This window comes from Anser cygnoides, chromosome 5 (genome assembly GCF_040182565.1).
Source record: "Anser cygnoides isolate HZ-2024a breed goose chromosome 5, Taihu_goose_T2T_genome, whole genome shotgun sequence".
Classification (NCBI taxonomy): domain Eukaryota; kingdom Metazoa; phylum Chordata; class Aves; order Anseriformes; family Anatidae; genus Anser; species Anser cygnoides.
In genome coordinates, this window is record NC_089877.1 from 13,506,220 (window position 1) to 13,649,507 (window position 143,288).

Below are 143,288 nucleotides of genomic sequence, written 5' to 3' on the forward strand. Positions count from 1 at the left end.
TGAGTATGTACATTACTCCATATTCCTTTTATTATTATGTCTGCAAACACCCACAAAAGATAGAAAATGGATTTTACATTTTATCCATTGGTCTGCTAATACCCAGAAAGCCAAATTTCGAAGTTATTAAAAAAGAAAAGTGTTCTCTAAAATAATCTTTTCTATGCAGAATTGCAATTTCCTTTCCTATTTACAGCTCTTTTTTTTTTTTTTTTTTAAAAAAAAAACCCTTTTGAAGGAAACGAATTCTTACTGTCATTGTCAGTTTCACTGGAATAGCCTTTTGAATATTGGGCCACAGTTTAGTCAAGGTACTGTAATTATACAGTAGTAAATAGAATATATGATAAAATATAATAATTAAAATAGAGTAGTAACTTTAAAATGTATGTGTTGTTTTTTTCCCATGCTTGCTCCAAAAAGTTATTTATAAATATGAAGTATACCATAGTATAATACTTTTCATCTGTAATTCATGGATTGGAGCCCTTCTTGGCCGCACAGTACTAGTCATTGTTTCTATATGCTAAACACACAGATGAACTTCCTTACTGTCTGAGAGTTCAGAAACAATAGTCACTGAAAAACTCTGGCAAAAATATAATGTGCAATATAATATGCCAAATTAAATGGGTTTGTCTCATGTTACCAAAGCTGGAATGAAATAGGAAAAAAAATGAATAAAATGTGTGGGATTTCTTTAAGTAAAAGCAAAGAAAACATGATAATTAAAATAAAAAATTAAAAAAAAATCAGGAAAAGAGTATTCTTTCAGATACTGGCTTTACCATTTTCCAGAAACAGATATAAAACAGGCCAATTCAGGCAATATCTGTTTTCCCTCTGTGCATGTCCTCATTTTATGAAGACTCTTCTGCGAGCTCAGTGGGAGGGGGTGTGGAAGATGAAGACAGGCAGCGGGATGGGGAAGAAGCTCCAGGACAGAAAGGAGCAGATGTCGTAGGTATGGGATCCAACACGCTGCATTGTCACTGCCAGCATGGGCAGTGTGGCAGGGTGCTTCACAGTACAGGCATCCTGCATGTGCCTGAGGACTGCACGCAAAGACCCCAGTGTGGAAGGCCTGGAATTGAAGGTGACAGTCTAATTGTCCCATATCTGCATGGTGCCTTGTGAAGAGGAATTCAGACCACGCAGGAAAAACACCACTGAAACAAACATGGGACTTGCAGCCCCGTGCCTTCCCACATAAGTCCCTAGTGTTCGGGCAGCCCGTTTGTCACTGCTGGAAGGATATGTCTATTTTCCTGCTGGGGTAACAGGAAAAGGAATGGCACGTTTGGTAGCTGTAAGCTTGCTGACAGGAAGGCGTGAGATCTTCCACTGACAAGTCATCTGTGCTGTTACCTGAATGGAGCGTAGGCCCTGTGGTCATGCCAGAAACGACGCATTCCTCTATGATCCTCCTGGGTGCAGTGTCGTGGGAGCAGTGTCATGGGAATGGTGTCCCTTGTTATCAATACAGGATGTTCTTGTAACCCTTGTTCTGCTGCTTCTTTCAGTGCTTTCTCACACGTGCACACTTCCATCCCTACAACATTCCTGCCAATCTTGGTATTTCTGTTAAGAATCTCTCTGCAAGGACTGGCCTGGCTGGATTGCTATGGATGTAGTTTTGGGAGAAGAGCTGGTGTCCTAAAAGAGATATTCTGTTCCATCCCTGGGGGACTTTGCATATGTGAAGGTTTCCATATGCCCAAATTAGCTTTGATCAATGACCAGCATTGAAACAAGCCTCAGCTTCTCCCTCTGTGGCAGAACCCCAAAACTAGAAAGCTTCAGGACAGCCACACAGTGTCTCTAGTGCTATATGGCCATAGGTGGAGATATGATCCTTCTGAACAGGATGGCTTCTGCCTACAGGCTGGGGTAGGACGCGTATTCTGAACCTGATCATGAAAATGTCAACTTGCAAAAGTTATAATTTGTCAAAAAAAAAAAAAAGTATGTGGGGAGCATATCATTGTGCTGAGAAGCTTCAGTGCAGGCCTTATGAACACAGCTTTGCTTCCCAGTGAGTATCTCTACCTACAAGCCAAAGCTCTTTGAAAGCCATTGAAATTCCACTGCCATAAAATCTTGAGGGGTAAATAGCACACTACCTGCTTGCAAGTTGCAAATGTCCATGCTCAACGAAGTCTGTCATTCCTGACAGGAGAAAGAGATTTTGCTCCATGAAGCTTTCATAAAAGCTAATAAGCCAGTAAGTGGGCACTTTTCCTTGGAAACTCTCCAAACTCCTTCATGCACTAGGGTTTCTTTAAGCAGATGTTGTCTTTTCTGGCATTCATTTTTCAGAAGTTTGCTGCCAGATCCTGTTTAAGCCACGAAAAAAAAAAAAAAATCTGTAAAGCTGTGTACAAAGGTATCTATGGGGATGTCACTATAAAAAAAAAATAAAAAATAAAACATTATGATGGAGGCCCATGCAGAAATCTCAGAAGAGAAACACAAGACTGAAAAGGCATGTAAGTAAAGTCTGAAAAATATTTTGACAGAGAACTGAGAGACTTCTGCTTTTAGAAGGTGCACTCCTGACTGAAATACACAAAAATTGTGTATCTGAAGTGTTTCATACAGATCAATGTTTTTTGTTTGTTTTCGTTTTGTATTTCTATACAAAAAACAGCCCTTATTATTTATATCAGAAATAACAAAATTGTCCTCACCAAACCACCAGTAGATTCTTGCTTTGCGGTATTATTTCCTCCATTTTGTTTTGTAGGGGCTCGGGAATCACAGCAGTCAAATATTTTTTCTCTAGAACTGCATTTTTAACAATATTCCAGAAAGACTACTTCTTATATGATGTGTTGATAGCAACACGTAAGTGCTAAGAATAAGTAGAAGCTGAACCTAGGTTCCAATGTTTTAAGAACTAAAGAAATGTCTGTTCTAAAGTAGACTGAAAATTGCTGTCTTCAGAGGCATTTGCACAGCCATTTGTCACTGTGGATGAGGAAGCAATCTTAAATGGAATTAAGGTTTCTCTAACTTTAAAGAAGTGGCCAATCCTTCATCAAATATAAACGCAGAGCAAGCTTTGAGCAAACTCTTGTAAATGCATTCTTTTTGGTGCTTCCTTTAACAAAAGAAAATAAATCAATAATTTGCTGCATAAACCTTACTCTGTGGTTCAAGTTAATTTCCCACTGTTCTTTTCTAGAAATCTATTTCTGTAGAAAAGTTCCAAAGTTCCTAGCATTACGGAGTAAGAACAGGAAAAGCATTTGCCTTTTTTCAGACCTGCACATGCAAGTGTTACATGCTAAGGTTAGTCATATATCTAACTATCTCTACAAGAGTAAAATATTGGCCTATTTTGCTCTCAGATCTGTTAGGAAAAAAAAAAAAAAAAAAAAAAAAAAACCAAGAGTATGCCATTTTGAGAGTGTGATTACATGCAAAGACTAAGAAATAAGCTTTCCAGGGGCTCTGCCAATCTTACAGCTCTCTGTCTTCCTTGAGAGATCAGAACAGGAAAGTTTAGTTTCTTGCCTCACAAAAGATTTCTTCCCTGAACTGAAGAAGTGCTTGAACTCTGGCAGCATTATCTAGTTCAGCTCTTATCCTGTCACAGGCTTAACTATTTCTGTGGAGTAAAAATGGCTTCTGGATAAAAAAGCACCCTTAGGTGGCCCCTGCCTACCAGAACTGTACAGTGAAAACTGCAATAGGATGTATCAATACTTTATGGCAACAACTTTATCATGTCTGTCTCTCTTGTGATTTAAGGATGTAACAGGATCATTTAAGAGAGATGTCATTTTTGGAAAATTGAACGTTAGGCTAGGAAAAGAGGCTGTTTCTAGGACATTCTTTCATGCTGAAGACTGTGGAGAATAGAAAACGAATTTGTAAAGTTACAGCTGGTCTCTTCGGCTGTCTAAACCTATGATAACATCTCTATGATATTCTTAAGAGATACCTCTGTGGCTGAATGAAGGGTGCTAAGAAGTAAGACAACGTTGATATTGTGTGAGGCTGGAAGGGACTACTGGAAAATATAAATGGAAACTTTTTTTATGAAGCTTTTTATTAAATTGTTAAATAGAAGGAGGTAATAACTTAACTGTGCAGATGAAAGGGGGAGTATACCAGATGTATAGAATTCATACATTTGTATGGCTTGGGGAATAAACTTTCTCAGGAAGGTGAAGACTTCGATTCTTAATAGAATTAAATTTCATACTGATCCAAGCCAAGATAGGAGCAAAGTTGGAAATGCATAATTTCAATATTCACAGAATAGATTCTTCTCCATTAAGTCAGTTGTGGCTGCTAGGTTTTCTTTGGATCCTTACTGTAAGTGAAATGAGACAATATTTAGCTTTCAGAGCTCTCTGAACAAACAGTAGTATCTCTAAAGTATGTAAAAGTTAAATCACATTTTATCCAAAAACTGGGATCATTTTGTAGTCAATGACACATAAAAGTGGCATGGGGATTTTTCCTCTTTTTCTTTCCTTCCATAGCTACAATTGACAGAAATAGATACTACAGAGAGTCACCATTACTGTGGTAACTTAATTGCATGTTTGTGACACTAGTCATTAATTAAACAGGACTGAAAAGAATGTTTTAGGTGAATATGTTCCATGGATCCTGACTATGGAAATACTGCCTCTTTTCTTGCCATTGGGCTGGGTGACCTGGCTTACCACAAATCTTTCTTGCCCTCTGAACTGTCTGATGAAAAACCTATCTTTTTTTTTCAGAAGAGCAATATATTTAAATATTACATTATGATTTGTTCTCATCCTACTGTGCTAGTAACCCTAGCTGTAAGTTTAAACTGATCATACCCTTAATGGTGCATGCTTTGGTACGGTGTGTATCTGAAAGGCAAGGCAAACTGTGGAATCTGGGAATCACCTGGCTGACAATTTGTCCTGAGCATGGCCCCATCTTTCTAAATGAATAAATGGTACTAGTGTAGGACTGATCCATTAGATCAAAAGCAAGGCAGGAAGTGGTGGGTCTTGTGGATATCATTTCCTCAACAGTGTTTTTCCAAAAGACATGTGAAGAGGAAGGTAGAATACCTGTTGACTTGACATAGATTATTTTTCTTTCTCCACCATTCTCTTTGTTCTCAGACCTACCGGAAGTAAAGGTGGCTTGGAAACCAGAAGCTGTACCAGCACCATCTGTGACAAACTCTACGAGCATAAGATTGCTAGAAGCAACTACATCCGTGGGTATCTTTGATCCACAGGTTTTGTCCATTAAAACTGTAGAAGACTTGCTGGATCCATCATAAACTTTAACATAATCACCCTGACAGCCTCTGGTTTTCTGCAGCTCAAAGGCACGGAAATGCAGGGAAATCTGGAAGGGAAGAAAAACCAAGCCTTTCATACACACATATGAGAGTTCTTTCATGGAGTGCCCTTTAAACCAGACAGAATCCAAGCTGTAGCCAAGCCCAAACTGGTACTGCTTGCCCTGCCTTGCCTCTCATCCCCTGAAGATGCAGGATTCAGATCTAACAGGCCTCTAACTGAATGCTCCCATGTTCAGACTGCTTGGAATTTTTCAAAACTATTGGAGGTTTTCAAAATCACAATTCTGCAGTTGTTTTTGCCTGTACCTGGCTTAAGGACACAAAGAAGTACAGACTAGTTTGAAATCTCTCCCATGAAAAAGATGTTATATGGCAACTGTTACGCAGATAAAGAGCAAAATGTTTAACAAAGAAAGGTGTAAGGCCAACCATATTCCAAGACCATTATTAACTCATGATTACCTTTCTCGATCGGGTACGGATAAGCCAGACACAGTTGGTATTATGTGAGTAATTTCTTGGGTGGTTGGCAGATTTCAGTGACCCAAATGCTGCATCGAGAATAGTGCTACAGCGACCTGAGGGAGAAACAAAGTTTAGTCCAGCACCAGGCTTGCAGAAACTTCCACTCACTTAAAATTGTAATCTCTTCAGAATGTAAAAGTCTTGATTTTCTGATATGGCAGCATCATTTCAGGGGACTGGTACACTAAAGAGTGTCAGAGGTTTCATTTTGGCACATTTAGTCACATGGTAATCCACTGATGTGAGGAAGTCAAGTGGTGTTAGAAGAATCAAAAAATTATGGTGTCTCTGCAATACCTACATTCTGAGTTTAGGAGGAGGATTTGGGTTTTCCTCTGTGCAAGGGATAATACTTTATTCGTCATGTTTTTTACCTTTGAATAAATTTCTGTGATTGTATAAAAGAATTTCTTCAAGCAGAGGTTAAAATTAAGGAGTAGAAAATATATAAATATTTAGAATGACAATTTAAACATTTGAAAACTATTAGGCTAGAGCTGCACAAGATACCATGAAACAGTTTCAGTTCAGAAGAGCGTAACAGCTCTTTTCGTTTGTCTCAGGTCTTAAATACAAACTGCAATGAGGGACAAAGATGTCTGACTTTTGTGGGGTTTATCATTGTCTCATGAGCCCTAACAAACCTGATGACTCCAGTGAAGCATACGACATGGTATGCAGTTAAGCCAGTGCCACAGTCATCACATATGCCAACAATGAATGTGTTTGATTTAGTTTGGAAGCAAAAAATAATATTTCACTAATCACAATATGCCTCCAGCTTCACCTTTGCATTCTCTGCCAGAGTGACCGTAATGGGTACCATAGATTTAGGAGTGTAGTCTCACAGTCTTTGATGAGAAGCTGCTGCCAATGCAGACTGCCCAAACACCTCTGTCAATGAGCTGAGTATCCTCAGAGGAAAGGATGGCTTTGAGTCACTTACTGCAATTGTAGAGCTTGTTGATTTTGGCCACGTCCATGTTGCTTAGTCCCTGCCTCTGTCCAATATGTACTGCTCCATCAGGGATTGGTACAATAGTTGCTTTTCCAGTGGTATTAGTGAATGTGTATCTGAAAAAAAAAAAAAAAAAAAAAAAAAAAGTTCTTTAAGTAAAGTTTAAAGTTCTTTAAGTAAAATTACTTCTTTCAGGATTTAATGGCACAATCTACATGCTTTGAGGGAGAACAACAATTGTATGCAAGTTGCTTAAATCCCTTCTGAGAAGTAGATTGTTCTTCTGGCCGATTCTTGATGCATGTTCCAGCATTCTTCTTCTTGTGCAAGAAGAATGGAACCTGCAAAACATGTCTGCTTGCTGCCTCATACTACAAGGCCCTCAAACTATGCTGTTTGGAGAGCTAAATTTAAAACGAGCTCATCAGTTACCTTTGCTATTGTTCTTGAAATTTTATTAAATACGGAATAACCCAAGGATAACAAACTACCTTAATCCCAAACTCATCCTTGAAGAAAATTCAAGCAAACCTCCAAGCCCTAGACATGGTGGCTGGGGAGTAATAGCACTGCTGTCACATACATTATGAAGGTGTTTAAGGTTCTAAAGTCCCACAAGAGGATGCTAATACAGAAATTATTGGAGGCGTAAGTCAGCCTCTTCTTATAATAGAAAAAAATAAAATATAAAACAACCTTTGGCTGCCTCTATATTAATTTATTTATATTTGTGCACAGATTAACTTTACTGTGATCTTAGACTGACAATATTAAACAACACTAATTAGATTGCTGATTAAATGATCTGTAGTGTAATACCACTTCAGAAAACTATTTTTAGCCTAGAACCCCAGTATGTTAGGTGGTAGAGTAACAGAGGAAAAAAGACAGCTCTCCCTAAAAAACCTATCTGCGGTTGATGGCTTGCAGACCTCTTCTTGGCTATGTAATCCTTTTCTTCAAGTGGCAAAGGAGGAACTCTACTCTGAAGCTGCTTCCTTTGTTGTTGCTATGACTAACAGTGCTATTCAAATAAGTTTGATTAGGAAGTCCAGCAGTCAGCAGATGCCCTCCTTTGCCACGTGCTCAGCTGTGAATGACTCCTTAAAGAAAGCTAAAGGATAGTGAATTAAATATGGGGAATGGCTTATCTGAATTGACTTACACTGTTTTTCTCAGAGGGGGAAATGGGGAAGCTATTCCCCATTAGTAGTAGGACAGAGTTTTTACAAGTTAGTTCTAATGTGAGATTTGAGTTCCAACAAAAGCAATGTCACGCTGCTACTTACGGGCCATAGTGCATTACTGAAGAATAGTCATATGGAAGACCCAGGTTGTTAGAGTTTTCAAATTTCTTGAAGTCTGGTCTGTCAGCTGTAATATAAGATACTGTTCTTAAAGTGTGCTTCTTATCCACTCCCTTCAGGGAGCAAGGAAGAGTAGGAAACAGCAGGACATATCTACTCTACTATCTACACTGAGGAGATCAAAAGTACTTACCTGGGCTGATGTACTCCCACATGATCTTTACATATTTATCCCTGTCACTTCGAGAATGTTCATGCAAAAATCCCAGGGCATGGTCCAGTTCGTGCTGAATTATTCCTTTCCACATGCAGCCTCCTTTCATCACAGAGACAGTCTGTCCACCGCCTACTTTTCCATAGTTGGACCAGCAGCTGAGAGAGGCATTGAACACCAACAGAAGAAGACTTATGGGATTTTTATTGTCAGGCAAAGGGACATTACAGAGAACCTTGTTTCACATATACATTGTGGGAATGGAATGATTACTTCCTGTCCACTGGGATAGTCAGTGTCTACAGAAAGGCAAAACTGACTATGTTGTACAAAACAAGAGCCAGTATGGTCATCACTAAAGCTTCCCGGAAGACCTTCATTAGCACAAAGGCTCCTGCATGCTGACCTTCTATACTCAGGGATTTTAACTCCCTAGAAATGACCATTTTTGATCCGAATGACTGAATCCTGTATCAGAGCTGGAGCTAAGATAAATAGCACTTAAAAGCTGGCAGATGTTAAACAATTCTCTCACAGACTCAAATTCTCACCTTGACAACCAACTGTATGTCTGACTCAGAGAACTGTTTATTTCATAAGTTGGAATTGATTTTGCCTTTGCAAGAAGTACAGTAGCTTGTTATATGTTGTGTTCAAGTATGCATTATATATATGTATATAAAACACCACACAGAAAACACGAGCTAAATTATGTTCTACACCTTAAGGGTGCTTTTCTATGGTCTGAGTCACTTCAGTTTCTCTTCTGACTCACTGAAGTAAATGCTGGGTCCTTGCACTTGCAGGGTACCTTGCACTGTGATAAAACATGAATTTTCTTCTCCAAATCAACACCTCTTTCCTCTCTAAGTCACGCGAGATGCAGGTAGTGAAGAATTGAAAAGCAACACAGAAACAACTTGTTCATTTGTCTTTGAACTTACCCATCAGCAGATTTAATGCTGAGGTAATCACGTTCTGTCTGGCGCTTCACAAAATTAATACAAGTCAGTGTTTCGAATTCTGCCATAGCTTCCTGAATCCCTTTTATGTGGCTCTCCTCTGGAGAAGAAAAGGTTAATTTTGGGGGTCACAGAGAATAATAACAGGTGCCATTGAAATCTCATGTGTACACAAAAGCAGGGTAAATGAGGGACACAAACATTAGCCTAGTCTCTTTGTTGCTTCTTGCTCATTAATTAATTTCATTTAAGGTATTACAGCCTGGCATGAGATTCTCCTTATCCAGATCCGTGTCCAAATGGATTCAGGTGGGAGCCTTTTTTTCTTAACAACTTGTTTTAAATTATAGGGGTGATTGTTGTTCTGGCTGCTGATTGTGCACTTGCAGGCAGCTATGGGAAGCTATTTTGCTAATGAAAAGTAGGCCATTCAAACCACACCACAATAGGCCTAAAGGCAGGTATTCATTGTTGTCTTCAGGAGACCAGACCCAAAATATTATGGATGCAAACTACTCAAGGAAATTTGATCTCTTTTTTCTGTTTGTGTCTTTGTATTTAAAATTAATCTGTGCTTGCATAGCACAAATAAATCCTTAGAATAGATTTCATCACCATAGCCACTGGAAACAGGTTTCTATCTGAAACTTATTGGATAAAGTCCATTCAAAAAAAATAAATATATATACATGGAAATTTACACCCACCATAAGTAGGATCCAAGACATAGGGAACACGAACAATCCCATCGCTGGACTGGGGCCAGTAGCAATTGCGACAGTTGATGGCACTGCGGCTCCTTTGTGGGACTATGTCACCTTCTTGCAAGTACCGAGAGCAGTCTGTGGTGAGAAAAAAAGGGTGGAAGTACCTGAGCCGTAGACTGCTGGGAGCTGTCTAGGGTACACTTGGAAAAGTGTCACTCTGTGTCCTCCTGAAAGCTTATTTTTCCTAAGCTTCTGCTCCTGGTCAACATTGGAAGTGGAGTATTGGACTAGATGGACATTATTTGCTTCCCTACTTTTGCTGAAGTGTCCTTAGCTAAGAGGACAGGTGAGAAGCTCCAGCTCAGTTGGGTAGGGTTTTAGGCAAGACAAGGTAGGTCTGAAAGCAGTTCAAGCAGTAAGAGGAATGCTGTACTCTGGTACTATTTCTTTACCACCTTGTCACACTGAGTGAATGCCCAGGAAAGGTGCTGGGCAAAGGCAGGAGGACAGTAAGGAAGCCCAGGAAGGCAAGAGTACAGAGGGACAAATAAAAAAAAAGTGTTGTCTATAGAAAACTGTAGGAGTGTTTGCTGTCCATTTCTACAGACAGGAGTAAGGCTTCATGAATGACCACACTTTCCCCTCCCTGAGGGAGAAAATACAAGAAAGAGAAGCTGATAAAAAGTGGCAAATATGTTTGGAAGTATCAAGGAACAGGAAGTCTAGAGCAGGAAGCTTGGAACTGGCCATATAGGAGTCTGTACTACAAAGGCATATGATGACTGAATGCACATATTACTTTCATTCAACATAAAGGTAGTTAAATAATAAAACAACCATATAACCAAGTTCTCTTTTTATGTCCAAAGAAGGACCAAGATGTTGAGAGCTAAAGCTGAAGAAGCTGCCTGCATAGTTCAGTTGTATCTACATCTGGTATCATCTTCAGTATTGACAAGATAGATTTAGGATACCATAGGGCTTCAGCAGACCACACAGACAAAGTATTTGTGGCCAGTTTCTGAGGGTTTTTTACATTTATATGAGCAAGATAGGAAAAAATGTTTGCACAGATTATGGTAAGATATTGTATCTCCCCCATTGCCCTCTCCCCAGCCCCCAGCCCCCCTCCAAAATAATAACAATCAGAGAGACCTAGTAGAAGCAGGGCTTTGATGGTATTACCTTTGTTAATTTTCAGAATTCTGTTAAAAATAACTTCATCCTCAGAGTCTGTCTCTATAGGTGATGGAGATTCTGTTCAGAAAATACAGAGAATCACTTTCTCATTCCCAAGGGCAAAGTGAATCCTGATTTTTAATCTGACAAGTTTCCAGGCACTCCCTTTGCTCTGGCCCCAATCACAGTCATGCAGTCAAACTCACGGAGTCTATTTATGTGTTGGTGTTCAGTCATGTAGATATTTGCTCAGGGACACAATCTTGTGAACCTCCCAACAGCAGTGGTTGTTTCGGCATTAATCCAGTCCCGAGAGACATTCCTTTTCAATCTTTCTCTCTTTCTACCTTTGTTTTTTAGTCATTGCATTTACAGGAATGGTCCTTCCGCTCTTCTAAGTCTGTTTTGTCCTGCTTGGACAGCAGGCAATTCCAGCTGGCAATTCCCCTCATCTGCATGGCTACCTCCGTGTGCTCAGACAGCACAGCTTTCCTTCTGCATGCACACATCACACTCAACCACCCAAACATATCAGGAGCAAAAACGGTTGGAAAGCATTCCTGCTGCTTACTGCTGGGTACACTTTTCTTGAAAACTCTTGAAACCAATGAATCAGGACTGAATTCCTATTCCATGATTGAGACTGAGGTGCCCAGATGAGCCCAGTATCGGGGACTTCTGAGCCTCACATAAGTAAAATCAGCTGATTTTGAGCATCATGCTATGAGTCTTGACATCCACAAACAGCACAGGCAGATGGCTTCTGCGCTTGATTTAACCTTCAGAAGTGACTTAAGTCAGGATATTATCTAAGCAGAACCATTTTTAGCAAAATTAACACCTGAAATTGTTAGCAAGGCTGGGAAATTGGCCACAACCAACAGACTCTACTTTGCATAAATTATTATGGTTAATGCATTCTTAAAATTTCTTCCCTGAAATTAATTTGTGTTAAGCAAGTGCTATTTTCTGGAGTAACTGGGTAGCTAACAATCAGTATATCCTAGCAAACACTTACATTTAGATGTAATAATACATACCATATATATCTTCTTCTGTAGTAACCTAGGAGGATGAAACATAAGTATTATCTCACAATTAACAGTATAACATAAATATGAAATAAATTAACATGCAAAGGATCAAAAGTGTCTGGGCTACTGTTGTGTGCATCTTTCACTAGTGCAGTCTTGAGGTCTTATTTACTGTACCATGTGTAAAAAAAGTACTACCATGTGTGGTAGATATTCTTCTTTGATGTATTTTGCATATACGGATATCATAAAATAAATTCGCATAGGAGATTCAGGAAATGCAATTTGAAGCATGTAGCAAGTTTCATAACTTCTAGCTTCATTCATGTTCCTGATGGTAGAGTACAAGGCTGATGAAATCTCTGATGAAATCCTCCCAGTATCACCTCACAGCAGTGGTGAAAGGCCATGGCATTTACTGCTTGTAGGGAACTGTGGGGCTGGTACCTAGCTGTGGAGGTCATGTTAGTAGCAAAACAAATTGCCATACTCCCTTTGCCTAGTAGAATAAAAAGCAGTTCTGAGTTTTCTCTATGACCAAAAAGAAGGCAAAAGCTTCCTGGGATTTTGGCTATATTTGGGCATTTTGGAATGACAAATGAGATAGGGATGGAAACTGCACACTCTGGTACATTGTTGATCTGGGAAGACTTCCTGCACAGATGGGGATATGGATGAGTAGATGAGTCTTGAAGTCAGTGCTGGACCCCAAAGTTAACAAAGGAGCTGATTTAGTTGTCCTCACCTGAGTAGGTTCTGTTGCTGCAAAAAGCAAGGAAGAAAAAGACAAGCAAAAGGAGCAAATTAGATTCTGAATGCAACTTCACAGCACAGGTCTCAATAGCACAGGTCTCCTCAGCCATGGGAATGCCTTTGGCAGGTGCCCTTGCTTGGAGAGGTAAGAGGGTGCACTAACTGATGCATGTGCACAGAAATTCAATTGAGACTTAGACAAACATCTATGAAACTGTTCCATGTTCAGGAACAGAATCCTGGTCATTAACTGTATAAGAATCAGCAAAGCATTTTTCAGCTCCAGTGTGAAAAATGTCAGAGGAAATTAGGGACAAAAATTTGTTTTGTTCCCAGATTCCACTGGAACAGGTGCAGGCTAACCAGCTCAACAATCCTCTCTGGTTTCAGTGTCAAAGAGGAAAGTTATAAAATGGGATGAAGGCTATAATTTAGCACCAGGCAAATAATCTTGACTTCAGTATGCACCTGACAGCAGCTTGTAACCATCCTGAATCCTAACATGTGTTTCTAGCATGTCACCTTCTTATTTCTGCCAAAAGGCAGTTTCTAGATACCAGCACAGAAGGGAAAATCTGATATATATATTTCTGAAGAGAAACTTCATTGTTATAGCATCAGAAGAGTACAGAAATTGAAAGGTCCTCCAGAGGTCATCCAGTTTGTCTGCTTTCCCTAAGGCAGAAGCAGTTTTATCTATGTTATTCCTGAACACAGTTTGCTTGACCTGTTCTTAAGTATGATGGATATGCCACACACCTTTCTGGCAATCTCTTCCTTGTTGTTAATAATCACACCTGTATTTGTCAAAATTTAAAACCACAATTGTTTTTCTACCCAACATCATCACAGAGAGCACTTATGCAAATAGTTCTCTTATCTCTAAGCCCATCCTTAACTTTTTGAGCATGTGTTTTCAGCAGAAGATGTGGAGGATGCCAAGCTCAGTCACACCTTGCAGCACCTTTCCTTTTCACAGCTTCCATTGACCTAAGTGGTTATTGCCCAAATGTAGGGGGGACTTCCTCCTATTCAGAGTAGGTCTAGAACCTGCAGAAGAATTGCTTTGATTGAGCCAAAAATTCTTAAATCTGCCTTTTCAGACTGTTACTTCATTTGCATGCTAAAGAAACTCCACTACGATAACTTTTGTTTATTATGCAAAAGTTCAGTCATTTCCCAGGAGATGCAACAGAGAGGTCTATGGCATCAAAAAATTATTCAGGAAAGTGCATTTTTGAGATAGGTTGACCAAATTCAAAATTCATGCACACAAGAGGCATTAGAATAATTGACTAGTCAAAGTCAGTGGAAATTAGGCTCCAGATTCCTAGACACATACAGCCCAGGACCCCTTTTTAAAGCTCAAGTGAGACATCATAGAAGGCATCTGCTATGTGCCTCATCAAATGAAATCTGGTGTGATACGGATTTCAAAATGTTACAGTTCAAGTTTTCCCTGCACTGTAGATATTGAAAGATGGCACAAAAAGCAGTAACAATGGTAAATTAAAACTCACTGTATGTGTTTGGCCCATTAACCCTGCCACTTCGAGTTCCAACAAGCATGTCCCTCCACTGGCTTCAAATTTACTGAACATTAATTTTGCATCCCTTTGCTTCTATGCCATAACTGACATCTCAAAAGAAGAATTGCTCAGTTTTCATTAGTCACTACCTTGTTCTGAGTATGTCAAGCAACTCTTTCTTAGGCCTCTTCCTTTTGTAGCACGTCACCCCTGACTCGGCAGTTTCTTGATGTAGTTAAGGTCTACCTACAGTTTTATTTCCATTGACATTCGCTGGAAATCTGCAATGACCCCATTCTATTTTTCAAAATGACAAAAGCTGTTCTGTTAAGCCCATACTATTCATTTTCTATCTCAGCACAATGCAAAGCTTTCTCCAATACCTGATGTACCTTTTTCTTGTTGATGCATCAAGGCAGGTAAGGAGGCAAATAAGTGGCAATAAGTGGCAAATAAGTGGCAATAAGTTTCCTAATGCTCAGTTTAAAGGAAAAGTATCAAAATGTAATGTTAAAATGTAATTTTCAAGCCTGTCCAAGCACAGCTGAATTAACCTAACAAACCACACCCAGAAAGTACATACATGTAGAGCACGTCTGTGTGAAAGCACATCTGCATTCAGCCCAATACCAAATTGGGAAACATAAAAGTTAGTACATTCAAGTGCTCTAAAGTTGTCACTCAGCAGCAAATTAGTCTTACGTGTTATCACCTATATTTACCACGCAAAGGTGAAATTCAAATCTATACGTCTTTTATAACCTTGTGACACCTTTTCCATTTTTTCTGTGGTGTGACACAGTGAAGTCAAAGCTTCTTCTCAACATTGTGCAGCCCAGGGTTACAGAACGAGGCACTCTTAGACACACAGCTCTGAGTCTGCTCTGACTCAGACCTCTCACCTGTCTACACTATAAGTAAAATTGATTGCTCAACAGTTTGGTCTACCACAACACATACACTGCTGATGACATGCAGGTACTTTCACTGCTACAGCTCTGCTTTTGTTCCTCTTTCCTGAGGCCTCTTTGGCAGCCCCATGCTTCAGCTGTACAACTATATGTAACTACATCAGTGGCAGCGTCACAAATCAGCTTGTCATTCATTTCAGGATCTACTACACTGCACAGAACTGCACCTACAAAATATGGGGTTCTCTCCACAGTACAGATCTTACCTCCATTTCCCTGTTCCTCACTAAGTATGAGCAGCATAGAGCTTCTTTCTTAAAATCTTTTGTTCTGCTGCTGCTGCTCCCAGATAGACCCTTGTATCTTGTCACCACTGCTAGAATCATTGAAATCTTGACAGACAGCCTTAACTTTTTCTACCCTGAAGAAGCTCTGCTTTGAACTCTGCTTTTGAATCTTAATTTCCCCCTACTTCAGATTTTTTTTATTCATTCCATAAAGACACTGGGAAGCCATACAATTTGTAATAATAACTCTCTTCAAAATACATAACTTAGTAAGTAGGCAAACAGAAAACCATACTCTCGCTAAGTCCCTCATACATGCAATGTAGTGGCATGTTTATTTCTGGCAGTATAATGTCCGTAGTTACACTTCTAGCTAGTAAAAACTGCATATCTGGAAGTATTACTGAAACTACATTATTTGCATCAGCTAATGACCAGGCTTCGAGATTGCTGCTACGTAATTTATTTGATACATGGTCAAGAATTAAAATACAATAGAAATCCTACTTACTTGCTGTACTGTTTCCGGAGTTGTCCTGCAAAATCAATAGGTAGAAGGTGTTAATTTTCCATAGCTCATAAATGCAGCAACAATAGCATCAAAACGAGGTCAAAAAGAGGAGCTAAAGTAATAGATTGTCTTCATATAGCATTATATTACTACTATTTTTCTTGTGGGAAAATTATCAAAATGGGTTTCCACAGCTTCACTCCAGGAAGAACATGTCAATTAGAAGAAAGAGCAGGGCTGCATGGAACTGCTCTCACCTGAATAGGGAAGCCCAGGGTAGTGTGAAGCAGAAATGCGGTGAAGACTAGGAACATTTTCAGATCCATTCTCCAGTTCTGACAGACCACCCGTGCTTGTCCTTATCTCTTCCCCTTCCAGGAGCGCTGCCGCTAGATATACCAGTAGAGCCTGCTCTGCCAGGGCTCAAAAAATCTTCACCAGCCAATGGGGATCCAGGCAGGAAGCAAGCTTCTTTTGCAGCCTCAAGAGTCAATTTAGCCTCAGGGTATCTCCTAGTGCTGCACTACTGCTGTCAGGGTGATCTACAGCATCCCTTGTCTTCATATTGCCATTCACACTGCTCTCTGGACAAGGATCAGCCTCATGCTTGTGCTGCCATGCAACTTCTCTGCTTTGTGGAGGAGCTTTCCTTAAGTGTTCAATTTAACTGGTACCACCTGGGAGGCCCTGGATAGCTTTCTGGTGTAATTCTGGAGATTTCTGATGGTGGGTGATTTTTTAATTTATGTCACAGGAAGCACAGAAGGCCATGACAGTATTATGCTACTTCGGAGCTTGTAAGAAATCCCTATTCAGTGTAGTCATGTCCATATCTTCCCTGAGTAGATTTCCTTCATGTTCTCAGCTTATAGATCTACAAGTAGAATTTCTGTTTCTTCCTCTGTGTTTCCTGATGTTATAGGAACTCCATAATTTCTGTCAGTCTGACACTTACAGGTGCCCGGTAGGCTTCATGACCAGCAGTCGGAGAGGGGATGAAAGACAAGAGGAGCAGAAGCAGCACTTGTCATTCTCACATTTTGAGGATGATTTACTGATCCACTGCTTACTGGAGCTCACTTCCAGAAAGGATGTAGGAAGCAATGAGCAGACCTGTCAAGAAATGCTTGTAGGAGGTAAACTCCTGAGTCTTTTGTCACAGCAACATCTTGTCATGACCTCTTTATTGCAGCAAAGCACTGCTTGTTGAAATATTTGCTGGAAGTGCTGTACCTGGGGAATTGTCCGGTCTCTAATGCATGCTTGTTTTGTGTCAGAGTACATTTTCCATGCGTGGAGAAGGAAACTGAAATTAAAAAGGTAGAGATTCTCTCTGTAGACCATGCCAGTGCTCAGATACCTTCAGAGTGAGTTTAAATCCACTCACACTTTCACTGTTTCTTTCTGTATTAAATAAGATGTTCCACAATGATCTTGGTGTTAGAAGTTAGCCATGTTGGTGAATGAACCAGGAAAGAATCAAGAAGGAGTGGAGTGGGAGAAAGCTTTCACCAAATGAAAACCGGTCAAGTCTAGGAGTTACAGGGAAATGTAGTCTGAATTGCATTGTCAGGGATTACTCTTAATTTTAGTGGATGGAAGTTCACAGTTATGCACCACTGGCTATTTTAGGAGAGTCTGTATTGACAAGGTCCAGGGATAAACCTTCATTATCTCCACAGGGAGGCAGCACAGGAGAATGCTATTTTTTCCCTCTCTGGCTGAAGTACAGTGTGCCCTAGACACCTGATAGTAAAAAGCAGGGTAGCACATGGCCCTTGTCCCTGTGAAAGAACAAAGATCAAGCAGGCACTGTCAGCACGCTGATCTTGCTTACACGGACAGTCTTTGTGTCCCTCTGTGTGCATAAACGTTTGCACTAAGCAATGCTAAGTGCCTTTCTTTGTATTTGGGCTTCAGTGATGAAAATCTTCCTTGTGCTGAAGCGAAGTGGTGCAACTCTGGTCTGCAGTCCTGGAGTGATTTCCCCAGGCTTCTCACTCAATACAAGGGCAAGACGGATGTCCTTGCTTACAAATGCCTTGGTATGCTAAAACGTATCAAAAAGACACCACAGAATGGGACTTGTGTATAATCTGCTTGCATTACAGTTTAGAGGAAGAAAGGAAAGGTCAGGTTCCCCTCAGGGAAAACCAGTCCAGAAGCAAAAGGACAGATCAGAGACACTGAAGGAATAAAGCAAGGGGTTAAACTGCAGGGTAGGAAGATCAGTAAACAGCATCTTTGTTGCTTCTTGCTGGGAAAATACTATAACCTCCCAAGTAGCTGGTTAACTGCCTGTGCTCAGGAAAGGGTGAGGGAACTGGGCTGGCGAAAACGATGCTGCACGTTTTGTGCTGGACGTGCTAATTGCTAATATGCTGACATATTAAGTAGTTTGTCAGACAGATTGCTGCATGCCACCTTTTCCATATGCTAACACTAGTGATGGTGGGGGAGATTGCTGTTACAATCAAGAATGTGGCTGTAAATGCTACAGCTGGCAAAGCATGCACAACAGAGCAAGGGGGAGTGCTGACACATCATGCCTGCTGCACATCTCAATGATCCTATCAGCTTCTGTTTGTCCCTGTGATTTGGATTCAATATTTGGTTGTTTTCCTAGGTGCATTATTCATGGGGGAGGAATTGTCAGCAGTCCTCTTTACACTAATCAAAAAGCTATCTAATTTTTCAAGATATTGCAAAAACTATTCCTTTCACCAGATCCAGTAACGCTGGTACCTCTAGCAGAAAAAGTGCCAAAGAAATTTTATTGGAACCTTTAGGAACCAAACTAGGGCTTAGCAAAGGGGAGCCTGTCTTTGCATGTGTGGAAGGAATGCATTTGGGAAATTTTGTCAGGACTTGAGCTCTCCTGTCCATATATCCCAGATTCTGGTAGGCAGTAGGAATGGCATATACTTTGCAACTGTGAAAAATGATTGGCAGGTGTCCAAAACCAACAATAAGATATCTAGCGTTACTTGGACAGGACAGTGAAGTTATCTGCAAGAAGTCCATCAGCAAGAAGAACACTACTCCTGAGAGACCACTACAAAACTTAGAGTTATTCCTGAGGATGTATGCTGATCTGCAGAAAACTGTATGCATAAGCAAGAAAAGACTTTACAGATATAGAAATGAAAGAATTTTCTGTTGCTTGTGGGAGTTCACTGTAGGCAGCCAAAATCAAAACAGCAGATGTATAGAAGTTGCAACACTTCTGTAGACACCTTTCAGATTTTGCTCAGTTGTGTATCATTTAGGCATATATATTATACAGTTATTTTTCTCTTTGGAGTGTTTCATTGTAAACAGTTCCCAAAATATAATGTAAAACATCAAGACAGAGTTACATAAAAGAAATCAGATGTCTATAATTGCTAAGTACTAACTAGTATAACTACTAGCTACTAATTGTGATGTAGTAAAATGCAGGAAAAATAATTCCATGAAATAAGAAAGTAGTCAAATTTATGTTGATTTAAAAATATGTTTGTACTGCTAAAGGAGGTTATATGGCAGTTACCTTACCCGATTAACGGTAAAATATTAAAAGGCCTTAAAGGTTTTAAATCATCTGACTTTACTAAAACCAGCCATTGAAGCAATGGTATGGTCCACAACACAAAACAGAAATTACTGTGGACTACTGGCATCACCTAAATAAACACCACACAATTACATATACAGTTAAGTGTTAGTGACAGGTCTTAACCAATAATATATTATGTAGAAAGATCTGCTCAATATCATTTCTCTGGAATGTCTGCTGTGTTGGGCATTTCATTATTTTGGCTCACTCTTTTTTTTGGAATAGGAATTCCAGTTGCAGCTCAGCTCTGGGCTCATTCATTCTAAACGTAAGTCCACTGGCCAGGAAGTCTGTTCCTATGCACTTCTTCCACTTCAATGCTTTTTAGTTTCCCTCTCTCTACTTCCAGTTGTCTTAACACTCTGTCACACAGAATTAGCTTCCTTTTCTTTGGTGTCTTTATTACCTTTCAGCTGTGATACTTTTCAGCTATAAATCAGTCCTCACATAAGTTTTTTCTAGGCTGGCTTAAAAGATTTTCAGCCCTTTAGTCTTATAATTAAAATCTTGGTTCTGCAGTCAGATTCGATAGTCTTTGAATTCCTTCCAAATTGCTCATACCTTTCTGGTAATGCAGTGATTAGGAGAGGATAATTTTGGTTGAATTTATGCCAGCCAGTACTTTGCTGGTTAAGACTATCATGGCAGACTAAACCACGGCAGGTTCTGGGGGTTTCATAGGCAGCCAGCATAGACTTCAAGTCCTTGTACAGAAAAAGACTGATGTGTCATAATAGACAACTCTAGATAAGTCAAAGTGTGTGTTTTCTCATACCAGGGAGCGTACTTGTTGAATTAAAAGATTTAGCTGTCCTTCACGTTCCTCTCCACACTCCTTTGTATCCTCCTGCCAGAGAAGGCTTGCAGTTCCTCACCCCATTTCCTATTCCACTTTCTGTCATACTTTCAGTTTCTGAGAGGCTCCTGATTTCCTTGTCCTTGCTAACACCATCTGCAGCAGCTCCTAATTTTACATCGTTTGCAGATTCCTTAGCAGAGCACTTACACATCCTCCATAGTATTAATTACTAGCTCCAATCGTAGTTCTAGCCCTAGCAGTATTTCTGCGAATCTAAGTGATGAATGTTTGCTTGTTATTGATTAGTCACTTCTCTATTCAATGAGCTGAACCTGGAAACTTTGATCTTCAGCCTGTCATCAGAAAAAAGAGGGATGATGGAGAAGAAGATTTTTTAGTGATGGATTGTTCTTTATGAAAGAAAAATATGCAGTTAAAAAAAAAAAAAAGTAAGAAAAATTGAAAAAGTCAAAGCATTGTAATTTTTAAAATAAATGCATAAAGTTGATTTTCATTTCAAAATCACATTTCAAGGTCAAATTTAGAGAAATATAATTGAGTAATTAAATTAGCATTTGAAATGAGGTATGATCTGAAGATTATTTAGGGTTGGGGAGGAGAAGGGTGGTGATGAAACTAGAACTTTAATTTGGACAACTCTAGTAATGAACTTCTGATTTACTTGGGAAAAAAAAGAAAACACACACACACACAACAAATTCCTTTCTTTTATCAGGAGAAGCCATCTGATTTGTCTGCTGCCCTTAGGTGAGGAGCAGAGGGATCAAAGGTTTTACATGATGTTTCCAGCCTGCAGAACAATGCTAGGCTGATTGCAAAGGAATCCATGTGATGGGGTAAGGTGAGAGCTGTTGGAGCAGCGCCTGGGGTTATCTCTGGTCTCTGCCCTCTGCAGGGATACATGCCATCACACAGTGCTGCCCAAGCTGTACACTGGGGAGTTAGTTCTCCTGCCTGTATCTCCTTGAGACAGATTGTGCAATGCCAGCCAGCTCCCCTGCTTGGTTTCATCTTCTGTGAGAAAGGGTCTTTTCTTACAAACTGAGAGCTTTCGGTCACATTAATTGTGACATGAAAGCTACCTCTGTAAGCATTTCTTTGACGTTTTAAATACAGGCATCAAAACACTGTCTCACGTCTGCTTCTCAGATGAGTGCACAGTAGCTGTCGATGTGTGCTGTGAGTGAAATGCACCAATCTCTGACTTATTGTGCCTAGATCTGCCTGACTGAATCTACTGATAATCCTAATCATTATCTCTCACCCTGGAAGAAGTATGTTCCTAGCACAATCATCAGCATCAGCTAGCTGCACTTCACAGATTGTTTTTACTGTACCTCAGCAGAAAGGCTGAGTACCACCTATCTCAATACTTCTACTTGCTTCTCACTAAGTGGCTTCCTGACCGTCCTCTCTCCAGAATTTCTGAGTATTTCAATGGGAATCTTGAGAAAGTGGTTTCAGCGTTTTTCTGAATGCAGATTCCCTTCGCAAGGTGAGCCTCACTGTGAATTACGCCCATTTACCAGGTTAGCGTATAGCTTTGCTTCCTCTCCGGGGAGGGTAATTTGTTGTTTCTCTCATGCCTCCTGGGCAGGTGAGTTTGCACACTTCCCCTGCTGCCTCTGACTTTATCTAGATCCCCAGGAAAGTGCTCTGAGGAAAGTTAAAGTCTAACCTTCCCTGCCTTGTTTTAAGAGAGCAGGTAACAGTGACTAAATATTGACATTGGAATGATTGGTTGATAATAAACCTTACACTGTTACATGGCAGAGTTTGCTCATGGCTCCCTTTCACTAAGACAGAGCTGGGGACAACAGGACACGCAGTAAATGATGGAGGAGCACTCACAGGGCTGCAGTGTGGAAGGCAGGAAAGGTGGGAGGCCGAAGTCTTCGCTGCCTGATGCGGGCAGAGAAGGAGGCCTGCACAGCTCAGCCTCTGCACGGCCTACCTGCTGCCATCACTGCTCGTTGCTGATGTCTAGCTTTGGCAAGGAAATCACTCACATTTTAACCACGTTGTCTGTCCCAGATAAATCCCTTCATCCTTTTCCAGTTTCTGAGGGCTGCTCATTGCTCCAGGAGTAAAAGATTCCTTTCATTGCTCAGCATTGAGGCACCTGCTATCAGCATGTACAAAAGCTCCATAAATCTTTACAGATTTATCCCTCCAGCACTCCCATCTGAACAAGAAAGAAGATTTGTTCCCCTTTTCACAGCAGGAGGAGCTGAGCACCTGCACCCCTCTCTGCCCCGTGCCTGAGTTTCTCCAGGCCGTGCAGGTTTTCCCTCCATGAGGCCTGGCAGGACCCCAGAGGAGGCGGGTGCTGGGCCCGGGACTCCGCCGTTCCCTCCAGGGAACAGGGAATGGCTGCCACCCGAGCCGTGACCGATCTGTTCGTGATGCTGCCCAGGGAAATTGTGGCTACATTAACCTCGGCTTACAGCTGCCATTGCATTAAATAAAAAGCTTCCCATGGGGCCTCTCTTTCCATTCATCTGCGGAGACTCTGCTACTGGTTTCTGAATGCGCTAAAGGGACATTGCCAAATTACCTACAATTGCCATTTTTCAAGCACTCACCAGTGTACTCTATGTTGCTCAATAAACACATCAAGAAGGCCCACTCCTTCAAGAACTTGCACATCAAATAAATTAGAGAGGCTGTCCTGAAGCCTCCTGTGGGAGGGAAAAGGTAACCTATATTTTCTTATAAAGCTGATAGAGGCTTGTATGGCCAAACTTTAATCTGAGGCCTTTCAAGTCTAGCCTTTTGGTTTCAAATTCATCTTTGCTGTAGTTACCATTCTCCTTAGTGGACTTAGCATTGGCTTTCCAGGCTTTTATGCAGGAAAAACTTTTTTTTTTTTTTTGTACTGGAAGATTTGAACTGAAGATCCAGTTTCTTACAGAGATGGATCTGTTGCAGATCTGCAAATGATACAGCGTGAGTTCATCAAGGAATCAAGGTCAAGACACTCTGAGAAAGCTTCTATGTAGAGACCTGCTCCCATCCTTTACATATGTATCTCCCTTCTATCTCTGATAAGGAACGTTACAAACAGAATCTGGGAGTATATGTGTATTCCTCCTTTGAAAAAGTAAATTCTTCTTGTAGAAAATTGAAGAAATTGGTGATGTGGAATATTCAAAGTAGTTGCTTTCTGGCTAAGGAAAGAAGGGTGGAGTATTTATCCCTTTCTTCATTCTGATAACCTTTTCTGATCTACAAGAGAGAGGGGCCCACATGTTACTCATTTTGAGCCATCATAAAAAAGGAGAGGACAATGCCAGAGTTCATCTATCCAAGAATTTATGAGGGCCATAGAGGCAGTCTCTGTGGCCTGTCATTAAATGAATTATGACGCTACCCTCAAACCACTGCAATTCTGGTATCCAGAGGTTTGAGGTAGAAATATCACACTACTAAGGTGCTGGATTTTATAATGAAATAACTAAACAAAAACAAAACAAAACACAAATAGGAAAAAAAAAAAGGAGGATGCATATCAAATGATCAAGTCAACCTTTTTATACAATTAACTGAACTATCCAGTAAAACCTTGTTTTTTTGCTTTATTATGCCATTAAATGGGCAGCAGTCTTGATGACCTACCAGTCCCCATAGGAACAGACCACATGCATCTCTGCTGATGTGTGTGCTTGATAAAAGCACTCACATACTGAAACTAATGGGGATGCCCTTTGCTGTCAGACAAGGCAGTCAGTCCAAATTATGAGCTTTTATGAGACAATATCTTTTCCACACTCCAGTGTATGGCTACTCTAGCAGATGGTTTGACTGCTAGCCTAGGGTGATTTAGAGAAGCCTTTCAGTAAGCACTGTTTGTACTGAAATTCCTCACACTCTGCTGCTTACACATACACATTTGCTTCCAGATGCTTGCTAGCAGGAACAAAACAACTCTAGGAATACAGAAGCAGTGGTGTTTCTCCAGAGTGACAGTCAGGCACTGACACATTGAGTACATTTCCCCTCCGATCCCACCAGAACAGGGTCCTTCTTCCGCAGGCAAGTCTCCTGTCTCAGCCTGGGTTCCCGCTGGTGGTCAAGGGGCTCCATCACCTCCCTCCAGGGCTTCTCCTGCCCTGTGCCATTGAAGCTGCAATTGACTTGCAGCTTTTCTTCATAGTGGAACAAAATGCTGGTGGGAATGAAGGTCTGAGTACATTTGGAGACCATATAATGGTTCTGTGTCCCTCTGTTAATTACAGCTGGGGAGGCAGGAGGGGAACACCAGGCTGTTCCATACACTGAATAAATGTCTGGGTTAGCAGCCCTCAACATGTCAAAGAAAGGTGAGGTGTGCCAAAAGGAACAGCAACACCTGACAAAGGAAGGTGAGGTGTGCCAAAAGCTTCTAGTCTTGGTCATTTTTTCTGGCAGTCACAGGTGGGTGACTTTTGGACCTGGTCACTGATACAGTTAGGTCACAGGGTTACAGTTAGAGTTTGGAGAAAGAGAAATCACAGAGCTTCAGTGTGACTGGGGTTGCAAAGGGGCTGCCAAAGGAAGGTAAGGTGTGTGAAAAACTTCCAGTCTTGAGCGCTCCTGATGAAATATAAAGCTGGAAAAGAAGGACATAGGAGTCCTTGTAGACACCAAGTTCAGTGTGAGTCAGTGACATGCCCTTGCTGCTAACAGCTTTTTGGGCTGTATTAGGCAAAGTATCACCATCAGGCCGAGAGAGTACCCTTCCCCTCTACTCAACAGTGGTGAGACCCCAGCTGCAGTACTGTGTCCAGTTCTGGGCTCCTCAGTACAAGACAGACCTAGACATACTGGAAAGAGTCCAACATAAGGCCACCAAGATGTTTAAGGGACTGGAGCACCTCTCCTATGAGGAAGGCTGAAAGAGTAGGACTGTTCAGCCTAGAAGAAGAGGAAGTTCAGGCGGGATCTTATCAATGTCTATAAATATCCAAAGGGAAGGTGCAAAGATGATGGAGCCAGGCTCTTTCCAGTGGTGCCCAGTGACAAGAAGAGAGGCAAGAGGCACAGACTGGGACACAAGAGGTTCCAGCTAAACAGCAGGAAGCACTTTTGTACTGTGCAGGTGATAGAGCACTGACACAGGTTCCCCACAGAGGTTGTGGAGTCTTCCTGCTTGGAGATGTTGAAAAATTTATCTGGACATGGTGCTGGGCAACCTGGTGGCCTTGCTTTAGCAAGGGGGTTGGACAAGATGGCCTCCAGAGGTTCCTGCCAACCTCAGCCTGACCAGCTCTGGAGGGAAGTGACTGAAAAGCTGAAGAAAAAGCAGGACACTGCCCTCCCTTTACCTACAGTTTGGAAGTAGCTGCTTTTCATCTGCCTTCCTGCTTCTCATCTTCCTTTATGCTCACGACATGGGGAAGGAGACCTACTTACTACACTGAGATCTGGGCTCTGCAGTCTGTCCTACCTATCAATAGTGCCACTGGATGTGGTATGGCACTACATTTTGTGGAGGTTAAGCTCTTTTTGCCTTGCCTTTTCTCTGTCTCTGACACGAGAAGAAGAGGGTTTGGGATCTTCCTCTCAGGGTCCATTAGAATGACATGGAAGGCACTGTCTATTCCACCATGGCTGGAATGACCCTAACAAGATTTTGGGGATGTTTAATCCATCTACATTGCTGTTCTAAATAAAGAAGTAGCCTCTGAATCTAATCATAATGTGGTTTACGTGCCCCAACATTTCTGTGTCCTGGTTTGTGCAGAGCTAGCCAAACTGGGAAAAGAAGTGGTAACGAAAAGTCTTTCCTATCTACCTTGCCATGTTATTACTTAAGATTACACAACTGTTCCTGTTCTACAGACAGGAGCTGACCTTTCCCTCCTCCTGTCTGGTACCAAGTGTGTCTCAACTTTGAGCAGAAATTTTGACACAGAATTCATGTATTTTGCCACAATTTAGGTGAAAGGCAAAACTTTAACTTTGTTGTAACAGTCTTCTCTCCTAAATCATAGCTTTGGGGTGATTTCATCTTAGCCACAAATTTTGATCTGATAATCTCACAAAATATTGTCAGTGGAATTGGTACTTCAGAGGGTCCAGGTTGTATGGGCAGCAAGAAGAGCCTGGCATTGTCCAAGAAGATGCAAATTGCTGCTGGTATGACAAGTACATATCATGCTGGAGAGATCAATGATGTATGGGCTTGAGTGATGAAGACTTTTGATATATAACTGATGGTGTGACAGATGTTGGATGGTGAAGGCAACTTGGGTGGGAAAATCGGGAGTTTTAGTATGACTATGTTAAACTTAAGCTCATATGAAGTCTCTTGGTAGAAGACATCAGTGTTAACCTGAGATTTCACATGTAAGAAGACACATCAGTCAGATGTTGAGATGGGATCCATAAGCTATGAAATAGGACAGTGGGAATGGATCAGGAAAAGGTCAGGTGGAGATAAAATATAGATGGAACAGACTTTTGTCTTAATAAATAATGCATTCCCATATAGTGAGGGAAAGAGAAGACATACAAAATGAACAGATAGAAGATGTAAAAAGCAGAAGGAGGGTAAAGGGAGAGTATAAATGAGTTTTAAAGTTCACAAATGTGTTCAGAAAAAAGGACAGAGTAAACTGTCCTGTGTAAGCAAAGCGATGGAGTATAGACTGTGGAATCAAGAGTGGAAATGACTGAGGAAGAGAATTTGCAATAAGAGTTTTACTCTTTGTCGTAACTGTCAGATTTCCTCCTACTTTACCCAGCAAAGAGCCTCTGACCAATTTTGCAGTTTTGGAGCTTGAAAACAATTTATTCAGGAGTTTTGAGAGGGGCTATGGTGCATCTGATGACACAGGGCTGCAAGTCAGGGAACCCACTGGGGAAAGGATAGTCCTCTTTGAAGTGTATTTTGGACAATTGGGAAAATGAAGGTAACAATTGCCCAGATCTACTGAAAGGAGCACACGTGGGAGGCATCCTCTCAAATTGGGATGTAGCTTTTTCAGTCTCATGTTAGAGGAAGGTTCTGCTTTGGAGATTAAGAACTGTGTACAAAGCAAGTACAGTCCTCTGAGACAATCAGAGGCATGACCCCGTGCTTTCCACCACAGAAGTGCCTAAATCTTGAAGCTTGTGGCTATCTCAAGATCGTGTAGATTAGGCCAGACTACAAGCCTGCCCATAATGGTGCTGATGGAGTGTGAAGTGTGAAAGACCTATTGCCCTGTTTCACACCAGACAACATTGATTCTGAGTAGCAATTACCTGTCAGACTTGACCGGGACAAGGCCAGATCTGCATCATGATCTCAATTTGAAAAGCTAAAAATAGCATATATTTCTGCAGACAACAAAACAATTCCCAGTCTCAACTATTTCAAAGGAAGGCATGGAGGTCAGGTGTCACAGCAGTGAAGCAGGAAGGATATCATAAAAATGGAGTCATGCCACTCTTCGCACTTAACTCACTGTCAATAAACTCAATAGAAAATATCTATCCTGACAGCTGAAGGCTGTTTTCTGAAAAGGCTGTTTTTGTAGAAAGTGTTGATAAGGTCTGTTTGTTTCTTGACTGGAATGTCTGGGTATGTGATCATGTGCACCAATTCTTTATATCAGTGTTGACTAAAATTTGTATAATAGCAGTGTTATAGAAAATATTTCAAAAACAGAAAAAAAGTGTGGGTCAAAAGCAATCACTAGGGGTGAACATGAACAGAAACATAATTTTTGAACTCCAGAACTAGAAACTGAGAGTCTCTCTTATCTATAATGTTTTCTTCTGCTCTTTTCTCTATCTCTATATCAACAAACAGGATCAAGCAATCTTAGGGAAAACATCTCCTATGGTATTCTTGATATTAATAATAGTACAAAAATCACTGCAAACTGATTCATAATCTGGCATTAAGAACCACTGTTGAGGTACCTGCAGCTTCTGCTGATGGGAGTACCTAGCAAAAGAGCCCAATAAACACAGTGAGTGACTAGACAGCAGACCAGCTCACAGTCTGTCCAATGTGATTTCCTATCCATGCCTCTTTGACAAAGGGAGGGACTACATGAAAATTCTGACTGAGACACAGAGGAGATGTGGAAAGAAAGAATAAAAGTCCAAGAGCTGCTGCCGAACTGCCACTTTACATGAGTCAGTGACTCAAAATAACATTTCCAGAAAATAATCTGATTTTTTTTTTCAGGGCTTTACCTAAAAAATATAGGAAATAAAATGTGTACAGTGGCATCTGCTAGAATAGCCACTCAGGGTTAGACCACTGCCTCCTCTGACCCAGTCTCCTCTCTCTGACAGGGGCCAAAAGTGGCTGCCTAGAAAAGCATGTAAGAACAGGGCAAGTATACACAGTATTTTCTCTTTGTTTATTTTGAACCTGGATCCTGCCTGAATTTTCCCTGTAGTTCTTATACTGAAATTGGGAAGTTGATCCGTAACCACTTTCCCCAGTACACTCAGGATTTGAGAGACCTCTTTGTTTTCCCTGTACAGTATCTCTTTTCCAATCTGGAGAGCTGTCTTGTTTATTCCTTACCCAGAAGCTGTTCCACACATCTGATCATCTTTTTTCATCTATGAACCTTTTTCATTTTGGCGACATCCTTATTTAGGTTGGAGAGACAAGAACTACACTTAATGGTTAAGGGAAAGGCAATCTGCTCCTAAAACAGAATCAACTCACAGAAAAGCAGATGCGGCTTTGGCCATTACATTGCTTATTTGCTTCTCGCACTGCAGTGAAAAACATGGCAGCCTTTTTCATGAATCTTCCCCTTCTTTCCCTGAACGTTTCTTCTGCAGTGACAGTGGTATCTGTGGTATGAGAGGCTGTGGGATGGAGACACAGGCTTCAAGGCCTACTTGGAGGGTGGCTTGCCTCCTTGGCCTTTCTCCAGTCCCCCTGTATTGAATCTTTGCAGATGCCACTTTAGTTATTTTCCCAACACCTGTCTGGGATCAAGCAATATATTTTCTCCTCTTTCATGGGGAACTGAATTATGAAGCAATTAGGCAGCAGAATCCACCTACTTGATTTAGGGGCCCAGTGACACCTCCCAAAGACCTGTTGTTGCTTATTGTGTTCAGAATGCTTAATGCCACGCTGCACTGTATGTGCTTGGGCACGGCTCCCACAGACTTTTGCTGCAGATATGAACACTCAGGTCGAGTATATCAGACCACAGGCTATCCGGTTGGATGTAGAGAAAATGAGAAAGAAGCACATCATGTATATTTCCAGCTGCATAAACTGTAAGATCAGCCTGCAATTGGAATTGTATTTTTCTTTATCAACTTCTTCACTGAGACGGAGGGGAACTTAGAAAACAGCTGCTTTCAGTACAAAACACAGATTTATTTGTGGAAAGAGTGCATCTTATCAGCAAATTATCCAGAGATTATTTGGATATATTATTTGAAAATAAAATAGTGTGTCATCCTGTACGCTTTATCCTATTTAAAGACAAGGCTGACAAAGAAGTGGATAGAACTAAGACTTTATAGCAAACATTCATTCTTGAATTTCATGGCTTTGTGACCTTAATACAGCTAAAGACATCATTTTAGCTAAAAGAATGATATCTCGATGCTTTTCTCTGCAAAATGTCCTTTACAGCAATAGCATTGTAAAAAATGAGTATCTAGCATAATAACCAACTCTTAGAAGTGTAAGAAAAGATATTGTTGCCTCTAGGAGGCAGCATTTTATTGCAAATACACTTATCATATAATTTAGTGCCTGACACTTCAGAAGGTTTTCAGGCTTTTCAAATCTCCTGTGATTATTAAATATATATATATAGCAGAAAAGAAATAAACATTTACACTTGCAATGGAGCTGTATGTGTGAAAATGAGTTCTGCTTCTCCAACCAACCGGAGACAATTCTCAAATGAAATAATCAGGCACAAAATGTGCTCCTTGGGTTCCTGTTTTCCGGGGTTTTCAATAGCAAATTAGCAGAGTTTGATGGAAAAGCAGAATATTCGGGTTGTTCTTCTGCTCTCCACAAGATACCCTCTCTAGGAAAACGTCTGTTCATTTGCTTAACCTCACCTGCTAAATGCGTATATATTTAAGCTTCCACGTGCCACTTTCCTAAACCAGGTCCTTCAGCTGCATTTGCAGTGGTTTGATTTTCTTTCACCCAGCTCTCTCCTGAGCTGGAGATGGCAATTTCTTTCTGGCCTACTATTACTGAGGTGCTAAGACCTCATGCTAAAGCAGTTCACCTGGTGAAGCACAGACCTTGTTTTCCTGCTGGGCTTTGTGGTGTGATGTGACTTGCTGAAGCACAGCTGCCTTTATCTCTGGAGATGGCCTCTTGGTGCTCTCAGAGGAATCGTGATTTTTTTTTTAACCTGCCTCACATGTTAATACTCTTACAACATCCCAAGTGGGCCCAATGTAAACATGGATCACCAGTGGAGTCCAGACCGCTTTGTGGCTTGAATCTTTTGTAGCCCTCAGAAACTAAGTAGTGTTCATGACGGTGAGTTGTCCTCAGTCTTGACTTTGGTGTTGTCTGTGCTTGATGTACAAAGCTTTTAATTCCTAATTTATCTTCTGACCAGCTCAGCAACATGAGTTGCTCTAACTTCATGGGTTAGTAGCACAGGGAAAGAAAAAGAATTCCTCACAGTTACTTCAGTTATTCAGTTTTCCAGGAAGCTGTTACAACAACCAGTTTGGGTCTTTTTAATGTGTGAATAAGATGACTGACAAGTAAACAGGAAAGTCCTTATGGGAGGTTATATGAAGCAGATGGATAGATTTGTGAGTGAACAGTCCATGAGGACTCATTGTGGTCCTGTAGTCTGATCCTCTGTACCACGCAGGCCATTGATCTTCTTTAGTTTAACTCGTGATTGAATGAAAATAGATCCCTTAAAAACAAGTTGCATACAACCAGTCTTGATTTCAAAACTGCCCACGATGGAAAACCCTCCACAATCCCTTGGAAATCGCTCCTGCACAAATTATGCCCATTGTTAGAAATCTGCAGCATGCTTTTAGCCTGAGTTTGTCTGCCATCAGCTTCTGGTCATTAGCTCCTGTTAATGCTTTGCTTGCTTGACAGAAGAGGACCTCTGTTATCAAAGATTTATTACCCATTTGGGTACTTATGGATTCTGTCTGCATAAACCCTTAGCCTTTCCACTTACAGACTGACCTTGAGCCACACTCCAATCCACTTGCCTCCCAGCCCTCTGTTCGTTCATGTAGCTCTTTCATGGACGCCCTCTAAATTGTCCAGCGAGCTGGTGCTCTGCCTGGCAGAGTGGGGTGCAGCTTTGCTCCACAGCAGTCCCACCAATGCCAAATGCAGATGTTACAGGCCCTTCCTATTTCTGCCCAGTGTTTTTCTTCTCACTCTCCTGTGGATCACACACTACTCTTCCTGACCATTTTTGTTCTTTGGCTCCTTCTCCCTCCTTTCTAATGCTGGGCCTCCCATGCTGGAAGCACCGCTCACGTTCTCTGTCCCGACATCAGACTTTCCATTTGGCCACCAGACTGCCACTGCTCTTTGCTTCTGTCTGGCTGTTTATTTCCTTAATGTCACCCCTCTGTTTTTATGTAACTCATACGACTTGGCACTGGCAATTTAGACTTCCTCCCAGACACCAATAAAGATGTATACAAGAGGGGCAGATTGCTTGATGGTGTTTGCTCTTACAGTTGTGTTTTCAAACGTGCTCACTTCATTAGCTTTGAAAGTATAGAGCATGTCCCAGGTTATCTGGTATCGTTTAATTCCATAATCAAAGCAGAGCGGTGGGGTTTGAAACTTTGCTTCCCAACTTGCCACAAGGGACGCAAGAGCTGTACCGCAGCCAGGTTCACAGCGGGTGCTGGTGACAGAATCCACGTGACAGTCTCTGAAATAGGTACCAGACAGATTTTTTCCATAGATGTCCTGAATCCCACAGATCTTGGTCTCAGGCCAGTGCAGTGTCACACTATGGAATCATTTACCATGAGCCCTATAGCAACTGGCTGTACCCTTTTGCATGCTAAATCGTTTTCGTCATCCTAAGGATATGAAAGTGGCAAAAGGCTACGTGCCTAGCTGGCATGTACTCCTGTAAGTCTGGAGGCTTCAGGAGCACTGTCTCCATTTACACCAGCTGAAACACCACAGCTTGAAACTCACTTTTCTTGAGGATGGTCATCATGTATCTCCCTTTTAGAAAACAATTCTTCATTCTTCTCTTATTTATTTCATTTACTTGATATTTATGTATAGGTCTGTTTCAGTGACAGTGATGGATGGGCCAAGCCCACATTCCTCTCAAAAATCTTCCTTTTTTGCATATAAAAATGTAGACAACTGCTTTATTTTAATAGCACTGCAAAAGATTCTTTCAGTGGTCTGTAAGACTTCACCATCTGTTGAAGTATTTTCACTTGTAGGAAGACAAAACCCCTGTCTTAAAGCATTTACAACCTGAGGCCACAGAATACAAAAGCTTGAGGAGGTGGATGTTGTCACTGTAAGCACAAGCCTTTTTCCTTCACTTTTGTTTTTGCTCTGCTTCTTTTTGTTGCTGAAGAAATGCATGACAGCCATATGTGGCCCTCTGTCATTAACTGACAGTTTCAGTGCCTAAGGTTGGGTGGTGTAAACACCTTGCCATTGTCTAGCAAGCTCTTTTAGACCACCATCCTGTTCAAACTGTCCTGTATCTGTAGCACAGAATCTCAGAATCTCATAACAAGTAGATACAAGAGAAAACATGAGCTTACACCTTCAGGCTAAATCTGACTTGTAAAAAGGATTTCTCTTTCCAATTTTCTTCTGTTAACTCACACCTCTGCCTCGCGAAATGCCTCAGTAAAAGCATCTGCCAAGTACCAGCCCCTGACAGAGTGGGTTGAGTCAGGGAAAATAGTCAGCAACCATCTTTCATTCAGAAGTATGTGGGCTTTTCCTTGTGATAGTGAGGAATTCTGGAAGTTTAATTTGTGTCTTCTAACTTCCAGAATAGAAATTGCAAATCCTTGACCTGCTTATTTTTAATTGTTGGAAATTGCACTAAAGATCTTTTTTGTGGTAAGGCATGAACTGCAGCCAGGCAATACAAAAGCCCTTCTAATTCTCCATGTGATCTGACGTAACAATTCTTCATTCAGAGAAAGCCTCTTTCACATAGCCAATGGACAGAAAGCCCAAAAAATATCAGTGAAAAAGCTCAAAACAGGAATAGAGAATCTATAAGCACCAAAGGTTGGCCAGTGCCTAACATTTTGTCATCAAAAAAATATTAATGTCTGAAGTATCAGGAACTGAAAACCATGCTAAGGAAATGTTTAACAACTGGAGTGGACTAGTTACAGTCAGCTTCATCTTTTCTCTGTTGTTAGCATTATCAGCCTGAGAAAATCAATTGTACTTTCTTCTAATCATAATTTTAGCACAGGAACGTCCTTGGATTTATACGTACTCACCATTACATGTGGACTCTTGAGCAGGTGGGCAGCACTGATGTTGTCCTGAGGCAATTTACCTCTCACGCAGCTCTGGAGGTTATAAAATGTTTGAGGTTATAAAAAGCAACAACAAAGCTATCAAACCCATAGCATGGTCCTGGAATTGACAGGACTCCAGCAACTGCCAGTGAAAGAGAATAGTGTCAGTGCTGTAGTGTGCAGGGGTGGGAGGTGGGACCCACCAGCCCTGCTTCATTCCTTCAATGCCTCTTGGAGGTGGAATGGGACAATTTCTCTTTTAATGAATGCCACATCTCTCTTTGCTTTGTCTATAAAGATGCAGGCCATTGTCCAAGGATTGTGCTCTTTTTTCCTTGTCTTACATCTCTTTGGCGTTACTAATAAATCTAGCCAGAGCAAACGTTAGTAGTACAAATGTGTCATAAGCTAGGGTCCATCTTATAATCTTGGATACGCTTTTGTTCTTCTTATATGTATTCTTGCACCAGAATCTGGAGAAAATACATGGTCAGAGTGACTGTAAAATATGTGTTCAGTCCTAAATCTGCCCATAATGTTTAGCTTGCAAACACAGGCTTTCATCTTTCCACCTTGCAAGTCTCTTTCCAAAGGCAGAGATGACAAGTAAAAAAGCAATGTGATTCTGGGCATCAGCAACGTGAATGGCCAGCAAGGAAGGTTGTTATCCCGGCCTTATTTTAGCTTACTTTTGCCTTAAAGAAAAAGGAGTAACTATATTATTTGGTATTGAAACAAGCAGCAAGTGTAAACCTGACTTTGAAATACATTTATGGTGCAAATTTTTTAGAACAGCATGTGCTGAAAATAAGCAATGATTATAGATAGATGCAGTGACTGTATGTGCCAAGGCTACAGTTAAATTATGTATCTGTACCAGTTACATCCATCAGTGCACACAAAAAATTCTTCAGTCTTTGGCCTGTTGCTTGTAAAAGCTTGCATAGTGTTAATATTCAATGTTTAGCAAGAGTTGTTTTGTTTTCCCTAGCAATAGTAGCAAAAGGCTGCTGCACGGCTATTATTAAAATATGGTATCTTCATTCCTTTTTTCATTTCACAGCATATATAATTTCTGGCAAGGGAAACTTCATATATGAATTGCTAGAAAACATCTTGGAGAGCTATCTCATTAAATTATTATCTTGCAGAGAGATTTTTATCTGGCCTTTCTTCCATAGCCTATTGCAAGCAGTTTTTATATAATTCTCAAAACAGCTTGAAGCAAACACATGAAAAATGGATCTCATGGATGGGCTGAATGCCTTCTCCACTACAAATCCATGTCAACATTTTCTACCCTTAACAGCATCTTCTTTTTCGTATTGTTTCCAAATCTCAGGAATTTCTGATTTAGTTCTGTTAGATTTCCTAGCACCTTGAGAAAGTACCCAAAGACATCTAAACAGCGTGTCCAGTCCTTTTTGTCCTCTTTCAGATTTTCCTCTCTTCTACCTCCCTTCATCAGTGGCAGAAGTCCCTGATGATATGGCATATTCTTTAAGATAAGACCTCATAGTACTATGATTACAGCTTTACCTGTTCAACTGTGGGCTGAATGAAGTAGCTGCATGTGTTAGTTAAGTCAGCAAATGGTTGCAGAAGTCTGCCTGTGTCAGAGAAGGTTCAGATCTGCAGAGGCGACCATGAGGATGATCTTCAAGGCTTTGGAAGCTCCTGAGCCATGAAGACAAGGAAGCAAAGAAAGCATTTGTCAGGCTTTCTCAATCCCCTTTATGTGATGTTCCTCCCACTACTGGCCTGGTGTGACCACTTTTATTTTCTTGTATAGACAGAGGACAAAGCTCAAGGTTTTCCTGCTGTGGGCTGAGCTGGAAAGGCCAATTTCCACAGGCTCAGCAGTGTATCAGGGGATTGTCTCTGCTTAAGGAGTCTGTCATGATTCTCTTCTTGATAGGGGGTGGGAAGTGGGGGGCAAGATGGGTATCCGGCAAACCTCGTAGGGCAAGCAGGAGGCAAGATGATGGAATGTGCAGTATATCCATAAGGGTGGTGCAGTGTTAAAGAGGAATCTTTAACAATTAAAGTGAGAGTTGCATGGGTGAGGGAAGCTTTATGAGAAGGAGGTGAACATGTCATCTACAATTGAACAAATGCCGAGTGAGTGGTCATGATTAAGGTGTAAAAGAACCAAAAATCATAAAAAATGCATGTCAAAACCTGAGCTGCAGAAAGATCCAAAAAACTGTTTTTCTAAACATATTTATGTATGTAGTTCATTTTTTTCTTTTTTTTTTTTTTTTCCCTGATCCACAGGCAGCAACTGCATTCCAAAATAGAAAGACAAAGAAACTCCCAGCAGAACTGGTTACTTTTTCCAGAGCCATATAAGGAATATTTTGTTTCTTGATTACTAGTTCCACTCTGGCCCAGATATATAGTGACCCAGAATTATGATCATCTTCTGGCCACTAGGTACCCCTTGTGAATTGACCCAGAAAATGGTTGCATATGTCACAAAAAAACACATTGAGAAATGGCATTGATTCGCCTCTTCTGCGATTTAGGCAGTCTGTGGTAGAAGGAAAAAAGAAATGAGTCAAAGAAAATCAGTCACCCTCTCACCTCAAGAGAAAGCTGCCTGAGAGGGATGCGTGGCCCTTCAGGTCTATTCAAGCGGGTTCCTTTACTCTGCTCATCAGCCCACTGCCTCACACCGGTGTAGTAAGCGGTATGACTAATATGCAGCATATGTTGTTTGCTCTCTCATCCTCTCCAGAGGAAGCAGCATATGTGCCAGTGTGTCTTGTTTGATAGGATTTTCTGCTGCCTTTTTGAATAGAAGTGTTGCTCTGCACTGATGCTGGAGAGAGCAGCTCCAAACGGTGCAGACCCTGTGCTGAAGGGAAGATGGTGGGGTGTGGGACGGTGCTTAATTCTTGCAGCTGTTCGTTCCCCAGCCTCTGAAGAGTGGTAAAGTTTTGCCTGACATACAGGCAGGCTTTGCTCTGACCATATAGTGCTATCATGCAGTGAAATCATAACTGGGGTTCTCAGACCAGCACCTTTTGGCAATCACTATCTTTGCCTTAAGACAGAAAAAAATTAACCTTTTGAGCAAATCAGCAGGCTAGACATCAGGATAGCTAGAGAGCAGATTAAACATTTGGATGCACTTTCTGTGAGTTAGCTAGCAAGGCCCAGCCCCTTCTGCTGACGTCCTTCCTCTCTATCACACATCAGACTTTTCCCAGTGGAGCTGGAGAACAGGCTTCAATGAAAACTGCCTGTTTGCAGCTATATGGAGATTGCAGGCACCACAATCACTATTTCCTCTACCTGACCTGGAGCAGAAACTCCATCATCAGGATAGAAAGGTAGCCTTGTTGCCTAGCAAAGGTGGGATGATTTATCTCTGTCTCTAGATTGGTCCCTTTTCTTTGCTGCACAAGAGAATTGTTTTCAGACTTCCAAGGAGAATGAAGCCAGGCTAGAAATCACAGTGGATGTGTAAGAGCTGCTCTCCCAGGGAAGAGAAGGAGTCACAGGTTTTCTGTGCTTTTTGTTTCTGTGCAGCTCAGGACAATGGTTTTATCTGCCCCAATTATAGCCCTTGGGGCTACCTTAGGGACTGCAACTAGCATCCTTGCACTCTGCGGTCTCACCTGCTTCTGCAAATGCAAGCAACCTGGGAAAGGACTCTCAGAAAAGGACCAAGATGAGGACATGGAAAATACTAAGCCCAGTGTGCTTCAGCCAGCCCAACAAGTAAGACACGATCTCTTCTTTACTCTGTGATTTTTCTTTAAATGCAGAGGGTGGGAATGCAACTTCTCTGTTAGGCTACTCAGCATGTGATTTATACTGCTTATTTATCTGCTTACCGGGTTCAGGATCTAACAGCAGGTTAATGGGAGGAGGACTGAGGGGAGCACAGAGACGGGAGCTGGGCGACCCACAGAATTGCCAGAGCAGGAGACAGCTGCCACACTGCCAAAAAGAAAGCTGCTCATGGCAAAAATAGGGGAGGAGGACTGGAAATGCTGCTCAGCTGTCAAGCTAGATCACAAGGGAAATCATTTCCTGAGGAGAGAAGGCTGGACTTTACCAGGTGGCACGCAGCATTGTAAAGAGGAGATGACTCCTGCTGGGATCTCCTGTAACAGCTATTTCTCTGACTCTATTCACATTATCTTATGGTTCCTGCAGGATAGTTCCCTGTCAACAGCTGGTTTCTTGTGAAAATCATCCCTTCTCCTCCCTCTGCCCCTCTGATGGGGAATTAATTGTGTGTGAAGTTAAAATCAGGCATTGAAATGATAATAAAAATGCTACTGAGAATCTGGACTGTGAGGACCGGACAATCTCAGCACACTGAATTGCTTTTTTACTTACAGTAAGAACAATGCGATGTACCAGTAATATCAGGCATCCCCATGTGTCTTTCTGTCTTGTTATAATCCAAAAAATCCCCCGATTTATTTCTGAGCCTAATGAAAGAGAGAGCAATGGGAGTCATAGGACACTTTTGGTATGCTTATTATTGGAAGCTGTCATTCAAAGTCAAATTTTTGACTGATTTTTTTGGTTGACTATAGGCTTCAGCAGGAGCTATAGCACTGGGCAGTCTCTGAAAGTATTAGCTGTTGGCTGTTGCTTTTGGTGTTTTTATATGCCTAAATCCTTTTCGGTTTTATCTAGCCATTCAACCAAACGTTATGCCATAGCAGCCAAGTCCAAAGGCCAATGATCCACTGTATAAAAGTCTTTGTTTGCCTTTTAATTATCTGAGGTGCCTATTATTTTTGTATTATTAAGGAGTGTAGCGGGAGTCCTAATTGAACTTCTCTGTAATGCTTATAATTACATTTTCAGTCTCTCTCTTGATACTGCTCTTAGGCTCTCAGTAAAGAGCCCTGGCATCCTCATGCTCCTGTTGCAGTTTGTTCTGATGAAAGAAGACCAAGTCTACTAATTGTATTCATAAAAGCTGGCGCAGAATAGCATTACACTAGCTTCTATTTACTGGGGATGGGAGTAGGCTCCACTGGCCATGGCTGAACATCTGCACTGAGCTTAGGACTTCTCCAGAAATTGCTGCTAATTCTGAGCGTTCATCCACAAGCATGGCCAATACTGGTTTGCATTTGCCTAGGATAAATTTTACCTGCTATCTTCCTTGTCTTCTTCAATAGTTTTTGTCTATCTTCTTTGATAGTTTTGTCATGTCCTTTCCAGTCTCCTTTCTTGTTTAACCCATACAAGTGATTTGCCAACTCCTGTATAAAGTAGGATGTTGAGATTTTCCATATTTACTGTTAAAATGAATGAGAAATGTGTAACTTTGACAGTCATATCACTTTTCATAGCATTTTTTTCTAGCTGTTAGTGTCTGGGACAAAACTACCTACAGATAACTTCACCAATCTTTTCCTACAAGAGATTTTTTGTTGTTCTTTTAGCTTGAAAAACTCTTAAATCTTTACCCTAATTCAGTCATTGGAACGGCCATTTTCTTTTACACAACCTTCTGGGAAATATTTTAGTAAAGTATTAATCCAGTCTGGAGCTTGTCCTTCAGGCTGTCACCTCTCTTGCATGACTGAAATAACTACTAAGTCACCATGAAGTCCAGTTAAGCCCTCAAGTCCAATTAAGCCTGCAGTACCCAGCATATCATAGGTTATGGTCCTCACAATATTTCTACACTTATCAAGTTTTGCCTTAACTTAATCCAGTGTTTGACCAATACAGAATCAAATTATTCAACCTACCCTCAGTGCATCACTCTTTCTTGAATGATTGTTGGCTTTCAGCATTGTAGACTTTCTAATTAGAAGCATGACTCCTAATGTTACTGTTTTGTTGTTTTGTCTTTTTTTTTTTTTTTTAAAGAAATTTGGTCTTATTATAGCAGCCGAATGAACATTCTGTCAGAGAAAGTGCAAAATGTTCTTAGTTTGCATATTCTGTATGTTTAACAATTCTTTCCAATTAAAATAGTTTTGTTGCCAGGAACATGCATTCACTCTCCTGTCACTGATTCAGAATTAGTCTATATTCCTTGAAGGAATGAAACTCAAATTGAGTTCTGAGCCTGTGTCTCAGTTTTATCATCTCTGTCTACGTTTATAAATTGTCCTGTCAGGACTTTTTTCCAACTGCATTAGTACACTGTATGTCCTAGTCAGTGTTTGGCATACTTAATTATTGAAGCCTGTCAGGGCCACTGATTCTGATAAACAGAGATGACAAAAGAAAGATGAAGCAAGACTGCATTTTATCCACTTGGCATGTCTCCCATGACACTGATGCTTGTATTTGCTATAGATAGAGGCTCCCCATGGACATGCCCTGCATATTTGAGAAGGAAGAGTTCAAACACAAAGATACATCTACAGAACAATTAATAAGTGCTGTAAATTTGCAAAGTGTCAGCAATGGGTGCAGATTAAACATGCCTAAACACATCCAGCAGTGGCAGCAATCTAGTGCATTGTCTGAGTGATGCTGGGCAGGCACCCAGAAGGGTTAGCTGGAGCCTCCTAGCTAATTTTGTTTTCTTCGCTTTCACACGTTTTATGCAGAACTATATGAGTTTTCCTTTATTTAAGATATCGCTGCTGATTTGCAAAGGGAACTTCCATAGGACATTGCTCTGTAACTAGATTAGCAGACAGCACTTGGGTACAGAGCTGGCAGCAAAGATAATAAACAGAAGCAGATGCAGTTGGAAGAGGGGGTGGGCTAGTCCCACTGTGCTTGCATATGTCTCTCATCTCTAATTCTGCAGAGCAGACAGACTAGAAGAATATTTAGACCCAGTGGAGCTCTTAGTCGCTGTGTGCTGATGGATTTCCTGACTAAATGTCTGGCTTTTAGTAAGTGGAGAAAAGATTATACTAACAATACCTCACATTTGTATAGTGTTTTTCATCCCAAAGGGTCCCAAAGTGCTTCATGCACACAGCTACCCAGGCATGCTGATCTGGTGTGATGCTCAGTGGCTAGTAGGAGAGCACGCTTATACAGAGGGTTTGGGAGAGAAAGAACAGCAGGCACTGGCTGCCATGGCAGGTACTTTGTGCATGTTAGGAGTCTTTGCAGAACAAAGATGACCTATTTTTTTTCAAGCTATTGTCTAGTTTTTCCTAACATATTTTGTTTGGTTGGTCTGTTTTAATTTTGAAGAATAGAAAACTGCATGTGAAACTTGGATGAGTAATTTCAAACTTCCTATGTATTTTAGTACTGATGAGGCTCACATCTCTAAAACAGGGATCTCACTACATTTTTATTATAGACCAGCACTGCATGACTTACATAATATCTAAGCTCAGCTGAATGCTAGGTGGGGATCTGCACACAGTGAGGTGTTTCTTTTTCAACTCCTATTTCAGAGTCCTTGAAATTAGACGAGAAAATGCTGTTATGTAGTAGACTTCCTAAACACCAGTGTACTGGCTGTCTTGAGAAGATGGAGTCTCTGACCTAATTAGCTCTTCACCACTGCCAAGTCCATGTAACTGTAGTGCCATGGTCTCCATAAGCAGAGTATGACGAAAGAGCTACAGTCCAAGACCGCTCTCTTTCTTCAGCTCTGTTTCTTAAGGAATAGGTATGCTCCCTCAGGACATCTGAACTGGGACCACAAAGTCCCAACACAGACAAGTGCCTCAGGGCACCATCTACATTCATTATTAACAGGAAACAATGAGACTAATGAAAAACTTTAATTACAATTACGAATGCCTCTTGGCTCTCCCTCACTCTAAACTTAATGCAGAATAGGTTGGCAGGCAGTGGGGTTGGAGTGAATCCCTCTGCACAGTAATCAACCCAAACGGCAGTTTTACTTCTCCTTTTTGTCTTCCATGCTTTCGAAACATTAATAGAATCTGATGAGAGGGTCAGAGTCATTTGCTAGTCAACTTTTGTTCTGTTGATGAATTCAAATATAAATGAATCAGGAATGATTTCAGTTGTGAGCAGAGGGGATTCTTTCCTGGGACGTAAAGAAAACATGACTGTTATATTCCACTGATATATTTTTCGTTGTTTGAGGAGAACATAATTCTTTGTGCCAGCCTTTGCCCAGTCTGCCTGGGCATTACACCATCTTTCAAGTTCTTCCATTGATACCATGGTCAGCAATCAGCAGGGAAATAAAATGTTAAGAAGTAACTCAGACAAATCAAAATGTCAATCCCTGTATAATAAAGGAGAACTGTGTGTCTGAGGGTCAGGTGGGGCTCTGGTCCTTAGAAACAACAGGTGTTTCTTGCTGCAACCAAACATCTGTAGAGGAGTGACTCTGAAAAGACATACACCAAGTAGAATGGTAACAGATTTGGCAAGAACATCTGGGCAGCAGCTTCTCTAACCAAAGAAATAATGACAGTAAGAATGACCAAGGGCACCATATTTTCTCCCTTTGTCTCAGCTCATTTAACACTGAAAGAATCAGAAGAATTAGTGCAAAGTAATAAACAACGTTTTAATTTTCAGTTCAACGTTAAGAAAACAGCAGAGCCAGTCCAGCCTCGACCACTCCTGAAGTTTCCCAACATTTATGGCCCCAAACCAGTGGTAACTTCGCCTGAAATTGTTAACTACACACAGTATTCCTTGAAGACAACAGAAGAACCAGTTACTGGAAAACATACTGTTTTGGATGAGAACAGGATGAAGATACAAGTCAATGAAGAGCTTTTTGTTCTCCCTCAAAACGGTAAGAACATTTGGTCTTCAGACTGGGTGTAGATCTGTAACACTTTTGAGCATAATGTGATTGTAATTAGAGAAATAAACACTGAAATGAAGAGATGGGGTGCTTTTCACTCTCTTATCATGAACATTATGAGTTCTATTTTAAATATATGTGTTTACTAGAAAGTAATCATGGAGCACATCAGGACATTCAGATAACAAAGACATAATTGAAACTATTTTTTTTTCTCTAAAAGTGCAAGAATTGCACTCTTGTGTTGAAGAATCTGTCTCAATGGAAGCAGACATTTTGTAGAAAAACATGTATTTAGAGTAAAGTTTTAGTGAAAGCAGTTGCCACAGTATGGGTGGAATACTTGGCTAAAACTAGGCAGAATTGCTCCTCCAGAAGAAATGCTAGCTGTCCAGCAACTGTCCCTGTCAGGGACATCGGCAGCATTGGTTCAAACTTGTACTTTAGTTTCCTTGCTTCTTTACTTCCACCAGTTCTGTGAGATGGTCTTGGTTGGTTGTAATGTGAAGTGAAACCAAAGGCTGACACCTAAGACCTTTTTGCCAAACAGAATTCTTGTTTTCCAGCCAGCCCAAATGGTAGCATGCCAAAGCCTGGAACATAAGATTCCTGGAGCATACAAAAAAATGCAATGTTAATTATATACATCTGGCAGCAAGTCTGGGTTGCTTCCATACTGATTTTTACCTTCACAGCTGTCTTTTTAACAGCATAATTGACTCTTATGGTTACCATGTTACCACATTAATGAAACCTTACTGAAGATTTGCCAGAGGCACAATGCCATCTGTCATGATTTTTTTTTAGAGCATTTATTTTTTAAAATTGCTTGAGATTATATTTTTGTCCTTCGGGGAAGAGGATTGCCACATGCATCCCTACACCCTGAGACTTATGAGTATGCAAAATCAAGGAGTACTATGGGAAGCAGCTGCATTAGAGGAAAAGACTGTCTGAGCCACATCCTTCAGTGTCAGGAAGAATATTACAGGGTGGAGAGCCTGAAGGATGATTGCTGCGTGCAGGATAAAGCTTTACATAAGTGTGTTGGTGTAAGAGCCTCTCTGCACTGGTAATGGCACAAGTTTACTTCCTTCTGTGCCTGATTTCATAGCTCAAGTATTGCTGAAATTAAGCCAGATTTGTTGCATTCTCCTTTTGGTACCACATTGAACAGATACGGACCATGGATGAAACTTTTAGGAGGAAATGTGCTGGTCTCATTATTGTTGTCTGTGTGAGTCAGGACCGACCTTGCAGACAATAGATTTTGATGCCAAAAAGCTGTGGCTTCCCTTTTGGTCTTGCCATTTGCTTTATTTCAGTATGAAATATGTAGCCAGCTTCAAAATCACATGTGGAGAAACTGCCTCAAAGCTTCCCAAGCTCATGATCTTTAACCTGGTTAAATGCTACATGAATAAATGTCATATTGGCCTTCTGCATGACAAAGACTGTAGAGTTAAACTAAAAAAAAAAAAAACGTTATAGAGGTCTGAATTAATGCAGAGAAGAACACAAGATGCAATTCAGCAATGTGTGTAACAAAACAAACAACAAACCTAAACGAAACAGTATAAAACGATAGTGTAGATAAAAACAAACAAAAAAAATATATAAAACAAGAGTGTAGTTTAAGCACCTTGACTTAGGCACAAGGTAAAAGAGCAAATCTGTGAAGCAACGTAGAGCACACAATGGTGAAGAGAGCAGGAAGCTTGTCTGGGTGCTGTAGAAGACCTGAAAGTGTGAGAAGAGAGAGCAAGAAGGAGATTCGGTGAGGGAAGAAGAAGGAACAGAAGTGATATTCCTGCATACAAAGTGCAGGCATAGTAAGACATTTAGAAGAGTTGAGTCCAGACATGGTGCGTTTGTCCTTCTTGGAAGGTGAAGACTTGCTTGCTAATGGGGTTACTTCAGTTTCAGGTGTGGTAAAAGACGTGTGTGTCACGGAGCACTTGAACCCCGAGAGGGCAGCCAGCTGTAACCAGGTCCCTGAACTGCGCTACTCCCTCACATACGATCAAGAAAAAGCTGAGCTGCGTGTGGCCCTTCTGGAAGGTAAGGGGCTGAGTTCTGCTACTAGTGATTCTCTGTCTGGAAGGTACAAGACACCTTCTGATTTTATAGAGAGTTCCCCTCCCACATTAAAATCAACATATTTCCCCAGAACTGCTGGATGTTTCATTGGCAGCTGCATTTGCAGAATAGAAATACCTAGAGATGTCAGTGCTCGAATGAATGTGCAGGGCATGGCTTGGGAGCAATCTGTTGCACAGCTCAGAAGCAGAAGCCAGGAACCAGGATGGACTCCTCTAGTCCCAGCCCTGGTACAAAGCAACCTCTTATTTAATTTTTACTTTGGGGATAGGGGAGGGGATCTGCTATCTCCTTCCTCTCTGTGACTTCTTATCTTCAACATGACCCACTCCCTACTGCCTCTTGCTCAGGCCAAGTTAGAAGGTGAGTTGTAGACACCAGACTTACCCTATAGGCCCCTGAGGAAGAAGGTTCCTCTGGCACTGCCTGGCCAGGCGGCTGGGCTCTGCGGCACTCTCTGAAGTAGAGACTGACAACCGTAACAGCTTCTCTCTTCAGGGCTGGAGCTTCATCGGTTCCTCTGGGAAGGTAAAATAAGCTGACTGAATAATTCATGCACAGTGCAGATCTCTGTGGAAGCCTAATCAAATCACACCCTCTGAAGTGAGAATTGAATGGGTGCTAAACGGCGGCTGCTGCTGTGGGCCGACTGGAGCAGCAATCCCTCCCACAGCCTCTGCTGCCCTGCAGGGTAGATGCCCTGGGCTGCCGGCATGGCCCTTCTGCAAGCCTGCTCCTCCCTGGGTGCCCCAGTGCCACTCAAGCTGTGTCTGCTCTGCTCCCCAGCTCCTCTCCCCCAGAAATCAGGGGACTACAGTTTTCTGTGGGGCCTGGCAGCTCGGGAACAGCTCTCCTCAGACTGACTGCAGCAGGGACTTCAGTTTTGCCCACGGAGTCCTGCTGTTCCATGACCCCTCTAGGGAAGGAGTGCTCCTCTTGCTGCACAGAAGGCAGTGTAATTCTCTTGATGCAGAAGAGGAGCATAAAATGCCATTCTCATTCTAGACTTTTCAACATAAAAGGGATATAAAAATAGGGATCAATGTCTCTTGACACAGATCTTTTGGGCTGTGGGGTGGCTTCTGAAGGAGTTATTTGCCAGAGGTTGGACAAGCAGAATGTAATAACCCTTAGGCATATCCCGCCCTGGCCTGCAGGTGTGGATGTGTGCCAGGAGAGAGCTCTCTCCCGTCTCTGATGCCTATGAGTGACAATGCTGCTTCTAAACCTCTTTAAGAAGCTTTCTTTGTGTGCCAAGGTAAAGGTAAATGAGAGCTCCCTGTCCCTGTGCCATGCTGTGTCTCATCTCATTGCTGCTCTGCATCTTCAACAGAGCATGTTTCTTTGAACTCAGGTGATGGTCTCCCAAACACCAACAGCATCCTTCTGCAGCGACAGAAGGACAAAGACATTGTGCAACATGAGGAAAACACCACAGCATGGACTCATGGCTTAGTCTGCTCTGTGCAAGCAGGAACTGGAGTCAGTGTCTATGTGGCTGTTTTATTTTATGGCTCTTATGAAATAAGCAATTTAGCCACCAATATTTATGGGCTGTCTTTTATGAGAGGTCCTTAAAGTCAATCCTTCCTTTCCAGCTATGCATGGCAGAATGAGCGGTGACCAGGATGCTGGCTGCCATTGCTACATACTGGGCACACTGGTGAGCAAGTCTGGCATTGCTGAAGCCCAGACAGAGCTGAAGAAGAAGGTGCTTCACACCCTCTGGGAGGAGGTCTTGCGGTTCCCATTAACCGAGGAGGAGATGCCAGAGGGGACACTGACTCTCACCCTGAGAAACTGCGACAAGTTCTCCAGACACAGCATTGTGGGGGAACTCAAACTGAGCCTTGCTGACATAGAGGACTCCTTTGGGATGGCCCAGTGGGAAAGGCTAAAGATGCCAGAGAAGGTATGGACTAAGTCTGTGTTGGTAGACCAGAAACTACTTTTTTTTTTTTGGAAAAAAACCTCCAAAACTCTCCAAAAAAAAAAAAAAAACCAGTGTTTTTTTGGAGAAGAGAAGCCCTCTTCCAAAACAGCTGCATGTCCTTGGGTGGGTGGCTCTGTTCATTTGTGCCCAGGTTTGGCCAGGTGATGTGACTGCAGAGGTCACTTAGCACTGCTATGTGTTGACCTCACCATCTCAGAAAGCAATCAAAAGCCCATGAACCCAGTCCCTGCATCTACAACTCCCAGCATGTGTGCCAAAGCTCTCTTTCCCCCTCCCTCAATTACATGACAATCTGACACTGATATCTGCAATTCAAAGTCTATGTTTAGAAGATACGTGAGTTTCTGTGTGTTAATGATGCAGGGACTGTGGTAGCAAAAGTTCAGCGACCAGACTGTGCCTACACTGCAGGAAGGAGGGACTCTGCCGCGCTGGGTGGGGTAGGGTACATGGTAGCAATTGAGTGAGCCCTTAGCTATTCAAGTGAAACACATTGATGGGACCAAAATGCTGAACTGAAGACAAGGAGCCGTTCCTCCTCAGTACAATCAGCCCAGCAGCGCTATTTGTTCTGGCTGATGTCAAAATATCACCCATTGCATTGTATTTTTTTTATTATTATTATTATTTTTTTGGTGGGCGATGTTGTTGTTTTGTTTCGTTTTTTGTTTTTATGACAAAACTTATCTTTCTTTTGTTATCCACATCTTCCCAGTCGCACAGACAGGGAAAATAGGGGAAAGGATTCCAACAGTATTTGAAGTATGTACAGGGAGTGCCTCATTTGTATTAACATTTTACAAGCAAATTTCCTCAGGAACCTTTTCCCTGCTGTAAACTAGATTATTCTAGCAGCAGCAATATGCTTAACAACATAGCAGCAGGACACTGCTATTGTTGCTTATAGTACATGGCTACAAACAGCTACCTACTGTACTCTGGTATGGCACAAGGTGAGTGATGCAAAATAACGCTAGTGTTGTTGCTAACCCTGCTATAATAAATTATTGCTTGTCACCATTGGGGGTGAGAGCTCTCCACTGAGCTGGTCATAGTCACAGAGTAGATTGTTTCTGATTTCCAATATTGCTAATTTATCTGATCACCACTTGAATGCTAATAGAGCCACCTATTCTGAAAAAAAAACTCTGGCAGAGAAAGGGGCAGAAGAAATAAATGGGTGGTCTGAATCAGTTTCATAAAGCAGAAGGCTAAATAGGTACCTAATAGCTGTAAATTGAACTGAGACCCCAGATTGTTGCTTCAAAAAAAGATGTCCAAAAAAAACCCTATTCCAATATAAGCCATAATAATTTTAATTCCCAGACCAAGATAGACAGAGCTCTCTCTGATCCCTAATCTACTGTAGTATCTGCTTTGTAAACAATACCCAAGAAGCAGCCAGTCCACGGCAATGGTCAGTTTTCACTCATATACCTGACAGAGTCCTGACATACTGGGTACTCTGGGACACACAGAAACAGGACAACACTCATTGCTTCTCCAGGCTGACAGCACAAAGTTACCACTAACAGTACTGCTGAACAGTGCCCCAGTTTGAGCTGAGGATGTGCAGTGGAAGCTGAATTTGCATCATCTGGGACCTGAGAGAGCCAACCATTGCACAGATAGCTTATATACAGATCCTGAATCATTCATTGAGAACCAGAGCGGGAGGAAGTGAGGAAGAGCTGATCAAAAAAGAGCAGCTATTTTTGACAGCATCCATCTAGGAACAAAGTTACTGGTCTTTGTTTAAAGTCTGACATTTCCTTGAAAAGCTGTGTGCTGCAGAATTTTTATTCCTAGCCTCCCGGTAATTCTCCCACACAAGGAAGAGCTCAGAGGGAAGCTTACAGCTAACCAGGTAGTGCAATTAGTATTCAGGAATTCATGGAGTGCTGTGAGCAATGCAAAACATAGATACTGCAGACTGATATCCTTATCTTGTCTTCCTTCCCTCCCAGTGCTTTGCTAATGACAGTGATGATAGCGGCTGCTTGCATAGCACCTTCCCTTTTGTGATTTCATGGTGCCTTGCACATGTAATTCACCGATGACCCCCTGATGCCTGTTATCCTCAGTGCACAGAAAGGAAGACTGAAGCTCTGGCAGTTGCGTGAATTCGCTAGGCTGTAGCACAAAGTGCTGGTTATGAATTTACAAGGGAAAAAACTAACAAACACAACAGAAAGAGTGAGAAGGAAAGGTACCCGTGGCTCAGTCTCTTCATGCAAAACTCCAGCAGAAACCAACCATTACAGGTTTTGGTTTCATGTGGATACAGGCTGGTCAAGAACTTGATCAGAACATAAGAGGCTAAAAAGCCATAAGCATAACATGTGATGTGTGTGTACAATGTGTGTGTACAACATGTGTGTGTGCACGTGTGCATTCACACCTGCCACCCTCTCTCTACCTCTCAACCTTTACTGTATCTATCTGTGCCTGGAGGTAAAGGAACCTTATTATAGCCAAGAGCTATAGAGTGAGACCTGGTAAGATACAGGGCGGATGCATAAGCAAAAAAAAAACAGTTTATAATTTGACTTAAACTGTGTTTTTGTATTGAGGTGGTATTTGGATTGGTCCCTCCATGTACAAACACCTATTCTGTTGTCGTGGACACACAGCCACTTAAATCTGCCTCTGCTTTTGTGTTTCTTATTCTTAGATTCACTTGCATTTAGGATAGGATTTCTGTAAGTGAAACACATACAAGCCTTTCCTTGCTACCTGAGTGTATGAAGGAAGATTTACTTGTGCTGATTGGGGATTGAATTTCAGGCTTCCCTGCTAATGGCCTCCCACCTGATTTGTGCGGGACAAATAAATCATTCAAAGCAGACACTGAGGACAGCTATGCTTTCTGGAGACTCAATCAGCTCACAGGGAGCGTACAGGGGGCCTGTCCTTGCCTGTTGCAAGAAACCCGGTGAAAACTTAATTTGAAATATTTATGGCTCACTTAAAACGGCAAGTGGAGAGCACAGAAATGGCCTGGAGAAGGGCTGTCTGCCCTAAAGCTTGTAGATCACGCTAAGGAGTCCAAAGGGAGTCTATTGAATTGACATTGGCTTTCTGTGACTCTTCTGGGTCATTAACCACACACTAAAACAGATTTCTGTCACAAGCTTGCACTCACCAAGAGAGTAGCCATTCCCTTTCGCCCCTCGCCACAGGCCCGCAGCTTCTCCTCATCCAGCCCCTGCCAGGCCGCAGCGCTGCTTTCCTAGGCGAGGTCAGGTCCTGGCGCGATCGTTTCCCTCCTGCTCTGCCTACGGGGATACTTGTGCAGAGTGAGAGACGGGAGGAAAGGTCAGGAGGCTAAGAGGCCAATTGCTGATGGGAGGAAAGGAATAAAAGGACAGAACAAGCAAGCAAACAAACAAAACCCACTGCCAACAAAAAAAACACCACAAACAAACAAAACAAAACAAAACAAAACAAAACAAAAAAAACAAAAAAAAACCAACCACCACCACCACCAACAACAACAAACAAAGCACGGTCTCCTGAAGTGAATGCTTGATTGTTCAGAGCATTTGACCCGGAGGAAATCCCACCTGGGCAGCAGGGCTGTTCACAGGCTGAGGGAGGACAGGCCAGGAAGGAAAGGGTAAAACTGACAGAGGGCTTTAGGTTGGCTGTTGTTTTTTCTAATACCAGATAAGGGTTAAAGAAGGTTCAACACTGGCTCCAGAGTATGGCTGTGTGGCACAATCCAAGGTATTGCTTGGCAGTTAGTTAGTGGAACCTGCCGCCATGTCTGGTCAGAGCCCCCTCACACAAATGACAAGCGAATTATGAAAAGCAGTAATGGAAGTAGGGGATATAAATAAAGGACAGCTATATAGTTTCTCTTAAAACAAGTATCCACCTATTTGCACACAGTTCAGTCCCAAATTCTTTTCTTCTTACTAAATATGACACTAAAAGTAGCTGTTGGGAAGCAGTTGCTTTCCAGCAGCAGAAGAAAGAAGTAACCCATGTGAGCTGGGCCTTATGAGTGAAGGAACCGTCTCAGACATGTTTCCTGGTTTATTCTCACCCCTTTTAATTTTAAAGACTCCTGTAGAGAGACAACTTGGTCAGTCTATGACTTTACACCCATCCCCTTGTACTATTCAGTTTTCCTAATGTTATGGCCCAGATTGTATCAAAAATTAACCCCTCCTGTATCTTCATTTCCAGGAGCCATCTACAGGCCATGGAGAGGTTCTGCTGTCTGTCAGCTACCTGCCGGCAGCTAACCGCCTGCTTGTGGTGATTATTAAGGCTAAAAATCTCCATTCCAAGCAGCTGAAAGATCTACTTGGAAATGGTGAGTGGAATAGTGAGTGGAACAGCACTAAACAGAGATTATTGTTTCTGCTGTGCCTAGAAAGAAAGTGGGGAGGATGGTATTTGGCAGAAAAAATATATTTGGCTTAGAAAGCTAGAGACTTAATAGTTTTTAAAAGTGAAAACCAAAACCCCCAAGATCATATTCTATCACTCAGCCTGATGTCATCAGTTAAATTTCCCTTGTGTTCATTCTATTGCATGATCTCTCTCTGCTTCTTCTATAGATGTTTCTGTCAAGGTGACACTGAGGCATCAGTCCTTGAAGCTGAAGAAGAAGCAGACCAAACGTGCAAAACACAAGATCAACCCTGTCTGGAATGAGATGATCATGTTTGAGGTGCCTCATGAGCTGCTGCGTGCCTCCAGTGTGGAGCTGGAAATGCTGAGCCAGGATGCTGCTGGCCAGAGCCATGTGCTCGGCAAGTGCAGCCTGGGATTGCACGTCACAGGAACGGAGAGGAACCACTGGGAAGAAATGCTGAGAAACCCCAGGAGACAAATTGCCATGTGGCACCAACTCCACATGTAGGTACACCATGATTACTGCCAACCAGATTTCCACCAAGCCTCTGAGCGTGGAGGAATAAGCTGCATTTCACCTTCCACCTTCCCATACACAAAGCGGCCTGGCACAGCATTCTTCTTAGGCCACCCTCCCTAATTTCCTGCCAAAAGAATGCCTCATGATAGCCCAGGGAACTGTCTGGAAAATGTATTTAGAGGACAATCTCTCACCCAATCAAGTGGTCCTCTGAAAAAGGGGCTTGGCTGTCTAGATGGTTTGAATTACTTTTATTAGCCTGCCCATTGACATCTCTGTGAGGTCCCTGTTTCTGTAGAGGAGCAGAGGGAAGCAGAGGAATCATGGAAATTTAAGCTGCTCCTTGGCATCTGGCACTGTCACCCAAGTTTCTGTTGAGGGCTGGCTCCATTATTACAACATGCAGCAGCCATTTTGCCAGCCACTGTCTTTCACAATGCTTTATAAGATCGTAAGAAATGAAGATCACAACATTAATGTTGACTCCTGACCCGAAGTAGTAGTATGAAGGAAAGAGAGAAGCCATGTGGAAGCATAGACCAATTTACAGTAGATGGATATCTAGAAATAGAGAAAACAGAAGAGAGACAGTCAATACTATCATCCTGTGTAACCTTTGAAGCAAACACTGCCAAATAAGAAGTCAAATACTTTCCTTCACTTTTGTTTCCTAGAGTGTTCGATATCTTAGATTTAAGGTTCATAAAAATTGTTGAAAGCACAAATGTTTCATGATCCTATGATAGAATACCCGTATTTTCTATCTTTCTATAATGTCACCCAAAAGACCCTAAACATGGACAAACAGTTATTATGGATGTTACCTCCAAAATCTTGGACCAAATCCTTCTGCTTACTGACAATTTTTCTGTTTGGGAATTTCTGATCTGGAAAAGTCTCAAATACACTAATTATAATCCAGGCAGCATCTAAGACTAGACAAAATAAGTGGGATCATTTCATACCTTAGCAAATGATTGATGGTTTTGGTTTGACAGTTAACTATGACACTCAAATCCTCATACCAGCATTACTTGAAGACAACCCTTAAGAACTGTGATGAATTTCATCACTTCCAGACAGAAGGAATTCACTGACCAGACAGACTCTCTAGGGCTGTTTTTTTGTGTGTGCACTTTCAAGATTTGACGTGGCTTAAATGTTACTGTTTACTCTCCTTTTATTGTCTAGATGGACTGAAAAGCTGGAATTGGCAGCAATGATGTTATGACCTCAAATGCACACTGCTTGTTCTACCACTTTGTTTCAAGTAGTAGACACAGCTTTGAGGGACATGCATGGGGACAAGACATCTAAAAATATGAGAACTGAATCATATGGTTTGTAGCACTGAAAAACTCTGAGAACTTTTTTTTTTTTCCCCAGGGTCAGCTTGACCCTCTATTTATTTCAAAATATTAAGCTAGGCTTTATCTAGAATCCATCCCATTTTACTGGTTTAGTCAAACAAGTCTAGCAAATTGTCATGTGAAGGATACTACCCTGTAGAGAAAGTGAAAACAACCAGAATCAGTCTCTGAAAACTGGCTGAAGTGCCAGGCACAGAAGTTTATGAACAGAGGGGTGATGTTCAGCTGGAAGCCACTCACTATTATTGACTGGGGCTGGTATTGGGACCAACTCTGTTTAACATCTTCATTAAAGACCTGAACAACCGGATGGAGTGCACCCTCAGCAAGTTTGCTGAGTTTGATCCTTGGAGAAGATCAGAGAGAGAGAGAGAGAGAGAGAAGAAGAAGGAAGGAAGGAAGGAAGGAAGGAAGGAAGGAAGGAAGGAAGGAAGGAAGGAAGGAAGGAAGGAAGGAAGGAAGGAAGGAAGGAAGGAAGGAAGGAAGGAAGGAAGGAAGGAAGGAAGGAAGGAAGGAAGGAAGGAAAAAATCCTTTTTTACTGTGAAGATGATCGAACACTGGAACAAGTTTCCAAGAGAGGTTGTTGATCCTTGGAGACACTCAAACCTGCCTGGACATGGTGCTGGACAACCTGCTGTAGTTTACCCTGGCTTGAGCAGGGATGGGGCTGGACAAGATGAGATCTTCAGAGGTCCTTTCCAACCTCAGTGATGTTGTGACTCTGTGAGCAAATCAACAAGGTCAAGGTACACTGGAAAACATTATTCATACACTGCTATTCCCATTATAGGTGGTGTAGCCAGAAGTTACAGGATCACTTTGAAGAAAGTGGTAAAAACAGCTTTGACCAAGCAAACAAACAGAAAAGCAAAATATGCCAATGACTCTTATACCTAATGATTTCATCTCTGATATTGCTCCACTGGCTAGGGGGGATTTAAACAAAAAAGGAATAGGTTTTTTTTTTGCTCTATGGGCTTTTGTTTATTAAGAAAAAGATGTAGGATTCTGTGAATAAACTAGACACAGCAGAGATTTAGTTGATAGAGCATTCTTACTAGTAGCTGTGTTCATGATTTGTCTGTATGTGTTCCTATAGATTTGGAATAATGTTTTCCATTTAAGTGCAAAATTAGTTGTCATGTTGGCGTACTCTACCTATAGTTTTCTGGCAGTGCTGCAGTTTTCTTCTTTCTTTTTAGGATAATGATAAGAAGGATAACTTCATGGTATGATGCTATTTGGCTGGCACTGAAAGCCTGAAGGGCCAAATATTTGTCTTGCTTCCAAGAGATTTCTCTAGTTCTGCCTCCTGCTTATTTTAATGAGCCTTTTATAACGTCTTGGTGACTGATTGTAAACAGCATTATCTGCCTCTGCCCCTGGTGATTTTGGCACACCCTGTAATTAGATAGCAATCCTACAGCATCTAAGAAATAGCCCCTTGAAATCTGATTTTGCTGTGAAAAAGAATAATGTCCTCTTTTACAGCAGAAAAAGATGTATATACAGATGAACACAAAACTTTCTTAGGGGCAAAGTGGTGGCATTCATGTTAAAGACTAGTGTTGTTCCCTCCTTTGCTGCATCAGAATTGAAATGGACAAGAGGAGTACAAATGTATGCATCTCTCCTGGTTCGACCTTTTTTGTTTTCTGGCATTTTAGCCTGGGAAGAATGTTTTTTGCATTCACCATAGTCTTAACAACCTGCCAGGTGTTGGTTTAACGAGGCAGCTGTTTGTTCAGGGACTAAAAGGCAGTGCAGTTAAGGGTGCTGGCTCCCACGAGCAGAAGGAATGCTGCGTACGTGTGGTACTGGAGGGGCAGGGACGCCCAGCCCGGGCCCTTTTGAACTCTGTTAATAGGGGCTGTTTGTCATCACATTCCTGCACCTGTCCAGGACCCTGCCCTTATCCCAGGTAACCAACCGCCTGTATCACATGTTTAGCCATGCTTGTATGTCCCTGAGCCCCGGCACCCCGTGGGCCACAGGAGCTGAGCAGGCCCAAGGAGATGAACTGTGCAGTTACTGTGGTAGATGGCAACATTATAAATATAAACAAAAAGTATTGGAAATTCTCAGTGTCATCATATCAAGTAGCTTCAGCAATATGAGGAGTAAAAGTATCACTTCAGTGTAAAATTGCCGGAGAAGTCAGGCAGACAGCCCCATGGTTTTCAGTTCCTGAAGCTGTAAATACAGGACTATCAGCGAGCGTGACTGACATGTCTTAAATTAAGGGCTGCTGCTTATAAACTGCATTGTATGAGAAGAAGCTAAAAAAAAAGCAGCTATGACAATTAATGTTCGTAAGCTCTGTGTGTGACCAAGCAGCCAGGTATTTAGATTCCCCAGTGGTGATTCAGCGGTTGCACAGATCATTCTGCCTACTATAACCCACTAACATGAAGGTGCAAGTATGGCTGTAAGTGAAGTAGGGAGGAAGGAAAAAAAATGCAGTCTATCTGGTCAGAAAGAACAGTCCTTTTCACAAAGCGCCAGGGGACAGGGACTCTGAGGACGGGGGTTCACTATCCCTCATCCAGTGACAGAAACCAAATGACACTGCTGCTGTCAGACAGAATGAGAAATGCAGTTCCCGCATTGCATCCAGCATCCCCTGGGAGAGCTGGTCTTCTGCTGAGACCTCTGTTCAGAGGAGGGAACTGAGAGGCCAGAAGAAGTAACCTGTGGCTACATTAAGGTGCTATTTGGTCAAAGCATAGATGATAGCCATACGTTGTTTTGCCTTGGCCTGCCCTCAGAGCTAGATCTTCCCAAACAAATGACCTAGTTTGATTTTAGTCTATTTGTGCTACTGTAAAAGAGACAAAAATAGGACAGATCACCAATAGTCCCTAAAACATCTCTGGGATATTTTAGAGTCATTACTACCCTTGGCCACCTTCCTGAGTTGTAAGGGGCACTGGTTGCAGCTTGTCTCCTCTAAGTGTAGCACTTTTTCAGTGGACAACTTATTTCCCTCATTTCTTGTCCCAAATATCCTTGCATGATGTTAGGAACCATCTTTGCTTTGCAAAGAGGTAACACTTCAGAAATTAATGGAAAATTCCCTTCAACAGGACTGGGATAAGTCTGGGAAATTTTTTAGGCTCAACTATTCTCCCAGGCATTACTGTGCTTTCAACACTTTGAACAAAAGTACTCTGATTTTTTTTAGCATCTGTCATCAGTACTTTGTGGGAGTAGTGTCCCAAGACACACATTTTTTACTGGAATGGAGGAGGTTGTAATTTGGGCTCTAGAAATACAGCCCAAGGTTTACCCAAATTTTCCTGATGTGTGTGAATCTGAGATTCTGGACATGATCTTCATCAAATCATGTGCAGGAAACTGCATGTTACTTTAATTACTTGCTTCCTGTGATGACCATTGAAAAGGCAAACTGTGTAGTGATTTTTCACATCAGCGCTGCCACCTCTGCAGCATAAAGACACAATAGCTGTAAATTGCATACTGTGCATTACAGCTCAACTGTTCTTCACCACTGGCAAGCACATGATTCATAGACAGCAATATGGTGGGAAATAGTTTAAAAACTGTATCAATAGCAGGGGTCTGAGTTAAGCACAATGACATTTAGTTAAATCCGGGAGCCAAGGTAGCTTGGACCACGCTTCTTGCACTCTTTTGGAGGTCAGTTTGAAGTTTGATTGGATTGAAGGGCAGAGCTTTGGCAGCATCTTTTATGTGTTTCAGAACGTAGCGATGTCTCAAAATGAATTTGGTTCGTGTGCTGAAAGATAAGCATGATGAGCAAATACAAATACTTGACACTTTATATTGTTTTATTTTGTGTTGGTAATATCAAACTCTACAACAATAGTGGCAAAGTGAAGTAGTGTTTTGTGGCCTTCCAGCATGAGAAGGCTTTTCTGCTTACTCAGTCCTTCAGTGTTTGAATGTGTTTATTGTACAGAGCAGATATTGTTTGTCAAGACTATATTGTACGCACAGTCCAAAGCACAAACAAGAGCATGAGTCTCAACCATTGTGTCTAATGTTACAGCACAAAATGTAAATCACCACAAGTAAATAATTCCAAACTGTATTGACATTGTGTCTGTTTGTTTGCTGTAGGGTAAGTCCCCTGTGTGTGCGGCTCACAAGCCAGAGGTACAAAATACTGGGGTAAGTCCACAGAAGGTCCTCTGCACGGTACCTCCAAGGAATGAGTATACTATCAGAAGGGGAGCAGCCAGAAGTGGAGTCCTGTTCTGGCCACACATTGGAAAGCTGTTGGCTTTTCAGCAGAGTGGTAGCTAAGCAAAGCTGTAAAGGCTTTCCTGCAGCTTGAAGAGGTTAGGGAATAGGATCTGGCAGTCAGCTTCCACCCAGATACAGGCTCCATCTCCAAAACAAAGCTAAGAAGTGAACTTGGATTCAGCCTTTTTGCTGATCTCAGTACTTTCCAGGGGGTGCTGATGATACTCTGCAAACCACGCACCAATAAGTGCAAATACCTGCCTGACCTAATACTATCACCGGAATTAGCTGGTTCCTAACAAGACACAAAGATCTAAAACTACACATAAAAGAAACTGAAGACAGATTTGGGGGGCAGGAGTGGGAGCTATTTACCTCATTGACAGTTTGGGGGCAATCTGTCACCCATCACAGTCAGTGTTAGAGCACAAGGAGAAACAGCAAAGCGAGTCTGACGGAGCTCCAGGCTGTTGCTGGCTTCACAAAGAGGGCTGCTGCTCGTCTGTCAGCTGCACCACAGAGCTGATGCTGCTGGAGCATTTGCCGCAGAGGCGGAGGGAAAGGAGCTGCATGTATGCCCTACAGGGCATTGAACAGGGGCAGTATGTTTGACATTTACAAATCTCCCTGCCCAGGGGATCGATGCTGGACTACTCAGTAATTCCCAGCCCAGCCTATTCAGAAGCAGCAATAGCCTCTACAGAACTATCCTTCTTTTGCCCCTACTGTTCATTGCCACATCAGGTTTATTAGAACTTTTTTCCCACCATTATTTAAAAATTAAAATGGGGCTGGTCTTTAATCCTCTGTGTGCCAGGAGAGAGGGGCACCTAACCCAGTGGATTTGCCAAAGCTATGGCAAGTGCTGGGCATAGAGGTCTGTAGCCTGTTCCTCCCTTTCCTTGCACCTTGACTGGTGACCTCTGATAAACTGAACAAGGAAGGGGCCCCAAATGTCCCTGGAAAGACACCTCAGGCCTGACATGTACCTGCTGGCTCTGCCAGCCCCATCTCCATCCCGGCCCTGGTGTGCCTGCCGTGCCACCTCCACGTGGCTCGTCCACCCCGCACCGTCTCCCCAGAAATGGGGACAGTTGACAGCAGTGCAGACAGCAAGCTTGTTTTTCCCCTTGCATCAAAACAACTTAAAACGAGGGACTTCAGAGAGCTGAGAAGTCTAGTTAGCACAGATGCTGTTCCACAGGAGCCTTTGATTATCCGTCGGATATTTTTAGAGCCCCTTGTAAACGAGCTGTGCTTCTGTTTGTGTGGCAACAGCTCTGCAAGCAGCTGCATCTGTTCCTCTGTGCCCACTGCTGTGTGCTGCCGTGGGGCTGGACCCTGTTTCCCCTACAAGCATCCTGTTTCCAGGAAGGGACAGCACATTTGGTTTTTGGCTAAATTAAATTTTGAGTGCCAGCTGCTAACAGCAGCCATCTCTGTGGAGCACGGCCAAGACACCAGCAGAGTTGGGGATGAGCGTGCCAGGCGTTAATGCCATGACAACCATCACCGAGGAATTTTTCAATTTCCTTTTCACTCATATTGACATGGGAATCAGTGGTCCTAAAAATGAAGGGCACCTTTAGCCGTAGACCAGATAAATTCGTGCAAGCTTCCCTTCCTTACACTAACTCAGATCATGTACTTTGCTTGAAGAAATCTTGCTTTTAAGTCCTCAGTCTGCAGTTATCAGCAAGGAGGCCAATCACTGCCAACAGCAGTGGTCAAGCGTCCACAGCACAAAACCACTTCTAGGAAATTAATTACAAATTAGCAATGAATTTTGCATGCTGCTCTTACTCTTCACACACGGTTGATCTGCTGAAAGTCAAGCATCACCCTGCCTGGTGTGCTACCAATTGACTAGCAAAGACAAAACCTCAGGGACAGGGTTTCCACTGCTGGCTGCCGAGTGCCCAGCAAACCCCAAGCCTGCGGAGCTGGAGCTATGCCCTGGCTGCTGACGGGGTTTAGCTGGGCTTATTTACTGCTCAGAAACAAATGAGTTTAATCAGTGCAGTGAAAGCTGCCAGAAAATGGCAAATTATTTGTAATACTTGGATTGCTTCATGACTTCAAGGAAGTCACTAAGAAAAACCTTTTCTAAGTGAGCACTAATTTTTGGCTATTTTCACTTCTGAGTCTGGAAATTGCCTCTCGCTTCTAGTCCCTACGGCTGTCATTGTCTTTGGCTAAAACTGGGAACACTGAGTTCTGAAACTGATGTACAGCTGCTCACTGGCAGTCATCTGTGCTCCTGAGTGCGTGTTTTTCCCCTAGGCCCAACTCTCCCATCAGCTACAGCCTGTGAGCCCTCTAAGCCCAAACCTCCTTCAAGGCCAGAATTTGCACTCATGTTTCCTTCCATCCAGGACCAGCAAACCACCCAGCACCAGGGTGTTGTGACCTGAACAACCACCAGTGGGACACAGCAAGTCACCAGGTTAAAGCCCAGGACTGTGAGGATTTATATGCCTGTGGATTCTCTAAGGGGGAACAACCCCCTTTCTAAACCATACACATCCATTGTATTAAGTTTGCTAGCAGGTTAAATAACTTGCCTACCTCATGTAACACTAGCTTCTTCACTGGTATCCATTTCCAGGATCAACTGGAAAACTCAAGATTCACCCAGACCCAGTTAAATTAAACAGCGAGTCCTGTTTACAACAGTTTTCACGTCTCAGTACTGAGGCTCAGCAATATTATCTGTATCAACACACTGTTGTAGTTCTTCATACAGGATCCCTCCTCCTGCGTTTTCTGGTTCTCTCCCACTGACATACAGACACATTTACATTTGAGAGAGTAACTGTTTGAGCTGGAAGGGCCTTGCCCGCCTACGTTTCCGTCTACCAGATGTTGGCAGTCTGGGCCAGGGCTGGCGTGCAAAACTGAACCAAAGCAAAGGAAGGATGGGCCCCGTTGCACCTTCCTGTGGGCCTCAGTACCCAGCAGCTACCAGGCTGGGCCAGCGATGGGAGGAGGTCATACTTCACGCTTTGACAGCTGTTTATTCAGGAAACACAGCTCACAGCCCAGTGCTCATCCACGGACGCTCCTGCTTGCCCTTGGTGAAATGATGCAGCTCCATCCCAGGAGGTGGTGGACCTGCTCACTGAGCAGCTGGAAGGAGCATTTTGTAGGATTTTTGCAGTTACACACAGCACGTTTGGGAATGGGTCACCTAAGAAGGAGAGCTACCTCCGGAGGCTGCAGCTTACCCTGCTGGATAAATAATCACTGGACCCGTGCCTTACACTCACCATCCACCAAAATGGGCTGCGGATGAGGGGGTGCATCTGTTTGGATGCCCTTGTTTTGGGAAAATCATGTTAACCTCCAATAACAATAGAAAGCATTAGCAATCTGACTTGATAAATTTATATGTTTTTTTATTAACAATCATTTTACATTACAAGGATAATATGACAAAAGGAAGGTTCTCGTGTACATACTATGATATATCAACATAGCTCTATTCGTATCCAGTGTCCTAGGTCCTTTCACACAGGTACTATAAAGCATAGTCTGTAAAGTAATAACATTTTAATGTTCTCCAAAAGAGTGATATTAACATATTAATACATATGTAGTAATAGACTTCTAGATATTTTTCTCTCATTGTGTGTGTGTGTGTGTGTGGTGGGTGGGTGGGTGTGAGATAGCTTGAAACAGTTCAGCAGGGCTGTGCTTGGGTGGGGGTACGGAGAGGTTTGGGACAAAACCTTCTGTTTTCCGGAAGTAAGAACGAGAAACGCATCTCGCCAGCAGTCGGGTGAGCCTGTGAGGACGCCACGACTGGCAGAAAGCTCTGCAGCCCTCCCGTAGCATCTGGGACATTACAGCATATGAGACGCGGTTCCCCCACCTGGCCCAGCGAGCTTATTCGACATGAGGTGCAGTGCATCAGAGTCCGTGGCCCGGCGGCAGAGTGCCCGCTCGCCGAGCCTGCATGAGTGTCAGTGGCATCCGGAGGAGGGGGCTGGGAGCAAGGAAACCCTCTCTGAGGTTGGTGAGGAGCGGGGCCGGGAGCTGCCCGCTGCGGGCGGGACGCGGCTGAGGTGGATTACCAGTTGTGTGGAGGCGAGAGGCCTTGTGGGGGGGGGGGGATGTGGAGTTTGGGGGGACCTTGCACAGCGCCGGCTCGTGCGATACCAGTGTAAGCCAACTGTCGGGATTAACGCCCACCCTCCTCCCAGCAGAAGGTGAAAATGAAAACAACCGAGCGTGCAGTGAGGTGGCCACCAGGCCCAGCCAGGCCTCTGCTCGTGGCCTGTCACCGCCAGACCCACTGCGCAGCCGGGCCCGTGCCAACAGCTGCCACGTGAGGAGAGAGGCACGGGGGCAGGTGGAGGAGCTGAACCACAGGAGCCACTGCCTGGATCCACCCCAAGTCCCAGCACAGATATGCTGGGCACATAAGCACAGGTCTGCTTGCACAGGGAGGGCTCCCACGGGCTCCTGGAGCGCAGTGGCGGCATGATGCGCCTGACAAAGCCGTTCCCTTCTTGCTTGCTACTCTGGCTCCATAGAGCGTCCCTGCCGGCTCTGACCGTGTGACTGTCCCTCAACTCACAATGCATCGGCTCTCCTTGCTTTATTCCAGCTACATCGCTGATCACCAACTGATAACTGGTGCAAACGCGCTCTCTTGCCCCGTGCTGTGCTAGTGACAGCAGGTGGGAAAAGTAGAGCCATGCTTTTGCGGCACGGGTACGCTCAGTTGCCAACCACATCCACGCAGAGACAGAAAAGTGCATACGAGGGTGGGATACATATCTGTCCAAGTGTGAGCACACAGGACCTTCACCAAAGGCTTACTCAGAAGAAGACAAGGACACTCGAGTGTTCTCCCACACCATGACATTCCTGTGTTGCACAAACCTTATTGAGCACTTGGTGAACATGCCAGCAAGGAGCCCCCTTGCCCTAACCACAGCAAAGCCCCTCTCTGTAGAGTGCTATATGTGTAAATGTAGGCCTCAGTGTATGGCTAAAACTGTCCCAAAGTCCAAAGTCTTCAGTGTTACATGCCTTGTGCCAGAACACAGGGCCAGCCTTACACAAGGGTGGTTGGTTCTATCTCTATATTATATCTTTATATCTATCGAAAACATAGAAATATATAAATATATAGGATTTTATTTATAGATATATAAGCATGTGATTTTTATCTTTTGTACGGTGTGTATATGTACTGGGATGTGCGTATATACAATATATAGACTGTATGCATATGTACTGTATACATACACTAGCTTACATGCACACACATCATACATGTCTCCAAGGGAGACAGGAATTGCATAGGCATTACTGCATTGAATACAATGGCTGGGGGAGCAACGTACCATTTCTCTGCTTTTAAGACCTCTTTCGACAGGGCTGAGAGGGGAATCTGCAAAAGCAGAGCATGTTGCTGCTTATTTGCAAGCCGGCTGTTTAAGGTGTTTTACCCATCGGTCAAACAGCAATACAAATGAGATAAAAAGGAAAGGGGACACCGAAGACCCTGCGGGCCACCTGGTTGAGTTTGTGCTGTGAGAAAGAAATAGACGGAGCCTGAATCACGTCTGAGGATTCCTATCAGCAAAAGCGCAACTGGCACGGGGGACATTGCCGGGGTCAGCGCAAACCCCAGCATGGACAACACACCGGGACCCTGCCCACCGCCTCTCCTCCCCATGGCTCCCGCGCGCTGCTGCTGGTATGGGAAGAGCTTTGGTCTCTTGTTCCGTGAGGATTATCCCTGCTGAGTTCGGTCTTGTGGCCAGAGGGCCCTGGATCCCGCAGCCACGGGCGAGCCCTGCAGAAGGATGTCTGCATGTGCTTAAGGGGTTCTGCTTTGCAGCAGGTGATAAGAGTCAAGGAGCTTGAGCAAAAAGTGGGTAGGGGAAATTGGCAACCAAAAAGCCCACGGGCTAGAAGTACAAACCCTGGGGTCTGAAGAGGTGCACATTATTCACAGTCAGATGCCCTAGCTAGGAAGGGGAGGGGAGGAGAAGATAAAGAGCTCATCTGAGAAAAACAAAACCCTCCTCTCTCCGCTGCTGCAGCCGCTCAAGATGCTGTGAGCAATATGCTCAAAACAACCTCCCCTTGGGTCAGGGCAGTGGGAAGGGCACTGATTAAAGCCGGTGCACGGCGACCTCCCAGCCGAGGTGGCCTCTCTCTGTCCTGCGCCATGACCTCCCTACGCTGCCACTGCCCGGCCTCGCATCCCCTCGAGCCGGCTGCTTGCATTTGCAAACAGGGCACGGAAAGGCACCTGCTCTCAGGAAAGGCTGGCCAGGCAGGGTGCTGAAAAGCCAAGGGCGCTTTACATTGTTATTCCTCTCCCCCCAGTCTTGCTCGTGCGGGCAGTCACGTTTCCATCCACAGGACTATCCATGTGAGTAACAGCTACAGATCTGAGATAGGTGGATAAACCTGGAGGGAAAACTTGCAAAGCACCTGCGTTTGTCTAGTACAAAGGCTGGGTTTATTTTCTCATGTGGGGGTGATGGGGAGTTCTTTGTGTTGCGGCTGCTGCAGCAAGTGCTCATTTCCCCCCTCCCCATAACCAATGCAAGGGGTCTCTGACCTTTCCCGCTTATGGGTATCAGCAATATCCAGTCACGGGGAATTGCTCTTCCCACAGACACTGCTCACGGACACAAGCAAAGTTATTTGCAAAAGAAACAAACGCTTTCCCTTTTTCAGCTGGCTGCCTGGAGAAAAAGCCACCCGCTGCACGTTTCATTTTGCCACTGGGAATAAGAGCACCCGGTGAAAGATGTCGCTGATGAGACTGGGATTTGCAAATGAACCAAAAGGAAGGAGTGGCAAATGACAGAATCATTTCTGAACAAGTCTCTGGCAGCTTTTACCTTGCCAACCAAGGCAAGGTACCATTTTTTCCCCAGTGGCAAAAAAAGCAAAGAGGTTTGGAGTGGAGGCTGCACACAGGCATTTTAGGCGGCTCAGCACAAGCACTGGGGAATTGTTCCTGTTTACAGAGGTGCCTGGAGCCTGTTCCCAAGTGTCTCTTCCCTCACGTAGGCCTCCGTGAAAAAAAGCCCCATGCCAAGGAGTTTTCAGTGCTGCAAACAGTAAGGCAGGTGATTTTTTTTCTCCCCCACAAAGAGGTATGGAGTTGAGAAAAGGAAAATTTAAAAAGAGGAGGAGGGAAACTGTCTTGCTGGCCTCTCTGACAGCAGCTCACAGCAAATATATATATATTTTTGTTATTTTTGCTCCTGCTGCCACACTTCCCTAGACATCTGTGCACACCTTGAGCAGGAAGACTCTCCCACATCTGCCTGTCTCCAACATCTAAGTTTACCTCGCCCATCTCCAGGTCAGGGACCCACTGAGCAGCAATTCTTCTACAGGGACTCTCTTTTTGCTTTTACCATCTCCTCAAATTGTAATTAAGGAGGAGACCTGCCATCTCCCTGGAAGGAAACAGATCCGTCAGCTTTACGGCAGCACCATGAACAAAACTAACTGCTGGGTCTGGAGGGCCACAAACACCTCGTGTACAGAGATCCCTATTTTGTGGTCACACAAAGAGCTGCCTTGAGTCTGTACCATGCTGGAGGGTTTCCAGCTTAACTCTTATGCTTTTAGGCAAATGGATCAATTTGATCACATAATTTACTGGGAAAGGCAGGAAAAAAAATGCAAGAACAGTTTAGGCAAATAAAACAATTTTCTGCTTCCTAGGCGCTGTGTACTGATGCCCTGGTGCCACTACGGAGCGATGCCCCAACCTAGCCCGCGACGTGCCAGAGGGCGGCAGGGAGAAGTGCCCCGGTGCCTGCGCCCACCTGCTGTTTGGAGGCACACGGGGGGGCCCCAGCACATTTGCTGCCCCCCACCCGAACGAGCCCGCGGCAGGCCACACATCATCTGAGGTACGGCATGAGGGAAAGGGAGTAAGTGCTACGGACTGCAGCCCGCCCGCCCGGCCATCCCGCGGCATGTGCGGGAGCTGCTCTGCCCCTCTCAAAACGCAACAGGGCCGAGTCGGGGCAGAGGAGGCAAGGGTTGGCCACTGCAAGAGCTCCAGCCAGGCTCCACCTCTCCTCCTCGCCATGGGGATAGAGGGGAAGCATTTCCAAAGCTCAGACAAAAACATGAGCCTGGCTGTGTCCGCGGGTCTGAGAGCTGAGCCGGTAGGCAGTGGCTTGGTTGCCCACCGACATTAACCGTGCAGGTCTGCTGAGGGCGAACGGGTTAGTGGGAGGTGAGTGAGATCTAGGTAGAGGTGTGTGTTTTCCTGGGGAAGACAGTGTGTGAACCCTGGCAGTGAAAGTGACTCCGAGAGAGATCGGTTCCAAACATGCTACATCTCCATTGAAAACAAACGAAAAAGTTTAAAAAATAAAATAATATTATATATATATATATATTTATATAAATGAAAAGCTATCAACTAGCAGCAACGGTTCTAGAGATATCTTAGCACCAAGACCAAGGGCAGGGGGGTAACAGGAGAAAGGAAAGGTTCAGTGTTGCTGATACCACCATCATGTTTCCAAACAACACAGCTTGGCACAAAGCTCATCCCTCTGGGAAGTGAGAACTTGTCAGCTTGGAGACCTTCTGGACAACGGGTTCTCACTCCCATGATGATCTGGTCAGGTTGGTGCTGTCCATGCCACATCAGCGGGGCAAGGCACTAGCATCTGTGGAGTTTTTGCACCTTTTTTGTTTCTTTTTTTTTTTTTTTTTTTGCTTTTCTAACCTGAAGTGATATTTTGTGAAAGCGTGGAGCTCGTTTACTTTACAATAATAAAACAAAGAAGAACCCCAAGCCCACAGAACAATCTGTTTTGTGATAGAAGGTGCAAGTCCCCCATTCACATTTTGGCTGGACTCCGCATCCCTTCAAGAAAGGAAGAAATGTTTCACAGGAGGAAGTAGAGCATCTCTTCTTCCTGCTGTCATCAGTCTGCTGTGCTGTGGAACATGTTACCTTGGTCACAAGAGAATACGTGAACCTTTATAGGACATCATCACATGATTATAATCCAAGATAATCTTGCATTGATAGCCCCTGCTACCAAACTGCAGCAGGTTTTTCTTTCAGTCATTCCAAACAAAACAGAACAAAACAAAACAAACAAAAAAACCCCACAACAATCTAGGATTATAAAGACATAGTATAAATAATGTAAATTAGAATATAATTTTTTAAGCCTTTGAATCTCTGCCCAGAGATGGCTCTTGACTCATTGGCTGTCTAGCTTCCACAGCAGCCCTGGTTTTGAATGAATAGTTGTATATATATATATATTTATTTCCTACAATATAAAAATATAAATGCAAAAATTTCCCCCTGCCTTCTCTATTTTGCTATTTTATAGTCTGCACATGACATCATGTTATAATATATGTATGATAGACTGGTACTATGGTTATCATAAAAGGAGCTGAAAGCCAAGTATTACTCTACAGCCCAAAAGTAGGGAGAACTGAGAAAGGGGCATCACAGTTTAGTGGAGGCATGTGTTTCTGAATCAGAAAAAAAACAAAAACCCGGCCCCAGCCCTTCCCTCCACCCAGTAACCTCTGTGAGTGCGAGAAGCTCCCACTCGAACAGAGAGCACCAGGTGGAGCTGGGCAGCCAGGGACAACATAAACGCACAGGATGCTCTGTCGGAAATCAGAAATCTGACGGTCGTCAACAAAAGGCTCAAATGGCTCAATAACTGGACTGAACAACGAAAAGAGAGGCAGAGATTAAAACTGAGGAAAACAACAACAACAACAACACAAAAATCAACCCAACAAACCAACAACACACGTACAAAGGAAACCACTGGGAGGAGGAGGCTGACAAAGACCCGTCATCTAGCTTATAGATTGTTAGGTTTGAACATGTAGAGTATGGCCCCAGCACATGCTTCTAAAGAATGAAATGTTGCCACCTACACTGCAGCTGCCATGGTTGGAGACACCAGTAAATTTCTAAACATTGTCTCAATCTTTAAAATTCTGCTTAGCTTCTATCAGACGCACATCGTCTTAACTTTTAAATTTTCAGTGTGGGTTTTTCCTTAATATATATAATATATATATTTTATATAATATATCAAAGTTTAGAGTATAGATTTAAAAAATTATTCAACAGCTTTCTGATCTGAGGCATTCCTCTCTAAATATCGGGGTAAAACTCAGAGCCATGGTCCATGCTCTGCAACATCGGCTTCTGATCGAGAGACGACATCCTGCTCAGCATCTCAGCTGACAGTGCATAACTATTGCCCGACTTTTCCTCGAACCAACTATCTAGCGCCCGTTTGCAATCGAAGTTGGCAATGGGCGGCCCGTTAACGGCAATCGTCAGCAAATCACTGAGCTGCTCCAGTGTGAGCCGAGAGCGGTTGTTTTTGCGCACTCTCTGCAGGGCATTGCGCCCCTTCTCACAGCAGGCCGATGAGGTGGGAAGGACTTTGAGGATCTGAACTATTTTATTTAAGAGGGGGAATCTCTGTTTGTATTTACAAATGTGACTGAGTAAGTCTTTAAAACCATTTTTGGTATAATAATCCACCTTGAGTTCTCGCCACTCCATCAGCAAACTCCCTCGGGTGTCCATCCCCTCTCTGCAAACCTCTCTGGAAAATGATGGGACCGTCTCCAGGTGTTCAAATATTTGTACCATATCCTCCTTCCCATAGCTCATGAGCTCATCAGTGCTTCTGGGCCAAGCTGCAAGGTCAAATACCTGACAGGCTTTCACAAATGTCCGGCTACGGGAATCGAACCTTTGGGCTAGGATCACCTGGGTCTTCTGGCAGATCTTTTCTCTGATTGACTGGAATTTGGCTTCAGCCACCCGTAGGTTTTTCACAGCAATGCCATTAAAGCTTTCACGGAAGTTTTCCTCAAATTCCTGCAGGTACTCCCCAGGCGAGTCTGCTAGCCGACTGATCTCCTGGATAGCCTCCTCTATTTTATCGTCCACCTGCGACACAAGAAGGTACTCCCCTTGGAAGACATAGGCAAGGCGTGAAAGCACAGCAATCACATCCAGCAAGAAGTAGATGAGTTTAATCGACTGGTAGTCCATTAGGAACTGGAGAAGGGCCAAGGCAATTGCGGAAGCATCTGCCCTCTGGGTCTGGCCGCTGACGTCTTTGAGATGGGCCACAACCTCAAGGTAATCCTTGATTAGAGCATTGAGCACATTCTGCTCCCCAATGATCCACTTCACTGCTCGAATGTCCCCCAAGAACTCAGTCTCCTCGCACAGAGTGGCAGCAGTGACCCTCAACTCGCACATGAGTCGGGGAGAGTAACGATAGAAACTGAGCAGCTGCTTCAGATTGTTTTCCAGCTCCTCCAGGCACGGCAGTTCTTTCCCACTGATTGCATCCAAAATCTCCAAATGAGGTCTGTGTACCATAAAGGGCAAGCAGAGAAGCCACGGCAAGGTCTTTCTGATTGTCATGAACAAGTTAGCTCTCAGGCTGGCGGTAATGTTAGCACCATCAACTCCCAAGCCAATAGTTGGCTTCTCATCCTGCAATCGGATTCCCAGGCTGGAAAAGGCCCTGTCTAATGCTTGGAGGTAACTGTCTGTTGTAGAAAAGCCCAGTTCCTGAAGAGACAGGAATTCGGTTGCCGGAGGCCCATCGCTGCTTGTGTACTGTACATAAACTGCAACTGTGTCGGCAAGCACGTCATCGCTCTGCCCGTCCAGAATGATGCTGAGGAAAGGAGACTGTCGGATGCGCTCGACCAGGTCCTCTCGAAGAGCCCGGGCGATATGGTGGATTAAGATTTGGCAGTCTCCTTCATTCATGTATTGATCCACCACCTTGAGTTCACACTTTCTCAGTAGTTCTGCCAGAGGCCGGAAGTCATAGTAGGGCCTGCCCTCCAGAGCCAAGTGGTAGGCCGTATTGAAGAGCAGGGTCATATTTCGGCACATCTCTTCTGTCTTTTCTGGGTGCATTCTGAGCTTGTAAAGCTGCAGGCACTTCTTGTGGAGGTTGCTCTGGCTGTGAAGCTTTATTGTGTGTATCTTGAACTGCTTCGAGCCAATGATGAAGGCTGAAGTCCGAGAGGATTGCACTGTGTACTGCCTACAGACATGGCACCACATTTCATTCAATGTCGGGGAGTACCGCAGAAACCAAAACTTTTTAAGCCACTCTTGCTTGAACCGCCGTATCCTCCGGCCCGTTGCAGAAGACATCTTGGAAGGCTCGTCTGTAGCAGCAATCATGTCATTGGAAACTGATTCATCAGCAGAATCCACCTCTTGATCATCATCCTCCATGATGGTGGGAACAGAGATGATGCTTTCTGAAGCTGGAAAAAAAAAAAAAAAAAAAGAAAAGGAGGAAAAAATAAGGTATTTACCAAGACTTTGAGCTAGAGAAGCATACTACTTGTGACAGTAGAGCACTGCCTGATGAGTTGGACATACCCTGCCCACAATGCACTATGGGTAGAATTTGAATTACATCTTTGAAGGAAAAATAAATCAACGTTTCTGCATATGAACTTTGTCTCCAACATGCCACAAAGGACAGCAAGAAATGACAGTACATCCTGGCTACTTGCACAATACATGATATGACCCAAATATTCCTTTGGTGAAGGCTCCTGGCTGCTCAATAGCATGTTCCTGTTAGAAATGAAGTACCTTCAGAAAGGGGCACATGTTTTGTGGTAAGGCAGTGGAGAAAACAGAGAGTGCCTTCCAGTGAGGCACACATTATTTCATACACAAAGAGCGCAAATTTCAGTGTTACCACTGAGTCATTCGGACTTTCAAGCAATGTTTCTTGGTAGCATATAAGGTACTGGGGAGGGGCTTCCGCTGAAAGAGAATCCATCAAAAATACAGCAAACAAACTGTCTGCAATGGAATGTCTTTTTTATTGGCAGTGCATGATTGATTACAATGGCAACAAATAGAGAGAGTCGTCATACAGAGTCTTTCCCAGACAGTGTCTTCCACTGTGCCTTCCGCATCAGTTCTTGTCCCACCCGTTCACAAAACCTGACAACGAACCTTCCATGGAACCACGTGTTCACCTGAATACTCAGAGCAAAACGCTTTAGATGGGTACACAGCACACAGGCATCTCACTACTTTCCTTAGGCAGGGTTTGGAGAAGGCTGATACTCGGCAAGGCTTACCTGTGGGGTCTGAGAACTCTTGGAGCTCGGGTACCTGGGGCGGTAGCACAGGTGGCTCAGGTAACTTCCCAGATCTCAGCATGTCTAACTCGGCCTGCAGCTCTCGGATCTTCTTCTTCAGACGGATGCAGTTAGGGCAGAAGGAGGTGGTGGGGATTTCATGGGAGTTGCCCTGTGCAGAGGCCAGTGACAGCTCAGTTGGGCTGTCTGCTTTCAGAGACAGAGGCTCTTCTTCCTCGTCTTCAAGGATCCCCACTTCTTTGGCAGAACTAAAAGAGGAACCATGGGGGATCTTCCACTCCCCTTCACTCCGGTTTCTGCCGAGGTTCAGGGAGCTGTGCTGCATGGCAGTGCCACACCTCTCAAATATGTCTTCAGCCTGGTATTTAGATACTGTTCTGATGGAAAGTGGTGTACTGGTTGCTAACTGGTTCTCTTCAAATTTGGTAGACTCCAATGAAGCCTCCAGGACGTCTTTGAAGATGAGGTCAATCTTTTTTTTCTTTGTTTGGGGGTGAGATTCCCCCTCGTCACAGCTGCGCTTGTAGGGGCTCTTCCCTTGCTTTAATGTCGTGAGCTGGAGTGGCCCCCTCATATCCTCTTGATTTTCCACATTCTTTTCTGACTTTTCCCTCTGTAACCTTTTGTCTCCTAGAAAGGAAAATGAGGGGTGGGGATTATCACCGGGAACCGAGCAACATCCCTCAATCTAAAACTTGAATGAAAAAAAAAAAAAAGAACAAAAAGGTAGGCTGAATCCCTGCAGGTCTGTACATTGCGTTATAAACCAGGGAACTGATACAACTCAGTGGAAACCGAGGCTCGCGAGAGGAGGAGCCCTGCTAATGGGCACGTCCGCAAAAACAGAGACAGTCCTGGGTAGCCACAGTGGAGTAGGACCCACACGCTTTAAAGAGAAGAGAAACTACAGGCAGCCTGTTTAACCTGGCGGTATAACCAACCTGCGGTGGAAGGAGCCTATGAGGTAAATCACTGATCATGGTGGAACCTAATGCCCAGAGCCCAAATGCCATTTTGGCTGGCTGGAAGACCTGTGCCTGTTTTGACTTGGTAAAAGGTATCGAGTGTACAGCAGTGCAGCGAGAGATTCAGACTGTTTCACAAGAACCCCAGCATCTGTGCACGCCACAGCACAAAGGTTGCAAACCCCTTTACTCTCTTTCAGTTTGGAGGCTGCTCCAGAAATGCAAAGGCAAAGGAGTAGAAATAACTTGCACTCTTAAAGCCCAAGGTACGCATTGTCAACTGAGCTACAATGGGTGTATGCCCTCCAAGGATGGGATACCTAGCTTGTGCCAGTGGAGTCTAAGAGCATGGCCATTCAGTGATTAAAAAAAAACACAAAACACATTATAAAAGCAACCTCATACAAATTATTAATTGCTTAAAATAAAGGGAATAGCCAGATTTCCTTACCTGGAAATTCAAAAGACGATAGGTTTGGCTCAATTTCCATCATTCTTCTATCTTGTAAATAACTTCAAGCATTGATGGCTTCCCAAACAAGACGCTGCTTTATGCTGCTTTTTGGTTTTGTTTGCTTTTAAAGTGTATTCATGCTTTCATAAGAGTTACGGAGTAAAAGCTACTGTTCCCTCTCTAAGGAGAGCAATGCTAAGAATGCAGAAAAGATGCAAGACTCAAAACAGTTAGAGTAAGGCACCATAAAAAGGGTTGGCCTGCATGGCAGGGGTCTGTACTGGGTTTGATGCTGGCTGGGAACCCCAGACACTTCTTGAGGGAATCCATAACAACAGACCTTGTTTGCAACACATCCTGTTGGAGAATTTCTAAGGGCAGAGCTTTGGGTCTCTGTCTTAACATTTTCTCTGTTATGGACTCCAAGAACTATTGGCAGAGGTAGGGTTTTAGAGAATGGATCCTTCTTCTTTCTCGGTGATTTTTCCCCTAGCCAACTGAACGATTTGGCCCTATGGAAAAGCCAGAAATCACAAGACGATCCCTCATATTATTGGTATCAACTCCAGTGATGAGGCGGGTCAGAAACTACCGATAGAAACAAAACCCAGGAACCATGTTACTTTTTGTGAGTTAGTAAAGCTTGCGACTTCACTTTACTGGTTCATCTGCAGGGAATTTGGAATCTTTTAAACAGGAAACAGCCCAGCAGATTTTTGTGCCCTTCTCTGATGACCCCCCCAGTGCCCTCCCAGATGAGGCTGCAATGTCTTGCAAGTCTAGCAGTGGCCCCAAGTGATGCTCCATTTTAACAACGCTTCTGTGGTCCTCTTGCGAACACAGCCTGGAGCCCAGCTGGCCGCAGGATGGGCTCACTAAGATGTCAGGAGTTTTCTTGGACGGTATACACAGCCACCTAAGCTTCTACCCAAGTGTGAGGCAGGATATGGCAGGTCCTGAGGAGCTCAGAGGCAGATCTTCACAGCACTCATAGCACCGAGCCAGCTGTGTTATCATTTCAGCTGACACAAACCATGGCACCATGATGAATCAAGACTAAAGGCAAGTCTGTAGGGCAGGGCTCATAGCCTTGGAGCCCCTCCAGACCAGTGCTGCAACACAGCTCCTCTCAGGGCACAGTCTGTCTTTTGCAGCCCTTTCAGAAAGTACTAAGCCATCTGGACAGCTAACATCTGCATGGGATGCAGCAAAACCACTGCAGCATGTACCTGATCACTCAGTGATTAATACGGTCATTAACAGAGAAACGCACATTCATACCAGTGTTAATTCAGAAGTGGGAATTGCCCAAGCACGGCCATCAAGATGTAACACTGCAAGTGCATAAGAACTCCAAGGTGATGGAGGACAACCAGCTTTTTCAGGACATCTTGTCCACCCCATGCTTAAAGAGGAGACACCTTTTACCAAGTCAAGGCAGCAACAGCAGCTGTGTAATAATATACACGGGAATTTTAATTAGAAAGTTATTTTTAGTGTGGCTGCCCCTCCGAGGCCCTGCTGTTCTGTGGCTAGGCCTGGAAAGAAATGCCCTTAATTAACTTCGGGTCTCAGCATTGTACAGATGAATAGATGCATTAAGAATTTTTGCCTTCCTCTAAAGCTTCCTGTATTGCTGACATTACACTGACCTAAAGGACCGCTGGGTTTGTTCCAGCATGACTATTGCTAAGATAAGATAACAATTTTTATCCAGGGAAGAATCAATCTGACAAGTACAAAGCCTTCTGTACGTTGTACAAGCACTCTAAGGTTGTAAGACTAAGGAGCTGATGTTGCGCCGATCCCAAATTATCTTTCTGAAGAAAGAGGAGATAAATTAAGCCAGGAAAATGGACATACAAACACACCAAGGAAATCTCTCTTTCATATGCACGCAAAACCAGCCAGAGCTCCCTTCAACAAGCTGCTCACAGGAGCCAGAGAAAGTGGTATGTTCAAAGAAAAACCCAGCACCTGTCTCTGGGACCACCAGTTTGGCAATCCTCAGGCCAGAAAGTTTTGTGACAGGGGAGCTCTGTGATTCCTGGGCTTTGTATCAGGCCCTGGCAGCACACAGAATATACAACACAACACGACACGACACGACACGACACAACACTACATGGCACAACACAATATGATACGACATAACATGACAGAACAAAACACAACACAACACAAATCTTTCTTTCATGATTCCATGACAGTGTTTACATCGTCCTTCTTGTGCAGCAACTTCCATCCACGGCACGCAGAACTGGGGGCTCTTGCCCAGACGTGAGCTGCTTGTACAAGGGCAGCTCTCCTCACACAGCCTGGGCATTACCTACTTCACCCACTGCACTTGGTGCAACAAATGTGGCGGCCAAAGGGGACTGGGGAAAGGGTGGAAAGAGACTCACCTCTTGTGAGATTTCTGTTGATGGTCTCCTGGGACATACTGTGCAACCGCTTCATGTAGTCCTCGCTGTACCAGACCCGCAGCTTCTCCCCAGGCCGGATGTCACGACAGGCACGGAAGTAAATCCTCTCGCTGTGCTGGAAGGCCATCAGGTTCTGTTCCCTCTCCTCCCGGGAAATGATCACATACCTGCGGGCGAGGTGACAAGGCAGGCGTGAAGCACTCATTTTCTCTCCTGTGCCCCCCCGCCCTTGCACCATGACGACAACCATGATGATGCTGGAATGACCTTCAGAGAGAGCCATCGACACAGCCAGACTGGAAAGCATGGAGTTATACGCAATGGTGTGCAAAGTGCCAGAGATACAGGACAACGAGCATGGACACCCAGGGAGCACTAAACCAGTGAGTCCATTTCTGCTGGGGAAGCGACTACTACACTGTACATCTGACCTGAAGGAGTATCTCTACTAGTAATGGTGATGCAGATTCTCACTGGCAGAAGATTCTTTGCCTAGTGATGGAAACAAGGACTTCTAGATTCCCTACCAGCATTTCACATCCCAGGGCCTCCCTTGTTCTCAGGGGCATCCTGAATATGGCTGGGCCACTCTTCTGGTCTCTTCCCCAACATCATCTTCCTTTTAGTAGAAACCAGATTTCCTTGCTTCTCTCCTCTTGGTCAAGCAGAATTGAGATAACTTAGGAGAGAAAGACAGACATCCAACATGCACAGGGGTATTTGCTGGTAGTCCAAAAGGAAACCAAGGTCGTGCCAGTACTGGAAGATTTTTCATTTGGACATTCAGCACTGAAAGTCTAGGGAAACACTAACTGCCTGAAATGCCAGCACTGTGCTGTGGGGATCTCCGGGCAGTGCTGACAGAAGAGTTGCTTTCTGAGCATGGGGTTTGTTTTCCAGATACAAAATGTTTAAGTTTCAGCTCAGTAGAAACATACTAATTCACCACTCCAACCAGCTGTCCTCCGTGCAACTTGGTAAGATAGAGATCTATAAGTAGGATCATATTATTCATCCTTACACTCCTTTTGTTGTTAGTGGAAATGAAAAGGCTTGGTAATAATGGCTCTAGCTGCCTCTGTGCACAGGCTGACAACAATTGCCCAGGACTAGAAGACCTGAGCGCAGACTGGACTGGTTCACAGCTGAAAGCCTTTTCCTCTTGTATGCCGTTTGCCTCAGTTATTTAGCACTCCCTGCTGCAGTGACACTGATGGAGATGAGCAGTGTGTTGCTACTAGCCCTTGCCCAAACGTTCCCCTCTAGCTCACAGGCATTTCCTTGGCTTAAGGAAGCTGTCAATTTTTCTCTGAATGCTCTTTTTTTCTCTGGCCACGTGCATGAACAGATAAAGACACCAGCCCACATGCATGTGACCACACTCACCCACACAGATAAGGTCATAAACTTGGTCAAACTTCCCACAAAACACAGAAAATGAGTCGGCAGTGTCTCGGACTGCCCAAGGCTGCAGCAGTTCTGGTTTTAATGTTAAGCAACTGTGCATGTGCCTGGAATCAGCTGCATTTTTCCCAACTGTGTTACCCAGGACGGTCTGCAATCTTCAGCAATTATTTAAACAGGCTCTGACATTGCCAAAATAAGCCAAACATTGACTTTTATTAACTCTTATTTTATGTATTTTTTATGACAAAACTAATGAACCTTTAGACCACTGGTTTATGCGTTTGAGAAGGAGCAGAGGCCTGGAGCAGTGTGGTGGGAAGGAAGACCAGCAAAGGTGCTCAGCTGCTGCTGCCAGGCCGACACTTCTGGATATTAGTCATCACAAAAGCGGTGGTGGTCATCCAGACAGACCTGCCACCGCACCCTGAAGATGCAGCCATTTGCCGCAGTCAGTCTGATGCACTGTTGCGTGGGTGATCCTCAGAGATGCTCTCCGCCATGCTAGCAAAATGCTGGGATGCTTTCTAGTGGCAGCAAAGGAGAGACCCTGCAGCTCATAGCTCCTTAATGCAGGACCCAAATCCCCACCACCAGTGGCACTGAGGGCTTCACAGGGCAGTGGCTAGCAAGGCAGGTCCACCCCATGTCTCCCAGCAATGAGGGTTAGAAAAATTCTCTAACACATCACTTTGTACAGGGAGGGGAGAGACTGGGTAACCACTCCTCACTTTTCTTATGAAGTATTTTATTAAGCATTAGTGTGCTTTTCCTGCTGGCTCTCCTCCTGCCCCTGAGCTCCTCCAAGATTCTGCCTCCGAGAGTCTGTCAGCGCTGCTGGCCAGCAGTGACTGGCACTGGAGATTTCACTAGGAGAGATTAAGGAAGCCTTTAGCAGACAGTTGTGGAATAATCCGGTCATTAACACGTTTCTTCGTGGCTGCTGGCAGCTCGGAGCTGGTTTATGTTGTGAGAGAGAAAGGTTGTATCCACGATAATTTCCTGAGGTAACATGAATGCGGATGAGATCATCCACAAAGACAAAATGCTTTCCAGCCAACGCTGCCCAGCCCTGACTCCAGCAGCCCCAAAGGCACAAATTACACAGGTTAGGAAGGATTGCATAAAACTCAAATTCCAGCTGTTGGACTAAGACGCCCAGTGCTGCTGCACATCATGGTTTGAGCCACTCCAAAACCCCCAGTCCGCTCAGCGAGGCAGGGCCACAGGCTGCCTGAGGAGAGCCTGTGCCCAACACGCAACTGGTACTAAGGCAACAAACAGCCTTTGTTCAGACACCTGGGACAAAAATGGCACTGCTGTCACAGAGGGTTTCCTGTGGGACTGTGATCCCTGGAGGAAGAGCAGGGATGGGACCACTGCTGGGGCAGGCCCAGCCATCTGGAGCTCCAAGCAGGACACCTCATCTGCCCTGAGGCACAGACCTCCCATCCACTTGAGCCCTGGGATGGACCAGGCTCCCGGCGAGGCTTGAGGCCAACAGAGTCTGCCCAGGCTGCTCAGGACCAGCCGCTGAGACAGTCCTGGCACCGGAGGAGAGCATCTACGAGCTCTACTTGCTGCTGTGGGGGCTTGGATCAACCTCATAGCCGGCAGAAGCACAGCTCCACAGGGGCACCTGCCCCAGCAATGACTATCCTCATTATCGTTTATTCTGAGCCATGGCCCTTTTAGGAGGCCAAATGGTCACGTTTTGGGATAGTCCACTGAGCACACTTAAAAAAACGTCAAAGTATTTTTTGGCAGCCAGGGCCTCTTCCTCCCCAGCCTTAGCAGCAAGGCAATGGGAGCAGCTGGGAGAGATGGTGGGGTACAAGGGAGACCTTGCAGCCAGTGGCTCAGGCTTCTGCTCCTCTCCCAAGGATTTGCCCCATGCCTTCCCCCTCCCTGCTGACCCCTCCACTGCTCATCCTTTGGCCAGCCCCAGCGATGCTCTGCTGATAGCCTGTCATCACAGAGTACCACCAGGAAAAGGCCACGGGTCTTTCCAAAGTCAAGGTGGGGCGCAGCACTGTGGCGGAAGGTGCAGCAGGAGAGCTGCTAGCAGCCCAGGCAGGCACCATGGGGTGCCACCACTCAACCACCGCCCCAGCTCTCTGCTGCTGAGCACTCCTGAGGAGACTCAGCATCTGTGACGGGTACGGTCTGGAGCAACGTGTAACATGTTCAGGCAGAGATTTGAAGAGAGAAACAAATGACTCAACAGCAGCTGTGTTAAAAGTGTTATATATTTATTGTAATCTTAACAAAAATACTTTGAGAGAGAGGATTTTTCAGCATGGACAAGACATGGAGACAGTGGGGCTGAGCACAGCAGTTTGCTTTAACACGGGCACTTACTTCAACAGCCAGTCAACATGCTGTCTGCAGGAGGAAGTATCCTTTGCGAGCCAGTACAGAAAAGCCATTCCACCAAGGGGTCTACACAGGGCAGGCAACAGGTCCCCAGAGCTGGGCCAATCTGTAACAGTCCACAGAGGAAACTGGGGGAGAACTCAGTCAGTCCATAGTACAAGGTCCCTTCTCCAGACCAGAGCCCAGCCTCTGGGGGGTTCTACGAAGGTTGCAATTCCTGCGCAAGGACAACAGGTTCTCTCTCTCTCTCTCTCAAGGCATCTGTGCAGGCAAACTGTTGGCAGCGATGATGCCAACAGCACCCCTAACTCCCTCTAGCGCTCAGCACTGGCGGGAGCCTCCTCCTCTGCTGACCTGAGGGTTCCTGCATGGAATCCCCCCAGACAACATCAAAGGAACTAATCCTATCAGTATATCCATGGGAGAACATCAGCAGGGACCAATTATTATAAAAATATAAAATACTACCTCTAATATATAGCAGCAGCACTGTATTGACTCAGAAAGCCTTTAAAACTTATCACCATTTTTCATTTCTCTGTGATTCATATTATTAGATCCACTTACACCATTTTCCCCAATCTTCCCTTCAACTGAAGAGAGACTGTGACTTTTGCAGAACACAAACGGTACAACAGAAGTAGAAGGACATCCTCACAGGAAGGTAAGTGCCCTGGTCTGGCGCCAGCACTATGAGGAACTTCCTTTGCATGAAACCAAAGTGGGTCATTCCTCAGAAGAAAGGAGGTCTTTCTTTTTACCAGACCTCTACTTTCTTGAGCAAGGGCCTTTTACCAAACCACTAAAAATAAATTATTTGAATTAGGATTACAGAACAATTAAGAAGAAAAAAGGAAAAGAACATCAGGAATGCCTGACACAGGAGACGTACAGTCACCTTCCCATCAGAGAAGCTAGTGCACTATTCTTTCAAAGGATAGGCCAAAAGATTGAAGAAGATCCTTCACGAAGACATAAAATGAGCCATCCTTCTGCTATTCTGTGCTGCCTATGTTCCATTCCTGCTGAAATTTATACAGCTTTTTGGCTAAGCCTGTAGCCCATGTTACGTGATGATGGGCATTCATGTTAACTTGAATAGTTTTCAGCAACCCACCTCTCCCCACAATAGAACAGCCCAGAGAGCAGTGGTGTGCTAACTGTGTGTGGATAACACCTGGGCCCTCTTCCCTGCTGAGGCACGACACGATAATGGTCCAGATTTATCCAGAGATGGGGGCAGCACAGTAGGTGCGGACGTGCAAATCAAGCAGAAAACAGAGATGCTGTAAAAAAGCTGCCACATATGTTATCACCACCTAAGGTGACATTATTAAAGACTAGTTTAGGAATTGGGATGGTACATGGAAACCTCATGCAGCACTAAAGCAATTAAAATGTTTAAACAGTTCTTTCTTGCATCTCTAAGGGAAAAGGAAGCAGTATAAAACCAACATGTTCAAGAACTTAAACTATACAGCTGGGACTTGGGGTTGTAAACTCTTCATGATAGGAGAACACAGTACATATTCCACCCTAAGTAATACTGAGCAAGTCCGAAGTAACTGTACTGAAGTTGACAGAGTTACAGTGACACAAAACCAAATTGTTCTTGAGGTCAGAAGCAGGCCCTGTATCTTCCCTTGTTTCTGTGCAGTCTCTCACATTTTGAGGAGGGAGAGGTGATTCAAAACTAAAGATTACAACATGCAAGAAAATAATATGATACAATTTTGTTTAAGAGCTGTCATATTACGAAATAACCGTATTTTAAGTGCAATTGTGAAAGGTAGGTGAGGGTTTCAGATAGACTGGAGGAGACAAAGATTAAACTATTTGATATAAATGCACGTGGTATTGCAGCATCCAGGCACATGCCATAGCAGCCCTTCTCAGCAGTCTAATGCCACACAGGGCTCAAATCTTTTCTCCTGTCATTCTGATGGCAGAAAGTTCTCTCATCTTTGTGCTTTCTTCCCTTCCCTGCATATGCTTTGCTTTTATATACCTTTCCCAAACCTATGCCTAACAGTCACAGTAAGCCCTGAATTGCCCATTATTGCTGAACACAAGATAAAAATAATGAGCAATAAATCTTTAGAGCTGTAAGGATGCATCTGTTAGTTAAGACTCTGCAGAGTGCATACACTAATTCACAGGAAGATGACGGGAAGGTAGTATTAGGGTAAATTTGTGGGTTGATTGCAAGGGAGCTCTCTAGGACACTGCCTCAGTAAATAATGTTTCACAGGCACAAAAAGAGATCAAGATAATGATTTCCTACTATATCTCTTAGCTTACAGAGCATTTAAAGCATGGGGAAAACGGTGAAATCTCCTAATCTCTATGAATAGAAAGATGCCCTACATCCCAAGCTCTATAAGGTCTGAGATTCCTCTTTGCCACTGCAGAGGGACAGCACTACTATTCAGCTGCCATAATTCACAGTGCTTTGTTAGATGTTAGCTGGGGGATGGATGGGTTGGGGGTGGCTGTTGACCTTCCCCACATAGTACTAATACACACGTAGAGGCCATGTGAGCATGCAGCAGCTCAGGACAGGGCACCCTTCTTTATATGAAGCAGACTAAAAATGGTGTTTTCTCTTTCGTGACCTGGTAATCCGTGCAGGAGGAGTCTGTTTTGAGGGGGTTTGATTAGACTCTGCACTGGGCTCAGGGGCTGGTTTTGTGCAAGCTGCTTGCAGAAGAGACCCCTGCATGACACTAGGACCCTGTATCCTATGAAAAGCCTGGACCCCATCACGGATTTCTGATAGGGTTTGGCACATCTGGCCAACCTGGCCGGTGAGGTCAGCCATCTTCTGACCGATGACGTGCATGCTCTCTGCCATGTCCCTGTGAATAGCCACCAGCTCCTGGCAGAACTGCCTGAACAGCTCTGTTTGCTGCGAGTGGGAATGAAGAAGCTGGCGATCGAAGCTGGAGAGGGGCGGGCTCCTTGTGCGGGGGCGTGGGGGTCTGCAGGACGAGGAGGTGCGTGGTGATGGACGGTGCAATTCCTGCCTTTGGCTGATAGCTTCTGAGTGCTCTGACGAGGAAGAGGTGTGGAGGAAGGAGGGCCCAGAGAGCTGGCTGACTCCTGCACTGGCCCTCTTCAGCGAGGAGGAGCAGTGTTCCCGAGAAGTGCCTGGCATCTCTTCATCTTCGTCAGCTTAAACAGAAAAGGAAGCATGAATTATTAACGTGAAAACCCTCACAACTCTGACTTCTGTTTCAAGGTATCTCAAAGCATGTGGAAAAAGAGTTCCCCCCCACCCCTGCAGCCTGTAGATGCTGGCGCGTAACTCAACATGCACACGCTGCAATGTTAGCAGCTGGCTGACAAGCTTAGCCACAAGAGGCCTGAAGAGCAGGCAAACCCAGCCAACTCAGGAGGAGTCCAAGCTGCCATGGTGTCTTCTACATAGCATTATTCACTACTAGAAGATCAACCAATTTCAGACCATAGCAATGACTCGCTTTCTGCAAAATCACAACTAGCTAGAACACTCCAGTATTTTGGGGAGACAAAGGTGCCTGGTCTTTGGTTGAACCTCAAAATACCCGACACATTTAGCTCCTCATGCCAGACCCCTGCACCCATGTTATTTCTTACATCCTCCTCATCAAGAAAGACACAGATGTAGCACTTGCTGCTCACAAAGTCTGTACTGCAAGGCCACTATGTGGCTTGCCACCACTGAGTAAGGTGAACAGGCAGTCAGGCATAGCAGCAACAGGACCTCGTATTTACCGGGCAAGCATACTTGATGCAAAAACAAAATCAAAGCAAACACTACCAGAAAGTTCTTGTTAGTCTGATAAATATCTAGTGATGTGCCAGTTCATGGGTACAGGCATGCCAAGTATAAGAAGAGATGATATTACAGTTGTTGCAACTGTCCACTATCTCCTTGCAACTGTTGTTGCAACTGTCCACTAGCTCAAGCTGTATTAATTTTACCTCTGAAATAGCACAACTGGCTTCCAAGATAGATACAAAGAATGACCAAGTCCCACTTCATCAGCACTTGGAAGATTTTCGTCCTTGCATTCCCACTAACAGTGTTACTTCAGATATGAGATAAGACCTAACATGATAGGACAGTGCCATCCGTGATGTATTAGTTGGCCTACTTCCAAGAAGTTATCTCCTCTTTCTCTCCTGTGTATCTCTAAAAGCTCACAGACCAAGAAGTTTCCACCACCACACAAGAAAACCGTATATATGCAACTGGGGAAAGACTTCCAAAAAGCAGCTCGTGGTTCAGCACTGGAAGGTATCTGAGAGTAGTGATGCAGGAAGATTAACTTAGAAAGCAGGGCCAGTAGTTTCTCAAAAAAGAGTGGAGAAGGGAGCCATTATCATCTACCTTTTTCATAGCACTTGCACTGAGCCTTCAGACCACTAGTAAGAAACCACTAGTGGCCTGGCCTCATGCCACAAATGGCAGTGATCACTGAGCTACACCCAAGAGCCCTCTTGGAAGGAAGATGGTTACCATGCAGCGATCCATTAGTGACGGGCACACGGCTCACAGCCTGACAGCTCTGCCGTTTTACTGGGGTGCATGCAAGATGAAGAACTCCTAATCCTTCACAAATGCTCTTTCACGGACTGGAGGCAGTTGCACTTCAACTACTGCTGTTCCCTCACTTGTAGGATTAGTTCAGGCTTATGACCTGTTAAGAAAGCGTAATCCAATGTCTACCCTTAGAAGACAGAATAGAAAAGTACTAGATAAATAGATAAAGAAGATGATCTTAACTCAGAAACAACCTTCTCTCAATCCATCTCATCACCCCACGATCACCAGAGCCTTCCCTTGAAACCAAACACTGCAGCAGGACCTGGCTTGACGGGCAACCCAGCACCTCACAAAAACACACAACGCTCCTCCAGTGTCAAACTGAGAAAGGCAAGCATAAGACAGAGAGGTGTTAAGGCAATGATACTTACAGCTTGTTGACGGGCTGTCAACCACGTCCAGATCCGCTCTCCGGAAGCCGTGCATCTGGCGTGATGAATGCAGCGTTGACTCGATGGCTCTCTCGTGGGCGGTCAGGACGATGGCCGAGGGCCGCCCCTTGCTGCTGGGGCTAGAGAGGGACCTCTGCATGAATGCCAGTTTGTCCTTGGTCCTTCTCTTCATGTCGTCCCATCTGTGTTTAATGTCTTTTACAGACCTGGGGACCTGGCTGACTGATGTGATCTGCCTGGCTATGTCTTCCCAGATCTTGTCCCTGTCAGCATGGGATAGACGCATTGTCTCCCTCCCAAACAGCATGGCTTCATTTCGGGTCACCTCAGTGACCAGAATGTCCAGTTCTTCCTTGGAAAACTTGGGCTTCCTCTTTCGTTCAGCCATGTTCCTTGGGTTGAACATCCCACAAAGCACAATTGGGTAAAAGGAAATCAGCGCAAAGTATCCCCCTGCATCCAACCACTTGACCAGTGCTGCGTCTGGGCTGAGGAGTTTGGTGGGATCCAGCTCCCCCCCACCCTCATCAGCCTCTCAGTTTTCCCTCAATCGCACCAAGAAAAGGCAGTCGTTTTGTTTTTAAGAGGCAATTTACAAGCTTAAAAAAAAAAAAAACAACGAAAGACAAACACCAAGCGAGAGCAGTGTGAAGGAACCTTCTCAGATTAGCAGTTAAAATCAAATTTTACACTTAGCCTGATGCCCTGGCTCACACAGGAGAATTCAGTACAGCCTCATATCACTTGCTGCAGTTTGTATACAGAAAAAAAAAGCACGAGGACCTGCAATCATATTCATGAATTAGTTTCTAAGGTGACATTGCTCAAAAACAGGTTCTTGAGGAAATTTAGAGGCCTGAAACATATCTCATTGTTCTGCCTGGCAGAACATGCCATGGAAACTTTTACACTACCCTTTTTGTTAAAACTCACAGAATCTCATGCAGAGGCTACACTAAAGTGGATTTTTTATTTTTATTTTCAGGGGAGGGAGATTTTAAGTAGATTCATGGGCAATTTCTGTAATTTGTTTTTCCTAAGGAAAAGTCTCTTCTTCAGCACCACAGTACTGAGCCTCCAACGTCTGTCTGCTTCACAGTAAGCTTTTGTTTTACCCAGAAATGGTTGCCATTTCCTATTGTTCTCAAAAGGAATGAGGCCACCCACTTGCTTTTCTTGGCTAGGCTTTGCTGTCACTGCTGCTTACAGGATCCTGCGCCTAGCCTCTGGTGCTTCAAAAGAACAACACGCAGCCTCAGCCCTCTGAGGAGCAGCAGCCATCCTGAGAACGAGCAATTCTGTGTGGCGCCTCCAAGGGGGGGTCAGAAGCATTCATTTTTTCAGCGACAGTCAAAGGAAACTTAAAAAATAAGCAAAATATTAGTCCTGAATATGTTTTTTTATTGGGGAAAAAAAAAAAAAAAGAGTATATCTATTCCCTAGGGAAGGAGAAGATGGATTGTGTGAATATGCAATTCTGTGTGTAAACAGGGTGGGATTGTGGATAGAGGAATAATCCGCAGCCTGGGCGATGAGAACCTGAAGTGATCAGGCGGCCGTGGACGAGAAGAACCACTGGGATATTTTAGTGCATGTGTTGATCTGAATTACAACAGAGTAAGTAAAAGGTTGAAACAGTTACTCTAGTGTTATACACTTTAGAAAAGATTGCTTTTACTTAAAGCAGTTAAAAGCAGGTATGTTGGGGGCTTTTTTTTGAGAGAGGTCAACTTTTTCAGTGTTCATGTGATATAATTCTAAGTATTTTAAAAGGAAGTTCTCAGAAATCTGCGTCGGCATGGACTGTTTGTTGAGAACACAACACATCCGAGGTAAAAGACTTCAGCGTTAATATAAATCATTCCCAGAACCATTACTACAAACCTAGAAAACTAATGTTTAAAAAGGATATCAAGATGTAACACAGAAGAAGTAAAACATCTTCATAGTTAGGACACCTAACAACCTTAGTATTGCTCTAAGTGACACCGTGGGAGAGAAAACATATTGGCTTCCCCATATGCTAAATTTTCTGTTCATGGTCCCAAACTAAATGAAAGCAAAGATGCTGTTGTTAGCATTATTGTGATATTAGGGGAAAAAAATCTCACTGGGATAGCTCAGACCCTCCTATTCCAAGAAATGAGATTTGATCCTAAAATCTAGGCTGGATGTCCTATCTCTCACAGCCAGACTTCAGCCACCCCACAGTACTTTCTGAGAAGCTGGAACGAGCCAAAGGCCTCACTTGTCCCACAATGGTGATGGCCCCGCTGGCACCCCAGGCCTTTCAGCGCTGCCATGGCCCAGCAGAAGTAGAGGTGGTTTGGGGTACACTCATGTGGAAGGAGCTTGTAGACTTCAGACTACGAAAAACTCACAGAAAGGTAAAGTGACTCTTGTCAGCCATCATCCTAGTTTCTTCTTAGCACTGTTACACTTCCGTTTAACAAATCTCGCTGACACTGCTGCCTTCCATCAGGGAAAGTGTCAGAAGCTGTTAACCTTGGTTGAAGCTGAAACACCAGTGGGAAATGCTGCTCAGACCCAAGACATGTACGGGGAGAGCCAGGAGCTAAGTGCACAGAAATATTTCACTGGGACAACTGTAAATTAATCCTTGAGATACTGTTTTGGTGAAGCTTCATTTATGCAGGGACAGAAGGAGCGTTTAGGGAAGATGGTAATTAAATGATGGAGAGCCAGCAAAGCGCTTGCGACACTGATCTCCAGAAAAAAAAAAAAAAGAAAGAAAAAAAACCCCACCACCACCAACAAAAAACTTAAAAGGAAAAAGGAGTTTTCCCAGCTGAACACTGGAAGAGGAGGAAAAGGCTATGTGAAACACTGAGCAAGAGAACGTTTACTATTTGATTTTTATCATATCCAGCAAAATTGGGCTTCATGTGTACTTTCTTTGAGTACCCACAACTGCATAGAACCATCAACTCTTCCCTGCAGTAGAAACAAACCTACACTGACAAGCTGCTCTGGTGAAAAGGAGTACCACCATTTCGCTAAGTGCCCCTTGGTACAGGTGAACTTGCAGTACCTAATTCTCTCAGGAGCTGCTCAGAGCCTCTGATGGGGTCAGGAAATCTGTGCTCTTTCTACTCTGCTGAACCTACGGCTGCTGTCACCAGCACAATTGCACCGACGAGGAATTAGAGTCCCTTTTTACTCTTCCCAGACAGGGTATCCCATTAAGTGCATTTAGCACAACGTCTGGCAGACCCAGCTATTCAGGTTTCAGGGTTTCCTCTTATCTGCTCCAGCAGGACTTTGGTCAAAACTATTTACGACAACGTAAGTATTGCAATAGCAAACTCGCCACATAAAGCGTAATCGAGTTCTGGACAGTTTTAATCATTTAATTCAATTAGTGTTAGATTCCCAGCAGGCATATTAACCTCCTCCTCCTAAAAATGCAGACAATATTACTAGTTTCTGTCAGAGAGATCTTCTGCTCATGCACTTCCCCTAACATGCAGGTTATCAGTAGGAGCAGTCACTGTAAGCTGCGAGTACCTCTCTGGGGATGCTGTGTGGGTTTTACAAGCTCCAGAGGAGGCACAGCAGTGGGGCTTTGAATGTGCTCTGTAGCCCAAGTCAATCTGAAAGCGTAAGACTTCACAGCTGTTTTTTTAAAACCAAAAGTGAAGTTGTAAACTACATGAACAGTGGGCACTTAACAATCACCCTTACAAAGACATCAACCAACTCCAAGCCTTTAAGAAGCCTTTGCCTCTAAGAAGCAAGCATATAGTTGCTTCAGAGCCCTGGGGAAAAAAAATTACAGCGATCGCAGTCCTGCAGTGCTTTAGTTTAGGATCCATTTGCTCTGCATAACTTTCTGTCTGCAACACGTAAGAACATTTGAGCCACCTGCTAGAAGGTAACAGAGAGCAGTATATGAAGCTCAACAAAACGACTTGTGCACAGGCTCGTGGCTTTCACTCCTCCTGAACACATGGATAGCGACAGTAACCCAGGTTATAACATATATACATATTTTGAAAGAGGTCCTGTAAAATCAAAAAAAACAGCTCATTGCTTAAAGATCTATTGATCCGGATTTGTCCTGCTCTGAGTAGGCCACTGGAGTGTATGACCTCCAGAGGTCCCTTCCCAGCTCTAGTACTGAACGAAGATCAACTTGCAGACATCTCCATTATAAGGAAGATATAAAACAGTCTTGCTCCCCATGGCCTCTCTGTCATCATGTTTTGGAAGGGGAAGGGAACAGAGAGGGACGCAAAGGAGAAAGAGATGAATGAATTTTGAACTAGCCTTTTCACATGGGCTGAGGGAGACGATGAGTTTCAACTGTACTAAAAACCTGAGAACTGAGACAGTCCCATGTAAGAATGGACAGAGAATATATATGCCAAAATTAGCCTGGAGACCCCCCACATGAGGCACTGCACTCCAACAGTTCGTTTAGGCACCACCAGTTTGCAGGTGCTTCCTATCCAGCACCTCAGTCTGAGCAAAGTGATAGACACACAGGGGCACGTTTCCTGGACTTTCTGAACGACTTTTCATTTTTGGTCAGATCCGTTTTTTTTAAGTAGGATCCCCAACAACTGAGTAACAGAATTTCCTCAGAAGTAAACAGGAACAACAGCTGGTTCTGTGTAAGCCTTCAGAAGACCTAACCTCAGCAGCAACAGTTTAAGAATTTACGTCCGAGAAAGCAACAATTTTTTTTGATGTTTGCCGTGATTCACAGTATTTGGTCACTGAGTCCCCAGAAACAAACAAACAAAAAAACATAGGAAGAGGTTTACACATGTCCCTGCAGTTCAAAACCATGGAGTTTCATAAAGAATTGGAAACAACAGCACTCTACACTAGACAGAGATAAAGGGTGTGTTATTGTGCCAGTGGCCAGCTTAGGGGAAGATGCTTGCAGTATCAGGAGCATCTTGACTGACTAAAGAGGGAAAGGGCAAGAAGATATTGTCACTGCCATGTCATCTGCTATGCTTCGTACTCCTTCCTTCCTTCCGCTGCCCTGGGTAAACAGGGACTTGAAGTTAAAACAGCAAGTGCTGCGGTGTACAAATTGTTCTCAGCGGGAACATGAAAATGGACTCAGATGTGGTAGTCAAACAACAAAAACAATAGCCAGATCTACAAGAAGAGAGAGGAGTCAGCCCAAGCTGCCCTCCCCGTGCCATACCCACCTACCCAGAGGGTGAGTAGATCTGCTTTGCAAAGCACTCCATCTGTGAGTGATGGCAAAGAGCACCATCTGAAAAACAAAAAGAGCGCTGTCTACAGCGTCCTGGAAGCATGATTTCTGTGGGTAATCTCCATGACAGGTAATATCCTAGTGCAGGATATTGAGTGCGTCTCTGTTTGAAGGCCAGCAACGTACAAAAGCAATGCTTTTTGAGGACCACTATTTCCACTTGTACTGTCTGTCAGTCTCCAAGTAGTACTGATATTACAAGTATTTTTCAAGAGTAAAAACAGAAAGATCAGTAAATACAGCCTGCACAGGTCCTCTTCCCCAGAAGCTGCAAATATCCCCTTTACTGTCCCTACCCTTCTCACAAAACTGTAACCTCTCTGCCTTTCAAGGCTGTACAAAATGGCCCAGACCACACTTGTCTTAACTATGGCAAACACATGTTTAAACAAGAACATTCTATTCTTTGGTGCTGGAACCATGAGTAATGCCCATATAAATCCAGATACCAAATCCACGTTGGTGGTACAAGGAAGAAGAGTTCATCATATGATTTTTGCTTTCCAAGACCGTTTTCCCCCAGTTTCACTGTTGTCCAGATCACGTAAAGAGGTGATATAACCCAAGCAGAAAAGTCTCACTGATTTCCGAACTTCACACTCTTTACTTCAAGACATGCATCCTCCTACCTAACTGTACACAATACCACTGCTTTTTTTGGAAGCGACAACTCCAGTCTCAGCACAGGACTATCAGTTTCTCACACAGTAGTGAACAACTGTAATGGCTGGAATTCTTACAGAAAAATTAGATAGTTTGCTGAACTTAATGAACGTAAGTATCAGAACAGCTGTTATCCTAGCAAGGATTCAAATGGAGCAAGAAGTTGTGCTACCGGTTTTGATCAGCTACACTGGTCTTACATCTACACGTCTGTACTTCATGCTCTCTCTTCTTGCAGTGACTGGCAACTGAAAATCCCAGGCATCCAGGCCAACGATCCCGTTAACTCCCACACTAACTTACTGTTGTACAAAATGCCTTCCTGACAACAACCGCTTCCAAAATTCACCCCTGAAGGCAGGATTGGTCCGAAGTGGGACAGGCCACAGTACACAGCAATGTCCCGTTCCAGTGACTCACCACATGCACAAGGGCACATCAGTGTTTTGCCTCTGCCTCAGGAGGCTGCAAGAGTGACCTACATACACAGATACTTGAAGCACTGCATTGTTTTCAAACATTTTCTCTTACTGCTGCAGTCAACAAACCAGAGCCTGCCACACTCCTGGTTCAGCACTAACTGGTATTTGGGATGTGCTCTCTTGAGTCCCTGGGCCAGCAGAGGGAGCACAAGCACGTTCATGATGTCTACATTTGGAGCTGCAGCAACTCACTCCATGTTTCTCCTAACACAGCAGAGCTGACGCTACCAATGACAGCCACCACAGCCAAATGTTTCAAGTGAAGCCCAGAAAGGGAAAAAAAAAACACACCTCTTTCAATGTCTGTCAATTAGGAAAGGACAAAAAAAAACCAAACAGAACAAATACTACCTTGGGGATTTATTCAAAGCATTCTGCAAATATTTGAACATAAAGTAAGGAAAACAAAAAATGAAGTGAGATCTGCCAGCATTTCTAAGAGTGGATAAATAGGATTGGTCTTTATCATTTGTTCTCATTCCAGAAAATAGCCATGCTCTACACACATCCTTGTTTTAGTTCCTGTCATTGACTCTGAAGGATTCTTAACACAGCAAAGGCTGAAGAGCACAAGCAAACCCTTTATGGAAGTGTCTTTATGTGTCGTTCTGATTTGTTTTTCTGTCACACAAAACAAGGAGCATTTGATGGCCTCTCTCTGGAACACAAAGCCCCAAAAGTGAAGGTAGAAGAGAAGTGGACTCACCTCATCCAGTTTGCTTTGGTTTCATCTGTCCCATCGATGGATTTATAGCGGTTGTTCTTGTCAACAATCTGCAGACCAGAAGAGATGCAAGCATGTGAACTAGCTGGTTCAGACAGAAGGAAGTCTTCGACTTCCAAATCAGTTTCAGTTTCAGCCTCAGGTCAGGACATAAAGCTAACTATGCTAGAATCTAAGTTTTCATAGTTAAAGGCTGCTGCACAGGGCATTTGTGTGAAGGCTACTCTGAACTTGTAGCTAGTCTGGTGACTTCTTCCTATGTACGAATATCTGTAACACAGAACTATGGATGCAGCGGACAAAATGGTTAAGTCCCAAGATATAAAAGATTAACTTCCTTTTCAGGGCACAGCTGAGACACACATTTATTTCAGACAGAAGAGTGCGAGCAGCATTTCATACAAGAAGCTCTCCTTTTTTTCCTACCTAGAATTCAAGTCCCTCATCTTATTTTTAACAATAATTAATATTTGTTGATCTAGTGATACCTCTACCTCACAGGCTAACAGAGGATTTTAGTACTAGGGTAAAAAATGTTTTTTTGGTGTTGGAGGCTGCTTGTAGATCAGTTCCTGATGGACTGGGAGAGCTGCACCTCCTCTTTCCTGGCCCCTTGGGCCACCTGCTCTGCTCAAGCTGGATGGGAGGGATGTTGGAGGCCCGAAAATGAGCTCTGCAGTCTCTAAATATGATCCTTCCTCTCTCCTCCAAATGATGATCAGAGCAGAGGAGGTACCAGAGACGTCTTTGAGACTGAGTGGGGATGGAAGAACATGGCAAGAGCGAGAGGAGAAGCAAGCTCTGCTTCCTGCAGCTGTGAACTGAACTCATGCATCATGGCACCTCATGTGCTTTCACTTATCTCTGCCCTGAAGCCACTAATCATTATGGCAAGTCAATGTCAGCCCGTAGCCCACACGGGTCAGCAGAGGAGCTTCGGGAAAGGGGGAAGATGGCTAAGCTCTGGCTCCATGTGCCCGCAAGTCCCAGCCCTGAGCTGTGCAACCGGGAAGCCACTTTGTTAGGGAGACACCTCACTTACCAGCCACGAGAAGAATCCTGCAGACTTGTCCTGGCTAGAGATCTGCCCCTCGTACGGTCCGAAGATATGACCTTTGGGGATCACCTCGTTCATACAGCGCACGTCGTTCTCCCCGCTGGGCTCTTTCACCACCTCCATGCCAGGTGGGATGGTCAGCGCTGCCCGGTCAGGGATGCCAACAGGCACCGGGGTGTCAGAGACGAACACTGGGGGGCCGTGGTTGGGGCACTCATCCACAAAGTACTCCTGGCAGGACTCGCAGACTGTGGGTGTGAGGGGAGCAGGGGTTAGGTTGGGCAGACGGGATGCCCACACCAGCTCATACAACACACAGTGCTGAGGCCTGCTCACCTCAGCTCCCTGTTCTGGCCCTGGCTCAGCTGAGGCCACGGTGACCGGAGGGGCTGGCCCCCTTCCCCAGAGCTGTGTCCCTGGCCACAAAACCTGTGCAGTCTGACAAAAAAGCGTCCCTTTTTCCCCAGCTTCTTCGGCAAGCACCAGCAGTGCCACCAGTGGCTCCATGAAGTGAGAAATCCATTCACTGTCCACAGGGAGACCCCTGCAGATTACCCATTAGCAGTAACCTCCTCTACCCAAAAAGAGTGACTCCCCACACACCAGAGGGAAATGAAAACCAATATCCCTGAAAAAAATACCCTCACCTACAGCCTTCATCTTGTGCTCTGCAGAGAGAGATGGCACCCCAGGCACTGGCCCTGTGGCCAAACAGGGACTTAGGCCTACAACATTCAGGGTATGCCAATGTAACTGGCACGTGTTTTCTTTCTCAAAATAAGAGCAAAGAGCTGTTGTCCACACCATACTCCCTTCTTAGTTTCAGGTCTCATACCTTTGGCTTTTGCAGACTCTTGGGGTTTTTCCCATGTCACTTGAACTTGTACTTTCACATTTCTAGCACACTTACCACCTATCTCCCTACTGCTGCACAGCCATGACTGACAAGCCACTTTCGTGCAATGGCTTCCCTATCAAATGTGTCTTAGAAGACCACACGTGTTTGTCCCTGGCTTTTTCCTTCCTCGCTTACTTCCTGCCCCAAATCAACAGGTTGTCAATTAGGAAAGCCTGAACGCTATTTAAGAAGAGGCATTACTCTTCTCCCACCACCAAGACACTTACACCAGAAATCCACTTGCTGGAAGCTCTTGGTCACGATCAAATCCCGTTTCCCTTTCAGTTTCTTGGGCTCTACATCCATGGACTGCGGATCAGGCCTTCCAGAGCTGCGGAGAAAACAACAGAAAGATGACTTTAAGTTACTGAGACCTGGGAAACTAACAAAGAGGAACAGAAGCAATCAAGCCATGGGGACTAAACAACACTTAGTCCCTACACCTGTAGCACAGAAGTGATTCAATTTGTCATCTAAGCTGCCAAAAGCCAACACTTGAGGGGCTTTATGGCTAAAGCCTACAGGAGTTAGTGGCTTCAGCTAGAGCACCTCCACATATGACATGCACCTGGCCCGTCCCACCCGCTGGAGACTGGCAGAGTGGATTTCCACCAACAGAAAAGGCTGAGCTGCTCTGCTACAGCCCCCAAAATGTGCTGATCAAAGGCAAAGCATGGCCCTCAATACAAGCCAGCACAAGGCTGGGTGTGAACTAGCGTGTGTAGCAGACACGTGCCTAGCACGAGTGGGTGATCATCCCCGTCATGCACCTCAAGGCAGATCTCACAAGAGAGGGTTTTAGCAGCTTTGCGAGGTTCAACCATATCCCTCAAACTTTAAGCTAATGGGGAGGCGGAGAGAAGAGGCGAGAGTGCATCCGACCAAAGCTCAGCCACGTACCAAGGTTGTCCATACTCCTGGTCCCGGTGCGGAGAGCAGGCCTCTGTTTTTATTGTCACCATCTCCCCTAAGGAAGCCTGGGTCTGGTTCAAACAGTCCTTCAAGTTTTCACTCATGTTCTGAAAAAGAAGGCAAGGGATGAGAAAAATGAGCGGCCAGGAAATCACAACCTTCCTCCCTGAGGCGAGGACCCAGCCAGCAGGTTCCCCCCTAACCCTGGTCACCAAGAACAGCCACCACGCCGAAACGGGGGCACCTACATGCATACGTAGGTGGAAACCCCTTCCTGTGGTGGGGAGGAAGCAGCAGTTCAGTCTCAGGTCAGGTGAAGAATGTGAGACACCGTGGAGCAACCTGAGGCACAGGGAATGCAAAGTATGCTCCACCGCGCTCACTGAAAACGTTGCGCATGGAATTTAAGGCTGATTGATGGGATGTGTTACTGAAAGGCAGGGCACGATTATTTCAGAGCAGGTCCTCGGGGACAGAATGCCACGAAAAAGGAATACAGGTGGCAGCATGAACCAGGCGCTGCGTATGAATATAACGCGTTGGTATCCTTCTGGGAACAGAGCAAGGCATATTACAGCTCTGAAGATGGAGCTTTCTGTACACTTTGGACACCTTTGACAAACAGGTTAAGTGCCCACAATGCCCTGCAGGACTCTGACAAAACTGCACAAGTCATGTTCCCCATCTTCCTGTCCCTCGCAGTGAATGGAGCTGAACTATCACCACCCTTCCAGAACATAGGCCACCATAACAAAAATGCTTCTCCTGTAGCCCATCACAGGAGACAGGAACTACTTAATGACGCTTAAAGACAGCAAGCGTCAAACCAATAACCCCTCACACCACTTGCCACAGGGTGTTGCTGAACCAAAAACATTAGTATGGCAAGCGATGATAATTCAGAATTAGTTTAGTTAATCTTAGCATTTTTTGGAAGAGCCACTGAGTATCAGAGCATCACAGCTTGAGACAAGGAATAAAACAGAGGGTTGCTCATCTCTCTGTTATATTTGTCCTAAGATTTCCTCTAAACTGGCTGTTCTCAGGCCTGCTACCAAATTGGACAGGCTTCATGACTGCTCCCCCAAAGTCTCCTGTGACCCCCCTTCTCCACATCTGCTGCCCGATGATATGTTGCATATGAGCAGCACACAACAGACGGGCCTCTGCAGCTGATCAGTCCCCTTCTGTCAGGGAAGCTGGTGGAAGAGCTCATCCCCATCACAACTTGGCTCTGGACATCCTGAAATTCGTGTTCTTAGGCCACAAATCCCCGAGGACAGGAATTTTCTTATGCCACACACGCTTGTGGAGGACTGAGCACCATGGAAATCTGGTCTGCATTTGTACCCTGTTTACAATAAGAAGGAACTCTACTCCCAGCCTTTGTGGCTCTTTGTGCCGGGGGACAAATGATTAATTTTTCCAGCCCAACTTCTCACATGCCAACGAGCAGCCTGAAAGACCTTTATCATGTGTGTATCAAGGAAGCAGTGGTTAATGTTCATACAACACTGAAAGCAAAGCCTCAACCTAAGTACAACCAGATACATGCAAACACACAATTTATGCCTTTACAACACGTCCAGCACAGGATATATTTTCTTTTAGAATTACTATAGACAGTCAAAAAGAAGGTGACGGGGGTGCCCATCATTTCAGCAGGCTGAGCCACCGGTCTGCATTCTCCAGAGAGGAAAGAGAAAGGTCCCCTCTCCACCGCCAAGGCTACCAGCCTCTCCCGGAGGAGAAGCAAAGGTCTTTCCTGAGAAATCTGCAGAAAAGCAGCTCAGGAGGAAAAAAGAAGCAGCTGTGTGTATGTGGGGCATTGCTTAAGAAACAAATAGATGGATGCTGCCCCAGAGCTGACTAGCTGCGGGGCCTGTGCTGGCGCAGGCGAGGCGGATGCTGGCGGTGGGGCAGATGTTCTGCAGTGAACACTGTCTGAAAAAAAAATCACACATTTGGGAAGCTTGGAGGACAGGGCATGAGGAATTTAGTTGCCCACAAACCCCAAGGCCTTTTAGTAGGAAGAGCTGCAGACACATGCCCCTGCAAACAGACAATGGCTCTTCCTCTCCCATTCTTCCTTGAGGAGATTCCTGCGTTGTGAAGCAAGAGAGACCCCAGGACTGTGCAGTCTGACCTCCTGCACAACGCGGGCCATAGCACTTCCTTGAGTGAATTCCTCACTAAACTACAGAATACCTCCAAGAAGAGCAGGGGAAAAAAAAAAAGAGAAATGTAGGGTTGATTTTACATATGGAGGTTCCTTGTTTCACTGCACAGTGTGTTTTCCAGCCCTTGGTTCTCATGGTCCCCCCGAACTCGCTGCAACTTATCAGCAACATTCCTGCCCAGCACTGACAGCCATGTTCCTGCACGGACTGCAGCAGTACCTTGCACTAAGATAACGCCCTCCCTGCTCCGGCTCAAGATTTCCATGTTTGTGTCCAAGTCCCACATGTACTTTCTGGCCACCGTGCCCGGCTGGGATTTTGTGTTCAGCAAACCACCGCGCTGCTGTAAGAGTCCTAGCTCCTGCAGAGCTCTCCGGACACCACCGCTGCCAGCACCCCTACTGTCACTGTTCCTGGGTGCCTGGTTTTACATACAATACTCATGTAACTTTCTGTTTTCTCATCCAGCAAGCATGAGATCACATCCCCATCAGTAACTCCTTTTTTTATTCATTAGCGACTCTATCAAACTTTGCATTGTCCACAAATACCAACATTAATTTGTGTTTTCTTCCAGGACACCAATAAACTTGTCGATTAGCATCGAGCCAAGAAACTGAATCCCAGCGGACACAACCAGAAATACACCCGATTGAGCATGGTTCTCTTCTTGTTACTGTGACCTTTCATTTAGTTGGGTTTCTGTTTATTCAGTGTGACAGGCTGAATCATTCTAGCTGCGTATTCCAACGACCTGTGGTACAACTTCTGTGCATTAAAGACTTAAGACACACCACCACTTTTACCTTTATTGAGCAATAATAAAGCAACATCACAAGATGACATCATGCTTGCAAAGACCTATTTTCCAAAAATCTATACAGATGGATTATTACAGATAATGCTCCCTTTCATCATAACCAACCAAATCCCTATCAGCTATTATATTATTTTACTGGATGCCAACTTCAGACCAAAGGTAGCCTAATATCCCAGTTTGAACAGATTAAACTTGGTATTAGCTTGCTTATTTATGACTTAATCACTAGCACAGAGCATTTTTTTTCAGTCTAACTTGTTATGAATACATTAAAAAAAGTTTTTTGCATTTATGACCCACAGAGAGCTGTTCAGCCAGCACTTTTAAAGTCCCTCAATTTAAGTTAGCCAGAACAGCCAGCCTAAAAATGTTCTGCTTTAGTAGCTGTTGTTTGTTAATTTCCCAAGCTAATATTACAACAGAAAGCATTATGCTGCTGCTGTAACTGGTATCGTCATCCAACTTACCTAGCTTTTCCTTGAGTTGCAGAAAAGAAACATTCATCATCTCTCCAGTTCCAGGTGCCAGTAGATGACCGTGCTTTTAGGACTCTTCAAGCTCCTGATGTATATAAAGCTGTATTTAATTTTTCTAAGTTTTACCTCCCACTTTTTTTTTTCTTTCTTGCCCATTCTCCTAGTTTTCCACAATTACAAGTTTCCAATTCACATTCTACACTTTTCACTGCCTTCTTCCACTTCATTTTTGGGCAGTTTTTATAGCTGTGTTGTTTTTTATACCTAAATACCAATTTCCTCTGAAGATTTCAGATATCATAGAGAAGCAAAGCACCGGCATATTCAGAGCACGCTGCTTTGGTTAACTGCTGAAGGCATTCCCAGGATGTACATGTCCCTGTCACCATCAAGACACTCAGTCCCCTTAATGTCACACAGCCTACTGCAAAATCCCAGCAGCGCATTAGGGAAGACAATCCCTCAGTCAAAGGGATGCTGTGAAGATCCCGGTGCTGTTTACACACAACAGCAAGTCCTTTGGACAGCAAAGACAGTCACGGTGTGAGACACAACACCCCTTAGGAGGCCTGGGACACCAGCACAGCTGCGGCAAATCCCAACAGGCACAGGCAGTGCCATGTCATCTCTCCCTTTTTCACTACAAAGTAAGCAAGAACCTGTAACATCGCTGCACGACACACGTTAAGATCTCCAGTGGCTTTACCATGTTGCTAACAATAAAGGAAACAGAAGGCACAAGCACATCTGAGCTGTTAACCTCAAATGTGCAAAGAAAAGTCCAAATGGGGTTAAGCATGAACAAACCTGTGAATTCCTGTCCTCAAGAATGCCGTCTTTATCACTGCCCCTCTTGTAGTTATTAGTTAACAGCCACAGACTCTTATCTGTGTGGATCAGGCTCCAAAACAGAGCTTTAATTTTACGTTTTACTGGCGCATTTCCCAGATTTGGACATTCTTGCATGTGAAACAGCCATATAGGAATCCATCCCCTCCTCAGTACACAGCTCGTTCCCTCCATTTCTCACTGCTGGCCTTCTAGAGGTCATCGCCTCTCCTTTTAAGAAAGATCTTGCATAGCTAGTATAACATTTTAAAGTGTGGGCCCATGGTTAAAGATGGACTTCAATTCATATGCTTTTCCTACAGTTGCATATTATTACCAGAAATAGTAATCCAGAACGCTCAGCCACTGACGAGCCCCGAAGGGGAATAAAGCACTGCATTCAAGGCTCCGAGGTCCCCCCTGACAGCCACAAATGACCCAGGAGGACCATTTTCCTCGAGGTGTATTCACTTACCAAGGACCTTGGCCATGCCAACTGTTTCAGGTCACTTTATGAGGTATCAGCTGGCTACACAGCTGGCCATGCATGGCCGCAACCCATGTAAACACCAATGGATCCCGCAGGATGAGAGTGGGAACCAGTTTGTTCAGCGGAGGTCCCTGTCCATTGACGGACACTAACCCCATGCTATGATGGGAAAATTGCTTCTAAGTCAACAGTTGCCACGGCCTTGGCTTAACATCCCCCTGCTGGAGTACGATGTTGGGGGCAAAGCTGTCCTGCGGCCGGTGGCACAGCTGAGCAGTGTCCCGACACGGTGACACCGGTGACCTGCCTCCTCGCCTGCTGCCGGGCTCTTCCTCGACAGCCTCAGAACAGGGCTGAAATGCATCCAGCTGCACAAGGTTGAAGGCCGGGGCACTCACAGATTCAAACTTTGTGAGCATTATAGTGGCATGGGTGATGCAGGATTTGAGCAGCATGTGCTGCAAACACGACTTGTTTTAAACACTGCCAATTACTTCACTACAGTTGGTAGCCATAAACTCACTGGAAGAGAAGTATGATACATTTTCTTTGAGTTTTGAATTCTCAAAACACTTAAGAAGATCAGGACTGCACCAAAGACAACTGTAAACACCACCAATTTTGCTGCAGCTTTCTGAAGTTTTAAGAACCACCCTCAAAACCACGGGACTTTAAACAGTTTTACAGTAGGGAAGGCTGAGAGTTGTCAGTGGTTTCAGTGACCTGCTCAAGACCAGCATCTGAGGTGACAAACAGTGTCATGGCACCCAAATGCTGAGTTCCCAGTATTATCCTCACTGCATAAGGGCTGAGGACAGGGAAATTTCCGTTTGCCAGCCTCCAACTCCTCCTTTCATTTCAAGTAGACGCAAGACACATTCTCACTGTCACTCTTGTATGGTTCATTAAGAAAACATGCCATCAAAATCTGCCACGATCTACCTCAGGACAGACATATTTTGGAGGAAGAAGAAGGAAAACAACATCTGAAATAATCCCTGAGTTAGTCTAAATTAGTTTGTCTTATTGAACCCATGGTTGCTCCTAGTCAAGGTGGAAAACGCTGCTGACTTTACAGAATTTACCACAAAACCCCGTATTATGGTCATTTCAGAGCGTTTACCCTTTGTTGATCCAAGAGCAGGAAGCTCATCACGGCTCAACAGAAGTCTCTGCAAACTGGATTATTTGGCGCAACTTCTCCACATTAAGTGTTGAGTAAGGACATATTTGCACAGCAGGATGCTGACAAAGTAAAGCTCCCATGCAACCTAAGCCCCTCAAACAGTGCAGCATGCTATGGAGCAAAGACAGCTGCTCACTGCAGTTAGAAGAATTTGCAAGGGACTTGCATTTTCAAAGTACATTGAAAATAATTCCCTTAAACTGAAAACTTCTCTTTTTGGTGTATTTGGCTCTTTGCACTGATCTCCCTGATTCATAGTTTAAGGGCAGAAGGGAGAATTAGGTCAACCTGACTGATCCCCTCCAAGTCACATGCCCTTACCTTTAGCCTATAAAGGGGACGAAATCTCCATCTGAGTCTGGCAAGGGGAAGAGGAGCCAACAGAAGTTCATTTCAATTGTTAATCACCGCCGCTGACAAGTTATATATGAATCTTTCGAGTTTTGGGCACCAGTCAGCAGTTCTTTTAAAGGGCCCTGCAACCTCGTGGAAAAGGCTGAAATACCCAGCACGTTGGGGGGCTGCTTTGAGCAAATGGAAAGATTTGCTTCCAGGGTTAATGGCTGTAAGAAACCTCACCATCTTTGGTCAGGAGTGCCAGTTGCACTTCTTCGCCTTTGGCTTCCTCAACATAATATATACGTACGTGTATGAAGTTAAACAAACAGGAACAAAAATCCAGTACTAAAACAAGATGCCATTCAAACAACATTTTTCTCCCCAAGGACAGAGCAAGAACACAACGAAGTGACAGATGTAAGCCTTGTTCCTTAAGGTACTACTGAGAGGTGTTTGGATAGCAGTAGCGATAAGCACCGAACAAAAACATATCCATGGCTCAGTTCAGTACATGTCCCCATCCAGCATTCTCAGCTTTCCAACAATTTTCATCGTTCTGTGTCACTGTTCCAGTTTGCTGTACGTTATTTTAAGATGCTGGCACTGGAAAGCCACGCTGATGTAAGAGTGAATCTGAAGTAAACATAAGGGCTCCAGACATAAAACTGCCTCCGTACCCCTATTCATTACTTCCCCGCCGGTGTGTCCAGACTTGCGGTAGTCTTTTTCAGCCGTGACTTGGCACAGAAAGCTCCGCAGAGCTGTCTGCCCCTTCTGACCCCTCTGCTCTTGCGAGAGATGGCTTGGGATGCAGCCTCCCATTTCACAGATTGTGGTCAGACCATTCCTCTCCATGGTCATAACTCTCCACTTGTCTATATGAAAATGGTTTTATTTTATATATGGTTTTTACTTTGCATATATGGGTCCATTTACCAAAACTAACTGATTACTCTGCACAGCTGTCCTGCCCTTGTCAATAGCTACAGTTCACCAAACTCGTTTCAGCTACACATTTCACCAGTGATGAGTCACGCTTTCTTCTGCATCATTGAGTAGGTGTCAAACAGAATTGGCTTCTTTCTTCCCCTCAGTTCAAGGGAAGGGTCACCAAGTCTACTTCTTTGAAAATGCAGGCTCCGCGTATCACGTTGCGGAGACTCTTCTGTAAAATGATCAAGCTCTAGCTTAAAATAGCTGAATTATTTGCTCCCTTCGTCTAAGGTGGCAATGCCAGACTTGCTCTTTCAGTGGTGAAAAACCGTTTTCTATATTCACCTTAACGTTAAACCACAAACGGTTGATTTATTTGTGTGCTAACACTGTCCTTTAGCTTAGTGTATCCTTCATCCTCCTTACTGTTTATACTGCCGCTTCAGTTTATTTATTGGATGCCGACTCTCTATCAATCACTACCTTCAGTTCCTAAGCCACTTGGATTTTACTGGTATTCTTTGGCATCGGATATTAATTGGGTTCTCCTGCACTGAGTTAACTGCTGTATGTAGTATCTAAGTATATCACGTCTACTCAGCTTTCTTTAAAACAACTTTAAGTTTCTTGAAGAATAAAATTAGACCTATTAGATGGACAGGTAGAAGACACGTCCCGTAACAATCACATTCAGCTGAACTTCAATCAAGTTTAATTCATCTCTTTACATTTACCCAGAGCTGGCAGCACACTATCCAACCCATCACTTCCTTGGCCATCCGCATGGCCATTTTCAGAACCGTCCCAACACAATCACTCTTCCATTCTCCCGGACTTTCTGTGATACATGAAGAGAGGTGAAACGTGAACATCAGCAAGCTCAAGACATCCTCTTGTTAATCCAGTGCATGCTTTGCTTCACAGGAACATGCTCAAATGGCCTTCTACTACTCTCATCCATGGAAAGACAAAAAGGCTGGAGCAAGGCCACGCTCGGTGCCAGGCTGAGCCACCACAGCTCAGTGTCCAGCCAGCCCAAAACCTCCCGTGGGTCAGCAACACCAGCGTTTCACGAAGTTTAACACTGGCGAGGTAAAAAGGGAAAGGAAAGGGAAGGGAAGGCGTGGGGGCGGGCAGGAAGCAAACCCAAGTCGCTGCTTTCTAAATAGCAGATGTGGCTATTCTGGCGAGCAAACTTCCACCTCAATTTCTAACCCACAAAGATGGGAAATGATTCATGAAAAATCAACAGGATAAAATTAGCTGGAAGGCAGAGAGATAATTCATGCAACCCAACCGTCACGGGCTGAAGTGCCAGCACTACCAGCGCTGCCTGGCATTTCAGCCTCCGGTGCCCTTCAGTGACTGGCATCCGGCCAGTGATCAGCCTCACATATATTTCCTTACTGTCTAAATTAGCTCCTCTGGAGAGCACATCCATCTTACAACAACACAGCCTTTCACTCAACGCTTTTCTAGAAGTTCAGGCTTTTTTTTTTTTTTTTTAAACGTTACCTGAAGTACTCTGTCTTTTTTTCTTCCACTGGTGGTAGGTGGGATGGACTGGCAGGACAGACAGGCTTGCACACACGTGCAAAGCACAGCCAAGCTATGCACGAAATCCAAACCGCCCCACCAAGTCAGAAAGCTCAGTGCATGTCACCAGAGCACCCTGCCCCACGGCAGCAATGCACTCCACAGCAATAACTGAGCCCCCGTCTGCCTTTATGCACACCAGTGTATACACACACCTTTATAACGCTGGTGATTTTTGAGAAACTTCCCCTAAATTCTGTCGCATGAAAAGCACAAGCCACAAAACACAATTTTATCCTTGATACGGCCACGTGACATCAAGTTTCTCGAGCAGCCGGCACTACTCACAGATCACAACCCACAGCTCTTCATCCTAACGGCGGGTGAGACACCTCCCGCCCCTCCATCAGACCTCAGGACTTCCAGTAGGCACCTGGCCACTGCGCAAGGCCCCTTCCTTCCCGCCACCCCAAGGAAAAGCTTTGGGAACCAGCTGCCAAAGCCTCCGCAGCAGAGAGCACTGACACCTCCAGGCAGACAGTCTCAGCCACAAGGGGGGTCCCCATTCAGCTGGGACCTGTGAGTATGGACGTAACATCAATACCACATCGTGCTCTGGTGTCATTTGTCCATTTGGTACCATATTGCTTTTGTTGAAGGATGTTACGTGACGGCTCCTTGATGCTTGTTATAGTGGTGTCACCCTTCTTGGGCTACAGGACACAGCAAGCAGCTCCCTTCTTTGCACAGATTCAGCCTTCTGTCTCCAGCCCCTCCAAGCTATTTGGGGGGAAAGTGAGAAGATACACGTAAATCATACTTTCAGCTGTTTCTAAAACTCTAACAAACTAGCTCACCCCTTGAAAGGCACTAATGAACACACCGAGCAGAATGAGCACAAATCAACTGCTCTACAAAACGCAGGGAAAGCAAAAGCCATATTTATTTCTTCTCGTTTGTACCCTCTTGCAGGCCATTAGGGAGATAAGATCTCACAGTACAACAGACATTATTCAGGGCTGGTAAATCTGTCTACAGGTTAGGGGCTCATGTTACACCGCTTGGATGAGTACTGGCTGAGCGTGGGTCACACCGACCCCCTTTCCTTGGTGCAGGCAGCAGTCCAGATATTCCCAGTGTCAGATCTGCCAAGAAATCAGATATCCGTGTGCTGAATTCACCACCACCACCACTTGATCTGCACATTCCCTTCTATACAGAGAGAGGGGTGTTCGGATCCTGCATATCCTAATGCAGCAAAAAGTTTCCAGCAGGAGCCAAGCACCTCTGGTCTACCCCTCCAACACCCCCTCGAGCGTGTCTTCGACGTAAAGGTGTCGGGTTGCACAGAAATAGCTAATCCTTTACACTATGGGCATTTTTAAAATGCTGATTAGTGGAAGCACAGAAGAGCTCATTCAATGCCTGTCCAAAGAGAAGAGGGGGCACATCACAGTGACTTCAAGCACACGAGTCACTGGCACACTACGAAAATTCACTGACTACACCAAGAGAACTCAAAGGCAACATTTCAACACCTGACAACAGAATGAGACCTGGTTAAAAGGAAACACAACCACCAGTTAAGTCCCTCAGACCTAGGGAGCACACGTTAACATCTGATTTAGTTGGTGCTAGCTCTCAACACGTCTAGGAGACGCAGTAAGTGGATCCACCTTTCTGGAGGTGCCGTCTTTGCAATAGCAACGCAGTGCTGGCTGGCGAGGTTCCGCACAAGAAGTCAGGTACTGCTGCACCCATCAGTCAGTCCGTCACTACGTGGTCTGGGAAAAAATCGTTAAGGAACAAAGCAACTTATACACTGTATATAACAAAGTTTTCTTTGCGGTTGTAAGGGGAACAAAAATTCAGTAACTGATTTGTTTCTATTCTTCAAAAGCTGATTGACCTCATATGGGCTCAAATAAAAAAATTAACAACAAAAAAAATCAAAAAAACAAACACTGCATGCCTAGGCAAGTACACAGCTCCAGAATGTATGTTATTGTTCACAGAAGTATGTCATCAATACTGATTTTTCCTTTAGCTTCCAAGTATTTTCATTAATTTCCTCTGAATGAAAAGACTGGACTCTGCAAACTGTGGCATATTTAACATCTGCATCAGCCTTTCCAAGCAAAATGTCTCCAATTGAAGGAGAGCAGCAGACCTAATTAAGTACGCTCTAGTAGCTTGGGAAAAAAAAAAAAAAAACAAACAAACATACAAGAACAGAACCCTTCCGAATACCCTGAAGCACACAGACACCAGCAAGTCAAGGATTATTCAAATGAAAGGTGTAAAGAGGGATGTGCTAGGAGTGAAAAGGTAACCCCAGCCAAACTTAGGACACCTTTCAAGGAAGATAGTACGTAAACCTCGTCTGCTCAGCTATTTGAGGCTCCGGGTGTAGGACTGCAGTTAACTGCACTCAGTTTATTATGATATAGTTTATGTGACACATTTTCAAAATAAAGCTTCGTTGTACTGAGTGGGAATGCACTGGACAACATTTGAAGTCGATTATCAGCCTGGAAACAGCTGATGTCCCTGGCCAACATCAGCTCCAATTACTGGCCTTCAACATGATACTCTCCAAAGCAGCACTCGCTGGGAGCCAGCAAAAGCCACGTGCCCGCGGTGCTCCGATGCTTGCTGAGAAGGGTGCAAGCAGTGCTTCCAGGCATGCAGGTGTGCCCAGCCCACGGACCTGCATAGGGTGCACGCTGGGCAGGCGCCCGGTGCAAGGTGGGGATGCTGCTAGCTCTCTGGAGAAGCCACTTAGAGCAAGCCTGAGATGAATTCCTAAACAACACCCGTTCCTAAAAGCCATCCTGGCAACCTTACAGAGCCCCTGGGATTGCTCCTGACGTTCAGTGCTCGGCCTCGCCACTGAAGCTCATTTCAGTGCCCCCTCGGGCTAATCCTTCCTGCAGCACCGCTGCCAGCACAGTACTGGAGAACAGGCTCCTGATAGAGCTGCTGAATTTTGGAAATCCTGTCTCCACCTTCCTCTGACAGTCATAACCCGAGGCACCTACACTTTTCATAAAGCCTTTAAAGGGAAGACACTCACTTTCCATGTTAACAATCCACCAGCTTAGACTCCTTCACCAGTAATTCTCATGATCATATAAGTGCCTAAAGCACATTTCTCATGGAAAATGCAGAAATTACAAATAACTACCAAGGCGCGGGACATGGTACAGTTTGCCCACTAACAGAAACCATAGATTCACTGCTCAGACCACGGAAGTAAAACTACTCTGGCTGAAAAGCCAAAGCCTAGGGAGCAAAAAAGAAAAGGGGCAAAGAAACGAACCCATTTGTCAGCGTGCTCAAATGGGACGACTTCCCTTACGATACCCTTCTGATGGGCCCCTTATTGATGGCTGTTTGCGACCGAGGGACTGTGCTGAAATGCTGCTCTGCAGTATGCATTACCGATCCCTCTCCAGAGGCTGCCAGATTCTGCAGATTGCAGCTTAAACCTTAAATTACATGTATAATGTTTTTACCTTCTGACTGCAGAGAAGCTGTTCCGAGTATGAAAGGCTGGACCGCTGCCTCCCCATGTTGCGGACAGAGGAGCCCTTTGAACAACAGCTCTCGGGGATGTAGGCTATCCCGCTCACACAAGCGCAGCATTGACCGGGAAGCATAATGGCAAAGGTTTAAGTGTCAATATTTTGAATTGCTTCACTCTCTCCGCAGAAACATATAGGTTCTTGCAATTATGCGCGCTGTTTGGGATGGAAGGGGGAAAAGCACCAGTGCTACCCTCACCAACTCTAGCTTAAGTCAGAAACCGACACGGTAAGGACAGTGACTAGACATCTAAAGATCCATACTGCAAACCCAACTCCAGATGACAAGTCAAAATTTACACCCCTTCCCCTCTGCTGTCTTCCCTCCCTGCTCTCAACCTTCCCAATCCTCTCCGGTATTAGTGTAGTGCCTGCCAACCGCGTGATGGGCATTTTAAAGAAAAACATCCCTAATGTGGGATGTTTGTGCTGCCCTCCTCACCAGGTCACTCCTCCGTCCACTTTGGCTGCCCTCACCTTCCAGAGAAGCCACACAACTGTTCTGCATTTTCCACAGCGCTTTGCTCGGCCTCTTCTACCTGCACACTTTCTCTGTTTCTGGAGCACGTTTCCCTAGCCTTCTTTCTGAAGATGCTGCTCAGCAAGGCAAGAGCCTGCCTCTCGCCTTGTCCTCTGTTTTTTCTTCAGGAGGTTGGACTCGCTACTGGAATCCACTTTCACCGGCAAGTTCAGCTAGCAGGGATTCTCGAAAAGCAACATTTCGCAGTGTCATTTTAGAAGGACCACTGCTCCACAGGCTTTATTTTTTCTCCTATTTAAAAGAACCTTCAGCAGCAGGAAAGAGGTCACAGGGAGAACGGAGGAGTCAGCGCCTGTGAAACTAAAGCCTTCTTCACCCGACTACCGCAGAGGAGGTCAGTGCAGAAGACGACACTAAAACTGTCTGCAGCGGCACAGGATTTCTGGTCCACGCCACTTCCCCCTGCACCACAGAGCTTCAGGCAGCAGCGCCGCAGAGAAGTGCTGGCGATGAAATACTTCAACACGCAGAGAAACAACAAGAGAGATACAGGGCAGGGATGCTTGTGGCCTGCGCCACGGCACTGCTGCCCGCCAGCAGGCCTTGGGACTTGCTCTGTGACAGCGTGGTGGCACGTGCCAGCTCCTTGTCACCAGACATGTCCCTGCCTCCAGCAACTCTCCGCCCGGGGGCAGAAGGACCTGTGCTTGGAGAGCTCCACGCCGCAGTACGAAGAACCTCCAGCCTGCCCTGATGTGTGTCATAAAGAGCCCAGATTTCTTAAAATGCCAGAAAGCTGCAACCCAAACCGAGGAAGGAGAGCTATTTTTGCTTGTTTTGGCTTTTTCAGGAGAACTGGTTGTTCACAGGTCTCGGATACACGTTCCCGACGCCAAGCTGGGAATCCACACCAACAGTTCCCACCTGCCCTCCCACCAGCGGGCACACGGCTTGGATCTCCAGACCAAGCTCTAGCAGCTGGTTTCTTCCCTCTGGAGGCCCCCCAGCTCAGCCATGGCATTACTACTTGGTTATCGACCGAAAACCAGTCACTTCGTCTCTGGGACAGCCTTCAGCCTCTCCATGCAAGCCTTTACACAAACGCCACCGCGACCACCGGATCAACAACAACCACTTTAACGACGCTATTCCAACGTCACGAACTTCAGACGTTTCCTGCTGGCGAAGGCAGAGCGGGGCAGCCACCGGCACCCCCCCCCCCCCACCTCCCCGCGCCGCCCCAGCCCCTCCCCGCCGGGCGCTCCCGGCCGCGGCCCCCGGGGAGCCCCTCGCCGCTCCGCCCCGCCCCCTCCCGCCCGCCCCCGCCGCCCATTGGCCGCCGGCGCCGTCACTCAGCGGCCGCGCTCCCGCCGCCGCGGCGCGGGCGGGAGGGGAGCGGCGGGGCCGGGAGGGAGCGGGCGGGGAGGGGGAGGAGGAGGAGGAGGAGGAGGAGGAGGAGAGGAGGGGGCGCTACCTGGCCGCGGGTCGCCGCCGCCGCCCCGCCGCGGGCGCCCCCGTCCCGCCGCCCTCCGGCGCGACCCCCGGGCGGGGCCCCCGCGCTGGCCGCCCGCCCGTCCCCCGCAGCCATGTTCGTGGCCACCTTGGCTACCAGCGGGGCTGACTCACCTCGGCGCTGCGGGCGCGGGGGGCCCGCCTCGGCGTCCCGGGGAGGGGGGGGGCCCGCTCCGCACGGGGGGGGGGGGCCCGGCTGGCTGCGCCCTGCCTCCCCGCCGCCCCGCCGGCCCCGCTCGCTAGGCGGAGGCGAGGACGGGTCCCGGGGCCGGGCCGGGCTCGGCGGAGGCGGCGGCGGCTCCCTCCCTCCCGGCCGTGACCACCATCTTATTAGCACAGGAAATGACATGGAGAACGGAAGAGAGGGGCGTTCGGGGGCCGAGCCCGGGGACCCCCCGAACCGGGGGGAGGCGCCGCCGGCCCGCCCGGCCCGGCCCGGCCCGGCCCGCTGGGGCTCTCCCGGGGCCGCGCCGCTCCCGCCTCGCCTGCGAACGCCCGCCCCGGTGCCTGGCGCCCGAGGTGAAGCGAGAAAGGGGGAAAAAAAAAAAAAAAAAAAAAAAAAACAACCACGCACAAAGCAGGAAAAAAAAAATAGCGAGGAAACCCAAACCGCCCTCAATTCCCACCTCCTGCTCCGCAGCCTGCGAGTTCCGCGCCGAGCCGGCGGCGATCAGCGCCCGCAGCCGCCCCGGCCGGGCAGGGGCTCGGGGGGGGGAGGCTTTTAAGGACGGAGCCGGCGGCCGAGGGGGTGCCCCGGGCCGGGCCGGGCTCCCCCCGCGCTGCCCGCCCGCCGCCGCGGCCACCACCTGCCGCCGGGCCGGGCCCGCCGGGCCCCCCCCCCGGGGGCCGCTGGCAGCCCCGGGGAGAGGCGGAGGAGAGGTCCTCGGCCGCAGCGAGGGGGCTCCTGCGGGCTCCTGTGGGTGCCCCTGGCCCTCCCGGGGTGTCATTGCCCCCCACAAGGAAAAGGCGAGCCCGGGGACTCGTTTCTAATCCTCCCCCTCCCCCCAAAAAACGCAACACAACACAACCCACCCGACAGCAACAAGAAGAACCCAGCCCCCCGAGCTCTGCGCAGAAATTATGGGCAGCGCGATGACTGACAAAAAGTAGGCATAATTTAATAAACGGAGGAAACATGTCTCACCAGTAAAACAAATTCTAAATAAAACCATCTGCGAGCATTAAACTTGAAACAATGCAAACTGCTCGGCTGCTTTGCCAAAAGAGGCACAGTGGGGGGTAAAGAGAGGGATAGATAAATGGCCGTAATTTTTCAGTTCCTTTGGTTGACAATGAGCTTGTATGTGAACAGGGCTGTGGTGGCAATGTACATGCTCCGGTGCTTGGAGCTACTTCCCTTTTTCTGCAGCCCTGAGAAATACCCTCGTCTGCAGTCCCAAGAAATGCAGATCTTCCCTATTACTTGCCATCCTGAGGTGCCTGCTGTAAAGGGACCGGATGAGGTGTGGATGGAGAGTAGTGAGGACGTAGCGTAAACGAAATCAAGGCCTGCTCCTGCCATCCTTGAGCTGCTTCCACTGCTGTCACTGAGGGCTTGGGGGTGGCAGGACTTCAGGACCAGGTCGCGGTATATTACTTGAGTTGGCTAAAGATACTGCCTGGCCAAACAATGAGGAAGGTAATCAACACAAGTGCAGAATGAGCTTGCTCTACAGCGGCAGCACGGATGATTATTTTGAAGTTTAAATGAGTGCCGTTCGTCAGGTCCCCAGCTGCGGTACGCTTTTTGTTCCCCATTTCTAACCTCTCGAGGGAGGATTCCTTCTCAAAGGGTAAACGTGCTGTGTAACTTTACCCTTACCAGTAACCACAGATAGATGGACTTTGAGGCACTTGCACTTGCCTGGGACAGGCATACCATAAGCTGTCAGCACCTTCAGACTCCTCAGAAATATTAGAGATCCTAGCAGAGCTGCTCTAGTTTGCAGTTTCTGTCTATGTGCTGAAATGTATGAGAACACTCCGCTGGCAGCCAGGCGGACAATGGGCTTGTAAATATGATTGATGAATGAACTGCGAGAAAAAATAATAATTAAAAACACAATAAAAATCATGGAAGTAATACAAATGCATGCTGAATGCCATGTTAATTTGAAGTAATAGTTTTGTCATAGCTGTTGCAGTCTAAGGCGGTAAGAGCAGGCTCAAAGGGAGGCATAAAGCTTTTATTTACAAAGAAAATTAAATATTTAAGTACAATATAAATAACAGCTATTATGTCTCCTCGCAAACACGGGCATGCTAATTTATTGGGAGGGAGTTCTCTTGTCTTAAAGTGTGTCCCTATGTGTTTAATAGTCAGGCAATAAAATCCCCACAAAGAAGATTTCAGAATCACAGAATCACAGAATCGTCTAGGTTGGAAGAGACCTCCAAGATCATCTAGTCCAACCTCTGCCCTAACACTAACAAGTCCTCCACTAAACCATATCACTAAGGGCTACATCTAAACGTCTTTTAAAGACCTCCAGGGATGGTGACTCCACCACTTCCCTGGGCAGCCCATTCCAATGCCTAACAACCCTTTCAGTAAAGACGTTCTTCCTAACATCCAACCTAAACCTCCCCTGGGGCAACTTTAGCCCATTCCCCCTCATCCTGTCACCAGACACGTGGGAGAACAGACCAACCCCCACCTCTCTACAGCCTCCTTTAAGGTACCTATAGAGAGCGATGAGGTCTCCCCTGAGCCTCCTCTTCTCCAGGCTGAACAATCCCAGCTCCCTCAGCCGCTCCTCGTAAGACTTGTTCTCCAGACCCCTCACCAGCTTGGTCGCCCTTCTCTGGACTCGCTCGAGCACGTCCATGTCCTTCCTGTAGCGAGGGGCCCAAAACTGAACACAGTACTCAAGGTGCGGCCTCACCAGAGCCGAGTACAGGGGCACAATCACCTCCTTAGACCTGCTGGCCACACTGCTTCTTATGCAAGCCAGGATGCTGTTGGCCTTCTTGGCCACCTGGGCACACTGCTGGCTCATATTCAGCCGACTATCAACCAGTACTCCCAGGTCCTTCTCTGCCAGGCAGCTTTCCAACCGCTCATCTCCCAGCCTGTAGCGCTACTTGGGGTTGTTGCGCCCCAGGTGCAGGACCCGGCACTTGGCCTTGTTGAACTTCATGCAGTTGGCCTCAGCCCATCGCTCCAGCCTATCCAGATCCTCCTGCAGAGCCTTCCTGCCCTCGAGCAGATCGACACACGCACCTAACTTCGTGTCATCTGCAAACTTACTGAGGGTGCACTTGATCCCGTCATCCATTTTGCATCTTTTCTGTTGAGAAACTAGGCACATAAGGAACACGGCACAAGACTGAGGTATCTCTGCAAAAAACCTACCTTTTTGGCTTGGAAAGGCGCCCCCCTTCTTCAGCAAACTGCCCCCTCCCTCATTAAGAAGACATAGGATTAATTTTTTCGTACACGTGCTTCAGCACTTCTCCTTGCTGGACTCACTGGTGTTCAGACCCCATTCTGCCACCCACAGCAAGTCCCCTCCATTTGCTGCATTCTTACAAAATAAAAACATTATAAATGGCAACGTCAGTTAGGAACGAGGTAATTAGGTGTCAATTTTCCGGCATTAGACTGTCAGATCTCTTCCTGCATGAACTACTGGATGGTGTCCCAGAGAGACAAAAGGGTTCCTTTACTGACACTGAGCTTTTAGCCAATTGTGTAAAAAATATTGCGCACAAAAGTGGATGAAACAGAATCTGGCTTATCAACAACTGTGTTTAAATGTTCATCAGCATTTGTGGTGCTGTGGGCTGGTGGGGACCTCTTTCAGCTGGAAGGTCAGACCCCTGCCACGTGAGCTGCTGGATGTGCTTTGCACCACAGCATTCCCTAAAAATTCCCTAAAAACCCTCGGGGGTTCCCGCGCAAGTCTGTGAGGAGGGGGGACACCAGGCTGGGTGGGGGGTTCCTCCTGCTGGCTCCCCTGGGGTTGCCTGGCTGTCATCCACAGGGGACCCAGGGAGAGGCGGAAAAGCGTTCAGTTTCTTCTACAAGTCCACATGCAGAGTGTCCATCGCATTGCTATATGACCACAGGACACGGTGTCCATAGCAGGGGGCTCACGTCTGCTCTCCAGGCTTCGAGGAAAAGGTTCCTTGGGGCCGGCCTACCCCTTCTTCTGGGAGAGGTCAGGCGGTTGCAAGCAGAAAGGAAAATTGTGCCGCCATTAACAAAACACCGCTTTTTCCTCACATGGAAAGGACTCAGATTGGCAGGACTGTCACGTTGGTTCTCTTATGAAGTGCGAAATGAGCTGGTTGGTGAGTCTGCCAGCCAGCTTTTAGCTCTAGAAGCACCAGGGAGAAGCCACACGAAAATTAAGGACATTTCTCTTCTACATTAATGGTTGTTGGATGGAGAATCAGATTAGAGGTTTTTCCCTTTGAAAATCTGAAAAAAGTCCCACAAAAAAAGGCAAAAAGGAAATTACATGACTAAGAAGGAAACCCGGCCAGAAATTCCCAGTTACCAGTGACCGCAGCAGGGTGGGACAGGCCCTGAAGGAGGTGTGGGGAAGAGCTCTTTGAAAGCATGCGTCTGTGGAGAACTGCACCCATACCCAGCAGGGATATGTCTTTTTCCTTGCTTTGGTGTATGAGTCTTTCACCATTAATGGCAGAGCTGTATGAATGTGTTGGCAATGCAGTGCTCTGCAGGTATATTATGAATGACTCTGGGTTAAGCCTGATGAACAGGCCCCCAGGGAGGCCACAAAATCCTGCTGAGTTCAATAGCAAAGCAAGAAGCCTCCAGGTTGCTGATCTAAATCCAGACTCATAGATGCAACCCCCTCCAACTTTTTCTTTCCTCTGATCCCTGGCAGTTGTGCCACCGTCTGCTGAGCCCACCTTGAGAGCCCACCCGAGCCTGCTCACCTGGTGGCCACGTAACATAAGAGAGGAGGACAAGGCACTGACAGGGACAGTGAGCAGGGTGGGATGATCCTGCCTGGGGTTGAGATCTGTGTATGGAGCCAGGGAGCCCTCTCTGCGAGCACTGTAGAGCTGTATGGGAATTTGGAGCTGTGGTTTTGTCAAAACTGGAGTGATGCTGCAGGTAAGGAGAGCTGCTCCAGCAGGACCGGTCCCTCATACTGGCACTAGCATCCTCCTTGAAATTGCTGGCTGACCCTGCGGAAAGCTAGCCAGGTGAGTGCCAACACCAGCAAAGAGGAGGTGGTGGGACTGCTGTCAGAGGAGATGAGGAAAGCAGGACCTCTCCCATGGCAGCATCAGCCTCAGCATCCGTGTGCCCCCAGGCAGTGCTGGCTTTAGGATTTTCTGCTCTGCCCAGCCCTGGCAGTGCTGACAAAGCTGTTTGCAGGCTGGGAACTGGAGCGGTGAGCTGGACCAGGTTAAAAATAATCCATGAAAAAAAAAAATCTGCTTAGTTATTGTAGTATTAGTGTGTGCATGCAGATTGCCTTTTACCCAGATCGGTGCCCGGATCCCGTTCTCAGCATGGTTCCACGACAGGGCTGCAGGGACAGCAGCAGGAGCGAGCACTCAAACCGAAGCCAGAAATCCAGAGAAGAGGTGACCAAGGTCAGTACTGAAATCTTTTAGTCTAGGTGAGACACATACCAATAATGCCTTTTTTAAAGCACTGGGGCCTGAGAATCTGCGCTGGTGTATTCTTAATGAATGATCAGAACTGCTTTTCCATATGAAATGTTTTCTCTGTAGCTCCCCCAAAGGCTGCAGAGTGAGGAATGTCTCCACTCACAAGCACTTAAAAACTCAGCGGTTTGTTTCTAGGCATCTGTCACATGTTTTGGCAGTCTGTAGGAATGTGCATTTCTATATATCGCAAGCAGCTACCCAGACTTCAGCCAAATAACTTGCATTTAACTAAAAAGCTATCTTTAGGGAAGGCACCAAGTTCTGATCTGAAGGAATCGAGACAAATAACTTCTCTTTCTCTTTGCATTCCCCTTCCCTGTTATGAACATGGGTGTTAATTCTCTGTATGACTTAGACTGCTTCCACATTGTGGCCATCGGTTCTTCTGATGCTTTCCTTTATTCTTTGATACAGTCTTGGTACTTTCTTCTTGGGAAGATATATCTAGACTGTAGTCTAGTGAACACAAAGTCTTTCTTTCTGGGTAAGTTAACAAACTGATCTCTTTAAAGCTCTCATTGCAAGACATTTTCACCAGTCTTTGTATTGCTTTCCAGGTTTTGCTGTGAACTCCGTTCAGTTTTTAAACTTCCCCTTTAAAACATGGTTAGGGTCCGCCTAGCCCGAAACGCACATGTACACAAATGGCTTCTTTGTTCTTTGCTTCCAGGGTCACCTTAGTATTTTGTCATGCCATTACACTGCTAGCTCCCAGTGACCTTTTTAGCCTTTCACCCTTTCCAGTCGATGCTGCCAGGTGCTGTCCATCGTGCTGTGGGGATGGGCTGTGCCTGCACCACTGGGCATGGCACTGCCCTTGGAACCCCCCTGTTTTGTGAATGGGCCCATGCTTGTTAAATCAAACACTCCCAGATCAGATAGCATAACACTGTCTCTTCCCTAGCTTGCACATCTCCATGTCACTTCTGAATTTTATCAGCAGTAATTTTATATTTAACTTTCTGGTACCGGTTAAAATACCGAATAGATTACATATAAATACCCCTCCTTTAAAAACCCCACCACAGCACCATCTCTGTTTGCTGGGGATTCTCCACTGACGATTAACTTTTGAGATCTAAAAGGAACCAGCTCTTAATCTAGTTAATGGGTGCATTATTAATATAAATCATTCTATTCTGGATTAATTAAAGTGTCATCAGCACTACATTACCAGGTTTCTGTAACGGTGGTAATGTGCAGTTTATTCCTACCCCGGGGGATTTCTTGGTACAAACTCCTTGCATTGGCTTCCCTCCAGCTGCACGCCAAAGTGTGGGACAGTACCCCCTGCTCCTCTGTCCCGTGGGACCAGCACATCACTGAGAAAAGAGCTAGGAATGCTTTCAGGTCCACGGCATCATCTATGCTGCTGCATCATTTCCTCTCCCTGGGATATTTATGGGTTCCTCGCCAGTATTTTCTCTATCACAGTACCTTTGAGGCTGAGCTGCTGACCAGGGGACACAATTTGCAAGACGTTGTCATTGCTCCAGCCCAAGTTTTGCAGTATGTCCCGTAGCTTTGTTCCACGTTGACCCTTCTGCATCCTCTACCCTCTCCTCGTACCACGGAGTGGCAGCTCTGCTCCGACTGCTGCGCTGGGGGGCTGGGGACCCTCTTAGCGGCTTGCTGCACCGTGAGGGGACAGCGCTGGCCAGGAATTTCTTACAGCTTGAAAGTGCAGCCAGACCGAGTGCTTCCCGCACACGTCATTTATTAATAATTCATTTTATTGCAGGGGTGGCAGAAATGTTGCGCTTCCACAACTGTTAGGGCAGTACGTTACAGACTGTCTATGCAACAGTTATCTATTAGCTGTGTGTTATCCCTTACAGGCTACTTTATTAAAAGAAGATAATTCAGCCGAGTGACCAGAGGACTAAAGCAAATACTTCCAGCAGATTTTCACGGACAGAGCCTCCACTGCTCGCTGCTGCCCCTGCGTATTATGTTACGAGCACTACATCATGAGAACATGATCTATAAACCCCAGGATTCTCCCTTCCAAATTAGAGACGTGTAGATCAAATTTAGCTTTGAATTAAAGTTTTATTTAAAGGAAGCATTTGTCTATGTCAAATAAATACTTCCGTGTGGTTTTGAAGTCCCAGAGGAAAAAAAAAAAAAGACTTTTGTAGCAAGTAATTTGTCTCCTGCTTTTTTGCTATCCAAACTATTTCTTGTTGTTCTAATGCATCACAGTCTGAAAATAATTGTAACTGGAAACTAATTATAAACAAAAAGGAAAACGACCATCCAGACTTCATTGTCTGTAATGAGAGGAAAATTGAATATAATTATAAACCTTTGATATTTTGCTGCTCTCAGCTGTTGATAATAGCATAATTGAAGATAATCAAATTGCTTTTTTAAAGAAGTGTTTGCTTAAAGGGCAACACATTACCCTTAACTATAGTACTGAAGAATGTAAGGGGAAAACAGCCTTCATTTTGCATTAAAAACAGTAACTGGAAAAAAACAAAACCAAAACCAAAACCAACAGTGGTAGAGTTTTGCCAACTCTCATGACACTTGGTATTTTCCTTAAAGCTTCTGATTACTTGGGTTTCTCAGCTTTCATTTTAAAAATAGTGCTTTCTTGTCCTCTAAGAGGTTGCAGAAAGCCTGAGCTTACACACAAAATATTTAAAGATTCCCAAGCCAGAAGCAAATAAAAGGCAACTTTTTATTTTTTATTTATTTATTTATTTATTTATTTATTTTTATTTCTTTGCATGCCATGATTTTAAAGCAGCTCTGGCTGCTTAGTTGTTGGCTATTTTCTTCTTCTCTCTCCATGCTGCCAGCACTCCTGAGGTGTGTTTAGGGCAAGAACCACCTTTGTATTGTGTGGCTGTGCAACACTTGGGGCTTCTAACAGTCTCTAAATCTGACATTAATACAAGTAATATTAATGACTGTGATGCAGGGCATTTTCAAAGCTAAGCAAATGACTTTATCAAAAGTATGAAAACTAACAGTACAGATCCTTTTCAAGATGAAGAACTTCATCAAAGTCCCACTGAGCTGAAAATGGGACAAAAATGACTGAAAACAGTGGCTTCCATTGGGAAGGATTGCACTGCAAGATGTTTCAAAAAATACCTGAAGATTCTTTTCTCATTTTCCTTCTTCTGTTTTTTAATATATGAGCTTAATTTTGAAGGTGTGCTTCAAACTGTGTTGGGAAGAGGAAAATGTTAACTGGTTTGATTTTTTTCAATTTAAATTTCTTAGCTAAAACACTGTGTTTTTACCAGGTGAAAGCTTTAGGTTTTCCCCAAAAGTTGGATTCTATTTTCTTTTTGCTAGTAACGTAGTTAAGGATTTGCTCATCAAAGGAACAAAGTGTTTGTCTAATAGAAAATGTCAGAAGTGTTTTTTAACAACTATTTCAGTAACATAGATGGAAATGGAGACAAAATCAGTAAAAAATATGGATTTTTTTCTTTCTTTTTCTTTCATTTTTTTCTGTTTTGAGATTAAAACAACTTAAATGCATAAAAAAAATCACTCAAATGGAGTTTCATGTTTTAGTCAATTCACATAATGCAAGGGCAAAGAAATGCCTTAAAAGTATGGGGTGGGTTTGGTGGACTTTCCATCTAAAAGAGTTTTCATTTTCTTTTAAATTGGCACTATCAGTTTTGTCCAGACTTGTCTGAAAATTGTTTGTCTTGTGTTTTTATGAGTGGCCTTTTTAGTGAGAGGAAAAAATATTGTGTTTTTTTTTTTTTTCTTTTTCCAATTTATTTGTGAATATGATAGCACATTGTGTATATTCCCTTTCATTGTTCCCCCAGTACGGGCACTCAGGCAATTTCCCCTGTTTGTGTGGGTCTTTAAAAAAGAACCAAGAGAATGTCACAGCAAGCCCACAATCGCTGGCAGGCGGAAGACTTTACCGGCTTCAGACCGGCCGTGGCCAAGCTTTTTGCGTTTGCACATTATTTTTCCTTGGCCTGAAAGTTCATGAGGATGGTGGCAGTCCCGGGTGACAGGAGGAAAGCAGGGCCACCCACGGTGTACTCAGTGAGGAGTTATATGCTCCTGTTTGCATGCAGAGGCTAAGCATCATCCTTACAGGCGCCCACAAAGCACTAACGCTCAGAGATAGCCCCGGAGCCAGGGACACCCTCGCTCACTCCTTTGTGTGCCAAGGAGGGACGGTGACAGGAGGCTTAGCAGAGCTGAAGTGGGAGCAAAAGCTCAGCCTGGTTTTGTTTTTCTTTTACAAAAAGCAGATGTAGTCATCTTGTAACTTCCACTGCTACATGCCTGGGACAGAACAGGATGAAGGACCTGGATTCTGTAGCTGTGACTTGGGGCGTGTAGCTCCTCAGCTGTGCTACCAGAGGAGGGTTTTTGTCTCCAAGAGATAGCTCTGAGCTATGGGGTGCGTTATACTGCCAAGTGGTTTGGAAAAGCATCTACCTCTTTCATGGTCAACGTGCACAACTTAAAACAGCTTCTGCAGGAGACATCTCGGCAGTTCCTAAGTATTTTCTTCTTGTTCTATTTCCTTTGTTTCTGACTGGTTCCCAGTGCCATTTTCAACCATGTCTTCTCCTTTCCAATTTCCTACTTGACAGACATCTTCCAGACTCAGTTTCTGACTATTTTCTTATCAAAGTTTCTGTCATTTGATAAAACTAGAAAATGTGATAGTTTCTCATCGGACACAGGAATTTCTTTTGAGAGTAAAAATCCTTTTCCTCCCTCACAGTTATCAGAAATGTGTGGCTACTGCTACTTTTAACTTTGGAAAACTAAAGATTAAAACAAAGGGCATCAGAAAATTAGTCATTTGTTTATGCAGGACCTAGATTAAAAACAATTTTGTTTTGGATTGCTACAGAAATTTCATTAGCAATTCCCTCTGGGCTGCTTGGTTACTGTCACTACCAAGAGACAAAGCAGAAAGGAGGAAATGAAATGTTAAAAGATGAGTCCACTCACTTTATGCTCCATTAGGAACACATTAAATAGCAAACAACTACGATCATCTTTACCAAATAATAATAATAATAATAATAATAATAATAATAAAAGACTATTTTAAAGCAAATTGGGCTTTCTTCAAGCTTCCCAAATACTGTACGTGCAGAACCATAGCCTCAGCCTGGGCTCCTGCAAGGCTCTCCTGGTGCTGCTCCTGCACCTGATGCACAGCAAGGAAAGCGTTGTGTTTCCCTCAAAGCCAGGTGCCACTTCTCTTGCCTCTCCTGAATCGGCCAGTGCAAACTGATTTGTGAACACAGCTGTGACTCTGCTTACAGGGGCTTACCCATTTTTCTAATCAAGCTCAGTTCCAAGGAAGGTGTCTCCCTGAGGATGGAAAACAAGCCAGAGCAAGAGGAAATTGTCAGGAAGGTATTTTGGGATTGGGACAGCCTGTACGTGGGACAGAACAAAGTGGAGCAGTGCAGAGGGAAAAAAACAAAACAAAACAAAACAAAACACCACCACCAACAACAACACAGTGATGGGAGCTAGCCGAGTATGCAAATGCAACTATCTTGTCAGGCAGTGATGCTGAAACCTGCAAAGCCCCTTTCCACAGCACTGCTGATCCCTCCACCAGCAGCAAGCTCCAGCTACTTTCAAGGACAGCAGTCTCACTGACTTTTGAGGAACTTTTTGTAGCATTTCCTTTTTCCACGTAACTGCAACAAATCCAAACCACTTCTCTTTTTAAGTTAATGCCCTTCTCGTGGCATTTGCTGTCTGTGTGCAGGAGCTGCTCGGGCAGTTTGGCTGTGCCCAAGCTGCAGTCACAGACTCTGAGCGGTACCAAGCAGGGACTCCCCAGCTGGCCTGGAACTTGCTAACTTGAGCAATGGGAACAGCCTGGGGCAATGCAGAGCCCAGCAGGGGCTAACAGGACACCTGATAGCCAAATTGCTATCAGGACACCAGCTACTTATTTTGAAGCTAATTTCAATACCTTTACACTACAACCAAATTATTTCTATGCCAAATCTCTTATAAGCATCGAATATAATTTCCTGTGTACTACAAGTTTCTGAAACACTCCTTCTGGTTTTAAAAACATGAGAATTTGCACTGTATTTCATCAGACACACAGTGCCAAAATGTGGCAGGCATGTCCTAGTTTACATCTTAAGTTGCGTGGCTTTCTTTGTTAGTGTTTACTCCTGTAAATGAGTTTCTGGAAACCCCATTATCCATGGGGATCTAGATCCACGACTTTTATTTATTTATTTTTAACTGTCTGTAATTCTCGGCTTTATTTTCTTCACATCCAGCCTTTGTCAGGAGCTCTGCTGTTGCACAGTTTCTCCAGCAAGGGGCACGAGAGATCTTCAGCTGAAAGCTGAAGCTGCTTCACCGCGTGGGTTTTGTGCAAAGCCTCTGAAGTCCAGGTTGTGCGTTTCTGTGTGTGCCTGAGCCACCCAGAAGGGCTGCATGAAATGAATGCTCAAAATACTTTGTCAGGCTGATCTCGGGTACTACCCCTATGCTGTCGTTTACACCACTTTGGGCCAGGAGGCCATTCAAATGTGGGTTCATTTGTAGGAGGCAGTAAAATAATGTATTCCTCTCTCATTACTGTTGATGCACATGCAGTCTTTCTGGATAGTCGTGGTGGCATAACACATCATGTTTTGTAAGTGGGTGGATTATGATACAGTTTCACAGACCCTTGCACTGAACTATGATACCTTTCCTCACTTTCTGAACAGCCAGCTGACCCCTCTAGCCTCAAAGCAGCTGTGATCCCACCCAAAGTGTTATCAATGAATACCGCAAAAGCCCTGAGCAATGTTTCGCAGGAAGATCATTTCAATTTTCCCTCTCTTCATGTCTCTCTAGCTCCCCAGTGATGCATTTGCCCTGTAAAACACCATCACCACATCTCAGGACATGGGTACACGTTACCTGCCAGCTGATTGCCTCTGTGCATGCCACTTTGCATGTCCAGTCCAAGCCCAGATGCAGCTGAAGAGGTGATGGAGGAACTGCAGGAGGGCCCACCTTGCCATCAGAAGCACCAGGCAGGGTGGCAGAGGATGGCACATCCTCAGCTGATACAGTAAGTGTGTTGGCGTAGGGCGGGCAAAGCAATAATCACGGCAAGAGAATAAGGAGCACCATGGCTGACTGAGCTTTAGCTCCCTGGGGCTCAGATCGGTTGTCACAGCTAAGTGTGGCACATTTCTCACTCTGCTGCAGCCTCTGAAGTGGAGGGATTTGTGGTGGTTACTGAGATTCATGCGTTGGGCACTGGTGCTGCCTTAGGTTTGGTAACCGCCTGCTTTTAATCTTCCTGTCAAAAGCTGACAAAGCTTTTTTTCCCTGGGCCTGTGTTTACCTCTCTGCCTAGAGAAGCTGATGCAGTGGGTAGATAAGTCAGCCCTCATGCCCAGGAGGGAGCAGGGAATCTGCAGGCAAAGGGAAAAAGTTTGACAAGAGCAAGTATCAAAAGAAATAGGAAGTGTTCAAATACACGAAAGAAAGCAATGTATCTTCTCTGGCAGTGCCTCACACACAAACACACAGAGATGACTTCCTCATGCCCCTCCCAGTGCCTTAGAAATTTGAGGTTTTCTCTCTTCTGTACAAGTGCATTAGCGTACCTCTATGTGCAGCCTTTTCAAGTGCCCAGGTCCTCCTCCATTAGCAAAAGCTGCTGCTGGCATCGCGGAAAAAAAAGGAGAGGACCATTTTTTTTTTTTTTTTTTTTGTGTAACAGAATCCCTGATACTCATAAGCTACCTAAGAAAGAGAGGGGACGGCTACTACAGTTTCAACCCAAACAGTGGGGTAGAGGCAGGCAAGAGTTAACCTCACCTGTTTGGAGTTGCAGCGTAGGCAATAAAACCAGGGATAACCTCTGCATATCTGTATTTATCTTAGATTTAGCCACGGTGACCATGTCCAGGCGTTTCCAGTTTACAAGGGAACATGCGAGGTCAGGTACCTGAGGAAGGTCCTGGGAGAAGAAAAGAGCCACAAGGGAAGGTCAGCACCCCAGAGCACCTTGAGAAGCAGCCAGTATCCAAAAACAGAGGAAGCCTTAATACTGAAGGACGATGCAATGCCAGATTTGTGGCCACCCCCGGAGGTGTTCATGCCCAGGCTGTGTCCCTCTTCTGCCAGCATAGACTGCATGCGTGGAGGTGCACTGCGTAGGCTTTGCTAGGTGATAGGGAACCCAAATCCCAGCTGCTCACCGTGCACATGTCCTTCCTGGGATTCAGGGTGCTTCCCTGCTGGCTCAGTCATGCAATGCTTGGGAAGATCTGCCTTGTCCAAATTCAGCATCTCAGCAATGTCTTGAAACAAGGAGAGCTTTTCTGAAGAGCTGCTCTTGCAGAAAAATTGCCGGCTTTTTAGATGTCCACATTGCCCAGTAATTGCAGGTCTGGCCAATATCTCGCACAGCCGTATGCAGGATTATCCAGCCAGGGCACCTGGTCTGCAGGACCGCATCGGTGTATCAAAGACTAAATTTTCCCTCTGGCCATAGCAGCTCTTGGCAGCTCATAGCTGTTGTGCTGCGTGTGCTTGTGCTCCCACAGCGCTGTTCAGAAATATGATTTTCTAGAGAGCACAGTCTTTTCTCTGTCACTGTAACCAAAATTTACCTGGGCAAATACACAGCCTTCTTCATTACTTACAAGCAGTGGGAGCTGAGGACTTTGCTGGCAATGATTTTAAGTTCCCTTCCAGATGGCTGCTGGAACACGAGAAAGCAGCAGGACAGGAAGGCGCCTCTACGAAATCTCTTGAGATAGTGGGCATACGCTGATGACTCCTGGTTGGTGAATGTGCTCCTAGGTCTATCAATCAGTCAATTTGCAATGCAAGAAATACCAGCCCCAGGGACCTGGCGTAATTTAGCCAGTTTAGTGATGGGCACTGTTCCAAGCCAGCAGTTGCAGTTCTCCTTGCTCCAGATGACTTCAGACACAACCACAACATCACAGTATCTGTAATCTCTGCTCTGCACTCTGCTCTGCGCAATGATAACACATACCCACATGCCATTGCCTCCTCCTTGCATACTTTTCCCTAGGGAATGGGCTGGAGGCAGCCTTCATCTCCCTGCCTCTCTTCCTCCCCTGGTCCAGTGGCGTGCCCTGCTGTCCATTGCAGTGCTGGAGCCAAGCAGCTGGGTGTAGAGGGGCAGTGGGGGCAAGGGGGCTGGGAAAGGGAATGTGTTTGTGGGTAGCACTGGGGTAACTGGAGAGGGGAATGGGGGAGGAAGGAGAAAGTGCGTAGCCTCCACTGCCACCTCACACCCTGACTATGCTTGTTTTGGTATCAATATTTTTCAAAGTGTATGCTCTCGCACTCCCACTGGTTAGTTTTGCGCTCACCACATCCTGTGTTGTATCGTTCATTGCTTTGCTTAGAATTTGTTTCTATTTAGCAGGATACGACACCTGTGTTGTCCTGTTCATACTTTAAAAGTGCTAATAGTACGATAGTTTGCAGCCATTTCTCAGTTTCCCCAAATTTTATTAAAAATTGGCATTAACTATCTGGAGAGGTGTCTAGGGAGCTTTTAGAAACCTTTTAAACATTATCTGGATGTCCTGACTTTGAAATATTTAACACTAGAAAATTATATTCAATAACTTTGATTGTTAACAGATAATAGAGTAGAATAATTCATTAATCTCGTAGGATACTAATATACCATTTTATTTCTTTAAGTACACAAAAAATAGAGATTAATTGGATGCTTCTTTTTTCTTTTTTTTCTTATTTTTTTCTTTTTTTTTCCTTTTTTTTTTTTTGTTTCCCTACAGGAATATTAGATCTATCAGAAGATATCTTAATCTCAATAACAAGTTCAGGATTTCCATTGTTCTCAGAACATTTTTATCCACTTTATCCATCTTGATATTGTTGAGTCATAGATTTGCCACCACTTCTTCCAACTCCTGTTAGAGCCTCCTCTTCTTCTCTTTGTTATGCATTTGCACAGCTACTCACAGACTGCCTATATGCATGTTACTCAAATTGTCTGTCTCCAGAGCTCCCCTCAGCCAGGATATTTTTAACAGAACACATATTTTTAGCTGCTGAAAAATGATGTTAACTTTTGTAATATCTAGGGGAGGTGATTTTTTTTGTTTGTTCTTGTGTTTGCTTTTTGTTTTAACTACCACTTTTCCTTTCCTGACCATTTTTCCTCATAATTACTTTATCTTGGAGGTATTGCCTGTTTTACATTGTAAGGTAAGGCCCATAATCTGTACACCCAATACAAATTTACCCTGGTTCTGATCAATATACAATATATAATGGTATAATTTTATGGCCCAGGAACTTCCATTTAATCGGCTGAATCCACCCATGCTCATCGGCACAAGCTTTCACTGCTCTCTTTGCAGGTGGAGGAATGAGTCACAGACAGACAAAGTGATGTGGCCAAAACCACAGGGAAAACCTGCAGCAAGATTTTTCCCATTTCAGCCGAATCCCCAGTCTTGGGCTGCAAAAACATCCTCCTGAGTGTGCTCCCACGTGTGAGCACGTACCCATACGTGTGGGTGCCTGCACCGCCCGTCCTCTGAGGGAACCAGCCATGTGCAGCTATGACCCAGGCCTCATGTTCCAGCAATTAAATAAAACTCTCTTTTCTGTGTTTTCTCCTCCTGTCAGTACGAAGCCTAGTGAACACAGTGAAGTCCTGTGTGGCTGGTTTTGTTACAGCACTAAAATGTGGGACGATTATTACCCTGGAAGAGAGGAGGAGGCCTAGAGAAGGTGTCTGAATTATTCAGCTCTCTATAATGGGAAGAGAGACATTCTTTTCTGCTTCACAGGCACCTACTGAAATTATGATATGATTAAAATGGAAACACATTTTGGCCTTTACAGTTCCCTGTTCTCTGAGGAACAGAGGCTTGGATATGCTGCGTGAAAAGGCTTGCTAGAATATGACGCAGAGCAGCATTTGCTGATTTAGCTTTCTGCCTCTGGTCTGCAGGCCCAAGTCTATGGGCTGCTTCTGTGGGACCCGTGAAATGCAGCGAAGGAAAACTAAGCCAAGGCCCTGCCTAAATCCTCTGTGCAGCTGTCTGTCTGCCCAGGCAGCTAAAGATATTCAGAGGCCACAGACCAAAATTGGTGGAAAGCCACAAAGCACTGGGTTGAAAGCTGGGCAAAATATTCCTTTCTTGGAGGCTTCAAAGAACCGCAAGGAGGAGCCAGCCTGCAGGGTGGCACCCTTCCCTCCTCAGGGGCGGAGAGGAAGGTTATCTTTGTCTGACCTGATCCATGCTCACGGACAATAAGAGTATTTGGAAGCGGCCCCCGGGGGCTGGTCAGCAATACCCAACAGTGTCAGAGCAGGGTGTGTGTCTGATCTTGCACGCGGCAGAAATGAAAGGTGGAAGCAAAACATGTTTTCTTGATCTGGAATACTCTCAGGACAATAGTTCTTGTGGGAAATACAGACAGCCCTTTGATGACTCACTCTTCAAGATCTTTCTTGAGGGATTCAAAGCAGTCCAGGGGATTTATCCACACAGCTGCCATTAAAACTGCTGCGTGAGGGAGGCACAGCTACATTTGTGGCTAGCTTTGAAAATTTCAGCCTTGATTCATCCATAAAATGCCAGCACGCACCTTCCTTGAGCTGCAGGGAGGCAAGGTGCTCCTGCTGCAGGATCTCACGGTGTTGAACAGATCACACGCAAGCAAACAGGCCCAGGGCACCTCTGGCTGGCAGTGGCAGCACTACAGCCGGGAAGATTTAGAAAGCAACATACGGGCTCTGTGTGTGTGGCTGTGAGACAGTGTCACAGAGATAAGGTGGGAAGCCAGATTGAAATGAGGCTGAAAAAGTGACAGAAAAAGATAAGCGGGAAGAGATAATCTTCCCCCCACCCCGCCTCAGCTTTTCTCAGGGAAATGGCCCAGAAGGGACCTACTAGGGCTGTTTAATTCTCACTCCTGACAAAGAGGGACTGTACGATGATGCAGTAGGTTTCCTCTGGGGAAGCTAGATGGAGGTTTTTCCATTCCCAGCTAATGCTTGCAATATAATAGATGCTAGTACTCCACACCTCCAGGGTTCCAGGGAGCCCCTGCCTGCCCTGCCTTCAGGAGCTGGTTGTAGAAGAAGCTCCAGGACCTTGGGAAGCGCAAGTCCTCCGACTCATGCTCATAACCTTGTCAGCTCTGCGTACGGCTCAGGGGCTGTTTGCCATTGCCCTGGCATCACTCTTCTCCCACTGCTGCCATCCCATCTAACAGCTCTCTGCTCAGTGCTCTCTCCTCTGTGTGCGCTGGCATCCACAGCCCCAGCACCATCAGATCTAACGTTATGCTGGCCCTTAGCCCAGCAACATGCCCCTCTTTCCTGCAAGAGCAGCTGTAAGTAACAGGCTAGGGAGCAGGGCATTTGCTCCATGAGCACTGATAGCCTGGGGTCTTCCTTACCCGTCCCCTGAGGGCTACCCAGCAAAGCCAGCCAGTGATGGCATACAGCTGCATCCCTGAAAGGAGGTTTCATCACTCCAGTTCATCAGGGTGGGCTGTGAGGTCTGAGCTTTGTGCCAGGAAGGTACCTTCAAAGCAGCAGCAGTGCTCCCCTGCCCCTCACATGTGCTGTCCTGTGTGGTTATACCATGCATAGGACACAGCTCCTGCTTTTTCCATGTTCACACACGCATAAAAGGAAATAATAAAAAAATGTTGCTCCTAACAAAAGGAGCATAATGTGGTGAAAGTATTCTGAAACTCTTAGAGATCCACTATATCTAGCATGAGTTATTATGCACCTGGAAGTTGATACCATAGGCATGAGATTCAATATTCACCTTCTGCTAGTTATTATTCTCCAGTTTAGAAATTTCAAGCCTACAATTAGAGAGAGGAAACAATGCCTGCTGACCAGCTACACATCCACAGGCACGAACAGTGACACGTAGAGGCAAAACAATCAGCAAAGAAATGGTGGGCTGGAAATTGTTCAGCCCAATACTTAGGCAGAGCGCTGTTATTGTCAGAGAGAAGCTGTATGCAACACCACAGTGTTTTATCCATCTGCCTATGGGTTAAAGCATAATGGTGCAGACCTGGATCAGGATATCAGGGGCTTGTCTGCTGTGATGGATGATGCCTCTTGCATTTCTTTCTTTGCAGTTTATTACAGACTGAGTGCTCTGTGGGAGGGCTGCGTGGCCGGGCAAGCGCCTGCTCCCTTCTGCCAGCAGCTGCATTCTGGGTCAGAGGGGGGCCTCTGGAAGGAGGGAGAAATCACACTTTCTGAGAGAGAAACTGAGTTTGCAGAAGTGAGAGAAGGTACCAATGCGGTGCTCTTTCTTAGCATTTGGGTTTCCAGTCTGTCAGCGCTGGTTATTTTTACCTCCAGCACTGCAGAGCCAGTGCGATGGGTGACGGTTCGTGACACTTTCAGTCCTTCCTGTGAAGACCCTGTGAAGGTGATGCCAAGCCACTGGGGTGCTGGCTGGTTGGTAGCTGCTCTCTCCACAGCCTCCTGCTTTATCTCAGCGTGCTCTTAGGAGCTGAGCTGCCCAGGCACAGCAGCCTCGCTGGTTTGGGGCAGGTAGCATGGAGATGAGGAAGGGAACCAGCTCTGTGCCTGGAAACCAAACAGGCAGATTTTTGGAGCTGTGATCTAGCCCTGAAAGATTATTCCCCTGCTTTGCTTTCAGAGAATAGAGTCCTCATCTCTGTCCTTGTCTACACCTCTATACACGGCCATTACCTGCAGTTATGTCTTAATCTGCAGCTCACACTGTGGGTGGATATAATCCCTTAACATACTCAGGGAATCCCTGTGCACAAGTCAAAAAAATAAAAAAGCAGCCTGCCAAAGAGATATGTGGCTTTCTTTTATTCCTAACAGTACAGTGACACATTGTGCCACAGGCAGCTAACAGCTTATTGATAGAAAAATTGGTGGGGTTTGGGGTCAGCAAACATTGCAGGATGTGAAAGGGAAAGAGAAAAGTTCGCACCTGAACGCAGCATAGAGCATTGTATATGATAATGGGCTGAAATGCTGCAAGATGTCTCAGGTGCTGTTTGGAGGGGAGAGGTGAGGATTATTAACACTGATGCCTGCAACCTCACAAGTGCCAGAGGGCCAGCAGCCTGCAGACGGTTTGTCTGTCTTGAAGATAAACCAAGTACCTCCCAAGTGGGGGCACCGGAAGGTTTCTTTACTCTTCCTAGCTTCGTAGGTGATACTAAAGAGCACATGAATACAATACTCTTGTGCCCCAGGAAATGTCTGCAGATGACAAGGATCTAAATTAGAAAATGTCAGTATTTTCTGTCTCTGCAGCCATACCCCAGGCCAGCCATCGTACCTGAGTGCCTGGCAGATCCGACTGTATTTCTCTCAAGGTACAGGGTTTTGCCCCTCTTCCCTGAAAGCTCCCAGACTGTTTTGTTTCTCAGAGGTCTTTTAGTTTTGTTTTGTGATGTGTGTTTAGAGTAGTCTCTCAAAACTAAGCCGAGAAGCAGCCATTCTCCTCTCCAATGTGCAAGTGACGCAGTGGGAGCTTTTTCTTTGGAAGAATTGAGCTCACAGCGATGCCTACCCAGTGTGTGCTCCCTGCCCCACCTGCGCTGGGCTGGGAGGCTTGTTCCTGGTAGCCGTTTTCTGCAGCACGTAACAGGGTTGTTCCCCTCTGTCGCCTCCTTGGCTTGGCTGGAGGACACAACAGGCTGCTGAAGATCATGTGAAGGAAAGCACAAAAGGGAAGGTTATGGGCTCCTGCTCGTCTAGGTCAACAGGAAACTGAAAGCATGATGTAGTCAGCATACACTGGGAAGGCCTAAGAGTGTCTGGCTGGCACAGATACACCCTCCAAACCTTGAACAACCAAATGATCTTAGGGGTGAGCGCTCTCAGTGGAAAGGATCTTCTACAGCATCTTCCAAATTAATAAATCACTACTGTGAAAGATTTCCTTTGGCAGAGTCTCTGTAGCTTTGGTCTTTGTTGTTCTAAATTCACTCTCTTCCATCCTTGGCTGTTTTCTCCCTCAGATCTGCAGGAAATGAAGCTAATATTTCATTTTATCTGCCAGCTTGTTGTTCTACAAAGGAGCATGTAGGAAGAATAAATGTGACTGTACCCTGACCTGCCTGCCAAAAAATCTGACCCTCTCCCTCCACAAACACACACACTTTTTGACTTGTTTCTTTGAGGAACAACATGTGCAAAGCCAGATGAGACCAGGAGAGAGAATGAGTTCATAAGGAAGGATATTCCCATATTCCCATCTCACCAGTGGCTTTTAATAAATAAACACAGCAATTAATAATTAATAGACCCAAACTTGAAGTCCTTACTCCAGGCAAAATTCTCCTTCGATGAAAGTTTTGCTCAAGCAAAATGTAGGTCAGAAATGCAGACCTGGAATGAAGAAAATGTTAATAAATAATAATGGTGGGCCGACTCTCCCCTCCCAGAAGAAACATTAACTGGAAGGGCCATGTGGGAAGTACAAGTCTGTATTATTCTGCTGGATCTTGTCCAAAGCTGGGGAAAGGAGGAAGCTAATGCAAAGCCTTTCTAACACACATCTCTGATTTAACAGCCAGTGATAAAGGCAGCCAGGGAAGGGCATTACAAGGCCTCCTGAGCCTCACTTTTTATGGAGCAGGGAGATGATCTGTAGAAATTCCTGAGTGAAAGAAACTGTAATATAGATGGGCTCACCACTAATCCCGTCTACAAAAATAATCTAAAAACTGTCCAGAGGGATTGTTTTCCTTCCTGCCTGAAATCATGGCTAACAGCTTCAGACGAAATGCCACATGACAATCTGGCAGACCTGGAATATTCTCATGACTGAAACCAAAACTTCAACACGTCAGTGGTGTGACTCGGTAGATTTTGAGGGTCCCTTGCCCACTGTTACCTCATCTTATGTACATTTCTTCTTCCATTTTTACTGTGGAGAGGTGACATTACAACATTAGGAGGAAAGTTTATGTGAAACTGAGTCAAGAAGGGAATCTTAACTGCCAGTGCTTGGATTTTTGTTTTCTTCCTTGTTAAATTTCTCTACTTCTGGATTTTCCTCTGCTTGCAAGCTAAATTTTCATCCAAGAAATCTATTCCTTTTTGTGCTGGCTTTTCTTTTCCCAGCTTTCCTCATGCCTGCATGATGCTTCTCCCCACATTCTCCCATGGACCCCTTTTGTCTCATATAAAATTCCCAACCCCATCCTTGCCTCCAGGACTTCTGTCTGTCCAGTCATTGGCAACCATGGCATGTTAGGCTGCCTCTTTGCTCGTGATGCTGGCCTAAACTCTGCTTGTCTTTTTCTTGTAGATGTAAAATAACTCCAGCTTTCTTGAGATGTATACACAATTGCTTTCCTGAGCTAAGCCAGGAGCCTTCATTTCCTTCAGATGTCCCATTACAAATCACATTCCTGTTGTTTGGAAAGGCGGTAAAGTGAACAGAAAGACCAAACAATATGCTGATGAGAAAGCTGTCTCTTTTAGTCATAAAGATCAAAGGGGACTCAAAGCAGCTTCATGTAGGATTGGACGGGTAAATGGCAACAAAAGAAATTCAATGTCTTTTTTTCTTCCTTCCTTTCTTTTCTTTAAAGGCTCAGTGCACGAAGGCTCTTCGACTGTTTGTACATTATAAAAGTTTCCACGTTAGCTCTGCCAGCTAGGGAAGATACCAAGGCATCACTGCTGACAGTTCATAAAAGGACTTTTTGACTTCAGTTAGAAAAGCTAACCGTGGGAGGGCATGAGTGGGGCAGGATGGAGAAATGTGCTGGAACATGCCTGTGACAAATATATCAAAAGACATGCAGGTCTGGCCAGATAAATGTTCTGAAAACATTGTGTAAAATGACACATGAATTGCCCCAGGTATGTCCCTCTTTGTTGTCTGCAGCAAGCTGCAGAGGTGCTTTCTTTCACAAATTACGGTGCAGGAGCTCTCTGAACTTCATAAACCCTGTTGGAGAACTGAGGTGGGCTGTGATTTTGTAGCAGCTGTCTTCCCCACCTATTTCCTCGACAGGGGTGAGTCCACAGCAATGCTTTCCCACCAGGCACATCTGGGGCAGAGGAGACTGCCAGGATGAGCGGGGAGAAGGGATGAAGTCCTCTGAGCATGCAGCCCGATGGCCTGGCAGGTTTGGAGAGCCGATCCAGCTCTGTCCTGGGAATGACTGACAAGTACCTTCAATCCAAAATACCAACTGGCAAATGACAGCACGAAGGGAGAATATGCAACAGTGATATCTTTTCCTCCAGCAGAGTGACTCATTCAGCCATGGCTGCCAGCTGGGGCTCATTAATTGCTTTAGATATTGAGGAGGCAGAGTGATCTGTGATTTGCTGAGAAAATATTAATTGCATAAAAAGATAATCGTAGAAAGGAAATTCACTTCGTGAAATGACTGTTTTGAGAAGGTGGCAGCTCTGGTGCTGGGGCAAGTGGATAATGCAGGAAGCGACGGGTGTTACAGTACATTGAGCAATTAAACATACACTCCTGGCTGAGCTGTATTTATAAACTGAGCAGCCTGTGAATCACTCGCCCCAAGCATGCTTGAGATTTCATCTCCTTGACATATTCACTGCCATATAAACGCACCCCGGGCTGCGTCAGGGTTGGGTTGGCTTTGTGGCAAGGGTAGGGCTCTGCAGAGCCACCGAGGGGACCTGCTGGGGTCAGATGGGCACAGCCCTGGCCCAGGAGAGTCCCACCGGCCTACAGGCAGTGGCTAAGGGGGACGCATGGGGGCACCCACAAAGCCCTCTGCTAACAGCCTCTGTGGGTGCCCGGAGCTCGCTCTTACCTGTGTGGGGCCATGAGGCTTTTCTGCAGAAAGCAGAGGACAGCTGAGGATGCAGTGAGTTAAAACAGAAGAAGATAGCAGGCAGGGAAGATGCTAATACAAAATGTAAGTATGAAGACTTCTGTCATCTGGCCTTGAAATATCTCCCAAATCAATCTTGGTTAGACCTGCTTTCTCCTACCTTTTACCCCTGAATCTGGAGGTCACCACCTCTCCTGCACGCCACCAGAGCTTCCCGCCAGCCCAGCAGCATCCCTCCCTCATCATCCAGGAGAACTGGCAAGGGCTCATGCGAAGTGTTCTCCCCTGCACAGTGAGGAGCAAAGCACCCCACAGTTCAGATCTTTGAGGACTGGTGCTTCCAAACCCTGATGTGGGCATGTGCTGTGGGAGATAACAGCTGGGGAAGAGTGCTCTGAAATTGTTATTTTTCTTGGTATTACCTTAATGCTTCCATCTGCAGTGAGACTGGATGTGGTGGCAAGAACAACCCTCACCCAGATAGCTTTGTACCCACTGACAAAGGGGAAGAATTACAGGGAAGGGAAGTAGCCTCTCATCACACAACGGGTAAAGCCAACACTGGCCCACAGCAGAATCCAAATTTCCCAAATCCCTTTCTAGTGCCTCAGCCCTTGTGTCGCACACGATCCACTTGGGCCAAGTAAAAAATATCTCCCTGCACATGGAAGGCAGAGGCTGCAGAACTGAAGAGGAGCTGATTCAGATTCGAACGTCCCTGCAGAACAATTGTTGCTATTTATAAAAAAATGCACTCTCTGCAGTATATAATTAGAAGCTTTGCCTTCCACACACAAATTGGAGATAATGACTCCGAAAGAAAGTGAAAGGAATCCAAACAGAACAATTTCTGTCCTGAAACTCACTTGCTAAAAACTCCTTCAGCTTTTCACGGAAGTCTGCTTTGCAGCCTGTGCACTCTCCATGTCCCAGCTAAACGAGTGGTGGGCCAGGGGTGTGGAAGCATCACAAAGTGTTACCAAATGTTTTGATGCCAAGAACTTGTCTCAGGTTGCTGGAAGTAAAACTTGTGGGAATTTGGGTGCCTGATTTGTGTTTTCCACACCCTTGTAATCACAGATCACTTTTGAAAGACCCACCTGTTGATGGCAAAGGGTTGAATGCCAGGCTGCCTGGAGCAGAGGAAGGTCTATAGCCGTACATCCAGGCTTCTGAGTTACAACAAAATATCGTTTGAAAATTTATTATGGAAAGGCAAAACCCAGGTATTCAGCTTTAGAACCACAGAAATATATATAGTTGTTGCATTTTAAATTTTTTAAATACTTTGTTTTGATAATGTAAACACCTACAACAGTATTTATGAAAATGTAATGTGTCATTCTTTATTAAATTTTCATATGTGTTGCTATATGCATACACAATTAAAATTGAATTATAGTTAAAGCTCTTTGAAAAGACAGCAAAACAATTCACAGAAATCAAAACTCAATGAAATCAGAAAGTCGGTTATCAAATCCTTGCAATCCACGTTTTTCTTAAAACTGAGATGAATTATTCCCACAAGCCGTCCCAGTTTTCACAAGTCAGTGACTTCTGATGCGGTCTCATCACTGCTTGGCCACCAGGCTCTGAGTGAAGCCTCCTGACAACCTTGCTGCAGGCGAGGAACCTCCCCTGCACTTGCCAGGCGTTCTGGGAGGTGTCCTGGCCCTCAACCAAGGAAGAAGATTCACAGGCACAGGGGAGCCAAAGACCTCAAAGACCTCCACCTCCATGGCCAGCCCCAGCATGGGCCAGCACAGAGGTCTCCTGCCAGAGCTGTGGGGGAACGTCTCACCCTGACATGTGCAAACTGATTTTAATTAAATCCTGCCAGATGGCAAGGCTTTTGGAGTCCTAACACCCCCTATGTCACAGTCTAGGCAGAGATCATCCCATCAACAGGCATGAGACCCGGAGAGCAGGTGTGAGGACTGCCGACTGCACTTAGTTGCTGTGTGAACTCTGTCTTTACAAAGCACAAATTCGTAATAATTAAATTATTTTCATATATACAGAGCTGTTCAAAACTAATCAAGAAATGCTTTAAATGCAGTTAAGGGAACATTCACAATCCACGTACAGGGCAGCTCTTTTTTTGCTCCTATTTTGCAGAGAAGTGTTTCTGATTAGGATAAATGTCTAGTTTGGAGATCACACAGATAGCCAAAAGGAGTACCAGAAATAGAAACCAGGAAACTTATTTTTCCCTCTGCATGTCACCGTGTTATGTCACCGTGTTATTCATTTTCCTCCTATGTGAAATGGGAACATTAAAAGATACTGCAGGAGCATCGTGAGTTTTCTGTCGTGAAATGCTTCGGAAGGCTGCAAGGAAAACATTTCCTCCCCCACACGCTGGCTCCCCTTCCCCGCTGACCATGGTGAATGGGAATGGGCTCTCAAATCTCTTGTCCTAAGGAAACATCTCGTTTGCAGTTCATTGGCCACAAGGCTGCCCTCAGTGAGCCTTTCAAGCGTCCTTTGGTGGGAGATGGGAAAATCCCTTTTTCTTCCGTAGGTACTTAGCATATGGTTCAGATTATAGGATTTTCTGCTCTGCATTTCTTTGCTAGCCATTTTTCCTCAAAGTTCATTCCTTCTACCTCTGCCTGCTGGGCCCACAAGAACTTGGTTAGGATGGATTGATAAATGCTTAAATAGTGCTTCCAGCAGCGTGGGCTGAAATTTGGCAGGCTAAATTCTGTCCAGAAGAGGTGCAAGCTGAAATGGCAGGATTGGAAGGACGGATTGGTCTGATCTGAGAAGGAGGCACCAAAGCTGGACAACAGCTTGGACAACAATGTCGGCGTAGCCTCTGTCTCTGTACAAGTGCTCCACCTCCATCCAGCCCAGGACCTTTCTTCACCATGATCATTTGACCAGAGGGAAGAAGCTGGGGGTAGGACTGAGACAACACTTGTAACCTTCAGCGTGACTTTATTCATTCAGCTTAGCACGGGTAATTCCATAGGCAGATGGTGATCAATGGGACCTGCTTGCAGCTGGGCCCCCTAATGCAGCTCACTTCCCAAAGAAATGCAGTAATGGAGCAGAACAGGCAGTAATGAAACTCTGAAGGACCCCAACACAGAGCTCCTTTATCTCTCCCTTTAATTGCAAGGCTAATGTTCCACATAAATATCTAGCAGCTGGTTGTTTGTGTATTTCATTTGAAAGCCTGGCTAAAAAAACGAGCGAGAGTACAGCTGGGAGTCAAAAAAGCTTTCAAAGGAGATAAGGCACTTTGCCACCAGCACTTCATGGGAGGGGCATTCTGACAGCATCGTGATTTTAAAAGATTAAGTGCACAGAGTATAAAGTTCTTCCAGAATTTAAATATTTATTAAATGTATGTATCAGAGGCAGCTACAAAGCACCAGGTTTAAGAGAGGGCTCCTGAGCTAAAAGGTACGTGCTGGAGGTATAACATGATGCTCCACGCAAGGAGAAATCAGCCAGGCAGTGCTATACAAAAAGAACATAAACCTCTGAAATGAGCTGGGTAGTAATTGCCTAATGCCAAAAGGACAGAGTGCAAAGTTCTCCTGCATCAAGGAAGGTGACACTCAAGAGGAGAGATGTGTTAACCCCCAGACATGAGTTGAAAAGCCACATAGGTTCAAGTGAGCCTCCTCAAAGAGAGCTGGCTTTCATGGAAACAGGCAAGCAGAAGATAACCCACTGATCTAGCCATGTGGTATGCCGAGGGGCAGAGAGTAATGCACTGCAGATGTGACACATCAAGATTGTGTGCTGGGCTGTTGGGAATTGACAGAAGTGGAGATGGTGTGGTTATAGAACGAGAGTAGGAAAGAAATGTAAAAATAATCAAAATAAAAGATTAATTCAGTGGAGTACTAGGGAATCCTCACTGAGAAGAAAGCCTTACCTCACCTAAGCTCAGAGATTAGGTTCTAGGAAGGCTCAGCTACTACAGCTGGGGACCTGCTCAGGGATGCAGGGGCAAGGTCAGAGGAACTCAGTTTCAATGCAAGACCCTGTTTTTATGATCTTAATCAATAATATAAAATATTGAACTTCAGACGAGCTAATAATGTTCCTACCATCTTGCCTTAGCCTAAATAAGGTAAAAAGTATGTCTATTGGTACTTGCCAGCAATTTGGCTCTTTTGACCTTTTTCTCCTGGAAAGTCCTGACTCATCTCTGTCTCTCACCTCCAGTATTTGTCCATCATCTAAATTCCACTTTGCTTAATTAAAACAAAGATGGTGTAAGATGCCTGTTACAGTTTCTCATTCATGCTAAACTACTACTCATATTCGTATAACATTCTCTGGTTAGTAGTTATAAACATTTTCCTCTATAATACAATAGTGTATATTATTACAATACAATATTACAATTACAATAATACAATTATTACTATACAAATATAATACAATATACAAAGCTACAGACTACTCGTTTTAGGCCTACTAAAAGAAAATCTAGATTTTAATATCTATCTCCATATTTTAGTATCTATCTCCTATTTTAGTATCTATCTCCCAAATGGAGATATTCATAGGTGTTTTTCTGACCCCTTGGTATAATAAGCCTGAACTCGTTTCTAAGATCCATTTATTCGAAGAATTTCATTTCCTTTTGAATCCGTGAAACACCAAAAGCTATATATTTATTTATTTATTTATTTATTGAAATGCTTGCCAAATGGGTCCTGTGAATACTTCGGAATGGACACTCTCAAAATGGACAGTCTCTAACTGTGCCGATTAATGACTTTCAAATGCTTGCACTGTGGGAATGTGGGTATGCTGCTGTTTTTCTTCCCAGGCAAGCATGATACCCACATCCCTCAACTGCCTGCTCCCCCCTCTGCCCTCCAGTATTTTGGGATAGCTGTGAGAATGTGCCCTGCACAAACAGATGCATGACATTTTCTCTATGCAAGCTTTTCTTTATGTGCTTTCTTCAAATATTTGTGGGAAATAGATAAAACATATCCAGAGTGCCATGGCAGGGAATTCACTCCTTTCAGAGGAAAAATGTCATCCCAGAGACACTGCAGCTCTTTGCTGAGCTTCTCTGCAACCAGCCTGCCCTGATTACCTGTGCATTTGAGCACCTCTGAAATGAACACCGGGACTGACAGTAGTGCTGCTGGGCACAAGAGATAAAACCTTTCAATTCTAGATTGCCACTCCCAGTCTTGATGAGCTGTGACAAAGTCACTTTGATCACTTAATGCTGACTGTGAAGCAAGGGGGAAGGTATCACTGCAATAGAGGATGAGTTGCTTGAATCGCTGCAATCATGACAGCGTGGACTCTACAGATGGGATAAGAAAGGTGATTTATTCAGGGTCCCTCTACAATCATTGAAAAAAACTCCTTGAGGAGGGACATTAGATTCATTAGGCTTCATGGATAGCCCTCTAACTGGACATTTGCTGGCAAGAACGTAAATCTTTTACAACCACAAAGCATACACCCAGGTCTTCTAGGCGTGACTGTCATAGGGATGGAATTTCAGCACTCCCTACAACAGCTCTGCCTGGGCTAGGGACAGAAAACCTCTAGTCAGGAGAGTTTCAAGGAAAAATGTGCTCTAACAAGTGACAATAATCCAGTTTTTATTTTTGAATACACAATGACAGGAGCTGCAGAGGACCTCACGTTAGAGTCCCTCTGAGTGCTCTCATGCTCTCTTTCATAAGGTTTTGTCAGTTTCTTGGCTAGCATATTATTTCTTTACTTTTTTTTTTTTTTTCCTCTCCTGCTATGCAAATCTTTGAAGGATCATCAAGAGCCATTCAGTGCTTATATTAAAAAAAAAAAAAAAAAAAAGAAATATTCCCTGGGGAAAATAAGGTATCATCTTTCAGTCAGGCAAGAAGGGGTTTGCCATTTAGTGCCAAAAAGCAGTTTCACAGCTAATCTCAGCATGTCAGGCAGTTTCGCTGGGGCTGGCAGGGCATGTGGTAGAAGGTTCCAGACATGCTGAGCCATCTGAGGTAGGTGGATTGAAATCAACAAACCTTTCTGAAAAGGGAACAAGACAGAACAGGCTGAGAAGGTCATGAATTAAGATGACAACCTGCCGTGCCAGACTTGGCTCAGGTCAAGCCCCTGCACTTCTTAAGAGGTCACTGTGCATTCTCATATTCAGGTGGTTCACAGCTCGCAGAGTTTCAAAGTAGTGCTGGGCTTTCAGATGTTCAGAGACTGGGTTTACCTAACATCCAAAGTCACTAATGCCTTTTGATCACCTCAGTTTAGAAACAACACGTACCTAGGGAGCAGTCCTGTCCTGGCTGTGGCTTGGGTTCGAACAAACACACAGAGGATTCTGCATGAGTCTGTGCAGCCGCTGTAATGCCTCTGACTGTGTAATAGTATCATTTCAGGAGTGGTTTTGAAGTAATTTCAAAAATTTCAGTCCTGACATGAAGTGTAATATTCTGAACTTCCTCTGAAGTCAGAGATTTGGGGACTTTGATGCAACGGGTATGCAGTTTAGTGTGAGTTACAGTTTGCTTTTTAACACTTCTATCCCTATTTAGTCTGACAATGAAAATGATTGCAATTATTATTCTGATGCCCTAATGCCATTTCAGTTTCACATCCTTTTGTTCTGTTGGTTCCTCTACGGTAAGCAAATCTTCTCCCTTGTGAGCACTGTGGCAGGACTACACAGTATCTCGGGCTATTGTGGTTCTCTTGATAGATACATCGGGGTTGTTTTTCCTTTCTCAGCTGCCTACCCAAGCCAAAGTCCTTAACTGCTCCATCAGAGAGCAATCACTGGGGAGGGAAAGAAACATCCCTAAACAAGGCACTTTGTTGTTAAAGCCATTATCTATGCACTGAACTGCAGCCTACTGAAAGAAAACCTCCATTTTTCATTCCCAGAAGCTGAGATTGATCAAGCCTATGAAAGTATGTGGTTGCTAGTCTTGTCCAGCTCTAGCTCCTATGTGTACGTGATTAAATCTTGAATTTATGCTTGCTGGGTGTTATACATCATTCCAGCTCTTTTCCAGAGATGAAGTGGCTGAGCCAAGACATGACCCAAGCCATGACCCAAGTTAAAAGCTGATCTCTGGGTTTTAAATGGACTTGGACAGGGCTTTGTCATTCAGATATTTATTTTTTTTTTCCAGTGGAGATGGAGATCGCTCACAGATTTTCTCACAGAAAAGCTCCTTTTCCTCAGCCCTGGATTTGCCTGTGACCATGGGTACCCTTCTGAGTATTATCATTTTGCTTTCTCACCACAGCAAATGCAGACCAGTTGAATAGTATTGCCAGGGCTAGCAACCCCACGTGATCATTCTCCTTTTCAGGTTCCTTACTATGAAGGGAAGTTCACAGGTAAACGTAGAGGGCCCAAAGCAATATTTGCACAGCTATTCTTAGCAGGGTTTTATTGACCTAACATCATCTGTACTGCTCAGGATGCTAGTTATGGTAAAAAGTGCTGGATTGACAACTGAGGGGACTTGAGGTCTGTTTCTCCACTGAACAGAGACAAAAGACAGCACAGGGAGTGCTTCCTTCCCAGTACTCTCCTAGCTTCATGCTTATTTCCTGACATTCATAGTGAAGCCGCGTTTAGGAGCTCCAACCAGTTTACATACCCTCTGCTGACTGCTTTAAAAATAGATGGCCTCTTCTAGTCTGGAAAGCAAGGCCAGGAGACCAAGGCATCTTCCACTCCTCTTGGACTCCCATTGTAACTGCAGCTACATACAGTGCGTTTTTTTGTTGACACCAAGACCTGCAAACTCATTTTGTGCAGGGAACAGTGTGAACATCTGGCATCAGCTAGTCGCTCACCACCTATGCAGGCTGGCATCCAAAACCTGTCTTAGCAGGACCCTGACCTGAAGCTGCGACACATGTTTCTGAGTAGAACATATGCTTAAACCTAGAGGAAAGGAATGGCAGAAAAAGCAAAACTAGGAGAAGAGGAAAATTAGCACAGGCAGCGCGTTACTGAGACATCTGTTTGCAGCAGGGGTGGTAGAAAAAGGAAAACTTGTGAAAATTACCTTCAAGGGTCTGGGCTGAAACTGAAGAACCTGACTCCAGATCTTGATTCTGGGGGAACTCCAGTGAAAGGCAATGGCATCCCCTTTTGGAGTCTGTCCAGTTCAGCACTCAGTGATAAAAGTGCAGCCCTTCAGCATAGATCACTCTAATTGCATCCTATTTACTGTGTAATTGCCCTATAAACAGACACACACATACAGCATAGGAAGAGAATTGGGATCTATAATTATATGCAATTAGTCACATTCATTGCTCCCTGCTCTACTTATCCCTAATGAATGGCCTGTGCAAACAGCAGGCTTGATACTGGGACAAATTTATATGTGACTTGGGCAAAGGTAGCACCAGAGATCGACACCATTCACCACAGAACAAGGAGACGGAAGAGTACCGCAGCCTAGCACGAGCAGTAAGCAGGTCCCCGAGTCCTGGGGAGGGATCAGAGGGACAGAGCATGGTCAAAGGGTTCAAAGGGCCGGTCCGCTTTTGGCCATGGCTATATGATTTCAGGAAAATAATTCTGGTGTCCTTATACATCAACAGGACAGGGCTGGTGATCCTCATCTTCCTTTGAAATGGAGGTGGGACGTACAGAAGAACATTTTTATGGAAGAGCTAAAAGATCTACCCTTATTTCAACAGCTGACAAGGGGTCCTTCTGTCCAGCAAACACTTTGAAATTGTACTGGGTGCAAAAGAATCAGAGAGCTACCCCTTAAAGCTGCTAGCACTGCAGCTGGTGAGAGTAGCACTGGCTGAAGAGACACAAACGTGTGGCTGAGGAACTTCTCCCAGGTCAGAAATGGTAGGGCTAGGCAAACCAGATGTGTGTGAGGTGCTGGTAGAAGACCACAGGGGAACAGGGACAGCCTCCTCACTTTAGGCTTATAAAACAGAGAAACCAAATGTTGGAAAAATATATTCTTGGGTGGAAAAGAAGCACTTCTGTGCCTGACAGATGGAGGAAATGGTGTTTTCTGTCCCCAGCAGCTATGATTCAGGGAAACAGAGCTGGGCCCTGAGTGAATCAAAACCGTCTGCGAGGCACTCCAGCAGATCTGTCATTTGCTAAACACTGATGATAGTGGTGAAAAAATACCCATGTGTTAAAGAAATCTGTTGAAAAGGGAAACCACCCAGCTGGGCTTCCACTCTGTGTGCGAACCTGGGCTGCGGTATTATTTGGGAGGCTGCCTTCCCGATGGCAAATGTTAGCTGGTACCTTCTGGAAAAGAAAAAAAAAGCAAAACATTTTTTATGGCCCAGCTCTCATGGGGAGGTGTGTCATCACAGGGGGAACTTAGCAGCGTGGCTTAGGATCGCTCTTTTTGCCTCCTCTGTTTATTTTTTTGCATTCCCAGTAATGCAGGTCAGTGCCTTTGACCTCCTCAGGCCAATCCTTGCTGTGTTTGGACTCTTTCGCTCTTTGCTGGAGCACAACATTGTCCCTGCTTCATCTGGGAGCTCAGCAGGACCTCAGCACTGAGCCATCACAGCATCCTGGCATGCTCAACAAATGCTATATTTCAAGTGAATACAATAATTATATGCAGTGCATTTACTGTAGTTAGAAAAGAAAAAGACTCCCTGCACCTTTCCTGTGTGTTACCACTAAGGAGCAGTGTTTTCTTTCCATTATTTTCCTCTCCCTGTCACCATGGATTGTGAGAGCTTTTGGGAACTAACGTTGGCAGGAGGAGAGAGGAGAAGAACTTGACACAAATCCTGCAATGGGCCTCAGCAGCAGCTGATTTTTACCTCCAGCACTGGAGCAGCGGAAGGGTCCTACCATTGCACTAAGGGACAGAGAGATTAAGATAACTTTTTGAAGGTCTTCGTCAAAGACGAGCAGCCTTAACAAGCAAGACTTGCCTTTAAATTGCCAGTAAACACTGAACGTGTCTGTGGGTTGCAGGGGTGGCAGCCATTTTGCCAAACTTCTGGAGACCTTTAATGCTTGGCCACACACATAGAAATGATCCATTTGGTTGCAAATGGCAGGTTTCTTCAGTTCCTCCTGGTCTCTCTTTAATGATGAGCACGGATAACTCTCAGTTTTGTCCTCTATGTGCTTTACTAGCATAAATGTAGCACTAAGCTGGTGCAGCTGCTGCTGCTTTTACTCGCAGCCTTCCATTCAGCATCACCCTAGGAAGGAGCAACAGTGCCGGTGGCTTTTGCAAAACAGCATTTATGAGAATGAGCTACCCTGACAATCCTAATAACATCCAGCAGGAAGGTTAATTCAATAGAAGACTGAGCATGAAATAAGTGCATGTGGAGGGAATGAGATTCTGCATCACTTTTAAAACTGGGCAGATGAGCTGTGCTGAGGTAGCTCCTTACATACAGGAGGATGCGGCAGCTGAAGAGGTGGTTAACGAGGCCCCAGCTTGGCTGTGCTGAATGTTCTTCAAAGGAGTGGGCAGAGATACATCTGGGATACCTGGGATGGAGTTGCAAGGAGACAGCCTTAAAATTTGGCACCGTTTGACAGCTTGCTGTTTGCTCAGCCTCTGCAGTTGCTCCCTGTGTGTGTTGCTATGAGCTATGGACAAGGGGATTGTGTTCTTCATGTGTGCCAGTGCTCCCTTCTGCATTTCTGTATCCCATCTGCCTCAACAGCTCCATTTGGAGAACTATTGCTTCGGCTCCAGTTTGAACGTCTAAATCAGGGAGTTCAGTTTTGTCACCAGGCAGAGCCAGTGTGTCAGCTCTCAGCTGCTCTCCAGCTAGCCTCTCTTCCTCCTGCTCTGCAACTTCCATGCACTACATCTGCACGGGGATAAGCACCCTTGACAAATCAGCCATCGTTAATAGCAGTAGCATCAAAGGGCAGATATTAAAACAAAACAAAACAAAACAAAACAAAACAAGGGTTTCCTCCCCTCCCTCACCTTCCCAATGGGAAGAAGAACAGCTTGTGCTGGGCTCTCTACCAGGAATGCATTTCAGTGCACTGAGCGATGCGTCCCCGCTGCCTCAGCTGCAGGGCAGCAGCAGGGATTATCTTTTCCCAGGTGGTTCAATCAGTTCAGGGCTCTCCTGGACTGACCCAACAGCGCTGCTGCTCCCTGATGCTCAGAGACAGCCCAGGAAGGTGAGTGCTGCTTTCCTTGCAGCCAGGATAAGTGCTCAGTGCTGTACATTTCTGGAGGAAAATCTGTTCCTGTGGTTATTAAAAACAATAGTTAAAGGCAGTTACTGGTCATGGAAAAGTTTGTTTCTGCAGATGCTTATCAAAAGGACTTCTCACCTAATCTTAAACAGCTATCACCTTGAAACCTGCCCAGAAAAGGAGGCAAATGCTGTGCCTTGGTCTAGATCTTGGAAGACTCTTAGATCTCTCTCTTTTTTTTTTTTTTTTTTTTAATCAGGAAAATTATTTCTTGATTTTAAAAAGAGAATATACTTCACAGTAGCTCACACTGACACTGTCAGAGAACGCATTTTTTTCTCATGCCCCTTGGAGAGGAGCAGTGACAAAGACCAGTGAGCTGGGAAAGTTGAAAGAAAGATGAAAGAAGCTAACAGAATACTTTGGCAATTGACTTTGACTAATTGACTCTGAGGACAGTAGAGGGAGAAATGTGCCTTGGCAAAGTCATAGGGTGTGAGGAAGGAGGAGGGAGAGCACACTGACTGAAGCACACAAGGGGTGAGGGGAGAACCACAGCAACAAAAACAGATTTAGGCGACAAAGCAAGAAATGCCTCCCCAGGGTGAGGGCTCTCAGGACAACGAGATGACCAAGGAGGACAGAGCTAAGCCCAGGCAAGGGAAATCTGCTCGGAGTTGATTAGCACATGCTTAAGAAAGAGGACCAGCAGAGCTCAAAGCAGTCTCTTACCTCAGTGCAGATAAACCCCAACATGCCTGGTATATTCTTGGAGCTGTTCTTAGGCTCAGCAAAAGTTATGGCAGCATTAATAATCAGGGTGCTTGGCTCTAGCCCTAATATCCTTCTGCATCCAGTTCTGCAGGATGCTGGGTCCTGCTTGCCTGTGCCATTTTAGTGCCCAGTTTCTTACACAAGTAATCTGATTAGACTGTGGCAGATAAGATATGCAAAGCATTGCTCTGCTTCAAGGATAATTAATTTTGTCATATGCTTTTGAAATAATTCACACACCATTTTCTCCTCTGTATTTATAGACTCTAAGCTTTTAAAACCAGAAGGCACATGGCAATTCAGCATGACCACCTGCTTAGCTGTCTGGCCAGACTGTCTTGACCAACAATTTCAGTTTCAGACCAGCAAACACCTGTCTGAGATCTAGTGCATTTAATTGTTTCCCTTCTTCATGTCCTCAGATCCCATTGCAAGAACTGTTCCAGCAC

At 44.9% G+C, this 143,288-nt stretch overlaps 3 protein-coding genes and 1 long non-coding RNA gene across 12 annotated transcripts in view; 2 read left to right on the forward strand and 2 right to left on the reverse strand.

Annotated features, from left to right (window-relative positions):
* The window catches only part of LOC125181975 (uncharacterized), a 1,418-nt gene extending 1,204 nt beyond the window's left edge, over window positions 1–214 (forward strand). For both annotated transcript variants that reach the window (XR_007160756.2, XR_010831757.1), the window contains exon 2: window positions 1–214. This exon is cut by the window's left edge and continues 470 nt beyond it. This is a non-coding gene — a long non-coding RNA (uncharacterized lncRNA).
* Window positions 215–3,522: 3,308 nt separating this feature from the next.
* Window positions 3,523–19,171, reverse strand: LOC106043958 (astacin-like metalloendopeptidase). Of its 2 annotated transcripts, XM_048057130.2 has the most exons (13): window positions 16,443–19,167; window positions 16,186–16,210; window positions 12,940–12,956; window positions 12,201–12,225; window positions 11,167–11,238; window positions 9,982–10,116; window positions 9,257–9,374; window positions 8,292–8,470; window positions 8,081–8,165; window positions 6,780–6,907; window positions 5,771–5,886; window positions 5,127–5,352; window positions 3,523–4,324 (listed from the first exon to the last, which is right to left on the reverse strand). In XM_048057130.2, the coding sequence occupies exons 1-13, from the start codon at window positions 16,509–16,511 to the stop codon at window positions 4,290–4,292; spliced, it is 1,230 nt and encodes a 409-aa protein (XP_047913087.2). In that variant the 5' UTR covers window positions 16,512–19,167; the 3' UTR covers window positions 3,523–4,289. The 2 variants fall into 2 exon arrangements, with proteins under 2 accessions (XP_047913087.2, XP_013049198.3); XM_013193744.3 differs by having other exon boundaries at window positions 3,523–5,352; window positions 16,443–19,171.
* An 18,063-nt stretch (window positions 19,172–37,234) lies between these two features.
* SYT13 (synaptotagmin 13) lies at window positions 37,235–55,038 on the forward strand. 2 transcript variants are annotated; one of them, XM_013193802.3, is made up of 6 exons: window positions 37,235–37,781; window positions 42,522–42,744; window positions 44,677–44,817; window positions 46,455–46,768; window positions 51,005–51,134; window positions 51,382–55,038. In XM_013193802.3, the coding sequence occupies exons 1-6, from the start codon at window positions 37,599–37,601 to the stop codon at window positions 51,684–51,686; spliced, it is 1,296 nt and encodes a 431-aa protein (XP_013049256.1). In that variant the 5' UTR covers window positions 37,235–37,598; the 3' UTR covers window positions 51,687–55,038. The 2 variants fall into 2 exon arrangements, with proteins under 2 accessions (XP_013049256.1, XP_013049260.1); XM_013193806.3 differs by having other exon boundaries at window positions 37,236–37,781; window positions 44,683–44,817.
* A 5,642-nt stretch (window positions 55,039–60,680) lies between these two features.
* PRDM11 (PR/SET domain 11) lies at window positions 60,681–108,212 on the reverse strand. Of its 6 annotated transcripts, XM_066998954.1 has the most exons (9): window positions 107,556–107,787; window positions 96,541–96,634; window positions 93,062–93,180; window positions 92,389–92,492; window positions 91,249–91,511; window positions 90,189–90,256; window positions 74,297–74,484; window positions 70,452–71,102; window positions 60,681–69,614 (listed from the first exon to the last, which is right to left on the reverse strand). In XM_066998954.1, the coding sequence occupies exons 3-9, from the start codon at window positions 93,175–93,177 to the stop codon at window positions 67,450–67,452; spliced, it is 3,555 nt and encodes a 1,184-aa protein (XP_066855055.1). In that variant the 5' UTR covers window positions 93,178–93,180; window positions 96,541–96,634; window positions 107,556–107,787; the 3' UTR covers window positions 60,681–67,449. The 6 variants fall into 6 exon arrangements, with proteins under 6 accessions (XP_066855055.1, XP_066855053.1, XP_066855054.1 ...); XM_066998952.1 differs by lacking the exons at window positions 96,541–96,634; window positions 107,556–107,787 and adding an exon at window positions 108,068–108,211; XM_066998953.1 differs by lacking the exon at window positions 96,541–96,634 and having other exon boundaries at window positions 107,556–107,786.
* Window positions 108,213–143,288: the final 35,076 nt, after the last annotated feature.

Bases quoted from the DNA above. Each gene is read 5' to 3' on its own strand.
- LOC106043958 (XM_013193744.3), bottom strand. From the start codon at position 16,511: ATGGATCTGAAAATGTTCCTAGTCTTCACCGCATTTCTGCTTCACACT. The intron at 8,471-9,256 runs GTAAGTTCAAAG...TGCCTCTCTCAG, and splicing joins AGCATTAAATCTGCTGATGG to CTGCTGGTCCAACTATGGAA. The intron at 5,887-6,779 runs GTAAGTGACTCA...TTTCTCCCTCAG, and splicing joins CAACAAGCTCTACAATTGCA to GTCGCTGTAGCACTATTCTC.
- SYT13 (XM_013193802.3), top strand. From the start codon at position 37,599: ATGGTTTTATCTGCCCCAATTATAGCCCTTGGGGCTACCTTAGGGACT. The intron at 42,745-44,676 runs GTAAGAACATTT...GGGTTACTTCAG, and splicing joins TTTTGTTCTCCCTCAAAACG to TTTCAGGTGTGGTAAAAGAC. The intron at 46,769-51,004 runs GTATGGACTAAG...CTTCATTTCCAG, and splicing joins GGCTAAAGATGCCAGAGAAG to GAGCCATCTACAGGCCATGG.
- PRDM11 (XM_066998952.1), bottom strand. From the start codon at position 93,177: ATGAGTGAAAACTTGAAGGACTGTTTGAACCAGACCCAGGCTTCCTTA. The intron at 74,485-90,188 runs GTGAGTCCACTT...CCTCGCCCGCAG, and splicing joins ACCAAAGCAAACTGGATGAG to GTATGTGATCATTTCCCGGG. The intron at 69,615-70,451 runs GTAAGCCTTGCC...TTTTTTTTCCAG, and splicing joins AGAGTTCTCAGACCCCACAG to CTTCAGAAAGCATCATCTCT.